This window comes from Gordionus sp. m RMFG-2023, chromosome 3 (assembly GCF_954871325.1).
Source record: "Gordionus sp. m RMFG-2023 chromosome 3, tfGorSpeb1-WG-v2, whole genome shotgun sequence".
NCBI classification, from domain to species: Eukaryota; Metazoa; Nematomorpha; class Gordioida; order Chordodea; family Parachordodidae; genus Gordionus; species Gordionus sp. m RMFG-2023.
Window position 1 is genome coordinate 14,678,024 of NC_088777.1, and position 107,479 is coordinate 14,785,502.

General features: G+C 27.8%; 5 protein-coding genes and 1 long non-coding RNA gene across 9 annotated transcripts; 2 read left to right on the forward strand and 4 right to left on the reverse strand.

The window, feature by feature from the left end:
- The first annotated feature begins 1,015 nt into the window (after nucleotides 1-1,015).
- LOC135927524 (homogentisate 1,2-dioxygenase-like) lies at nucleotides 1,016-16,398 on the forward strand. Its single transcript, XM_065463551.1, has 13 exons — nucleotides 1,016-1,122; nucleotides 1,169-1,240; nucleotides 1,285-1,376; nucleotides 7,152-7,260; nucleotides 8,503-8,651; nucleotides 8,862-8,896; nucleotides 9,999-10,078; nucleotides 11,077-11,176; nucleotides 11,873-11,997; nucleotides 12,380-12,484; nucleotides 12,762-12,888; nucleotides 13,965-14,149; nucleotides 15,580-16,398. The coding sequence occupies exons 1-13, from the start codon at nucleotides 1,111-1,113 to the stop codon at nucleotides 15,712-15,714; spliced, it is 1,326 nt and encodes a 441-aa protein (XP_065319623.1). The 5' UTR covers nucleotides 1,016-1,110; the 3' UTR covers nucleotides 15,715-16,398.
- A 7,724-nt stretch (nucleotides 16,399-24,122) lies between these two features.
- On the reverse strand, nucleotides 24,123-48,436 carry LOC135927523 (uncharacterized). 3 transcript variants are annotated; one of them, XM_065463549.1, is made up of 13 exons: nucleotides 48,365-48,436; nucleotides 40,387-40,904; nucleotides 33,557-33,693; nucleotides 31,424-31,555; nucleotides 30,671-31,027; nucleotides 29,613-29,819; nucleotides 28,177-28,389; nucleotides 27,730-28,013; nucleotides 27,198-27,420; nucleotides 26,584-26,796; nucleotides 25,417-26,351; nucleotides 24,659-24,872; nucleotides 24,123-24,429 (listed from the first exon to the last, which is right to left on the reverse strand). In XM_065463549.1, the coding sequence occupies exons 2-13, from the start codon at nucleotides 40,785-40,787 to the stop codon at nucleotides 24,347-24,349; spliced, it is 3,399 nt and encodes a 1,132-aa protein (XP_065319621.1). In that variant the 5' UTR covers nucleotides 40,788-40,904; nucleotides 48,365-48,436; the 3' UTR covers nucleotides 24,123-24,346. The 3 variants fall into 3 exon arrangements, with proteins under 3 accessions (XP_065319621.1, XP_065319620.1, XP_065319622.1); XM_065463548.1 differs by having other exon boundaries at nucleotides 24,125-24,429; nucleotides 26,584-26,799; nucleotides 48,365-48,434; XM_065463550.1 differs by lacking the exon at nucleotides 24,123-24,429 and having other exon boundaries at nucleotides 24,724-24,872; nucleotides 25,422-26,351; nucleotides 26,584-26,799; nucleotides 48,365-48,435.
- Nucleotides 48,437-52,660: 4,224 nt separating this feature from the next.
- LOC135926751 (DNA-binding protein HEXBP-like) lies at nucleotides 52,661-52,993 on the reverse strand. The gene has a single exon (XM_065462682.1). The coding sequence runs from the start codon at nucleotides 52,991-52,993 to the stop codon at nucleotides 52,661-52,663; it is 333 nt and encodes a 110-aa protein (XP_065318754.1).
- Nucleotides 52,994-54,972: 1,979 nt separating this feature from the next.
- On the reverse strand, nucleotides 54,973-57,038 carry LOC135926611 (uncharacterized). Its single transcript, XM_065462539.1, has 5 exons — nucleotides 57,013-57,038; nucleotides 56,716-56,976; nucleotides 55,640-55,726; nucleotides 55,365-55,451; nucleotides 54,973-55,181 (listed from the first exon to the last, which is right to left on the reverse strand). Exons 2-5 carry the CDS (start codon nucleotides 56,974-56,976, stop codon nucleotides 55,086-55,088), a joined length of 531 nt encoding a protein of 176 aa, XP_065318611.1. The 5' UTR covers nucleotides 57,013-57,038; the 3' UTR covers nucleotides 54,973-55,085.
- Nucleotides 57,039-58,599: 1,561 nt separating this feature from the next.
- On the reverse strand, nucleotides 58,600-62,064 carry LOC135926514 (uncharacterized). Its single transcript, XR_010571902.1, has 3 exons — nucleotides 61,977-62,064; nucleotides 61,184-61,338; nucleotides 58,600-58,764 (listed from the first exon to the last, which is right to left on the reverse strand). It is a non-coding gene; the product is annotated as an uncharacterized LOC135926514 (long non-coding RNA).
- A 2,561-nt stretch (nucleotides 62,065-64,625) lies between these two features.
- LOC135927557 (triple functional domain protein-like) lies at nucleotides 64,626-99,315 on the forward strand. Of its 2 annotated transcripts, none has more exons than XM_065463616.1 (40): nucleotides 64,626-64,750; nucleotides 64,853-64,912; nucleotides 67,975-68,176; nucleotides 69,098-69,188; nucleotides 70,834-70,935; nucleotides 71,153-71,459; nucleotides 71,999-72,116; nucleotides 75,403-75,574; nucleotides 75,768-75,890; nucleotides 76,060-76,350; nucleotides 76,690-76,902; nucleotides 77,080-77,146; nucleotides 77,467-77,660; nucleotides 77,872-77,994; nucleotides 78,395-78,619; nucleotides 79,049-79,108; nucleotides 80,308-80,477; nucleotides 82,686-82,857; nucleotides 83,074-83,253; nucleotides 83,787-83,969; nucleotides 84,322-84,441; nucleotides 84,974-85,081; nucleotides 85,318-85,543; nucleotides 85,840-86,073; nucleotides 87,395-87,636; nucleotides 87,826-87,961; nucleotides 88,881-88,996; nucleotides 89,273-89,410; nucleotides 91,928-92,234; nucleotides 92,530-92,887; nucleotides 93,310-93,497; nucleotides 93,599-93,836; nucleotides 94,041-94,260; nucleotides 95,202-95,544; nucleotides 96,190-96,410; nucleotides 96,617-96,812; nucleotides 97,024-97,222; nucleotides 97,784-97,916; nucleotides 98,168-98,636; nucleotides 98,840-99,315. In XM_065463616.1, exons 1-40 carry the CDS (start codon nucleotides 64,675-64,677, stop codon nucleotides 99,001-99,003), a joined length of 7,485 nt encoding a protein of 2,494 aa, XP_065319688.1. In that variant the 5' UTR covers nucleotides 64,626-64,674; the 3' UTR covers nucleotides 99,004-99,315. The 2 variants fall into 2 exon arrangements, with proteins under 2 accessions (XP_065319688.1, XP_065319689.1); XM_065463617.1 differs by having other exon boundaries at nucleotides 92,533-92,887.
- Nucleotides 99,316-107,479: the final 8,164 nt, after the last annotated feature.

A 107,479-nucleotide genomic window follows, 5' to 3' on the forward strand; every position in this document is an offset into this window, starting at 1 on the left:
AATTCATTGTAAATAATGGAGGTTTTAATTGAATTTATTATCTAAAAAATAATTATTTATATACACAAAATATCAATAGTTGGTAGTAGAGGTAGATTATTTTAAGTTATCCTTTATAAATTCTTAAAGAATATCAATAAATTAAATAGGTAAAAATAATAATAATAGGCAAAGGTTTTTGAAGGGGGTTTGCATCCAGTGAAAATCCTGTCATGCAGACGCTGTGCACAATAAATATTGTATCAGTAAATACAGTGTAAAATATATCTATGACTAGATACATCTGTAAAAATGTAACAGTATCTAGATACGTTTTAGACGACAGAACGCTATCTTGATCCATTTGAAATGTATTTTTAACAAATCTGATTAATATATATTTTAAATGGGCTTTATTATATTTTTTAAAAATTTGTCGTTGAGTAGCATATTGCTACAAGTTGACTTAGTGTTGTTTAATATTAACCAAAATAATGCATATTATAAGTGAACGAATTTATATAAATAAAACTATGGGAGATTGTTAAAATGAATACCACAACGAATATCTAACTTATAAAGATGTATAATTAAAAATAAGATAGCTACTCGCTATCCTTAAAGCTAAAAGTAAACTTAACTTAATTTTAACGGCTAATTATAAGTTACTATAATTTTTTATGATGAAATCTTTAAGAGATGAAAATACTTTTGAATACCCGCATTATAACAGAATATATTTTTAAATAAACATATCGCCTAATAAACTTAATTAAGTAAAATTTCCCTATTCATTTAGATTACATTCAAGTTTATTTTAAATTGCTTATAGTTTTATGTATAACGGATTAGGAAGAAGTGTGAGATATCTAGGTCTTTTTTTGATTAGGGAAATGAATTAATATAAAAATTTCTATTATTATTGATAATATTTATATTATGCTAAAGATAATCAAAAATTAATCTTTGAGAAGCTAGGTCGAAAGCTTTTAAGTAACACTGATCTCTTCAATTTGGCGTGTGATTTTCTTATGGCTATTTATTAACCTAAGTAATTTACGCAGTTCATCAATCTAATATTTTTAAATAAAACATCTGTTTTTTTATATCAAATTCACATTTTCTATAAATATGACTTTAAAAGTAAATTAGCTTAAGATTTATATAATATTTAATATTCTATCATTAGTATATGACAGGATTTGATAATGAATTCGCATCTGAAGCTGAGGGTTATGAAGGTGCACTACCAATTGGACAAGTAAAAAAAATGATTTAAAAATGAGTTAGGGTATTTTTAAATAGAATAATCCGCAAAAAGTTAAATTCGGACTGTATGCAGAACAATTATCGGGGACTGCTTTTACCATTTACCCTAGAGCTGCTAATAAGAGAAGGTTATTCCTATTACAAATAATTGCTATTGACATGCATTATAATTTAATTTGATAATACTTTTTAAAATTAAGATTTTTATTTAAAATGTACCTTTTGCTATTGTCATTTTGTTTTTTAAAATTGATATTTATTTTTACAGTCCTGGAACCCTAAAAATTAAACCATGCTTGTGAGGTGGGGAGGGGGGGGGGGGTAAATGTAGGAATGTCAGAAAATTCTCAAGGGGAAGGGATTACCCTCCCTCTTAATCCTTAGGGGGAAAATTTTAATATTTATAATGTTAAATATTTTAATTTATATAATTTGGATATTCTGCTACATTTGCAAGTAATCTACATAGTGATCATATTATATGCTACAATCAGGTGCATAGCCATCAGGGGGGAGCTAATCTCTTTCTCACAGCCAAAATATACAGACTGTTAAAATATTAAACAATAACTTTTTGTCATTAAATTACTGATTTTATAAAGTTATGATGCCTGAGCCTATTATGAGTGCCCCTGGTGAAATGGCAAAATGGCTTGAGAAAACCTTTCTTCAGAAAAAACACCTTATAGAATTTAATTTTTATTTTTTAAACAAAAAATTTAATTTATGCAATCTTTTTCAAAAAAGTATATTGGTTTAGTTGACATCTATTTATTCCCACTTATTTAATTGATCAATTTAGCCGATTTAATAAGATTTGAGATCTTGGCAATTAGAGCTTCTAGGCTTTAACTCTCAAGAACATAAATTTATTAAAGAATATAAAATATTAATATGATCATTATTTTTTGAAATGAATAAATTTCAGGTTATAGAGCCTTTGGCAAAAACATTGAAGGTCCATGAAGGTAGAGGTTTTTTTAATTCCAACTTTTTCTAAACTCATTTCAAAAGCAAATGAGTTTGCAGATTTAGAGTTTTGCCAATCTTATATGTGGCATTGGTAAATAGTTTATAACTTTCGATTTTCACCAGTTTGTAATGATAATATCCTTGCTGATATTATCCATTCTACCTTCAAATTGATTGGGAATGGATAAGCAGGTATAAAAATAGAGAACTAATAAAATAAATTACAAATTACGCAAAAATTCCTATAATTACACCAAAATTACCCTCCAAGGATCTAGAAAAATTTTTTGGGATTTAATTAAAGCGATTATCAGATGATAAATAAATATTTTTGTTAATTTATAACTTAGTCCTCTTCCCTCTAGTACTCCTACTGAACACTTGTTTGGTATGCTTGATAGGTTTTAGAGGAGTGGCTGATTGCTGGATTCAAATTTAAAAAATTTATTGCAGTTAAAAGCAAATAAGTGATTATAATTTTTTTTGATGCATCATTTTATTTGATTTAAGATATATATATATACGATTTGGTTTTATAAACTCTATATTATAAAAATTAAAATCAAAGAAGCGGTGGCGCCACTTTTAAGATCTCAGTAGTGGTAGCAGTAGCTAGCTCTTTTTAAAAAGGAGCGTTATTTTTCCTATTCTACATTATGGGCCTCCTCCATATTTCAAAAATAATTCTTGGCGTATCTTAGGTCATTCCTCAGTTTCCATATGTATTTTTTATACATATTTAATTTTTTTTAATGTATTAAATGTATAAAATAAACAAAATGTACAAAACAAAAATACAATATGGGAAAATGTTTATTAAATTCATTATATTTATAATCCATTATTTAAAAATTTTTTTAATAAATGGGCTTCTTTATCAAATTAATTATTTATATTAATTTTTTTAAAGAACATATTTTCACAGGCGCGTACGCAGGAATTTGGTCTGGGGGGGGGGGGATAATAGAAATATTATTGTTAATTAAAAATACTAAACATAAATTTATTAGGCCTAATAACTTTTCTAATACAATTTTAAACTAATGTGAATTAAAAAAATTACATATATAAACCGTCTTTGAAAAACTATAAAATAAATGTGAATTATAAAATAGTGAATATAACCCACGATATGAATCACTTAAATGACCCAAAATTGAAATTTGAATTTTTTGAGCTTTTAAAATATATAAAGTATAAAAAAATTTAAATGTTGGAAATATAAATTAATACACAAAAAGTTTCTTAGGAATAATTGTATTTTGTATGTTTTGAGCTAATTTTTCAATTATCTATCCTTGCTTGGCGTTAAATGTCTATGAATATTCAAAAGATCCAAATCATTCAATCTACTTTCAGATGTTGTATTTCATAGGTATGTTTTTCACAGACTTGCATGCCTGGCCCCCGAGCCGGACCTTATTTTAATTTTTTTAAATATACCCGGGCCGTGCCCGTAATTTTTTTGAAAAAATATCCAGGCCGAGCTGTATATTTTAAAACCAAATATTTGAAATCGCCATTATTAGCTATAAAAATCAAAAATATATATAATTTATTTTAAAAAAACCCGGGCCGCAAAAAATTTTAAAAAAAAATCCGGGCCGTGTCCTGCAAATGGTAACTCTGCAAGGCTCTGTTATTCTTCTTAAAAAGAGAATGTTCTCTCATTAGTTTACTAAAGAGCTGCTAATTTATATATAACCATTTTAATACATTGGGAGTATAATCTAAAATGTGTTTGAAAGAGCTGCTAATTTATATATAACCATTTTAATACATTGGGAGTATAATCTAAAATGTGTTTGAAATAATGCAAAGCATCCATAGCATTTTTTGGGCTGTATCAACCATGGTTAATCTTTTAATATCATAAGATATTTTAACATCTTCATGATAAAAATCTAACGAATATTTATTTTTTTATCACCATATGAAAAAGGTTGGGAGAGGGGACACTTGTTTAATAATACTCTTCTACTGATCCTATATTAACATTTTGACGATGAGCTTGCTTGCTGGAAGTCGAGGGGGACAAATATTAAACACGTATAGCTCTTATGACTCAACAATAACATATAAGATAAGAAATTCTTCATCAACATTAGCTCTAATATTCTTGAGTTCTATAAAATCCTCTCCGCTTTTCTCATCTTCTTAATCAAGTCAATGTCATGTTTTTGAAAAGTATTACATAAAAAAGTTGTATAATTAAATAAAAAAATTTGGAATAAGTATTGAATCCAATATTTTTCTTGCTTCTGAGGAAATATTTCTTTCAAGACATTGTGATATTTCAGTATAAAGCATTAATAATCGGCTCTTCTAACCCCAAAAAGCTATTACTGCTTGATGGCGGAGACTCGATCTCGTTGGACAAGCTTACAATTTCTTTCTCCCTGTTGGACAAGGAGTTTCAGAGATAATTATTTATATGACTAGAAATTTAGATAAATATTACGCAACTAAAATTTGTAAATAATAGGTAAATTACGCCAAGGAAAACTTGAAATCGAAATTAATTGATAAAATAACTTATTAGATGAATGTGATAAATAAATGTAATTAAATATATATATATGAGATAGGAATAAATATTAAAAATATAAATTAATATTAACAATAATATTTTTGAAAAATATAATCCGGCATCTGCATTTTTTGGCTTGGGGGGGGGGGGGGGGGGTTTGCTTCCCCCTCCCCCCCGCTGCGTACGCCTATGTATTTTCATATTTACATTTCTTTAATTTTTTTAAATATTATATCAGTTCTATATTTGAAATTTTTTTAAAATTAAGACGCGATTTTATGGGATCGGGAAATTTTATAATTATAGCCAATAACCGATATGTAAAAAAAATAAAAATTGGCTTAATCCGTCCTATAAAAAAATATTGGTTCATCCCTATAACCAAATTTTTTTAAGAAAATATATAAAAATAAAACGGTTTTTTTGATTGGAACTTTTCCTTTTTTGGTTGGGAATCTCTATATCAACAATGTTTTAAGAGAAAGAATTTTAGTTGGCATAAAAATCAATTATTTAAATCAATATTTTTAATAAAATTTTATTTAAAAATTTTGATCAAATACTTAATATAAAAAAAGACAAAGACTTAGGTTATTTTAGAATTAAATAGTGCTGTAAACATTTTTAAAAAAATCGAACGCGTTCGCGTTCAACGTTCATTAACAAAAATCGAACGCGTTCACGTTCAAATTCAAAAAAAGGAACGTATTCAAGTTCATGAACGCGTTCATGCGTTCAAAATTTTATGATAAATTTTTTTTTAAATTTAATTTAATATAAATAAATGCCTTATATTTTTCAACACAATATATTAGCCATGATAAAAAAATAATAGTTTTATTTTGATAATATAATTATAAATACAATATAATAGAGCGATAAAAAAATAAATTTATAAAAATTTTTTCTTAATTACTAATATTAAAATGCCTTATTATAATTAACTATATATATATATATTATGTAATTATTTTTACTTAGAACAATTAAAATAAATTATTAACTGGCTATATAGTTATACATATTATATAATATAAAATAATTAATGTTACAATCAGATGTCTTTTTAAATTGGAGCTTGAAGATGTTGACACTGATATAATACTTTTTGGACACATTTTACATTTGGTAACTATTGAATTACCTTTTGATTTTAAAACAGTGAAATATTTTTGATATTTGGGCCATGGTAATTCTAATTCATCTAATATTGAATTTTGATTTTCAGAATCTGATGATGAAATATTTATATCCATGCAAATGCTAATCTATTAAATTAAAATATAAAATATTCAAATTAATAAACTTTAATCTTATCTTCTCTAGCAGTAGCACGTTATGGTACGTTAATTGCAATATGAACGAGGAAAAAGTAAAAACAGCTGATTAAAAAATATAAGACTTTTTTGTTAAAAAATTGGATTAAATATTAATTTTTCAAATAAATAAAAATATAAGACTTTTTTGTTAAAAAATGCGGATTAATATTAATTTTTCAAATAAATAAAAATAAAAAGTGTTTTTAAAATTGAACGAACGTAAAATTGAACGCGTTCATCAAAGAAAAGGAACGCGTTCACGTTCAAAGTTCGTCAAAAAAAAGGAACGCCGTTCATCACCTTTTTTCAAAAAAACGAACTTCGTTCATACAACACTAGAATAAAATAATTTTTATATAAAAATACTAAATTATACTAGTAATCATAACTTATTAGATAAAAAAAATGTATTTAATTGTTTAAATTTTTGATTGACTTAATTGTTAAATTCTAATCTCAATGTAGGACAAATTATTTAATAAACCCTCTATCTAAAAAAAGGGTTATCTACTGTTTGGGTCCAGACAGTCCAGAAAAATGAAGACTCTGAGATTTAGTAAAAATAACGGAAACATCAGTTTTTTTAGCATTTACCATAAAAATAATTTTATCATTACAATTAGAATAATTCAATACAATTTAGAAATAATATTCAATTTGTTTTTTTTAAATTTTATTAGAGAATTATCATATTTCCCAAAATCTAGATGTTAAAATTAAATCGATTTTTATGCCTAACTTTGACACTGCGTTGCAACTTTTCATCTATTAGACATTAGTGTTTGAATTTAATTGCCTAAAAGAAAAATAATAACCAATTTTCTCATTGCTTATTAACAGAGATTGGAACCGGAACTTTAAACCCTTAAAACCGGTTCAAGGCTAAGAACCAAGATCTTTTTAAAATTTTTAGGAACCAGAACCATTTTTTTAATATTCAAAAACCTGTTATTTCTCTACCTCTCTCCCTTATTTTGTTCTTACATTTCACACTTTATTTCCTTTTTTTTCTCTATCGTCAACTTGATTTTTTTAAATCTATTTTAATTAATTAAATATTTTTTTATTTTCTTAATAATCAGTTGGTTATACCGCATTAAACCATCTGTTGTGCACGAGCCTTTTACTCCTTTGGAAATGCCGGATTTGTGCTTGAATTGGAACGATAATACAAAAACACCTCCCAATCAAGTTATAATCTTACAAATTTTGTCCTTATATTTTAAAAATTTATGTTTCAAAAAATTATTTATAATTTTGACGGTAAAATCTTTGCTATTCATGATTCTTGAATTCCATAAAAAATGGAAATGGTGATACAATGCTACATACCATAATATAGTTGTTTTACCGGTTTCAAATTTAGAAATGTGCTATGAATCATGAATAAAATATTTGTAGTCAAAATTTTTAATTTGCAGGGCTATAAAATGAAATTCTTCTACCTACCTAATTTTTTAAAAATAATATTTAATTTTGGTGTCAACCATATCAATAAAAGCAGTAGTGTCATTAGGGAGAAACATCAACTTCACGATATTTTATAATTTAGTATAACTTTTTTCAACACGTCTAAATAAAAATAACTGACTTTTTACCACCCCTATATGACAAAATAAAAAATAATATCAGACATCCTCACGGGTAATTATTTTAATTTCGGTTCGGACTTTTATTTTTAGGACCCGACCCGAGTTTTTAAATTTAGTCATTCGAAATAATTAATATTTTGATCCATTATGGAAATCGCAATTTTTGCCGAGTTAATAAATTCATTTTGCATATGATTGCCAAGATGATGATCGTGGATTTCATCATTAAGGATTCGGGAAGATGAAGATGAAGATGTTATACTGACATATCAAACTTGGATTATAATGAAATAGTGCCCCAAAAATTATCGTTTATTGATTCCAAAACCACCCGCCAATGCTTCTTTTAATTATCTATGAGTCGTTCAAATTCCTTATTGATTATTTGATTTTAATTTAATCGATTCTTAAATATAACCCAATCGCTAACACTAATACCCTGCTTTTATTAAAATTTATTGTTTATAACAGGTTTAAAAAGTGTTCCCATTCATTAAATCTTTCATTAATAGAATGGCTTTATTTACAAGAATGAAAATAATAATTAAAATAGTTCATAAAAATTAGCCAGCCCTAGCGGTGGTCCCGGCTATTATTACCTAAGCACGGTCCTATTCCCAAATCGTTTTAAACGTAAAATACTGGTTTCAAGACTGTTTTTGTTAAAAAGTATTATTTTGGAAGATAAGTTATTTAATTATCAAATTTATAAAAAATTTGATATTTCCTTGCATAATAACATATTCCATTTTTTCTTCTGTTTTTTTATTCTATCCTTTTTAATTTTATTATTTAATATAATATTTATTTAATTTTCTATTAATTTCTTGTTAAAAAATAGTTAAGATGGGAACCCTTCGATTTACCTGCAAACGATAAAAAGGTAGATTTTATACAAGGACTTAGAACTCTTTGCGGGTGCGGTGATCCATGTATGAGAAATGGAATCAACATTTACATATATTCGGCCAACCAATCGATGATTAATAAGTTTTTTTTAAATATTTTAATTTATAGACATACAGATTATTTGAATCTTCTGGTAATCAAAGATCCTTTCATAATTAAAACTATTTATGCGTGGAAAATTCTGCTAGGCTGGGATAAGTTTAGTTAAAGAAAAAAGAAAGGAAGGAAGAAATAAAGTTTAAAAAAGAGTATATAGTATTTATGTATATATTGACATTTCTTTTTTTACAGAGCCTTTTACAATTCAGACGGCGACTTTTTGATAGGTTTAATTATTAATTATTATTTACTATTTATTTATTATTTAACTCATAAAAAATATATGGTGCCCGTTATATCACTGAATATAAAAAAATTTAGACAACAGGGAGAATACATCCAGGTTTTCCATCTTTCTTTATAGGTGGATAGGAGTACTTACAGGGTATTTTCGTCTATACCACACCCATATTTTGTTTTGTTCGTAGGGTTTTTGTCACCAATTTCTTTAGATGACTTCGCATAACTGTTATCAGATTCAATCCATCCCAGACAATGGAATCTATTAACTTTTATTAGCCCCCAGGAGACGTTGTCACTCTCGCCATTTTAGGCATTGGGAAAGGGAAACTATATTATATCAAAGCATTTTAATTGCAAAAGCATTGTATAAAGTCAAAAGTCTAACCAAGGCTGGAAGCAGTCCTGTCCAGGTAACGTCAGTTGAACGCATCTCAACCAATTTATAGCATCCTTTGAACACGTCCCTTCTGACGAAATAATCTTTTTTTATACTGAAAATTTAAAAAAAATAGTTAAAATTTTCATAAAATTAAATAAAATGACCTTGTGAGGTATCTTAAATAAATTCATTCTTATTTAAGTGGACCCTTGCATAAAATAAATGATCACATGTTAATTTATTGACCAAATAACCATTCAAGATTGCAAGTTTTGGCAAAATTGGCAGTTTAAACTTTCGCAGGAAACTACTTGGTTTGCTTGCAAAGGGAACTTTTTCACATCTGGTGATAAGCTAGAACCAGAAAGATAGTTCAACTCCAAGTTATCATCATCTTGAATTTTTGGGGTTAGAAGTGAAAATAACTTTGCACTAGAATATATGAATAGTAAATTTTGAAAAGATAATTTTTTATTTGTTTATTGGGGTGGATATATGGGATGGGAATGGAAGAGGACGCGTCTCATCAGGTATAACATCTTTGAGACGCATTCCCTCCTAAAAATTATAGACAAGGTGGACTTTTGACTTTTATGAAAATGAATGATAGTTTTTTTTTTTAAATTGCTCATTTAAAATTACAAAAATTGTATTATAATATTCTTGTATTTTTTTTAAATATTTCAAATAAAATATTTTCCACTTAGTACCTCAAATCGGAACGCTGAAAATTACAACGGAATTCGGCAAGATGGTGATCTCACCAGGCCAGATTTGTGTCGTTCAGGTTTTTGAATATAATTGAAAAATTAAATTAAATGGTGGTATAATAAAATTTATATTTTTGCATTTGAGATTTTAATTTTTAATTGCACGATTTCTTAAAGAAAAACGCCCGATTTGATCCGGAAAAACAAAAATAAAGAAAAATATTGGGTTGAGTAAAAAATATATAATTGTTTCAGATAACATTGGAAAATTTATAAGGCTGTATTCTGGTTCGACTTATTTGATACTTAGTGCTGTTTAGGCTAGGCTAAACAGCTTTTGAACTAGGGCACCCTATTCTGTTTGTTTTTTTAAGTGTTTCATCGTTATTTTTTAGTTTTGTTTTTTCGTTTTTATTTTTTATATGGGGGAGGGGTGATTTAGTCGAAGCTAAACAGCTGGCTGTTTATTAATAGTCTAACCAGGATACGGTTTAAGTGCTATAAGAAAATAAGAATTAGAGTTTTTTCTCGTAAATAATATTTATATATACATTAGGAATATTTTAATTTACCGAGATTGACTCATTCTAAATAAGATATTTAAAATCAAATTCCGGCCTAATCGAGATAGCGAGAATGCATAGGTCAGACTCCGGCAGCAGATTTGTGCAAGGATATAGATAATACCTGAGGGGGGAGGGAAAGAAAATAAATAAAGGTTGTAAGTTATAACAAATGTGATAAAGGTATAAAATGAAATCCCACCATTATATATTTTTTTCTCTTTAATTAACCCATGATAGGTTTTTTGTGGTATATCTACATCTCTCGATTTTGATATTACAAATATATTTTTAAATATTTTATACTCCATTTTTTCAATTTTTGCAAAGCCTATTTTTTAATTTTTTTAAAATTCGTACCGGGTCGAACCTAATATTTTTTAAATTCGGGTCGGCTTTATTTGATATATTTTAAATTTTTTGCAAGAAACAAGGCGCCAATCAGTTGAAAAATTTCGTGGTGTTTTTTCACGGTTATTATATTTATTCGTAACTATTTTTTACCAAAATAGCAAGGTATGAGATTCAGTATCGATATAACCGAATCTTCGAGGGGTTATATCCTAGAAACTTTCAATCGTCATTTTGAACTGCCTTACTTAGGACCTATCGGTAATTATTTGATACCATTTTTTTTTTAAATATCTGATAAAAAAAACGCAACAATACGAATTTTGGATAGTGACACGAGCAAACTTAAAATTAAAATGATTTTATTTTTTTGTTGGTGTCGTTAGTTCTTATTAGACATGCTGAATACCACTTTTCATTAGCCTATTTCATTCGAAATTTTTGGCGGTCCGGACCAAAAATCGATTTCAAAAACAGGACCGAAACCCGTTTTTATTGATATTCTCGGTCTTTTTGATTGTTACTTTCACTGAATATGAATATAAATTTATAGATTATCATTTTTTTTATCGTAAGCGAATTTAATAATATATTATCTATCGTTTTGTTTATATGATTATTATGCAAAAAATATATTATTGTTTATAAATAATAATTATAAATTATTATTTATTTTTTTAAAAAAATAGAAAGTTTTTTTTATATAAAAAATTTATTATATAATTTTCAATTTCGAAGAAGAAAAAATAAAATTTAAGAAGAACTTTTTTTAGTGTCGTATTCATTAATAAGAAAATTAAAAAGAAAATTCAGAGAGTTGATATATATTATATATATATTATTATAAGATTTAGTGTTGATACCTATATAGATTAAGATTTAGCATATTGAAATAAAGCACAGATCGAGTGTGAGAAATAAAATATTTATTGTAAGAACTAAAACAATTTTGAAAAGGTGCCAATGGTCAGGCTAATCCTAGGGATTTTGAAACGCCTGTCGCTGCTTTCGCTCACGTAATCGAAGAGGCGGATTATGCTATTGTTAACAAATTTCAAAACTCATTCTACGTTTGTAAACAAGTTTGATAATATTTATATAATAACATATGTAATAGATCACAATTAACCAAATAAAGTCAAAATTTTCATAATACTTGAAATCGCAAAGCAAAAAGTTTATTTATTGCCATACTACAATTAAGCAATTTGTATCTCGAATTTTATTTTAGATTTTAGATTTGTTAAAAGTATTAAAGAAAGAGGAGAGAAGTTCCTATGGGTATCTAAAGGAACTAAAATATATATTAAATATCGTGTCTACGATACACTCTCACACACTCCTTTAGATATATAGCAAAATAGTGAACGGTATGAACATTTAGATAGAATTGAGTGGAATGAGATATATTGAAAATATGCAGCTAAAAAATCATTGATCTTTTTTATTATTTTCTCTTCTAAGAACCATTCTCCTTTCAATGTGGTGGCTTGGCACGGGAACTATGTTCCTTATAGATACGATCTTTCCAAGTTTTGTCCAGTTAATGCGGTATCTTTTGACCACTCGGTAATTTAAAAAAATTATATACCTTTTGATTCAAATAGTGACTTTTTCGAAGGTCACTTTATTATTCATTCGTATTTTCATATCACTACGATTTATTAGTTCATTTATTCATAGTTTTGAGCCAAAATAATATTATTTAAGCCTGAAGATTTAGCTCATAAGTAGCAGAAAGGTTTGGACCTCCATTTGCCAGATCTCGAAGCATATTTAATTTTTGGCTAAAATCTTAATCATTGACCCAAATGGCCGTTTAACAACATTATTTATTCGCATAAAGGACCCAAGTATATTCACCGTTTTAACCTGCCCTTCTAATCAGACCGGCGTTGCTATAGCTGATTTTGTTATCTTTCCTCCCCGATGGATAGTAACCGAACATACCTTTAGACCTCCTTATTTTCACAGTTATTTATCTATAAATATATTATTAGCTTAATTATATTTTTGTTTTATTCTCCAAACAAAATAAATGTTCTATCTTCCCTATCGCAGGTTAGGTAAATTTATATATTTGTCGCTTTATTTGCATATATTTTAATTTGTCCACATTCTTAGTTTCATTATAATAGATTTCTATTTTTTCGACAAGGTTAAGTCGGTAACTATAATTAAAGTTATCTTACCTTCATCCTTATTTAATTTTTTAAAAGAAAACCCATAAATTTCCAAATTTATTTGAGTTTGTTTAAAGTATAAGCCATCAAATTAAAATTAAAATATCATTTACTAAATTATTAATAATAAAGTAAGGAAACTCTAATTTTTTATTTATAGGAGAAAAGTGTTTAAAAAATTCAATCCTTTATAAATAGTATTTTTAAACAAAATAGTTACGAGATATATTCACGTCACTAACTAACTAATAATTATAAACAAAAATTGTCAGCGATATATATATTTAAAAAAACAAAGATCATACTACGGGAATTTAATTAAATTTTAACCAATTAACCAAAATGCTTGCGCTTTTAATAAATTGTGACATCCAGGATTTTCTTAAAGTAGGGATTTTGAATGAATTCATAAATTTTATTGAAGGACTTAAGGATCTTTTTTAAAGCCTTTAAAAGAATTTTTAGGTTTTACACTTTTTATTTTTTAAATTTTGAAAATTTCAATTTTTGATTATTTAAAAATAAAATATTATTTACAAATTGTATTCATATAACGAACGTATCCATTTTTTAAAAATAATTTCAAGAGAACGTTAATAAATTTTGTATTTTAAATAGGAGATTACACTTAATAATGAAAACGTAGGATTATTCTAAATTAGAAAAAAAATTTAGTGAAATTGATTTTTTGCAAAAATGTGGATATAGAACATTATAATGCTAAGCCGATGATATATAGGAACAGGAAATAATATACATAATATTATAGCATCGTTTTAGATATTATGCGATCAACTTTCGTTTATTAGATGTAATCGTATAATTCTTTTTCCTTATCTATTATCATAAAATAAAATAAATGACAGGAAATTGCATGTCCGAGTTTATGGGTCTTATAAGTGGGAATTACGAAGCGAAGCAGGCGGGCTCCTTCAAACCTGGCGGCGCTTCGCTTCACAGCTGCATGACGCCACACGGACCAGATCTGGATTGTTTTATTAAATCTTCCGATGGCCCACTGCCGCCTTTAAAAATGGCCACTGATTCTATTGTAATTATTATTTTTGTCATTTTTTTTTAGGAAAGGAACACAACTTGTTAGGTATTATTACCTATCTCTATCTTTTGTTATAGTGACCGTTTTATTTCGGCTCCTTGAGATGGTATATTAAGATCAATCTAATAACTCCTGTCTATTTGACCATCTTTTGAGTAGTGACCATCTTTTAAATATATATATAAAAAAGATATCTAGTAAAATAGAACCATTTGATAATATTCTCAAAAAACATTTATTCTCAATATTTTATATTTTAACCATTTTTCACCTATGAATGCATTATTACAAAGAATAATAAAACTGAATATTATAAATTAAATTTAGAATAAAATAAAAAATTAATTTAATAGTATAAGAAATGCCGCAGAAAGTTTCATATCAGGAAAACATTTGTAAATAATTTTTTTTTTTAAATGGAAAGATAATGAGAATGAAAACATTATCATAAAACGTAATAAAACTGATATATTAATGCTACCTTGTTGTGGTTTAAAAAAAGAAGAATTAAATTGAAATTTATGGAAAACTTTATAATTATTTCAAAAAATGAATATAATACATATTTAAATTATCAATATATTTCAGTTCAAATGTTAAATAAGAAATATAAAAAAATTTTCATTAATTAACATTCTTTATTTTGGCATCGTCTATAAAGTGATTAACTGATGAATCGCTCTAGAGTACTATACGGAGGTTCTACTGTAAATATAAACACTATGAACGATATAATTATGATATATTTTATTATAATCTAATAAGGCTATGAGCATATCAGAGCGTTTTAGCATTTAAGCGTTTGTACTCATCATAAAAAACATTAAACCTAAGTATATAGTTATAAATTACACAGGATAATTTTAAATATAATATATACACTAGAGATCTGCAAATCATGTTTAAAAAATAATTTCGGTTTGGGCTGGGTCTGGCCTAATATTTTTAAAAAAATGCCGGGCCGCGTTGAATTTAAATTTTTAAATAGGATATCATTACAGTTTGTCAAATAAATTTATTTTTTATAAAATTGTTGCAAGGAACAAGGCGCTAATATTTTTTTATTTCTAGAATATTTTTTACAATAAAAAAATGATTTAAATAAATTGGCGGACAAATAATTTTTATTTCGGGTCTCGTGGCAAATAAAAAAATTCGGTCGAGAGACCCGGCATGACAAATTATTTTTTAAATAAAATTAGGCTTGATGCAGATCACTAATATTCACCTTATTTCGTAATTGATATAATTAGTAAGTAGACAATAAAAAAAAATTAATATGTAAACAAACGCTTGAAATATCCAAAATTTTGGAAACCATATTTTGCAACGTCCTTTAAGTTGTTTTATATTTCATTATGCGTTCGACCGCTCTGGGATGTTTTCGTCTAGATATTTGCTAAAATGTTTAATTTGTTGAAAAGGCTTTCATGTTTGAAACGTGCCTGAGTCTTAAAGTGAGTAAATGGGGGCTTGAAACTTGTAACAAATTGGACCCTTTCTATTACAAATGCTGGAAGGATCTGCCTGACTTATTCAAAGATCTTGGAAAGATTTAGGAATACTTCTTTTTTTATTGAATAGAATTATTGATTACAAAATTATAATCATTATTTAAAATTTATTTTTTAAAATGTGGCAACAACCAACCCTATGTGCAATTATATATAATATATACAATTGGATAATTTTTTTGGTTCAACCATAAAAGTGTATAATGACCATTTGACTTCCATTTATTTTACTTTAATTTTTAAAATTGTAAATTATCTTAAAGTTTTATCATACTTATCCATGTATCAAGAAAACAATTCGCAATAATATTCTTAAATTACACAAAGATAAATTATAATTTTATTAAATATTATATATTTTTTTATAAAGAAAAGAAGCTTTAATCATATTTTTTTTATCCCTTTTATAATTTAAGTTATAGATCATATTCTTATTTTCTCTTTATTCAATCGGTTAAATATAATTTAACCAATATTGTTATTTTTGTCAAAAAAATACCTTTTTTAATTTAAATATACAATCGAATTTCTTAAACGAAGAACAACTTCATTTATCTAGAAAATAAATGGCTCGAATGTGAAAACACCTCTTTTGCCTTAATCTAAATCACTCCGTAGGATATCATTTTGATCAATATATAAATTTTTTTTGATATCAATGGCATTTTGATTAAGGTAAACGTTCTTCGAACAAAAGAAAGGATAAAATCTATCAACAGGCCTAAATTTATAAATGATAGTGACATCATATCTATACTATAACATAATACATATGATATGGAATAGTAATGAATACGTTTGACTTATTTATATGTAAAGGGTTAGTATTTTTTCGGGATGGATAGATTATGTATAAAAAATATTCTCTAGATCTCTTAGATTTGTTCCACACTAGTTCTTCCTATTTTGTATAACTTATTTTTAGCCACATAATTTCCCTTTACAATATCTATGGACTACACTGGGCTTATTTAGTATTAAAAGATGACACCTTCCTTGGAAAATAATACTATGTGACTAAAAACATTCGAATTTAAATTTTTTTTATCTAAAATGATTCCAGAATACTAAAATAAGTTAATAAAACAAGCTGATATATTTTACAAAAATTGTATTCATAATACATTTTGGTTTTCTTTAAACAGTATTTTTGGTAAATTTATAAAACTTATTATGTGAAAATGTTAATAAAATAAAAGTTAAAATTCATTAAAGTTCTTGGTCTAGTCCAGAATTATCCACCTATTCACTATAATATTCGGTAATTATTTGCATTTAATGAATTTAGGTTTAGTTACGACCTGAAATTTTTAAAGAAATTATAACAAGACGGGCAATTTATGTATAAAAATTTTAGGCCGGGCCGAACAATATATAAATATAGGCAGAGCTCGCAAAATTTTATTAAACCAGCCCGGGAATTATAATTTTGTTATATTTTATTGAATTTCAAACTAATATTTTGATTGATACTACTTTGTATTTTAAGAGCTGTCTAACTACGCTACAACTTTTTTCCCCAAAAAATCAGGGAATGGCGTTATCGGGAAAGGTAACTTAAATTTAACTTTTTGCATTCGTTGCTTTGTATTTATTATTATTATATTATAGTCATTTTTATTTCATTATTGTTTAATGTTTAGTTTTAATTTTTTTTAACAGTATAATGGTTATATTAAGGACTATATTAATATATTAGTAAACGATTACGCAAAAAAAAAATATAATAACAAAAGGACAATATTGAGGCATAAATCATAAAATAATGTAAAATACAAAATAAATAAAAGCGAAATCAGCAAAATTATTTAAAATCTCCTTCACATAATCATCAGGAGAGATCGAATTAATAAAACACACATAATTAGCCTTAAGAATGGCTATTTCGATCCTCTGCCTTAAGTAAAAACCTTATCGAGGCTCCTCAGAAATCTTTCTGATTAGGCGGCCAACGTCTTTAAAAATGTTTTTAGCCAAATCACCATATGTAGTTAAGGTGGAGCAAATGATGGGTATGAATATGTAATTTGAGGAATCAGCGTTGTATTTGCCGATCTTAAAATTTTGTACTCTGTTCAGAGCGTCCTTGTTAAAATTAGAGGGGGAGTTGGTGTCCAGACAAGAGAAATCCCATATTAGAAACTTTCCTTGAAACAATGGGATACGTGACCCCATCAGAACGCCTACTATCGGAAATAAGTCAGAAGGCTCCATTGAGGTAGGAAAACCAGGTGACCTAAGTGCAAGAGATATGATTTGATTGCATTTCAAGTGTCGAGTTTGCCGACCGGGATTACGATTGCAATGTAAAGGATGCAGCGCCATATTGTTATCATCCGTATGACATTTGCTGCATTTATATGGTAATGAAAGGGAATGTTGAGCCTGATACATAGAGCATAGCTGAGCTCATTGTTGTCCAATTCGAGTAAGAGGTTGGTAGATGGAATAACATCTAAAAATTCATATCCCCGATCTTTGATAAGTTCAATAAATGTGGATCTAGCCAATGGTGAGAGACTCGAAATAAGGTAATCAACGGAGTTTTTCACAAGTAGTAAATCCCAATCCTTCTGCTTTACAGAGATTGGGTTGAGATTGCGAAGGATTTTGCCCATTCTCTCTTAGATATATTCAAAAAAGGATCGTGAACCGACAGATGTTGGTCAATTAATATATGTGCCTGAAGGTGGCTAGCAAGAATGCACATATTGAGATCGACAATGGGGATCTTATACCAAGGCCGCCATGTTTGGAAGGAAGTGTGGCTTGATGCCAAGCTATGTCTGTAAATTTGATATTTAAGCAGTCTCTAAGGATGACTATTATTCTGGTTTCGAATCTCACTAAATGCTCCCTAATACGCGTATCTTCATTATTCTTTTAACGGTTATTTTTATTGGTCTATTTGGATGTCTTCAATTATATTAGAGAGTAATTCTAGTGAGGATGTTAACAGGATTAACTTCATCATCTTAAAGGCTAAATGAAGAAAAAAACAATACTTAGTTACTTTTTTAGGGGGAGGGGGGGGGGATATTGATAAAAATAAGACGTTTTATGAGAAAATAGTGGGGAAACTCATTCCCAAGATATATCTTCACAAAATTTAAGGTCTTTATGATTAAGAGTTATTCTCGCTAACTTAGTTATTCGATCAATCGCTTTACCAAGGTCTCCCTTACATATGAATAGCACCTAAATTTATATGCCAACTCTATTCTAGGAATATTAAATTTTATAAATTATTTATTTTAAAATAGATTAATTAAAATAGTCGTAAAAATTGTCATTTGCATATAAATGACACATAAAGAAAACTTTTATTATAATGGTAAACCGATTTATATTCTTATTGGTTGTATTTCAATTTATGATGCCATTATTAGGCAATGTCTCATATAATGAAATCAAGATAATTTTTAAATGATTTTTTTAAAATCTTGGAAGATGAGTTAATCTTAATACTTAGTTAAAATATTTTAATGGAATTATAATCAAGATAAAAAAAAAGAAGTAAGCAATCAAAATAATATTTATATCACAAGATGGCGTAATGTATTTATAAAAATTCTTTTCCTTCAATAATTTATTTTGTTTTAATGGTAATATTGTAGTTAAAAGGCAACCTTTATGGTATTTATAATCTATAAAAATTGATTGAAACGAATTATGGTTTAAATTGGTAGATTTCGAATATATTATTTATATAAATAAATTGAAATTGGTTAAATTTAAAATTATCATCTGTTTCCATCAGTTTATTAAAATGTTATCTATTCTATTCTAGGAATTAATAACTATACATATTTACTATTTTAAAAAAGAAATATGAAATACAAAATTATGTTAAAAATAGATGGGGGAGGGGGGGGGGGGTCATAATTATGAAAAACATAATAATTATATTAAAATATTCCGACTTGTATTTTTTGCCCTAAGAAAAGGAATTCTTTAATATCCAATGTTTGGATTCATATTTTATTGACCAAAGTTTTAAAAAAAGGAGGGTGTTAGGTGAAACAGGTCCACTGGTGGATGTGGTGATTGGAGTAGAAATAAAGGCATCCAATATTTGTGTTTATTAAATTATTTCTGTTTCGGATTGAATGTGTTACTATTGATATTTGCGCGGAAAGTGGTCACACAAGTACAGCCCCAGATGAAAGATTTACCCCTAGCCCATGGAATAGTGAGATCAGGTCTAAGGCCTTCATTCTAAAGGTTACTTTCGGATTCGAGTTTTTTTTTAGGAATAGGCTTAGTAGTTTATTTATTGACGAATGGCGCTATTGATGGTCCTGGCTTTTAATACAATTAAACCCATATCTGCCCTTAGCATTAACTGGTAAGTTTCAATTCAGGAAACCATGAGGTTGGAATATGACGCAGCTCAGTTTATGCCCTAGGATAACTTAGTTGTTTATTAGTTAAAGATTCCCAAAATCTTTAGTCAAGGGTTCCGACTACTCATGGACTCTATTTTATCACTATTTTGAATGAATGTCTTCAAGGGAGAAGTGGGATTTCGAAAAGATATTTTTATGAATTATTTTATCGGGGAAGCTGTATTTATGACATTTCTCTGTTACAGTGCTAGGGCTAGATTCAGTATGCTATCATTGGTGGATATTAAGTTGTTTAATTGTCGAGAAGAAAGTAAAGATGTGGGCAATGTATAAAAGGTTGCTCAAGCAGGAAGTTTAGCTAATATCTAATTAAATGAGCTATCAGGATTAAAAAATTCCCAAAAAGGTTTTAAATGAGAACTCTAAACGTTCGATAGTAAAAAAAAAGAAGATTCAAGAAAAAGATGTAATATTTAAGAATAGAGGCTCTGGTGATGGGAGAATGCTTATAATTGCATTCAAGCGGAATATGTTGTAAAATATTTTGACTAGAGATAAAACTAAGAAAAAATGATATTTTTTCTAATAATTCTGGCTTACTTGCTATTAATATTTTAATTTAACAGATCTCAGTAGAATTCTTTCTTTCCTTTTCAAAATAATAAATGATTATTATCATTTATCTCTCTAAATTTGCTAAATGTGATAATATTTAATAAGAAACATTCTATATAGGGATTTTTTTATTACCACAAGTTGTCCGGCCGAATTTTTTTCTCCAGGCTCGGCCCGATATCGTTTTTAAATAATTTGCCCGGCTTATATATATATTTTTTAATTTGCTCCACCTGTAAAAATTTTACAAAAAGTCAGACTGGCCTGGCCCATTATAGTTTTTAGTATGAATTTTTTGAACATAACATTTATAATATCTACATATAATTTTTTCCCAATGTCAATTAAGGCCCTCATATCTCTCCTTAATGGCTATCTATATGTACAACAATCGTCTTATAAATGTGTCTGATATCTGTATTGTGCATTTTCAATTGGATCATATAAATAACTTGTTTATTTTTTGTGAATTTACTATATTCTTTATAGATTTACTATTCTATACTAGGCCTATTCGAACACGAATAGATTAGTGCATTATTCGTTTTTAATTCTCTTAAACGAATTAAACTATTTACTATTCGTATTCGTACGAATAATAAAATTTACTATTTGTATTTGATTTTAATTATTCGATTTTTGTAAAATATTAGAAAATAATTCACGCGAAAATATATTGACAGATTTTTTTTATTGCATGCACATCTAATTTTAAAAATAAAAAATTATTAAAATAATCTGATGATAATTAACATTCTGGCAGTGTAAATAGAAGGAGGGGCAATCGCCCCTGGCAGCCGAAACTAGACAATTTTAGAGACCGCCTAATTTTATAATTGCTGACAAATTATTTTTAGTCTCTCGTAAAATAAGAATTTTTTGTATATACTGCATTAGTGATCTGCATAGTCTAATTCAAGCCCGGCCCAAAATTTTTTTTTAAAAGTTTTGCCGGCCCGGCTTGAACCCTAAATTTTTTTTATATTTTTATTTTACATAAAAAATTCAACATAAAATTACTAAATTTAGATATATTTAAAAAATTTCCAAGACCCAACCCGACGTGGTCCGAATTTTATTAAAAAATATTAGGCCTGAGCCAGCCTGAACCCGATTTTTTAAAAAGGGTTCGGGCCGGGCCTACTTTTGCAGATCTCTATACTACATACAAGACATTATTCTTTTATTGTAAAAAACCCCAGTATGAATTTCGGAAAAATGTTTGGCATGTCTAGCTATATGTATTATAACGAAAAATTTGATTTATATTTTAGTAAAAAAAAAACTTCATTTATTTTTTAGTTAAGAAATTTGATTTTTTTTCATTGAAAATTTTTTTTTTCTATTTATAAATAATCTTTAAAAACAATTTAATTAAATTTTATATTGGCAAAGGAACAAGATTATCGGTAAGTTAAAAGTATAAATAAATTTATTTATAAAAAAAATTAACTGACCTATTTTGATAAATATTTGGTCTATTTTCTAGTAAAGATCATGTTTTTGTAGCTGTAATAGTTATAAGGCACCTTTTGGATATTCTGATGAGTTTATTTGAAAATAAAAAAATTTGCACTATAGTCTTCGTTTAATACATAAAAGTACTTTAATTTTGATTGAGTTATTATTTTAAACGATATATATTCGATTATTAGGTATTTAGTTTTATATATATTACATAATATGCTAGTTCCAGACCCTTTTATAAATGCTGTGCAGAAGCCATTTCATTGGCCAAAGGATTAAAATAATTTCCATTTTTGGTAACTCATGTCATCTGGTTTGATATATTAACCCAGGCAATTTAATAATGCGCAAGATTTTTTAGATCGCTTTAAAGTAAATGGCTTTCAGAATTCCCTTACGCAGGAATTGAAAATGAAATAAGGAGAGCATTGCCTTCCTTCAGTAACATTAATTTGTAGATTGAAAGTTAGAGAACAATTTTATTATGGAGGAGATGACACACCTAATGATCCTCTAAAAAATATAAGATTGAATTTTTCAGTGCATTACTAGATCAAGCGAGAAATTCGATGTAGGAACGTTTCCAGCAGTTTTCAATGTATTACTAGATTTTCGTTGGAGGAATGTTTCTAGCATAAACTCTGTAAAGATCATATATGATCGATATTCAATATTCTAAAATAGATAGATGCGCCTGAAAACTATCTAAAAAAACTTGTCAATTAAAAATTTAATAGATCAGGATACGATAGAATGTGATATTAATCTGCAAAATCTATTATTTAAATTAAAAACTTCATTAGAAATTTTACGCAATATTAATTGGTTAAATAAAACTTTATCAAATCTATCCATTGAATTAAGGAGTATTTTAATCATTCCAATTACCGTGGCATGTAGTCTCAAAGCTCAAATTAATTAAAATTTATCAACGATTTATGTATGACACAGGACCGACTTATTAATCCCACTTGAATTTTAGTAGAAAATGATATAGCCTCATCATTAGATTATACGAAATAATATCCTCTTTTGCAAAGAGAGGAGAATAAATAAAATCAAAATATTTTAGTCTATGATTATATTTATTTTTATAATGTACTTTACTCATTTGTGATTAAATTTAATAAGTATATATGCTTTTAGTTATCATTGCGAGAAGTACCAAATAAGCTTAGGTGAATCGTGTTTTTTAAGGGGCCGTCAAATTATTTTTTGACCTAGATCGCCAAAATTCTCGGCACAGCGCTGGATATTATATTATTGATGAAATTAAAATACATAATAATTTAATTTATAATGACCAAATTTTAAAGGCAAAGATTTTCTCGTTATAAAACATTAAATCATTTCAGTAAATTAGTTCCAATTTAAAAAGTCCTTCCAAAAAATATCACCTGTCTAATTGATTGGTTATCAATAGAAATGACAAATAATTAAGTTTTATTTAAAAACATATTAAATATTAGTCTGAATAATTCAATTCGACGAATGAAATTAATTTATTGAATAATTTGTGGAATATTCGAATTATTCATTTTATTCGAATCAAATAATTCTTTATTCGCATTTGAACAAAACGAATATCGATTAGAATTTTTCAAAATGAATCGAATTTTTTATTCCAGCACTAATTTATTATTAAAATAGTTTTTAAAAGATTGATTCACTGCTACGGATAATTAGGATCCAACCCAAACATTCTTTAGGAAATTCGCCTAAAAATTTTATTCCTCAAATTCTTTGACTGATCATTTTTAAAAACTATGATAAATTCCACAGATCATATTGATTAAAATAAGCTATTTTTATTTCTATATTTATAATTCAAATGATATAAATATTCATTGTAATATGATTATAAATTCTCTACGATAAAAATAGAAACAATATAATTTTATTGTATAATAATAAATAAGTAAATAATTTATATATTAAAAAACTAGTATTATAATAAAATATAATAATGAATTTTTAAATATGTTTATTATGATATTATGGCAAAATAATTTATAAAAGACCAGTAAATTATTGAATCAAGAAAAAATGAATCGGGGAAGATCAACATACGAGTATTAAATTAAAGATAACATTTCTTTAAAATAACTTAAATAAAATTTCCGTGATCGTGTCTTCTTTTAAATAGAATTGTATAAATTTCAAAAATATAATCATAATTTACACATATCAATAATTAACACAGTTAAGAGAATGATTATGACATTGTTAATCGTCGTATGGTGTCTTTATTTGTAGAGCACAATTTTGCATTTTTGGATCTTGGTTTTATTGATGATATCATTGGTGGTAATTTCCGATTTCGAAATATCTGATTTATGAACATTAAGAGAAAAATGATTGTCAATTTTACGAAAATATAAAGTTAACAATATCATAAATTGTGTTCGTTCTTTTATAACAAATTCTATACTAAACTTAATTATTATATAAATGTTTCTAAGCGCTGTAACCATCCTTATAGTGCTCTGGATTATCTCACGCCTTATTATTTGGTAAAAAATTATAGATAATATAAGCCTAGTGAATGCGATACTTACCAGAAATGGGATTTATGGTCATGCTGGATTTATTTTCAGATGACGTTTTAAAATAGTTTGTAACCCTTTTGACGGCAATATCGTCTGATTTACAGTAAGAGATGGCCGAAGAATTTCTATATAGTTTGGTTTTAGGATAGATGGTGGAGTACTTAGGTGATAGATATAAAGTTTTGTTATCGAAGCTGGTGTCCGCTATTCTAATTTGAGTCATCTGATTGATAATATTTTTAGGGGAAATTAAAATATATCAATTAAAATTATTATATAAGATTCAATAAATTTGTTTTAAAGGTTTTATTAAATAATCGAAAGATTTTTGTGTATTCAAACAAATTATAGAAGATGGTAAGTAAAAAGGTGGTTTAATAAAAATACTTTATTTTAAATTAAAAAAAACAATTTATTTTTTCATAATTTTAATATGTCTGTTTAGATCAAAAAATTTCAAGTATATATAATTTTATAATTACTAATATAAATATATACAAAAAAATTTATATCTTTTCAAAAGATTTAACATTCTTTAAGAATACTAAAAAAAATTAAATAAAAAATATAGAAATTGAGTAACCTTTCAATATAAAACATAAATTAAATAAAAAAAGATATAATTTGATTAATTTAATCTTTAACACAACTCATGATATAAAAAGTTGAACTTTTTTAAAAAAACTTCTTTTGATTATTGTTAATACACTTTCTACAAATAAAAAATATTAGAGAGAAAATTCAATTAGTCAAAATAACATTTCTACCTTACACTCTTCATTGATAGGGTTTGAATTATGAGAAGTCATCCCGAGATAAAGATGCCGATTATTTGTAGGAGTTGGAGGTGTTTTGGCAGGTTGCCTCCATTTCACCCGATCATGGTCGGACCGAAAGTGAGTATAACCTCTTGTCACGTGATGCGTATCCGGTATCTCGTTTAATAGTCTGCTTTTGGGTATATTGTTTAATCGTTTGTATTCAGTAACATTTTGTCGAGTAGCTTCTGAAGACGTCGGACGATTATCACTAATACTATATTTGTATTCACTATCAGGTGAAGGATGGAATAAAGTAGAATCAGAATCGGGCGTTTCTAATCCTTGTTGGCGAGATGACTGGGAAGAATCGTCTAGTTGGTTTATCGATATAGACGTAGACGAAAACGAATCCGCACGTTTGCATTCGTTATCGTCGTTTTCGTAATCATCATTCCCTCTAGCATACGATTGTGGGAAAGGAGAGTACTGGGAAGTAGAACGATAATTAATAGAAGGAGAAGCGGAATGTGATTCAGGTTTTTCGAATAAAGCTCGAGCTTTGCAGAATTTAGCGTTGCTATCATTAGAAACTCGATTTTCTTGAAGATGATAATTTTCATTACCTGATTGATAGAATGTAGAAATATTATTGCAAGTAATATTAAGGCCGGGCGAGTAAGAATTTCTTCTCATTCTGGAACGGCTGTTCGTGTTAAAAATTTTCCCGCCTTTCTTCAATTCCCCGCTACTGAATATGACGTTCAGGGTGTCCTTCTTCTTAATTTTTATCAGTTCCTCAATTTCTGAATTCGATTCGTCTGCTTCTGTAATTTGTTCGGAGATATCATCTGTTTCGTGAGTAACGGAAGTTATTGCGGCTAAAATCGTCTGTAATGGTAGTGCAGTAGGTAAAAAAGCTTTTTTAGGTACTTCGGTTATATCTGAAATATAAAAGGTAATTTACAATATGCGCCTATGCAGATAAAACGCCTTACTTGTCAGAAAATTTAAAAATAAATATTTTCATTATAAGAAATTTAAGTATTATATTTAAATTATTTATCATTTAATCTATATTAGGATTAGCCAATATAATCGAAGATTATTATGTGACCATTTTGAAATTTCAATAAATATAAACAACGTTAAAAATTATTTAAATCTAAAAAAAACTTTTATCCCCTTGAATCTTGGTCGACATAATAGTCTTAGCATCTTTAACGTAATTCTCGCAAAGCGGTTCATCCTTTAATAGATCATTTTCTATCTTATCGACACCCGTGGATGTAAAATAAAAATAATTTCGGATAACCGGGAAACGGGTACTGCGGACATGGCTCATTCCTTCTGAATCACCTGACAAGTCGGGAGTGAGTTTGTTATGAACTTCTTATTATATAGCATAAAAGAAAAAAAATGCCTTAAATCTCATGACGTAATTCAGATACCTGCATAAATCAAAATTTCAGGTCCATCCCAGCCAGGATTTTTATTTTTAATAATTTTCCGCCGACTCGACCAAAAATTCTAAAAAATATGTTATTTTGAATGAATGTATTTTGAAAATTCTTTTAGAGGTAGCAGTAGAATATTAAACGCCCCATTGTAAGATTTCCCAACTAATTCCAGCTTGGATTTTTAAAATCATACTATTTTCCAGCCCCGGGCCTGCAGGTCTCTGCTATAATCATTGAATTCTCTTTTTCTTGTGGGCTTTATATGAATCAACAATGATGGGAGAAATAATGTTGAAAAGATAAAATAATTTCATTCTTTTTTTTAATAACCTTTTTTATCGAGATCATCTAACAAATCTTCTGTATTTCCCTGCTTGACTCTTAGGATGGGTAAGTTTTTGTCTTCATTTTCACCTAATTTATCGTCTGCCTTAGGTGTACGCAAAATTTTCCCAGCCTTTTGAGAGAAACCCTGGTGATCAAAATACTCGGAAGGCAAAGAGGGTAAGAGTGAAATATCATCACATTCATCCGTAAGTATTTTGGTATGTTCCTTGATTTTTTTCATAAGTGGTTGTAAAATATTGTATTTAAGATTTCTAAAAATTTTACAGATGTTTTACTTATACAAAAATAAAACAATATTTATTCTTTGATCTAATCTTATTATATTTAAGGGGTAAAAATAACCTTAAGGTATCGATTCTTCCCTAAAATTCCTTTTAGCCAAATTCTCTCATATAACGGCATCTTCGGTTTAATACTACCCCCCCCTTTAAATGTCAATTCTATTTTTATATGCCCTAACTTATTTACAGACGTAGTAAAATTTATCGAAGCTAATCTGATTATATATTATTACATCTGCTTCGGTATTTGGGGGAGAAGTATTGTTAAAGGCTTCTTCTAAGCTTTCGACATTTTCATCTGCTATTACAAAAAGCCTTGTCGTTATGCTTTCTCGAATCATTTTCACCGAAGAATTTAAATTCAGATCTATGTCTGTGTCAAATGCAATATTGCCACGATTATCGATTAATTTTGGGGCTAGTGCACTTTCGGCTGTTTTCGTATCAATATCATTGTTATTGTCAAGTTTTGGACAAAAGATTAGGCTAACACTTTCGGATAAATTAGATTTCTTGCCTAAATATAAAATGTATATTTATAAAATGGTTGGTAATATGTATATATTAAGTATGTATTTATTATATAATTACTCTTTTGGAAATCAGCATTTAATAAAATTATAGATTGAAAATAATATTAAAAAATTAATAATCTATTTAAAACTGTTAATGCAAATAACCTCGAGGATCAAGCGCTAATTTAAAGAAAGTCACGTGGCACCCCAAACGATTCTTGGCCATACAAATATATTCACCAACAAATGTGCTTAGATAATCGGTTACAAAAAAAGTGTTCTTGGGTGGAAAAATCTGTAGATCTGCAGTCATATTTATTGTATTCAAAATTTTATCGTTTGGTTGAAGTAGCGTGTTAAAATGCTGAGGAAAAATGTCTATGATAAAGATATAAATTAAGTAATAAACTATAAGCATTCGGTATATTATATATACATGTAGTTAGGCCAACATATGGGCGTACCCGGGATTTTTCTTTAGAGGGGAAGAACTAGGTATAACTTAAAAGGCTTTGCTTTGTTAGTAAAAGGCAGCGAGAAAATACGAAAATAATTAAGGGCAAGCAAGCATATATCTATCTGCACAAATCAACTTAAATATTGTATGCGAATATTTTCTTACACAATCTTTTGCACAAATGAGTTGTTAACGAACTTTAGGTAAACTAAAAATAATTAAAAAATAGACTACTGTGGCCAGAAAAATCTTATGTAAAAAAAATTAATAAAAATAAAGGGAAAATATGACTCAAAAAGAATACAAAAATGTGTATAAGTAAAAAAAATTGGATCCCTCTAACTTTGGTCTCATGGGGCCCCCAGTCCTCCCCTATTATAATATTATTTTCATTTTAGAGAGCTTGGAGAATGTTTTAAAATTAGAGGAAACAAATCATAGATAATTATCATAATCCTAGCCTAGAGAGGGTAGACATAAAAATTCTTCAGGGTAAGTGTATGAGTTTTCGTGAATAAAAATTATCGCTTTATAGACCTACTTCCCATCCCAAAAAATGAATGAAATAAGTTTAAGTTAATAATTTTTTAATAAGGACTATAATTGAAATTTTCCTTTAAAAACAATTTTAAGAAACCAAAATAACTTTTGGAAAAAAAAAACACAACCACCAAAAACTTGCAAAAAGTTGGTCTAAATCCCTCCAATATATATATAGAAGGAAAGGCAATCCAAAAGTTCACCCTGCCCTTAAGAAAGTTCTGGCTAGCCTAGAATACCACGACGTCGATAAGGAGCACATAAAGGTACAAAACAAAACTCTAAAAACTTTAGAGAGCTATCTAAAAAAGGATTTCCTTCTTTTCGCAAAACAAGTAAAAGGTTTAGCGATGCCACTGTTGCGATAATGTACCAAAAACTACAAAATGAGACTGATTTTTGACTGGATGTCCAAATTTAAAAAACTATTCATAACAAAAATAAATATATAGATTATAAAAATTAAAAGATAAATTGAGAGAATCAAATATTTCTAACATCTTTAATATCAATATTTATTTTTTTATTGAATTTAAATAAAATAACCTATAGCGAGGAAAGAAATATAAAGAAGTAAATGTAATAAATTAAGAACTATTCAAACCTAAAATGAATTTGAGAAATCTGGGATTATCGTTAAACACATGATGATCGACTCGAAAGCCATTCTTGAACCAAAAAAGTTCGGGTATCGGATAAAATTCGCGCATGGATAATCGCGCACTATTAGTAATTTCAAATACTTTGTCAGGGTCTTGCGATTGCGTGTTATTTATAAATTGAGGAGCTTTGTCAATAGATGATGGTTGACCTTAAAATAAATTATTATACTATATATATATATATATATTAAAGATATGGGCCGGACCAGATAGTCTAAAAAAAATAAATTTGGGTCGAGCCGGTCAAAATATTTATATATATATTTGATGAATTCTAATCTTTCATACAAGTGGCAATTCATAAAGTATAGTGTTTTTAATTTAAACCCCCCTCCCAGTTTTATAAATAGTTGTTTATTTTGGCGTTCATTAGCATAGCATGTAATTCGGTTTAGACCTTGTTTTTAAGAAAAAATTAAAACGTGGCCGAGAAGGGAGGGGCAAGAAATAAATTCCCATTGGGTCGGGCCGGGCCCAAATATTTTGCCATTTGCAAATCTCTAGTATATATTATATGAGGTATCTCGTCTGATTTATATTTGTGGCCATCATATTGGGAAAAGTAATGCCAATAACTCATAGGGAGGATTGTACTTTTATTATATTTTACTTTTTATTTAAAATCTATTATATAATTACTACGAATAAGGGATAAGCATAATTATATTTGTAAATTATATTTTATAGTGAGAAAGAAAAATATAATATTCCAAAAAAAAAATGTTATTATAAAATGTTAATTGGTTGATTTTTTGGCGGGCATAAATCCATTTTAAAAAAATTATGTAATATTCATTTCTTAACTACATTCTTAGTTTAGTTTCTAAAGTATATTAATTGTCTCTTTTAGTCAAAATAACGCGACATTAGTATATAATATACATATACATATTAAAAAAATTTAAAAAATTAACCTTTTCTCCCCATAATTTCAAAATGAGCTTAACGATCGTTTAAACGTACTTCTCGATATTTAATATTATTTTTGATATTATAATACCTTTAACAGAAATTCTAAAAACCGAAGATAAACAAGCAACGCTAGCACCAATTCCGTTCCTGATTTCGAATCTATAGCTACCGGAATCATTTATATCAGAATCAAACAGCAAACACGTGACTAAAATAGAATTCGAAGCAGTCGAATTCGTGTTTAAAATTTCATTTGTTTGATTCGATAAACTTTTCTTTTTATGCGATAAGGTGCTTGATGTTTTGAATTCTGAATTTGATATCAAATCGTTCGTTGAAGGATTTGGTGTGATATTTGGTGAAAATGTGAATTTAAGTCTCAAGAAATCGTCTGTTATTGTGAAGCATTTTGTATCGGTTTCAAATTTTTGTAAGTATATATCGTCTAGGAACAATAAATTTATTTTAATATGTGGAATATTATAAATATATATATATAATTTTTGGTAAAGGCTAACTAACTTTAAAAAATCTTCCATCAGATGAATATTTAGAAATTGCTGCAATTAATCAAAATAATTTTAAAAACAAAACAAATTAAAAATTTGAAAATCGAAATATTTATTTATAATATATTTTTTCTCTCCGCGATAATAATATTGGCAATATATTTCTTTTTGGGAGGGAAGAATTAAATTATTTATTTCTGTATGTGATGTGATATTATTTTTTTAAAATATATGTGATAGCGACAATTTGTGAGAGGTGGGGAAGAGTTACAATCGCCAGAATTCTAACATAAATCCTATCTTGAATAATACTAATATAATATCTAACTGACCATTGTTGTAGGAGTCCAGGGTAAACGTTAATTTGACGACGTTTCCTTCCTCCGTTTCATAACATTCGTTCGGTTGACTAATAATACTGGGAGGATTGGGGAGAATGTAATACTTTGAAGTTATGTTGGATGCTGCGATATAAAAAATTGTAAAAGAATGAAGCACGTGATTTAGATTAAAATATTATAAACCAATAGTGCTAATATTGATAATTCAGCTTGTATATAATTAACTTATAGATTGAATGGATAACTACGTCAATCAATTTCCATTCTTTCTTCCTTCACTAACCGTTGACTCCATTTTTTTGTTTCCAAAAACCAATGTCTTCTAAGACGGTAAAGGTACGTACGAATCAACTACATCATTGAAATATCAGGAAGGTACCCTCTTAGACAATATATATACTCAGTATCCATGTTATAAGTAAATTATTTAATATTTTAGACATCAGGAGGGTTACATCGTCATTGACGTAGTAGGGAGGGGGGAGGGTCTGGAAGGCTCTGTCCCCAACTAATAAAATCCAATAATAATTTTTCAACTTCTTTTATGTAGTCATCTTTACTACGGCAAAGATTTCCCAAAATTTCTATACACTGTATGACAACTATTTCCAAAATTTATTCTCTTCCTATAAACTAAATTCCTATAGTTTATAAAATCTTTATTTTATAAAAAAATTATCTTAAACTGCAATCATGAAGCATGAAGCAAAAAATAAGGGGGGGGGAGCTTAAATTCTTAATTTTTTTTCAAAATAACTCATTTCAAAAATCAATTTTTTCCTCCTTCGATATAATTGTTTGTTTATTCATTCGTAGTAATCGCAAAAATACTTGTATTATTTTATAAAAATAAGAGAGCAGCAATTTATATAACTTTTGAAAGGGGGAAAAGAAGGTTTTGGCCTCATTTAAACTTTTATTTTATGTTAAGCACATTTTTTTTCCTTATTTCGTGTGTAGTTAAAAACTACAAAAAAAAATTTCAACGAATTACCTTTTTGAAAAAAATAATAATGATTAAAATTCATTAAAATAAATTTCTCCCATCTCCTTTTCAATTAATCTTTTGTGTATAAAAAAATTGTAACGTTTTCGTGTATTAAAAAAAAGAAAATATTATTCTTTATTTAACTTAACACTTTTAAAAAGATTACATACATACATTCATTCATACAAGAAATGAATGAATGACATGAAGGATAAATGAATGATTAAAAAAAATTGTGTATAATATACTGCGAATGTTGTAATACTTACTATTCGATATTTTTTTTTAAAGAATTTTATATATCTTTTTAATCGTCTTAAACTTGTAACCTAAATTATTTTTCTTCTTAAATTAGTTCCTCCTCGCTTTATTATCGCACTTAATTCCCGTTTGCATTATCTGGTTTATTTTTTTAATAAAAAATTTTATCTTTTCAAACGATTCGGAAAAATTTTGTTAATATTTTTTGTAAGTTAGTTGGATTATAGTATCCTAAATCTATTATGTCACTCACTCTCCACCTTTTTTTGTATTCTTTACAAATTTTATAAAGTTAAAGGTAATTTTCGGGTCAAAAAAATAGATTAGGTAGAGAAGATTATTATATAACCTTATTTACTAAATTTCCTCCTAAATGGAGATAAAATATTATAGACGATCAATTATTATATATTAGAACCATGTAGGGCACCCCCTTCCCCAAGTCAAGGATGACGAGACCTTTTAATGACTAAAATATGATGGTAATGTATTTTGACTAAGACCGGTGAAATATCAATGAATCAATCTCATAACCCCGCCCCCGCGGTTAGGTTTTTATTTTGTCATTCATTCCTTTTTTTCTTTACTATTGTTGCAACTATTCTAAATTCCCATATAAAAATGTATATAATTTATTTTTTTAAACAAACAAGTTAAAATTTATTTAAATTTTAAAAAGGGGAAAACAAATGTTGTATTTTATTATAATATAAGTTACTTTTTTGAAATATAGTAAAAAAAAATATATCTCAAATTTTTAACATTTTTATTACTAAATTATAAAATAAATAGTTTAACTTTCTCTTAAAAGTCAATTCAAATTCTTAAATATATATTTTAAAAAAATATATTGAAATTAATTAAAATTTATTTACTGGAATTAATTAAATGTGTTGATATGGAGTGTTGAACCGGTATATTTACATTTTGTAGCGTGGCATCGGAATGAGCTAAAATGACGGATATGGGTGGATCTGGAATGCGAAATAACTTCAATAACTCGTCTATTTCACTTAATTAAGGGTTGTAAAATAAAATTATTTTTTTAAAATTTAAATTACTTTTTATATAATGAATATAATTTATAAATTAATCATTCTTGTTATAAGGAAGATGGCTGCAGTTAAAAATTTAATTCGCAGAGATATCTTGCCCTACTGGTCTAAACTTATAGTGCTTACAAATTGAACAGAAGCTTGTAGCATTGATTTTTAAAAAAAGTTTCATTTTTTAAATTTAAATGGTATTTTTTTAAATGCGAAAAACTTAAAATTTTCGTTTTTTAATGCAGAATAATCCCTTTCTATTTGCATGTTGTCATTTAACATAAACGAAAACTTCAATTTGTAAGAACATTATTATTTTATTCCGGTTTTCTATCAGTTTCATATGGACAAGGAAACGCTTACTTTCACATCCTTTAAACTTATAAAACTTTTATAAAAATTATAAAAGGGATGGTAGTGAACCCCGAACTTTGCGCTTATTTTACTTTGCCAAATGGCTCGCCATCAGAAACAAACCTAATAAATTTGAATCATTTAAAATTCTAATAGTGGTAAGGAATAATAAATTAATGTGATATTGTGGTCATTGCTTTATATTTAACAAATCCATCTAAATTTAGTTTTTGTTATATAAATGAACATAAGAAAAATATTGTTAAATCTTCGGTTAAATAAGTAACATATACGCATTTTACTGATTAATTTTGAAAACTTTTTTCGTAATAAAATAATATTTTTTTATTTTTCAATCTTCTTAACTTTATCCCAAAAATCGAAGAATTTTCCGAGAGGAATTTTAAAAAAACTCCCGGAGCAAAGATAGGATCTACAATTTAAATATTTAACATATCTTTTATGCAATAATGATGCCGTTTTCCCCCAATTATTGAGCATTTTAATAAAATGGAAAATATTGTTTTTTATTCAAACTTATTGCTTCGAGAAGAGCTCTGCATGACCGTCAAGTCTGACAGATTCTCGATCGAATTCGCACCTTGATTTTTAATTTATTTCGAATAGGATCAGACTAGGATCCTCGATAAATATTTAAATTATTTTGTTATCATACTGTCCTTTTTGTTAGATTCTTTTCAAACATTTTTAAAATAAATTATTTTCCCTTAGCGCTTAGAATTTTTGATGAAATAACGTATTTTATTTTCGCCAATCCAATAAAAACATTTTGATTGAACTATGTTGTTAAATGGCTCGATATGAGTCGATTTTTAAAAATGACCAACACAAAATTTAATTTAGCACTTGAAGAGCTCATAGGAGGCACTAAGGCTTGGACATCGATTAACATCTAGAGGCCAAGGCAATATTATTTCGGCTGAAAAATTTAGTTACCCGTTTTAACCACACTAAATCGTACTTTTCTAAAATAAAATCTTGGACTAGATTCTTTAAAAAAAGTACACTGATAGATCGAATAGTCATTTTAAATTTTTTTCCTCGAATCGGGTCAGAACTAAAATAAATTAGGCCCAATGCAGGTAGCCTTGGGTGAAAAACTGACTTGGTTTATATGATTAGGTCTAATAATGATTTAGTAAAAAAAATCGCTGTCAACTTTAATTTTCGGTCTCTCTACGATAAAAGTCAATAATTGTTAAATTTTCTGTTGAAAATAATTTAATTAACAATATCGAAATATCAATTTGTTAATATCCTCGTTTAAATCAAACGGAAAAAAAGATACTGATCCCCACTATCGAAGGCCTACTCCAATAAATGTCATATTGTGTGTTGTTTTTAAAAGGTATATTTAATTTTATAAAATATATATGAACTTGTCGTTGGCCATGTATTTTAATGACTTTAAATAAATAAATACAGTGGCAACAAAAGGATTTATTTTGTTTTTATAAAGAACATCGCAATTATTTGATTTTTGAAAATATATAGCCATTTTAATTTCTACCATTATTTTATATAAGTATAGAATATTTATAAAGATTCATTTATAATGGAGAAATTTACTAAGATATAAACGACAAATTAATTTAATCAAGGTAAGATATATGATATGTAATGAAAATATATATAATATTCTATATTTGATTTAACATTTTTTTCATTGTGGACACAAGGATAATTTATAATGAAGTGAAACCACTTTATTGGAGTATATTATAATATTTATAAATTTTAAACCCTTAATAACAAAGAAAATTTTATTCATTGGACTGTGTCCAAAACACTAAATTAAATTCACAAACTTTTGAGACATTAATGAAAATAAAAAAATAAGCTATTTCAAATGTAAAAATAAAAATATGACAAAATATAATTTCATTTTTATAAATTTCAAATATTTAACATACGATTTTATAAAAATTTTAAAATTTGCCAAAGTTTTGAAACTTTCCGAATATTTTTAAAATCGTTTAGGACATGGCCTTATGACGCCAAATCAACCTAAATTTTACAAGAAAAAAACCATTTTTAAAATAATTTCTAAATTTTTCTACAAAATAAAATTTGTTCACAATATTTACCGCAATGTATGTAAAGTAGTTGTATACGGTAAAATGGTAGTATTTTATTTATAAATATTAAATATTGCAAAAAAAAAATTTTTTATCGGACATAATTTTCTTAAATTTATCGTATAAAAATATAATTTATGAAGCAAATAAAAACATTTTTTATTCATATTCATATCGAACGTGAAAATTGAGGTCAATCAAACAAACAATAATGTAAAAGATTATAGAACATTTTTTTTTATTAAGTTATTAAAGTTAAATATTATAATATAAAAAAAAATTAAGATTATATTTTTAAAAAAATATATACTGAGCTTTCAGAAAATGCAATAGTCCAACAAAACTATGCGTGTTGAGCCTATATTCAATAAATCTTTGGATCATTTCAATGCATTTGGGGTTATTTTAAAGATCGGGAAAATTTGAGGATTTTAATTGATAAGATTATGTTTTTTAAAATACTTTTTTGAATTTCTAGAAAAAAAAATTACCTTTATCGGGGATAATTATTGAAAAACTCAGCCGTATGCTGATCTTATAATTCAGTTTCATTTAAATACTTGATTCGAATTATATGATATTTTTAAAAAATCCTCTTTTGTCAAAGAATACCCAAAGCTCGATTTAAACAAAAATCATATGAATCCAACCTTCGAGGGTCTTTTTATTTTTTGGGACGGAAAGTTTTCTAATTTAACATAAATTTTAAAACCGGATGTCTTTTAACGCCAATTTTATGACCGGGCTAACCAAATTTCAGGACCAGACGCGTGTTAAATCACATTTTAATTTCCCCTTTAAATAATAAACTAATGTATAATACATGATATGAACATTAATTTGAATATTAACAAATAAAATATATGATATATAAAAGAAATGAAATGGGATATTATTATGTATTAGAAAAATAAATCGTTGGTTCTCAATCAATTGTGATCTCGCAATTTAAGCATTCTTTCTCAAAAAATCTAGAGTCATCTAAAATTTTAATTTTAAGAGATATTCTGGCCTCCTGCTTTTGAGAAAATTCTTTCGCATGACAACTATGTGACTTGTATAGATAAATTACCGCCATTTCGGCGAAAAGGGGAAAGCAAACTTCCTGCCTTTGAGAAAACTATTAACATAACACCGACATGCCTTGTATGGGTTAGTCATTTTGACGAAAAGGGGAAAGCCGAATTCATTGGTTTTCCGATATCGTTATTAATTGGATATAAATAATCGGACAAATAAGTTTGTAGCTCGTCGTCTTCATAAGACTTTAGCCAAACACTATACCCGGATAGGATCTAAATTTTCTATGCAGGTCTCTGATTAAAAAGCAAATAACCAGAACTCCACCTGTGGGTAGAATTTTTGATATTTTGGGAAAGAAATTATATATTAATAAATACAAAATCAATATTATATATAGGATAAAGAAGAGGGAATCGAGCCTATTTAAAAGGAAATAATTAAATATTTTTATACCCGTATTTACATTAAAAGTTAGAGTTCGTTTCACATAATAAAGACCTATTTTGCACACCTATTTAATTATATTTTAAGACAGGTAAGCAATTTGTTAATTTTACCATTTGAATTTTTTTTCAAAAAAAGGTAATAAAACTTTATGACTTCCGTTTTATCATTTACCTTTTATATAAACTTCGATTTCTTTATATATTAATTTAATGAGTTGTAAGGTTATTATTGTTAGGTAAGATGAAAAAGAAAGTTATTAAATATAAATTTTACCAGCTAGGCGGTGGGATGAGGGGGGGGGGCTAATAGTGCAGTGGGTATAAACTAAGCGTTTCAAACTTAAAATGTATTATAAATGGTAATGTGGCAATTCGGTTAAATTATCGTTTGGTGTTAGAACAAAATAGGAATAATTCTAAATGAAATAAAAAGGCAGACAGATAATATAATTCCTAAAAACCATTTCTTTTTTATAATTTAGTTTAAATTTTGAATCATTAATACAAGATTCTTAAATAAAAAGGCAACCTTAATTTAAAAGGATGCGTTACGTTTTAGTACGGCAAAACGCAAGCACCCAATTTGTACTCACTATATTGATTTATTTTGTTTAATTTTTCTTATTTGTCATTAACTTGCTAATTACTTCAGATATGTCTTAGCACAGGCGCGTAACCAATGGGGGAGAAAGGGGGAAATTTCCCCCTTCCATCGCAAATTTGACTATTTTCATAAATATCATTTTAAGCTAATAAAAATTTTACCCCCCACCCCCCAGATCCCCCTCCCACTAATCAAAATTTTACAAATATTTGAATATCAATTTTCCAACATATTATTCAAAAATATTAATAAAATGTAAAAATATTTAGTCAAAGAGATTGAAATCAAACGATAATTTATAAATATGGCTGAGCATGAAAAAAAGTAATGTGTCGTTAGCAGCGATATCATTATTGAATTCAATTGATCAATCAGAGTTTATCATTGCTGCTAGTTGCATCAATAAATTATTTTTAGCTCACTACTTTGTAGAAATTTACAAAAACCAAATTTAGATTTGGTTCAAGTTATTGATTTGGCGGAAAATATACATGAACAGGTAGATACAATAAGAATGAATGTAGATAAATATTTTTATAATATTTATCTAGACGTTGAATCGAAGGCTAAATTTTATGATATAATACTAATTAAACCTCGTCTAGCACCTAGGCCATTATTGAGATGAAAATAAATATTGGCTCAACTGAAGAATATTATAAAATATCCATTTTCATCCCATTCTTAGATACTTTTTTATAGCAAATAAAAGTACGGGTTTTAGATAAAAAACAAGTCTTTAGCAATCTTCAAGTTTTATTACCCAAAGATCCTTCTTCATTTTCTAATGCCACTATTGGTAAAATTAAATATTTAGAAAATTTTTATTATAAATTTAATCAGTAAATTCGAATTGTGGTATAAATATTTATAGGTTTAGCTATTTTACCTGAGCATGCTATTGATGCGCTCAATCGGTGTAAAGAAACCTTGGCACAATTTCCTAATATTTCGAAGTTGTTTTATATTCTTGCATGTTTGCCTATTACAACATGTACGAATGAAAGGACTTTTTCCAACTTGAGAAGGTTGAAAACATATTTACGAAGTACTGAATCTTGGCTAAATGGGTTAGCTCTGTTAAATATACACAGAGATTTGGTTCCAAAGACAAACTAAATAATTAAAAATCTTGTATTTGATAAGAAGTTAAAAAAAACTTGTTAATTTAATTATTTTCTAGTCAATATTTTAAACTACTATTAGTATTTTCAATAAAAAAAATTATATTCTACTTATATTGTATGAGAATTTAAGCTGAGGCTAGTTTTTAAAGCAAATTTTATAAAAAAAATGACATTACACTTTATTTCAACTTTACATATAAATAAACCTTTACATTTAAAAAAACTTTATTAAATATAATATACCTAACTTGAAATAATAAAAAAGAGGCTTGTAATATCCTATCCATAAGCACGAATTAGTAAATAATAGTTAAAAATAGAAATATAATTATTATTAAATTATTCATAATTTAATAGAATAGCTAAATAAGACCCGGCCATAAGGCCGGGGAAAAGCTGGCCGAAGGCCAGGTAAAAGGGGTTTGGGGGCGAAGCCACCCCCCCCAAATTTTCCCCCCTTAAAAGAAAATCCTGGATACGCCACTGTCTTAGCAGATGAAAATTATTCTTTAATAAGTTCTAAATAAAATATTAACTGATATACCTGCATTTTATATCATTATGAATGAATTCAAAAATAATTGTGTAAATTATATTTACACAATTATTTTTTTCTATGGAACTTTTTCTAAGATAACTTTTTGCTTAAATAATAAATTGAAATACCAGTCCGATACGAAAATAAATTAGGTTTCATTTATAGCAAACGCGTTATGTTCAACGGTGCCTTATTTACAAAATCAAGGCAATAGGAGCGTTATGATGATAACGCTATGATAAAATTTGAAAAATATATGTTGCAATGTATATTTTAAAAATTATTAAAGCTATGAAGAATCAGCTGTGATTTCGATAGCGTTAAATAATGTAACGCTTACACATTACGCATTTACTATAAATGAAGCCTTCTTAGTTATGTAGACCTAAAGAAAGTTTACCTTAAATCATTTGATATTTAAATTTAGGATATAAGGGATCATAAAAATAAAATATTTTAAAAAATTACTTTAATGCCTTAGCCAATTTAGGAATATCTTTAAGGAATATTTCTGGGTGTGAGGTATATCTTGTCTTTTTAGTCGCAGCGCTTTTAACAACAGAATCTTGAAAACCAAACGATTCCGATTTTAAATTTTTTTGAGGATAATTATCATCGTTTGCTTTCATTTTGATGTGTTTTTCATAGTTAATTTTTTTTTCATTTATATTTGTGGTTATAGGTTTGCAATCCATTTTATTTATTTCATATGTACCCTCATTACCGTTTATATCTTTTTTGTCGGAGTAGCATCCATTCGTCTCACTTGATTCGAAATGTCCTTTAGTGATGAATTCACCATTTCGAACATTAACGACGGAATTTTCAATGGCAGGAAGTTTGATATTAGCACTCTTAATCGCCGCCATATTGTTTAATTATTTGTACATCACGTTTTAAAAACTAAAAATGTACGAGTTGATATGACAAAAAAATCTTAACTATAGACGAGGAGTTGCGAATTAGATGAATTAAAGGATTCATTTCTATTGATAATTAGATTAAATATTTTAAAAAAAAGAAATTTAATACTTCAAATGATAAAATAAATATCTTAAAAAAACACGATATTTTTTAGATATATATTATCACAATGGATACATAAAAGATTTACACAATTTAACATTATTTCTCAAATGGACAGGTAAGGTTACAAAGTTTCCAATTCTAATTTTTCAATTAAGTCAATTCAACAGTTCTAATAAATACATATTAATCTATTACATTATTTTATATTATAACTTATTCCAATAAAATTAATTTTTTAATAAAACTAAAAATCGAGCCAAAAAAAGAAAAAAAAATTGTCATTTGAAAAGCAAAAAAAGAGTTAATCTTATTTTTTTTGGTCCTAGTCTAGTTGGGAACATTCACACCATCTAAATATTGTGTAGTTTGATTATTATAAGATTCTATTCTCATCTCACTCTACTACGATCAATATTTATTTTATAGGCGAGAGCTTTTTAAAAAATACATCATGTTATCTTATTAAAATCATAGGATATAGAAAATATATTTTATTAAATGATAGCATTCAAAATTAATATTGGACCCCAGTTAAACTTTTTTGGACCTTAAGTCAAGTTTTATAATAAATAATAGTTTATTTTTTAGCTAGCTGAAAGAAGACTAAACTTATTTTTTAAACTATTACCTCAGTTTTGGATTGTTTTTTTTGAAAATATAGCTCAACTTTAAAGATCTTAATATAAAATTAACTTGATAATTTTGAATATTTAGGAATAATAATAATTTTAAATTATACAAATAATTCGATCAAACAATATATAAAATATTATTCAACAATATATTTTCCTTAATCGTATTCGATTCGAAACGAATAATTTTATTAGTATTCTAGGTATAGTAAGTACGGTATAGTAAAAAAAAATTATCTGTAAAAGGTTATTATCATATTTCGTTTCATTATCTTTGCTGTGTGTATGGAATATTATCGATTAATCCTTTTCTTTATATATTATATAAATTATAAATACATTCGTATTTTTTTTTGCAAGGTAATAAGATAAACGCCCCAAAATTTTTGTTAAATATGCAATTTAACAAACGTATTATGCACGATGCACATCGACAAAATCAAGATTTTAGCCAAATTATTATTTATGTCCCTAGATTTCGCCAATAGATGTCCATATGCGTGGCATAGTGGCAGTTTGATCAAATTCTCCAAAAATATAGTATATAATGGAGAAAAAAAATGCAATGTCCTCATTTTATTAGACAGTTTTTAATCTCAAATATGAATTTAAATGATTTTCAAATGAATAAAAAAATAATCCAATCTTAGATAATTAGTCGGATTCCGAATAAAGAATTTTTTTTAGTCATTAAATATTCTTATTTTTATTAATTATTTACTATAAGTCGTACATCGTTCCAATTGTGATAAAATCAGAATAAATTAATTGTTTTTTTTGAATATCAAGTTTCGGGATCAAATTATATTCAAATAACTTTGAAGAAAAAAAAAGAAGGTTACCAAATTATTTTTTAAAAAAAAGAGTTTCTTAAATTTTAGTATTAAACTTGAAGAGTTAAAAACCTATGAACCTCAAAAATGTAAATGATATAAGGAGTTTAACAAGATAACTATTCTGATCGATAAAAAAAAATAACATATTTTATGATAAATAATACTTTTATAAATAAAAATAATTCATCAATCGATCTCATCTGGCATTACAAAACTAAAAGACCAAAAAATTTATTTTAATTTGATATTATTCAGATAGAGTAAAATAAGTACAGGGAGGGGGATGCATTCTCTGAATCTATAAATTTTGGATAAATGAAATTCCAATAGTCTATAATAATCATATAAAATTAAGATACCATTCCTATTTGCGATGATGATAGTAGAATTTGGTTATACCTTCTTTGTAAATTGATAACTTAATCCAATAAATCCTTTTCATTTATCTTTCCATTGTTGTTTTCATGGCAAAATGAGAAAACAATCCATGAATATGATTGTAAAATGAATATTTGCAAATGGTTTATTATATATTTGATATAAATTTTGATCAATGATTATCTTTAGAATTTTTTTTACATAACATTGTAAATCCTTAAAGCAGAGTAAAAAATAAAGTTAGATGATTTAAAAAAAATGGAATGATACTTTATTAGTGTAAATTCCAAATAGGAATAAAACGAGTAAGAAAGAACAAATATTTATAAACTATTTTAGATCGGTCTTCTTGTTTTATTATTATCTTTTTTTTGTAGATAAATATTTGGAATAAGATAAAAGTAAGCAGGATTTTTATTAATAAATAATAGTAAATAATTTTACCTTTATTTTTCCTTTGTAGAGATAAAAAAAAAATCTTACAAATTACTCTTAAGATAAAATAAATAAGGAAGATAATAAAAAATTAATTTTTTTAAACATAATTTTTTTTAAAAAGCCGCTACCTTTTAAAAATTCATTAAAAAATGAAGAAGAAAAAAAAATTGCTACATATAATTTTAAAAAAATATATTTTACATTCAATTTGGTAGGACGTATTACTAATGTGTAAATTGTTAAAGTAAAGAGGTGATAAGATGAGTTTATTTTTTTTTTTAAAAAAAATATATAAATTAAATTGTAAATAAACTTAATTAAATTTTTTTTTATCAATTATCATGATAAAAAAATGTTTATAACAATTTTTATACTTGATTGACAAGATAATACAATGAAATACAATTTTAATAAACTCATTTCTACCTAAAAAAAATTTATCATTGTTTTGTTATCCCCTAAACATCTATACCTTTTATGAGCAAAATCTACAAGCTTGTCTAATATTCTTGGTTAAAATATCGGGTTAACCGTTTTTATAAATTGAGCTGTTCAACAACACCAATACAAGATTTCTAGGACCAAAAATTCTAAGTGGAAAGTTAAATTGGTTTCAGTGTCGTAAGAGTTTCGCGAATTCAGTGCAATAGAATATTTTAAAACTTAATACATTTTTATCGCGCATTTTTCAAATTTCAAAGGTCTGATTTTGTTAGTTTCGAATGATTCAAATTCATCCAAATATGAATAGTAATTGTTGGAATATGAATAAGGAATTTTGATTTAATTTCGTACCTTATTGCGCATGTTCAGTTTTCTATCATCGATTATAATCTGTTTAAAATTAGATGGCACAAAAAAAAAATTTTTATGTTAACTTTTCACATGAATTATATAATATTTTTTAAAAAAATAATTTATCGAATCAAAATACAAATGGTAAATTTTATTATTTGTTTTTTAAAAAGCCTACCATCACGTATGCATATAAACAAGATTGGGTTAATTTTCAAAAAATGTATTCTTATTATACTTTAAAAAATTGAATTTGAATATAAATATGTTTTATAAAAAATGTATTTTAAATATAAAAACTGTGATATCTAGTGCTGTAAAGTTAAGTCGTTACTAAGGTTACCTTCTTCTAGAGGTAAGGAGTTCCTTTTTTTTGAATAACATATATGAAAAAAACTTATTTTATTGTATTATAAAATTATTTTTATTAATTTCTTAAATTTTGTAAACACAAAGTAACGGTAACGCTTTCCTATTTTATAGAAGTAACGAGAATCTCGTATCTCTTTTGAAGTAGCATTTATAGCAATAAGATACCTAAAAAATATTTTAGAAAAAATTAAACTCGAAATAGATTTTATACCAATATAACTATGGCTGTCTCAAATTTTACAAAAAAAAACATACTTTAAATATGAAATTACAATTAATCCCCAATTAAAATTAAAATATATATAAAATTATACAATAACTTTAAACGATATAAAATTATCTATCATATAGTTATAACAATTAATTTTTAAAATAAAGTTAGGATTCTAACATTCAGATTATTAAGATTCTAATTTATATAAATTATTATTAATAAATAAATGAGCCTGGTGATAAATTGAGAATTAAATTATATTTCATACAAATTTATTATGCCAGATCTCCCTTATCCTATATAATAACCTAGCTAAAAAAATAAATGAAGGCATACATGCATAGCAGAAAAATTAATATATTTATTATAATTATGAGTGATAATTATTTTATATTTGAAATGGAGTATAAGGAGGATGAAAACGCGCAATTTTATAATTATAATTCTTTATTCTAATGCCGAATCAGAAGGCATTTTTACTTAATGAACAACGTCATGGAGAAAAAATCATTTAAACAGAATTTGAATATGAATTGCCTAGCGTTTGCGATCAAATTCCAAAGAAAACCAACTGAAATAAAATAGACACCTCGGATAAATATATAGAAATTTCTATCTAATATTATAATTTTCATTTGCAACATTATGATTATTACAAAAATAAAGATTGCTAAATTTGTAATAATGATTAAAAAATTAAATAAAGATCGAGAAACTTGTAATAATATGGGGTTTTATCATGTAAAATGTATTTTGATGTAATTATTTTCGAATTTTATAGGTATGTTTATGCACGTATCGACTCATGGAAATTGACAGATGACGGGCTAATCAGTGGAAACTTATTTGTCGCCTTTGTTAAGGTATTACGGATAAATAGTGTATATTGTTGTGCGGGGTAGATTTACCTTTAGAGTATTTGCAGTGTAGAGATGTCCATTTGACGCTACAAACGTATGAATTAGATATTTACAAAATTAGGTCGGACCGGGTTGACAAATAATTTTTAGTTCAAGTCGGTCTTTTTGAAACAAATAATAAAAAAAATCGTTCGGGATAGGGCTAAATTTTTTTAAAAAAATTTAGTGCCAAGCTAGACTTACAAAATTAGACCCAACCAAGGTAGTAGATCATTAGGATGAATAGAACATGAAAAAGGGATTACTATAAAAAAATTTTTTGAAATATTATAGTAATCAGGGGATCTTCTGAGATTAAGTAAAAGCATTAATTTTAGATTGAAATCACACGAAGCCATTTATAATCATTCTAATATTTTATGAAATGTAGGCTGCATATTGATGAATATTGCTCATTCGAAAGGAAATATTTTATAAAGTGAGTGCAACAGAAAATCCTAGTCTGTGAAGAATTGATAGATGAGGCAAGTTGGAAAAGTAATTAATGTCCCAGTTCAAGTTATAACGTGAAAGTATAAGTGAAATAAAGGGAAAAGGTAATATCCGTGAACTAACACCAATACCTGCGAAAAAAAAGTATGAAGACCTGTAAGGGGAAAAAAGGTTTTAAGTTAACGCTGGGGGGGGGGGATGTTTTCATTAGAAGGAAATTTTCCTTTTGCTTATAATATTTCTTAGAGTAAATTATTGTAATAAATTTAATTAATTTTAATGGCATAATATACAATTTAAGTATAATTACAAAAAAAATTAATATGCATTTTAAAAAGTATTTTTTATTCTTAATGTTACTTATATTATTAATGTGTGTTAATTGAAAATAGAGTCTGTCAAATTCATTAATGAATTCTTTTTTTATAATACCAAAAATTATAGAAATAAACTCATTTTAATGTAATTGCAGAATATAAAATTGTTTTAAAAGGGGTCATAATCGTCATTGGCATCATCACCATAGAAATTATGAGGGACCAGCTGAAAAGTGTCAGATTTTTATTTTTTGAGAAACACGTTAATACTGATTTTAAAAATCATTCCAGAATACATTTCGGAGATTCTATATATAACCTTCCGGATTCTCATAAACATTCAGGATATTGGGAAGTTTCAAATATGATAATAAAAAAATGGAAACTGAAAATTTTTAATCTTAGACGAACTGGAATGGAATGGTTACCAAAAGTTTTAATTAAAGGTGATAAAAAGGAATAAAATTTGTAGTGAGTCCCTGCAACAACAGTTATTTGTTGTAACTATAGCTAATAGTGGGTTACTTTGAAAAAAAAGTTATGAGTTAGCTATTTTTCAAATAATATAATAAATATTAACTATAAATATGGAAATTAATTTATAAATAGATTCTAAAAAAAAGAAAATATAATCCTAGATATGCCCCTGTTTGTATGGCACAACAGTTTATCCAAAATTTATAAATGGGATATTCCAATTATATTACAAAGAGATAGTTATATTTTATCAATTTTTTCAAAATAAACATGAAAGAAACCAAAAATATTTATAAACATATTAAAATGTCCATACCCAAATTCGTTTTTATCAGTCCAGATATTGATTTAAATATTAAAATTTTTGAAAATTTAAAAAGTGTAAAAATAAATATATAAGAATAATTTATTAGATATATCTCTGAGATATAAATTCTATTTTTCCTTATTGAAAATAGGCAAATATTTGAAAATGCTCTCCCCTTTCATGTAATGCAGAAAAATGTGGACATGAAATTAGCACCAATGATTACATATAAAATTAGTAAATTTTAATTTACTAAATAACATAAAAAGGTGAAACTATTGAAGATTGTAACTTTTAGTGAACTATCTTTTTTTACAAGATAATGTTTAACGCTACTGGAACTTATAATTGGTAGATGGGGAAGGGATGCATTGCTTAGAATTTCAAGCTTTTTTGTCAATAAATAAGTCCAAAAAAATTATGGGTGGATGGGGGTAAGTTAATAGCAATATATCCTTGAGCAGAGGCCATATTTGAGTGTTGGTTATATAAATATATAACATTTATTTCAGTGTGGCATCACGATTTAGACAACAGATGTCCAGATCCCTCTAAAATCTATAAAAAAATTTGACCAAAATCTTGAGTTAGCCATTTTCAAAGATCAATTAAATTGGGTCATTTAACAATATTAATTCATATAATGTATTGATTGTATTATATCAACCTGTGAGGAATTTTATTTTTTTAACAAATTGAGGTTATAAATTCTGAAAGACAAGGTTTGTCTATTTCAGAAAGGCTAAAGGTAGAATAGAACTAATTTTAAAAAAACTTGATATTTTTATTAATTTTATGGAAAAATTTTTTTTAATCATTTCTTTTAATGAATGATATAATATTAAAAATGTTTGAAGATTATAATATTCAAGGAAGCATGATATAATATTTTTAAATAATATTCAATGATTAATAGGCTAGATTATTACTTAAAATTTTATAAATAAAATTAATTTATTATTTTTAATTTTAAATAAAAATCTTGCATAAAAAAAAAAATCTGATATTAATTATAATTAAAAAATTAAAAGTTTATACATGTGAAATTAAAGAGTTTCATTTAAATATTATAAAGGAAAAATTTCAAAACAATTACAAATCCTATTCCACATGTTAAAAAAAATTACAAATGAGATGAAGACAAATCAAAACCATAATAAATAACAATTTTATCATAACTACATTACAATAAAAAATAGGATGCTATTATAATGCCTGTATAATTTTTTAAAAATCAAATATTATTGTAAGATAAAATATTTGTCTAATAAAAACATACATAATATAGATTAATTATACTTGAATCAAAGTAATTTGAGTAATAATATTTTAAAAAAATTGTAAAATAAAATAAAATAAAAAAATTTAAATAAAAATTATGAGTGAATGATTTATAGGCCTTTACATATGATTATCAGGTGGTATTATAAAAATTAAATTAGTAGAATCAATTTAGTTTGGTTGTAAATGCAAAAGAGCGTAACCAGTTTAACAAATGGCTCACTTTAATAAATGGCTTATTATTATCACTGAACCCTATTGTTACTACTGAAACAAATTTCTATATTATTTTTACTTTCTTTTTCCTTTCTTTTATTTTATTGATTTCAGCCAAGAATAATTTCCAAAAAATTTGAAAAAGAAAAAACAAAAAAACATATTATTTACAATAAAAATTATATTTATATATTAAAATTAAGCGATATCATTTTCCATAATAAATAATAAATTAAAATAAATATTCCGATAAACAAAATAACACACTATTTTTCCTTTATAATAAATTAAATGAAAATAAATATTCCGATAAATAAAATAACAAACTTTTTCCTTTTATAATAAATTAACAGAGAAGAAAAAATATAAAGAGAAAGCAATTAACATATAAACCAACCGATTTATTTCCAATTTTAATCCCCCATTTCTCCGACACGCCCCCACTGCTTAATCCCAAACGGAATGACGCTGTTAGTTTCCCCTCGGATCTTCCTCGTCCGGACACCGCTCTCCAGCATCTTCTTCCGGCTCTCCTCCCTCCTCCTCCAACCACCTTCCCACCTCCGTTTCACTGATCATAATATCCAGCCACTCCTCTAATTCGCCCGAAAATTCACCTCCCACTCTCAACGCCACTTCCAACTCCCGCAACGCCTCCATGTCCCTAACTTGTTGCTGATTCCCGCTAATTATTGCCTCCTCACTCGGATCTCTGTCGCCCTCATCCTCAGGTAACAGTGGTCCCTCCGGCGACGCTCGTATCTCACTTAACCAAGGTATTCCCGGGGACGAAGGCACTTCTGGTACCGTTGGTATCTCACGCAACGTGGGCATCCCAGGCGACGATGACCTCCCTGGTAACGTTGGCGCTCTATCTATCTCCCCCCTCCTGCTACCCACTATCTCCGCTACTAGCCGCTCCGGCCGATCCGTTCCCCCTATCCTAAGAATTACCCCCACCTGAAGAAGTCGATGTGGATCCGTTCCCATGGCTGTGTAGCTTTTGGCCATACACTTTTCTTGTCTCTACGAGGCATCGGAGCCCACAAATTACACATCTCACAGCCTTTGGTTATATCCTCGATTACTTTATTCATTCCAGGCCACCATACATACTCCCGGCCCCACTGTTTCATTTTTTCAACGCCTTGGTGTCCGGCATGAATTATCTTCAATACCGCATCCCTCAATTTGAATGGTACTATACCCCGATTTCCCCGGACCACGCATTCATCTACTATCGCTAATTCCTTTTCTATGTATTTATAGGGTCTATCTCCGTCTCGCCAAGATTTGAGCCCCTTTATGCATGCCTTGATTCTGGTCAATTCACGGTCTTTCAAGGTGGCCCCTTTCAACTCCTCCCACGTTACCGGCCCTCCTTTGGCTATTTTGACCATTGTTCTAATTAATCCTTGCTCCTTCGATTCCTCTCTCTCTTTCGACTCTTCTTCATCTCCTTCTTCGCCTGCCCCACATCTCGACAGAATATCGGGTAAGTAATTTTCTCTCCCCCGCCGATACTTCAATTGTACGTCAAAGCTTCCTACCAGCAAAAGCCATCGTTGGAGTCTTGGCGACAACATGAGCTCCTTGTTGTCCTTCCTAAACAGATGCACCAAGGGTTTGTGGTCGGTATAAAAGACAAATCTACGTCCAATCAGATACTCCCTACATTTGATCAATCCGAAAATTACCGCCAACGCCTCTTTCTCGATCACTGAATACCTCGTTTCCGCAGCCCTAAATATCCTCGAGAAGAATAAAACCGGTCTTTCTATTTCATCCACCCAATGCAATAACACACCACCTACCCCCTTGATCGACGCGTCTACAGTAAGTCTCACCTCCAGGTCATTGTTGAAGCACATGAGAATGGGTTCCCTTCCAATTCTAGATTTCAATTCCTCAAATGCAATATCTTGCTTCTCTTTCCAGTCAAATTTTTCTCCCTTTTTTAACAAAGTATACAATGGCGCAGCGATTTGAGCGAATCCCTCGACAAACCGGTGATAGTAATTTACCATTCCCAAAAAAGCCTGGACTTCTAATTTATTACTAGGCCTCAACATACTCACAATTCCGGTCATATTTTTGTCCAATGGTCGCACCTCCCTTCCCGTAATTTTATGCCCCAAATATACGACCTCCTTCACCCCTAACACACTTTTTTCGGCACTTGCTCGCAAACCCTTTTCTTGAATCCTCCTGTACACCTCTTCCAATCTCTGTTCGTGTTGCTCAGGAGTTCTACCCATCACCAGTACATCATCCATGTAATAGAATACCCCTTCCATTCCTTGAAAAACGGCCGCCATAGTGCGCTGAAAGATAGGAGCTGATACACTCAATCCAAACGGCAATCTACAAATGCAAATAACCCCTTTGGGGTCGTAATGGTCAATAATTTCCTTACCTCAGGCCTCATCCGTAACTGTAAGTATGCATTGGAAAAATCCACTTTCGAAAAATATATACTCCCCTTTAAATTGGCCAATATTTCTTCAATTCTGGGTAACGGATACTTGACCTCTACTACCCAGGGATTTAGCGTCACTCGGAAGTCTGCACATAATCGGAGTCGGCCATTAGCCTTCTTCACCGGCACCAACGGAGTCGCCCATTCGCTATATTCCACCGCACATACGATGCCCTTTTGTACCCATTGCTCCAATTCCACTTCAACTTCCTTTCTCCACTCAAACGGTACCCGCCGCAACGCGCAAAATTTTGGTACACATCCCTCCTTTAACTTGATATCCACTTCATAATCCCTTAGACAGCCCAACTCTTCATCAAAAATTTCTTGATACATCTCCACCAATCTCCGTACTCCGTCTTGCACCCGGATCAATTCATCTTCTAATTCCTCACTGCTAAACTTTCGATCATTCTTCTGATTCTCCCTTTCCATCACCTCCTGCGACTCGATTTCCTCGTCTCTTGTTTTCCCATATATTATTGCTCGATCGACAGTATCCTGAATATCGGTCCACTCCCATTTCTTCTCTTCTTCCCTCTCACGACCATTATAAATCGACCTTCCTAATTTTTCCCTATAGCCCATCTCCGCTTCCCTATGACTCTCCTCCTCCATTTTTTTCCTATGATTATCCGCACCTATTTCCCCCTTAAAATGACAATTATTTTCCCCATATTTCCCCCTTATAATTATCATTATTCTCCCCCATATCCCCCTTAGAATTATAATTACTCACCCCTATGTTCCCCTTGGAATTATAATTATGCGCCCCTATTTCCCCCTTAGAATTATACTTATTCGCCCCTATTTCCTCCTTAAAATTACAATTATTCTCCCCTATTTCCCCCTGGGAATTATAATTATTCACCCCTATTTCCCCCTTAGAATTATCGTTATTCGCCCCTATTCCTCTCATATAATTATTTCTTCCTCCTCTTCCTCTCCCATTTTCCCCAAAATCCCTACTCACATTATCTCTCCTTACCTCCTCCTCTCGGACTCCAGCAGCCCTGCTTCGAATGTCTCTCCTCATCTCCCCTCCTTGCTCCTCAACTCCAACTCTTTCCCGATTAAAAATACTCTCTATTCCCGGCAATATTCCCAAATTTTCATCGACCTCCCTCTCATAATATATATCCTCACTAGTCATGGGCACAAATATTCCCCACCATGAAAATACTCCCCAAAAACTATACCATGGACCAATTCGCGTGATCCAGTCCCATCCCAGCACCGCTTTTACCCTCCTATTAATGATCCATAAATCTAATATCTCCCCCCTTCCCTCATCACCTCTATTTCAACTCTTCCCATTACTGCCACTTGTGACCCATCGAACTGCCGTATTCTCAAACCCTCATTTGTTATCATTTCATCTGGCCTAATACTCCTATACCTGGCGTAACTCATCACTGAAATAGCTGCCCCCGTATAAGCATAGGTACTATACTCCCATTGAAATCTATCATGACCCTTGGACACGGATCATGTATTATCTCCTCTTGCATCATATTTACCTCCCCTAATACATTTATTTTTCTCCTCGAACACACCTTCCCTGCCCCTAACACTCGACCCGCCTTGACCTGAATCGTTATTTCTTTACTATCATATAGTCAGCAATTACCACAATCTCTCGCTACATGTCCCTGTTCTTGACATTTAAAACATTCCGCTGTGTGCTCTCCAACGCCTTGTAGCTTAGATACCCCCAACCCCTCCACTCTGGCTCTTTCAATAGTTCGCACAGTTGAAGTACTTTGTCCCGTTCCCCTTTGTGGAAATCCCCCTCGGGTATTATAACTTCCCGTATTACATTCTTCCTTATTATGACCAAAACTTCCACAGCTGGCACATCGCAATTTCTCTTGCTTACCCGGACAATAAGGGGCTATATGACCAAATTTCCCGCATTCGAAACATTTCGCTTCCCGACAATCCCGGACCATATGTCCTTGTCTTCCGCAATTATAACAATTCATTCTCCCCTAACTCTGGAATCAAAATTGGGTCTCATTTCTCCTCTTCTCCTCTGAGAGCTTTCCCTAGGTCTGCTATATGTTCCTAATCTCTGATCAGAATATGAATCCCTCCTCTCAAGCCTACAGGTCAATTTATCTACATCGCTATCTGCCCACCCATTAATTAACTCTTGTACCGGCAACCACGTTTTGAATATTGATTTCATATTATACAAATCAGTTATTACATTATTCTTTTTCAAAAAACTATTAGATAAGGAATGTAATTTTAAAAATATATTGTCTCCATTAGCTATATTTTAAAATTATTTATAGAAATAGTAACTAATATTAACCTTTTAGTTTTTGTAATTTATTTTTTGTATGTTATATTAATTTGGTTACCAAAGCCAAATCATTACCAACTGCCTGCATTTCAATACAAGCCTCATGTGTACATTTCAATATTTCTTTCAAAATAAAAAGACTTAATATAAAATTTTCATCTTTAATTCTTGATAATAACCCATCGGCAGTGGAAGAGGTGCTTGGGTCATTAGAATCTTTTAATTCAACTAATGATGCTAAAATATGTTCATAAACATCTAAAAAGATTTCTACAGATTTGTAGGATGATGACCAATTTCTGAAAATATATAAGTTTCAAGTTTCATTAAAAATATTTTATTTACCTTGTTGTGTTTTTAATTCTTTTAAGAGATTTCTTGGACTTTCTCATTTGATATTTAATAAACACACCTTGACGTCTAACTCCATTCATAAAATTATATAACTCATCTAATATTCCCATTACCTTTTTCATTTCAATTTTGCATCACAAACATGAGCAACTACTAAATTTAGCCGATGTGCATGGCACCAAATATAGATGGCTTTTGGAGCCTCTTTCAATATTAAAGCCTGCATTCCTTTGTATACTCCTCTCATATTCCCTGCACCATCCATACTTTGTCCAACCAAATAATTAAGAGGAAGACCAAGATCATTAAACTTAGAAAAAACATGATTCTTTATATTTTCCCCAGTGGTTTCTGATGTTGTAAAAACATGTATGATCCTTTCTACAGGATGTGGATGCAGATCATCTTCTATATACCGTACAAGCAAAGCTATGCATTCTTTTTTAGACACATCATATGTTCCATCTAATATGATGCAAATAGGCACGATTCTCTTTAATTGTTTGAATAATGCTTTTTGTTATTTTTATCTTAATAATTTCAGTTATTTTTTTCACGTGGCCATATGACAGTAAATTTATATAAGATCTCGAAATTTTATCTGATTTTTTTCTCCGCAATTTTTCGTTGTTATCCATGTATGCACGTAAAGTTGGAACCGTTTTTGCCATTAATTTTATGAGACACATAAAATTACCTTCATTCGAATTAGAACCCCAAAAGGCTATATTACATTTTATAAGGTACATAATGGCATTGATAATATTATGAACTATATTACGATTTTCCATGATTATATCAAGCTTATTTGATAGCAAATGATCTTGAATGCGTTTATTTGCAAGCCAAGTCATGTTTGCATATTCACAATCTTTATGAAGAGAAGATGCTTCGTGTCTCTCTAAGTCACGCTTTATGTTTTTCCAATTATTTACCCCATGTTGAGTCCAAAAAGTATTGGACTTAGGGCCACCAAACATAATATAATATAGACAAAAGACTTTGTCTAAAGTAGTGCTATAAGATAGCCAATTTCTGGGTGAGGGAACCATCTATATTAACCTTTCTATAATAGGTTACATTCATGCTCCTGTTTAAAAAGTAAAAAAAAATATATTGGTATAGAAATAATGGATGGGTAAAAATTAATGAAAATAAATATTATTTAAAACCTCTTGTTAGTAACAGGATATTGAAATTTATTTGTACATGGTTGACAAGGGCCTACAGCAATTATGAAATTTATCAAAATATTTGTTCCTAAATAATATAAAGTGAAAAGGGTCATTTGGTTCCTTTTTTTTGTATAGCTGAATAAGACTTGGACTTTGAATATCCTCATAATTTATTCCCTTCAAAAGTCATTATATAAATTTTATTTAAATATAATGCCTCATGCAAAGTAAGTGCCTCACTAGAACCGGGGATTGGATGAGGAGATAAACAATTTGTGAATCTTCAATATTGGAGATTTGCTATAAATAAAGAGTATAATTTGTTTACTTATGAAAATCTATTTTTAATATAATTTCAGCCAAATGGTCATTTTATTCTTAGCTACATTATAATTAAGTTAATCAATAAATGTTGGAAATATTTAAATGTCCTAATTTATTTTCTTCAAAAGTTATCATATAATTCGTATTTAAATTAAATACCTCATCATGCAAAGTAAGCGCCTCACTGGAACTGGGGATTGGATGAGAAGATAATACAATTTGTGAATCTTCAATATTGGAGATTTGCTACAAAGAGTATAATTTGTTTACTATGAAAAACTATATTTTTAATAAAATTTTAGTCAAATGGTCATTTTATTCTTAACTACATTATAATTAAGTTTTTAATAAAGGTTGGAAATATTTAATTAACCTCATAATCATAATTTATTTCTTTCAAAAGTTATCATATAATTCGTATTTAAATTAAATACCTCATCATACAAAGTAAACACCTCACTGGAACTGGGGATTGGATGAGGAGATAATACAATTTGTGAATCTTCAATAACTGAGATTTTCTATAAATAAAGAGGAGTTTAATTTCTTTCCTTATGATAACTATATTTTTAATAAATTTTTAGGCAAATGATAATTTTTTTTAACTACATTATAATTAAGTTTTTAATAAATGTTTTAATTCTACATGAATACATGATTGAGAAAACAGGTATTAAAAATATTATGAAGTCCAACATAAAGTTATCAGGTTACAATGGAAAGATGATACAAGTAATAGGTAAAGCACAAGTGAATGTAGAATACAAAGGGAATTCACATATTTTGAACGCAATAATCATAAACATCAATATGACTTTGTTAGATCATGTAAAAACATTTTTAAAATATACTTGAAAGATTCATAGGCATCGCATGATAGATGCAGATTAATATAAAACTGCCATGAAGAAATCATAAAACAATATTATAATGACTATAAAAATAAAAACAATATTAAGTATAAATAAAATTGTGAAATTCATGATGAAAGTATATTATCTAAAGAAATTCTAATAGCTAAATAAAACAATGATAATAAACATACCTAATATAACACATAATGTAAATAAAGGGGATGAAACTCACACAGATAACATTTTGAAAATAGTTGATTCCAAATCATATTTTATAAGATTTATATTTAAAAAAAGTAAAAGAATTTGAAGTCTTAATTCAATTAAAGATGAAAAGATTTAAATTTAAAAATTCCTAGAAATTAACATTACCTTATTTTACTACATACTACATTATATTAACTCAATAAGTTTTTTTAATACTTTGGTTTTAAATTATTATTATTAACTTATTAAACATATTGTTAAATTGAACTTTATAAAGTATATATAGATATAAAAATAGTGTGATAAACAGTTAAAAACATTAAATAATATATATAATTTATTTTCTCTATACCCTGACTACTTTAATATTAATATTATTCTGGTAAAATTTTAAATCAGTTTCTATTAATTCACAAATTTATAGTTACAATAATAAATAAAAATATTACTTTTTGGAAGTAAGATGTTATTGTCTTTTTTTGCAACTGGGTTTCAACTCCATTTGTGATATTATATGGAATATCACAATTTAAAGATACCCAATTATTATTATCTCTTTTGATGGCTACCTTTGTAAATTTCATATCAGCTGGCTTGACATGAGGATGTTTATGTTTATAATGTTCATGTATCTTGTCACTTCTTATTTTAGAAGTTTTGCAATTTTTAATATTGCACTTAACTTTAAATATGGTTTTGTTACTTGGCATCTAGAAAGAAATAATTATTATAATATAATTTTTTACATATTATGTTTTTTATTATTCTTTGCTTGCTGATATATGTTTTTATGCACGACTCAAAAAATTACCTAAAATTTATCCTGCTAAAATTATATATTTATTAAAAAACATAATATAAATATATTAACCTCTAAGAAAAGTACCAAATAGGAAATGTGTAAATATTAACTTGATAAAATGCTAAATGAAAATCGTTGACAAAGAAAATTTATATTATTTATTAATTGACAAATATCTTTACTTTAATTGACATTTTTCAGAAAATCAAACGATAACCATCATAATCGTATCAATTAATGGATTAAAAAAAGATTATAATTCAAATCAAAAATTACCCACCAAAAATCAATACCTACCCCCAAAAAAATAATGCCTTCCCCCAAAAAATTAATATCAACCCCTTAAAATCGATACCTACCCCCAAAAATGCTAATATATTTTGGAGGCATTTGTCTCCTACCCCCCCCCCCGGCCATGTAGACGCTGCCTACAATATTATATTGAATCTCCCAACATTTCATAAATTTAAAAGTTTTCATCTTATCTTATAAAAAGTTAACTAAGACTTTTAATATAAAAATTTTCACTACTTGCAAAGTTAAAAGATAGAATATTATTAATACGGTAAATAATCCAAAGATGCACATATATATCCAATCTTCTCCTATTTATTTCTTCTAACGCTCTCGGGATTTTTTTTTTACAAGTCAACCCTGGTTTTCCTTCTTTTAAAATCTTTTACCCTGTACTGGTTTTCCTTTTTTTTTTAAACCTTTACCCCGCACTGGTTTTCCCTTTTTTTTTTCTAACCCTTTACCCCGCACTGGTATTCCCTTTTTTTTTCTTACCCTTTAACCCCACACTGGTTTTCCCTTTTTTTTTACAACCTTTTACCCTGCACTGGTTTTCCCTTTTTTTCTTACCCTTTACCCCGCACTGGTTTTCCCTTTTTTTTTACCCTTTTACCCCGCACTGGTATTCCCTTTTTTTTCCTAACCCTTTACCCCGCACTGGTATTCCCTTTTTTTTTAACCCTTTTACCCCGCACTGGTATTCCCTTTTTTTTTACAACCTTTTACCCCGCACTGGTTTTCCCTTTTTTTTCTTACCCTTTTACCCCGCACTGGTTTTCCCTTTTTTTTCTAACCCTTTACCCCGCACTGGTATTCCCTTTTTTTTTTAACCTTTTACCCCGCACTGGTTTTCCCTTTTTTTTATCTTACCCTTTTACCCCGCACTGGTATTCCCTTTTTTTTTTTTAAAACCCTTTTTCCCAAACAAAGTCGGGGTCACCACTTCAAATGGCTCACTTTAATAAATGGCTTATTATTATCACTGAACCCTATTGTTACTACTGAAACAAATTTCTATATTATTTTTACTTTCTTTTTCCTTTCTTTTATTTTATTGATTTCAGCCAAGAATAATTTCCAAAAAATTTGAAAAAGAAAAAACAAAAAAACATATTATTTACAATAAAAATTATATTTATATATTAAAATTACGCGATATCATTTTCCATAATAAATAATAAATTAAAATAAATATTCCGATAAACAAAATAACACACTATTTTTCCTTTATAATAAATTAAATGAAAATAAATATTCCGATAAATAAAATAACAAAATTTTTCCTTTTATAAATTAACAGAGAAGAAAAAATATAAAGAGAAAGCAATTAACGTATAAACCAACCGATTTATTTCCAATTTTAATCCCCCATTTCTCCGACAACCAGGTAATAGAAGACTTCCTTTCATAATAAATTTAAATTTTTTGATTTTGCATAACTGACAAGAGAGCAAAATAGAATACACTTTTTTAATTTTTGATAAAACTTTACCATATCTTACTTCTTTGAAGCTTTCCGTATTGATAATATGTTTTTGTCTTTTTAAAATTACCTCATCAGTCCCAAACTTATATTTTTAAACTAACAACTACTTTTGATTCATCAAAATTTTCCTTTTGAAAACCGGGCTCCAGCCAACCACGGGAAAAGGTCGAGCTAGGGCAATTCTAGCTTATATACTTATGTGGGTTGCCTTCAATACCCCCTATAGGGGGGGGGGCTTTATCCATCGTTTTGAAAGCCTTTAACTAGCGCTATTAGTGGGGGGTTTTCAGTGGCTCAAGCCCCTTGAATAGTTTTAAAAAAATTATTTAGAAAATCAAAAATTAAATTTTAGAATTTTTTTTCAAGACCGATGAAAATATAAAAAACTAATGAAGCCATTGGTATATGTATCAATATATTATCACTTATTTTGTAAGTCATATTCTTTTCCTTTTCTCTCTTATCCTTTCCTTTTTTCTTCCACTTTTCTCCTTTCCTTTTCTTCTTTGCCATAATTTTTTTTTCCTCCTTCTTCTTTCCATTCCATTTTCCTAAATTTATATCTTTTTCCTTTTTATTTACCTTTCCATTTCTTTATTTTCCTACATTTTTCCCTTTACCTTTCCATTTCCCTGCCCCTTTTCCTTCTTTCACTTTTCTTTCCTTTTACTCCTTTTAATCTCTTTATTCTTTTTTTTCATCCTTTCAATTTTTATTCCCTCCATTTCCTCCTTTCCCTTTAACTTTTTTTTGCATTTTCCTCTTTCTCCTCTTTTTCTTTCCCTATTATTCTTTTCCTTTCCGTAATCTTCCCTTTTCTTCTCTTATCCCATTTTCCCATCTTGTGCAATCTTTTGCCTCCATTACTTTTATCTTTTTCTCTTTGCTTTTATGAGGGTTGCTTTCATTCCCAAAATTCCAGATAATCTGGCTTGCCATTTTTTTTTATTTTATGCAGCGGCAATTTTTCTTTAGATCTATCTTTGTCTACTATTAATAAAGATCAGGAACAAACATTGAATAAAGTTGGCATATACTTTATTCTACCTGTTTCTCGTATAAACACTAAAGATTATGACTAATGATAAAATAAGGACTACAAAAAATGTTGTGTATCTCCTATAACAAGCTATCCTTTCATAACATAAAACAAACCATAATTCTTTAATAATAAGAATATAATGCCTCAAATTTATTCATTCAAAAACACCAACAACAATCTCTATACATTAACAAAAAAATTACAAATCATAAATCATAATTATCTAATTCTTCATTTCCCTAAGGTCCATGATTAATCAAGCTATGCTAATGACAATTGGTCTCTTAAACAATATTCATGGTCTACTTATTATTTTGCAATATGCTAGTAATACTTATAATTTTTTATTTCTCATTTTTTCTCCTTTATATCAGCCAAAAAATTGGCAACTGAAAATACACTCAATTATATGATGATACATATATTTACTTCTCTTCCAATATTTTTTAATTTACCACCTCCTCAGCTTCATCTATATTATATTTTTTCCTAATTTTAATTGATTGTTCACGAATTGGGATTTATCTCCATTTTCTACTAATGATTATTTATGATATATTTTTGTTATTCGTGGCCATTTTTGAATTCAGGCCCATTTGAGGAAAAGATAATTAGAATGTCGAATTAACAAAATATAAAAATGAAAGAAATTTTCCATAGCTAGGTTATTAAGAAAAAGTTTAAATGCGAATTTTTAATATAAGAAATATTAAAAAATATATAATTTAAATTGTAAGCTAGTTCATACCAGAGTAAAATAAAATAAAATGTTATATGTATAATATTAAGTTAAGCCGTTAAAAATAAATTTAAATTATTTTAAAAATATAAGGTAAGGTAGAATATAAATTAAAGAGTTCAGCACTTTTTAAAGTAGTAATTTATTTTACTCAATCACAAGCTGCGTCTTCGTGACAGAATATTCACTGGAAGCAAACCATTTTTAAAAAAATATGCCTACCCCTCTAAAAAAATTTAATTGTAATACTAATCCCTTCATATATTTAAAAAGAATAACATGAATTATCAACACTCTACTACAAACTCAAAGAGAGCGTGAAAGGATTATATTTTAGAATATGAATTAACTAAATTCTCTTTTATTGAAGAATGATTACAGTGCATTGCCTGGAATCTGAGTTTGATGATTGAAAATCTTACCCATTTAAATTACATTTGATAGTAGAAATTATCCATAAATAATTTTTCTTTGAAAAATAATGACTATTATTGTATGCAATATATAGATTTAGTCAATGTATAGCAATATATGTATATTATAATTATTCTAACCTACACTTCCTCCCCCCGCTTTTCTAGACGCTGATGATAGGCATAGCCAGAGTTTTACTAAAGAGTGAGAGAGGGGGGACTACTATATGGGGTCTTTCTCCATGTCTGGAGGTTGTTAGATCTACCTTTTATAGGCCTTTGGCTATGTTATATTCCTTAAAAAATAATTTTTATTTAATTTATATTTATAAAAATGCCTTTCTTTTAAAAATTTTGTTTTAGTCGTTATTTTAAAAAGTTATTAACTTTTACTAGATATTCTTTCAAATCCTCCTTTATAATGATATATTGTATCCATTATTAGGTCAGAGGGAGTTGGGTGTAGGTGGGAGAGGAGGGGGAGGTATTTATTATCATAAATATTTTAACGAGAACAGACAAATTTCTGAGGGAGTGCGGGTGTTTCTTATTCCTTCCCACCCCCAATGGCTACATCTAAATACTCATGCAAAAAAAATATATAAACCTGAGATTCCTACCAAAATATATACATAAAAGTTTAATTCAGGGAAAGTTGATATTTTATTCAGTATAGCAAGATTTATATTATCAAGCTAAAATATAATGTAATGCTGAATAATATAAAAATTATAGAATATATGTTCAAATTTTGGATTACACATGTCATTATATTGTAGCTATAAGAAAATATTGCATTTTAAAAAACATTTAATCTTTATTTCATAAATATAATTGAAAAAAAGGAAGATTAAACTTACATACTGATGTTATGCGGTATAAAAATATAGTAAAGATTTATAGTATATTTAACGAAAGTAGAATCAATATTTACATATATTTATTTCTATAATTCATTCACAATAAGTATCAGTTTTCATTGACATTTTATTCAGTATAATTTAACCATAAGGTGCAACTTAATTACAAATGGCGATATATAATTACACCTTAATAGATGGGTGTGTACATAATACATTAGGAAGTTAAACAAAACCTATTATATTAATAGTAAATATATATATAATAATATCTAACTGGCAAATATAATATATAATATGATAAAATTTTACAATAGATTACTTCTTTACTACAGTATATTTATTCTATATTTAATAAACTTTCATAAGGTTGAATTAAGGATATCTTTTCTAAATAAAATAATAATAATTATAGTTAGATGCACCTTGGTATAAGATTAAGATTCTGTTGTAGCCTGTAATTAATATAGATGTGTAAATTATTTTATAAAATAAAAATTATAAATTAATAATATATACCCCATTTCCATATTTGATTTTCATAATTTGGTTTTTGCTTGGCAAAAGGAAAAAATTATAATAGGAAAATTCCTCACGGAAGATAACCATTATATAAAATAAGCTATTGAATTTCAAAATTATACTATTTAAATAAAAATATTAAGTTTGTTTAAATGGGATTGAATCATTTAAATTTGAGTATTAATTTATTTAAAAAAAACAATGTGCTAATCATAGTTACCAGTTAGTGTTGTTAAAAAGCTAGATTTGGGTCGATTTTTCAAAACGGGGACCTGATTAAGATTTTAATTAAAATAATATTATGTAAGCATCAAGATTTGAAAAATGGATGTCCAAGCATTTCTGCTAGCTATGAGCAAAATCTTTAGGCTTACAAAATGTTATTTTGGTTATAAACAAAATCGGGTCTTTTTTTTAAATGGAGCAAATCGAGCTTTTTAACTATACTACTTGCCAAACCTCCTGATATTATCGTAAACCACTCGATTTTATAATCCCAAATACCCGAAAATACTCCATCTAGTAAACTTTTTTCTCCTCATTTTTTACTTTTTATACCGATTCGCATATTTTTGAATTTACATATTAAAAGGTATATTATTTAATTTATTCTCCATATTTTTAGAAATAAAAAATGAAACAAAAAGTTAAGAAATATCAAATTAATTTTTTCGATTACCAAAACTCTCCAATATATATTGATAATATTTATTATCTTTTAATTTTTTAAAAAATTATTATGAGAAATCTTATAATAATTACTTCTACTTCTCTGATTCTTTTATGATACTATTATTCTGTGAATGTAAAGTTAGTATTTTATATAATTTTTTAAATTAAATCCATAAAAAATAATATTTTTTGAATTTTAAGGTAATTCAATATTTTTTAATTATTAATTAAAATTTTTACTGTAAATTTTGATTACCTTTCATCAAATTTGTTAGTTTATTTATTTACTAATTTTAAATTTAATTTTATTTGTTAAGAATATATATAAATTAGGGAGATATAAATAAAAGTGTAACATTAATTATAAATATCTAAATATCTAAATATCTGGTATATTCACTTAATTATGTTTAAAAAAGGCAAATTGAAAACAAAATTTAATATCAGCCACTACGAGTCCTTAATGGCAAAAAAAAACATTATTAGGCCTAGTTATTAATTGAGGTACGATTTTAAATAACATGATTATATATTTCAGTCCATCAATTCAAATGCATTGGAGATGTTTTAATAATGCAAAAATTACTTACAATTTTGAAATCCCAACTTATTAATAAATTTTATGACTAAGTTGGTTGTAAAACAAATTCTTATAAAATGTGAATAAATCGCATCATTTCAATTCAAAATGGAAATACAAATATTTCGTATTTTTTTTTATAAAAAAATAAATTTTTAAATAATAATTATGAAAATTTAAATTTTATGATAGTTTATAATAAATACAAATTCAAGGAAGTTGAATACGAATAACCAATTTTATATAAAATATATCAAATTAAATTAATTGTTTCAGGAATTTTTTGCAATTATAATAATATATCATAGCTCACACACAAAAAAAATTGGTAATTTTTTTCCCAAAGAAAATTGCCTCAAATTTAGAAAAAATATGTAATATAATTTTCTTATTACCACATTCAAATATTAATTCAGAACATATATTTAGACTAATAAAAAACTTCCTGAAAAAAATATAATCGATTATCTATTAGAGGCGTATATAATTTTAAATATACTGGCAAAAATTTCAGCAAATATGTAACAAAAAATAGAAATTTATTTATAATTATAATCAACTAAAAAATATATATCGATAAAAACATGTCCGATTTTTATAAATTTTGGTTGTATAATATTTCATATCAAATAATTTTTTGAATTTAATCTGGAAAAACCCTGATGCTAATCCATTTTTAATATACTAATTTTGACGGGAGTGCTATGGCACCCAAGCCAATAGGAAACGATGTCACGCCCTTTGACTTTTCAGTTCACCTTTGCCAATGTCTTATTGTAGATATTGCCTCTTTTCTACAACAGTCTCAGATCCACTTTTAATATAATCGGGATTTTTTGAGGAGTTATTTAAAAGAAATATGATTATTCTTCGATCAAATGCTCGTTTTTGGTTATGAAATCGATTTTTATTAAAATGTGATATAAATTCTTAAAAATAACTATAATTATGTATTTCCTTTATTATACATTTAAATTGTTTAAAAATGAATTGTAATTATGAAAAATAAAGAGTTATTTTATTCAGAAAATTTACTGAAGGATTATCAACTTTTAGATAAACTTAGTAACTATAGTAAGTTAATATATACCTGTAATATTTAGACGATTTATTTGTTTGCACAATTTATATATTTTAGACTATAATATGTTAAATATCATTTTTATTTTATCATAGCATCAATAAAATATGAAGAAGTTAGCCATATTCTTAAAGAAAGGATTATTATACATGCTGGTAACTTTAAATATTTTATACTTAATTTAGTTATTAATAAATTATATTTGATGAGCTAACTGTTTGAAGCTATAACACTGAAATAGACTTAATTTATTTTTATTTATAATGAAAACATAGTGTTCTACTTAAATTTTTTATTTAGAAATTTTCATCAGATGAGATATTTCTAAATTCTTTACATATTTTTTTTACATACAAATTTTAAAAATATTTTTTTGATATTAAATATTATTTTTTTTTTATTTTATACTTAAAATTCATATAAAATTGATATTGATATTTTAAATCAGTACAATTTAACTATAATATTTTTGGAAGCTATATTTAAAAAAAATAATGCAAGATCTTATTATTATTTATCAAATATAAATCTCATCACTTATTGGTAATTTTTCAGATTTGCCCAGGTATATCAAATTTAATCAATAAAAGAAAAGTTAAATATTAATTTGTATCATACTTTTAGGCAGGGATCCAAACTAACAAATATTGTTTCAGGTTTAGGCTTAGATAAAAAATAACGCTTTCAGTTTGTTTTATAAAATATAATAATACTGGTGTAGTTTAAATGTTTTAAAACTACTTTTTCACATTCATACAAATTATATAAATATAAGAATATTATTAATTTTATTGCTATTCTCTGAAAATAAGTTTCTTCTCTGACAAATTATATCTATAAGGAGAAAGAATAAATTTATTACTGAGAACCAGTGGCGTAGCTACGGGGGTGGTTTTTGGGTTTGGACCCCTCCCAGAGCAAATTTTTTTTTAGATTATACGTTCAAAAGACTTAAAAGTGACTTTGTATCAAATAAATACCATTAATATTTATATTTTTCTGGTTTTGATGTTTGTGAAAGGATATTATATTACTATTGAATTTATTCTGGGTAGTATTATTATAGTCATTGAGAATAATCTACTAAATTATAATAACATTATTCATGAATTTAAAAATATTTATATATATTGTCGAAGATGTGGTTATGATTTTTAAAATAAACCCGGCCGAAGGCTGGGCAAAAGGGCCAACCCAGGATTTTATATGTATGGACCCCCTCTAAGGAAAATTCCTAGCTACGCCACTGCTGAGAACACTTCTATAAGCTATCTTGGATAGCTGGCACACCAAATAACATACACCAAAATATCTAAAAATGATTACTGATTTAACAGTCAAAACTAATTATTAATCATCTTTAATAGAGTTAAAATATCAAAAGGTTATAACCAGTTTACAAACATTTAGAGGTTCAGGTTGAACCCCTGCTTGTGGGTCATTCATTCCATGTTAAATGATCAGATCAAATATACAAAATTTTTGGAAACCCCTTCCGATTTTTACTAAATTTAGTATACAAACTAAGTGTAAAGTAAACTTTATTTTGACAAAATTTCAGCCTCCTAGTTATTATATTTTAGGAGATATTAAGGGCTGTGTTAAATAACACACACATGTAATTAATAAATTTAGTATTAAAATGAAGCTTATACTTAATATTTATAGAGGATGTATTAAAAAAAATATTTTTAAAGCATTTTGGCCATTTTATGCCCATAACTAGTGTTGTTAAATGGCTTAATTTGGCCAAATTTAAATTTAGATTTACTCCAAAATGTTATTTCGAGATTTTATTAATAGATGTTCCACTATTTATTTTTTTTTATGAAAAGTTAACTGATAAAATTTATAATATAAGATTTCTTTTTTATATCCAAAGGAAATCAATTATGTAAAGGTCAAATTGAACGTTAAAAGTAGCTATCATATGAAGATGTTAATAATGAAAATACATTTACAACATATTAGCTATTTAAGTAAATTCCATCTTAAATTTGACAAAAAATAAGGCGTTTTTAGGTCGACCCTATTAATTCCGATATAGTTTAAGACTATATGGATGGGGATCCAATAGAAACGATATTAGCTTTTCTATTATCTGGAATAATAGTTAATATGCAAAAATAGATAATTTTATTTTTTGGATATTTTAAATAATTAGTTTGAAAAATTATCAATTTGAATATTAAAATTGAATATTTATAACCTGAGTTTGGAACCTGAACTAGAAATTGGTTCCGATTTTAAATATGCAAAAATTATGGTGGTTCCGGTTTTTTAAAATTTTGAAAAAAATGAATCTTGATTCTGGCTCTTAAATTTGACGCTGTTCTGAAGCTTCTCGTAGTGTTGTTAAGAATTTTTAAATATAGCACCATCTATTTAGACATAATTTTTGTTAATTTTACTAGATATTTGCCATGCAAATTATTGAAGGAAACATTAGGTATTTAATTAATAAATATTAAAATTTTTAAATGGAAAACTTGGAAATTTGTCATGCCCGGCCCGATCTCCAACAAAAAAAATTTTATTTTCCCGTGAAGCCCGATCCGAAATAAAAATTATGTTTGCCCAGCCCGGTCCGAATTTATATAGAAAAATTTATTATTTTTTTTGGTTATAAAAAAATATTCTATGAATAAAAAAATATTAGCGCCAAGAATTTTAAAATGTATCAATTCATTTGATAAAAGTAATGATATCATATTTAAAAATTTAAGCCCGATCTGGCCCCGCCCGAATTTTTGAAAAATATAGGCTCGATCCAGCTCGAACCGAAATTATTTTTTAAAAATAGACCCCGGCCGGGCCTTGTGCAGATCTCTAATAAGACCATATATAACAAAAATTTTGCTTAAATTTTTTATCCATGATATATCTAACCGATACAGCTTGTTAGAAGCCTTTTACACTGCATGTCAAACTGATATCTGTCACCTGTCCCGATTTTTAAGGATAGCATTGTGGCAAAATTTTAATAGGAATAAATTTAAAAAAATACGTATAAAGCAAATGGGGCTGTTTAAAAATAAATAATTTTTATTTTATTTTGTAAATTCTTTCCGAATGCTCTAATTGTAGCAGAAGAAATATTTTCATTTTAATATATTCGAATGGCCAATTTACAATCTAATGGATTTTTTAAAAAAAACCCATCTCTATTTTTTTAATACTTATCTAAATAAAACAATCCTAAAATAATTATATTAAGGTAAGAAAGATTATTCAGGATGTCCTGTAGTACAAATCAGCTTTCCTCCTCACGCTTCGCCATCGGATCCTACCCAGCCATCCACAACAATGATGCCATCTACCTTATCTGCCATGGATGATATTTCTCCCGAGGTCGAAAAAGATACGAAGCAACCTCAAAATATTCTCAAGGCCCTTAAATATTTTTCTTCCATTTTGCCGTGAGTTAAAAAAAAAATTATGTCGAAAGCATAGTTATGAATCACAATAGACTTTCTAGCCTCTTCCCCATATTCTCTGCAATAAATTCCTTATCACATTTAACTCGAATATTATCTTTCATTAATTGTTTAAATAACATTTTCCTCATTTAAATTATATAGCATTGCTAGGGAAGGATTTCCAATCTAATAACTTTTCTCAAGCTATACCCTCTCCCCCCCCCCCCAATCAAAAAAAAATTGTATTTTATTTTTAATCGATCTGATATAGATTGATTTTTCTTTGTCTCCCTGAATCTATATCATAAAAAAAAATATTTTCTAACCAAATTGTAAACTATGGGCAAAATAAGAAACACCTTTAAATTTTCCGCTTCTCATGGCCAAGGCGATATTTAGTGCAATATCTATCATAAATATATGGGTATTTATTTTTTTTTTAAAAAAATTCCTCAAAGTTAATATTCACATTGAAAGTATGGGCAATGCTTATGAATTATTGTTTTTGTTAAATCCTTTCCTTGTTACAAAAACAAAAAATAATCCCGTTTTTAGCTAGCTGCTTTTTCTTTTAAAATATTACAATTACAAAAAAATTATATTTTAAGTTCCTTTTATTCATTTTTTTTAAAATAGGAAATTATTTATTAAATAAAAATGTAACCAAAAACAGTAATAATATCGGATCGAATAATTTTCAGAAATATCGGCTCGATCTGATTTTTTTTACAAAAACGGTAAACATTGGCTGGCCCCATCCGATATTTAATATAAGCACTATCATAGATATTTACATTATATGGTGGGGAAATGTCTATATCATAATACAATATTTATTGTGTATTTTTATGTCTTATGATATTTATTTGAAATATTGTTGTCTTATAAATTATGATGTTTATTTGAAATATTGTTAAACAGGCCGGAGACGCAAAAACTAGGCTTTACGATAGTTATAGACGGAAGGCGTTCGAAATGGGAAACTCTAAAGCCTGTATTGCATATTTTGGAGGTATTTCCTATAAAATTATTTCTAATATGAATTAAATATTATTTCTATGCCTGAACCTTGAATAATTTTTCTTAAAGGAAAAAAGGATAAATAAATGTTAAGGAAATCGAATGAATTAATTGGTATCATCTGCCCATTTTATGTTTAGCGTATCCCATAAGTATATAGTATTTTATTTTGGTGGTCAAAATATATATTTGAGAAAAAACATTTTATTTTTTATTTGAATAGTTTTTACTATTTTCTTCATATCTTCCCTTGTTTTGAATATCACAATTATAAAAAAATTTAAAAATATTTTGAATTTGAGATTTTTCCCATATACGATTTTATAAAAATTCATGCCGCGGGCCTGCCTAAAATATTTTGCCTCCGGGTCGCGGGACTGCTGGGGCTGAAAAACCCTCTGGCGGGTCCCTAATTATAATATACTTTATTGTATTTTAAAGGATAAAATCAAGGGAGAAATTAAAAAAATATTGAAAATTATAAATAAAATATTTTTTTTATAAATTATACTTTTTGGAATACAATGGTAAATTCCCATTATTCTTCGGGAAATTATAGGGACATGAAAGGATGGGAAGAAAAAAATACTATCGGGAAAAGTTTAATTGAAATTGTCCAAATAATATTCCCATAAAATCGAACTAACATATTTTTTTAAATTTTCTCTAATCCAATCTTAAGTTAAGAATTTATAGCAATTTTATCGATTTTGGACTCAATTTTTTTTTTGTAAAACAGTAATAAAAGTTAAATGGAATCGTTTTAAATATTTGCAAAGTACACCATAGAAGGCTTCTTCTTTTAAGGTTGCTTCAAGGGAGTTCTCCTATATTTGAAATTTGGTTAATGATCTCCATTTTAATATATTCCAAAGGCGGAACCGAGTTCATAGCCGATTCCAAAAACCTCGTAACCAAGGTTTACCTGAAAACTATAATGTCAGCCTAGAGGGCTTAATCAATTAACTCATACCTCAATCCTTAGCTGATTTTTAATTACCCATGCCTGTAGTTCGAGTCGATTTTAGTGATTACCCAACTATATGTCTTATAGAATTTGTGGGTGATATATAAGTGTCTAATGTTTACTCCAGAAACCTGCAGAAGTATCATTTGCACGGCCCGGCTCCGATATTTAAAAAAAAAGCCCGGCCCGAGTTTTATATTTTCAGGCCCGGCCGGGATTTTTTTTAAGGAAAATTTACTCGGATTTTTTAAAAATATATTATATTAATTTTTAAATAATAGCGATTTAAAATATTTAGTCTTATAATTTTTTAGGCCCGGCCCGGATAATTAAAAAAAATTAAAATACGACCTGGCCCGTGTACCAGAGGGTCGGGCATGCAGGTCTCGGGTTTATTCCTAACTACCCCAGATATGTATAAAATATTAACCAAACATTTTTGGATGATGGCTAATAGAATAATTCTACCATTCAGTAACCTTGCTAAGCCAAAACTAGGGAAGAATATAAATATCTTCCTTTTTTTTAAATAAAATTTATATTAAATAATCTACGATTATCTCGAGTACTATTTCTTTTTTTCTACATTTTTGAAAACTATTACTCTATGTTTTTATAATGTACTATACATGAATTGAAATTAATTATTGATTTTGACCATTTTTTGCAGGAATCGTTTAGTGAGAATATAAATTGCGTTCATATAATTAAACCGGAAAAATTTTGGCAAAAACAAAAAACCAGTCTCGGAGCTACTAAATACCGATTTGAAGTAATTATATAACTTATCTCCCAGTGTAGAAGGGTAAGGAAAGGGGATTAAAGAGGGGGAAAAGATAGAAGGAAGGTGCGGTAGGGAGAAAGGAAGGGATGAGAAACAGAACAAAGGTAATAGACTAAAATTTGTTAGGGATTCTCGAAATTTTTTTTCATAGCTAAAGTAGTCAATTTTAAAAGAAAATTCTCCTTTTTTTACTTGGTAAAACCAGACATCTATGGTCTCGTTAGAAACTCTGGGCAAGACTTGCTTAGACCCACGCCACCTTGTCTCCCCGCATGCTACCGACAGCTCGATTTCCACCAATCATGGCACTGTAAATAACTGTAATCAACTGGGAATCCCATTTTCATTTTTGTTTGACCACTCCGATTGGTCGGACACTCGCTCACGTGTAGCCTCTTTTTTACAATCTTTTAGCTGTTTTATTCGAGAGGAGACGTGCGTTCTGAAGAAGCAGCTGATCGCTAATTATATCGAAAAAAGTTTTTTCGAGCTAAACGATCTTAAAGATTATAGTAAATTTCCTTTTTTTTAAATTAGATTAATTTAAAAACGTTCTCTTGAGATGATTAACTAACCCTTTTTGTTAGGAATGAAGCTGAAATGACCTCGACATTTTACTTAGTTTTATAAATCTATGTCTAATCGGGGTTAGATAAGAGAATGCTTCTCTATTTACCAAGTCTTAGCTAACTTAGTAACTATCGTCTTTGTCTGGCTAATTAGTCTCACCCACAACATTCTTTCCCTGAATAAAATTTTTAGATTTATAAGTAATAGAAAAAAGAGATAAGAAAAAAATTATCTAAAATTTCATGTGAAATGAAAATTAAACTTTTAGGTTCACTATATTATATCACTTTTTTTCCTTCCAGTGAATCTGAATATTATTTTTAAGTAACACTGGCAATAGAAATATAAGTTATACTCAGTAGTTTGTTAAAATTTCTTTAAGCACATTTAATTAATACACCCCTTTTTCCTTATGATCTTTCCTCGTTTTGACATATAATGCAATTTAATGGTATATTTTAAAATCTGTCTGTTTTAATAGAGAATGGGTGGATGACCGAAGTTAAAAATGGTTTGGAGGAATGTTCGGCCCGCAATAATGTGATCAACCAACTTCCTTTCCCGACTTTACAAATCGAAGGCCAAAAATTATCAAACAAGTTTGTTCTAAACATGCCGAATGAATATATTTTTTGTCACTATTGATGGTTAGCACTTTTAACACGTAATTGCACTTTATCTACATAAAAATTCCTCTGTCAATGTGGCTCTTTCATTTCATCTTTTTCTTTCACCATTTATAATTTACAACTTTCTCTCAAATTTATATAATATGCGATGAATTACATCTAGACTTATAGTTATACATAGAATAATCATGGCAAATAATATCAATTGGGGTCTGAGCTTTCCCACCCATAATATTAAAATGAATATCTAATCATTATCTAATTTTAATTTATATATTTATTGGAGTTGATACGAGTTGACTCTTGTTCAAAAAATTGACATGTAGATCTTGGGTCAGGTGAAAATAACGACCCAAACCCTGGGTCGGGTTAAAAAAAGCGACGCATGTTTTGGGTTGGGTTGAAAAATTAACCACAACTTTAGGTCGAAGTTCTAAAAAAACACAAATTTTGAATCGGAGTCGAAAAAGGGACCCAGATTTTGCGTCGAGGTCGTTTTTCCAAAGTTTGAGTCGAGGTCGTATTTTTTGGCTTCGACCTGGGTCGGGATTGAAGAAAATGACCCGAATTTTGAATTGGGTCGCGACTCATGGCGTTTTAATAACACTACTAAAAATGCACATCTACTTCTAAAATAAATTCCTTTTTTTATATTAACATTTGTTAAAGGGTTAATTTGGACCAAGTAATTTTTTTTAAAGTAACCAAAAGGTAGTGACGTTGCTATTTTTGCAGAGTAACTATGCATTAGTACCTTTTCCCTTTAAAATTTAAATTTAAGTTAACAAAATATAACACGACATCGCTGTTTTACTATACGATGAATACAAAAAAATTCAATTTATTTTGTATTTATATTTATCGCGTCGTAAAACATAGCGATATCGCGGTACATTTGATAAACTGCAAATGCACACAGCAAAAAAAATCATTACTTTTTATAGTAACCTTTACCGCACTAATTATAACTGATCCAAATTTGATTGGATCATATTTATATAGGTCCTTGCAGGGATTTTAAAGTAAATAATTTCTTCAAATCTTTAAAGGTCTAGGAGTACTGAGAGTTAGGCCTAAAACAAATTATTTGTTATTCTAAATTCAATTCCATTCGATTAGTATTTTACGAAACGAATAACACAATTATTCGATTCGAAATTTTGAATATGAATAATAGGAAAAATATTCATCGAATATTAAACTTTATTCGAAATTATTTATTTATAAATATTCGTTATTTTACGTAAATATTTTATTTTTGGTTAATATTCGTAATCGTAAGTAAATAATAAAAAAGAAGTCATTAAATTTTCTTAGTGGATATCATACGTTTTACTTTATTATATTTCCTATTTTATATATATCAGAGACCTGCAGGCCCTGCCCTAAGCCCTGCCTGGGTTCCAGGGCCGGGCCGTATTTAAAATTTTTAAAATATACCCGAGCCGGGCCGGGCCTGAAATTTTTTTTTTAAAAAACCCGGGCTGGGCCTGAAATTTTTTTTAAAAAAAATACCCGGGCCAAAAAAATTATACAACATGAATTATTATATTCGTCAATTAGATATGGTTATAATGATTATATATAGTTATGATTAATATATGTTTGGTAAATGTTAACACTAGCTAACACTCATAGTATCTATTACATAATAAAATTATAGTTTTCCTGCCATGGAATAAATACGTAAAGGATTAAATACATTATTATATATAAATTAAAATATCATTTTATTTTTTTTATAAATACATTGTATATTTATTCTTAAAATATTATTTACACAAATTTTTTATGTATCAATTTGTAATATACAAAATATCTGTTTAGAATAAAAAAAAATAAAATATGTTATAGTGTTGTTAAACGGCTTGTTTTGAGCCGATTTTTAAAAACAGCTAACTCAGTTTTTTATCCAGAAAAATATTATGCAAGCCTGAAAATTTTGCTCATAGAAGGAGCAAAGGTCTATACATATAGTATCGAAATTTCGAGGCTTAGTCAATATTTTTCTGGCGAAAATATTGAGTTAGCCGTTTTTAAAAATTGGCTCAAAACGAGCCGCTTAAGAACATTAGCTAATATACTTGCTTATTAAATGATAATACTCGTCGAAAAATATGATAAAATACGAAATAATCAATTTTTTGTATATACCAGGTCGAATATACTTTTAAAAAATTCTGAGCAGGCCTAAAATTTTTTTTAAATATCCGGGCCGGGCCTTAAATTTTTAAACACGGGCCGGGCCGAAATTTTTTTAATCTGGGCCGGGCCGTACTAATGGTACCTCTGCAGGTCTCTGAATATATATATATATAAATCAAATCATAAGTTATATTTTCTGATAAGAAGTTTAATGGAAAGGGAAACGCCCCAACAAAGTAAACTAATAAATAATTATTTTATTTTGATGTTTACATCTAAAATTCCAGCTAAATAAAGAATTCCCAATAATGCTTTGAATTCTGTTATATCAACTTCTTTAGTAGAACTTTCATATTGGTCAGTATAGTTTTTACTTATAATTTTAATTTTTTAATTGGTATGATAAATAACCTCTTCAATCATTTTTGGTGTTATGAACAAGTCAAAACATTTTTCTGGAGTGTCTGCTTCCTCCCCATTGAAAACTAAATTTTGTTGACGAGTTCTTATGATTAGGAAAATCCTTTTTCCATTTAGTAACCTTTTCCCGTGTTGTCGAAAATGGTAACTGATACATTGTCCATTCAGGGATCTTCGGCTTCATGTTAGCTGTTATTCTCAATAGGGACAAATATGATATTGAAGAATAGAATGTCTTTGAAGTGTCAAAATCGGATCTAGCACAATTATATTTTTTCTGTTATATCTTTTGATGTTATAAAATGGGATAATTGTACATTTTTAGAAAATTTGAATGTTCGATTAAAGAAATAATTTTTTTTATAAGCAAATCTAATTCTAAAAATCGGGTGTTTTTGGCCAATTTGTTTGGATAACGTTATATAAAATCATTGGGTTTTAATTCGTTTATTTTCTCTAAATTTAGATATGCTAATGACAATTAGTTTAGAGAATCCTTAAAAGTATCATTTTAAAACATTCACAACTGTTTATAATTTTTTTTGCAAAAAAATAATTAACTTTTTATAAGCTTTAGAAAAATTATTGAATCTAATACGAATGATAGTATTATTTGATTCGATTCGTTTTTTTTGTAAGCATACTGAGAGTTTGAGTTACAAAAGTTTCTTTTAATACAATCGTTCATCAGATTATCGAAACACGGAGATACTCCTGAAACGAAATACGGCCACGAATTGATTGCCCAATGCTTAGAGATTTTGGAGATTCGAAAAACGGAGATCGCAGACATATACAGAAGGTCAAAACATCGAATGGATGTTTTGTCGAAATTTGCAAACCTCAAGAAGGAGATCGAGCACGTAATTGAAATTGAAGAAAAGGAAGAAAGAAAAATTTTAAATGAAGGAAGGAAAAGAAAGAATAATATAAAGGAATAAATTAAACAAAGAAAGATAGGAAAGAAAGTAAATCAAAAGAAAAAATACATAAATATAACATACTTTTAACCTTCCCCCAAACCATGTATTTTATGTGTTATTATGTCTACCATAGATTGAAAACTGGATACAGAAAACCCGCGAAAACTTTTGTCAAATCAAGATGGAGATTGGCGTTTGTAGCCAGACTGCTAGCCAACTTCTCAATAGATTCAGACTCTTCCATTCCAATTGCTTGGTAAATTTTTACTTTATTTCCTATAGAGTGCTCAATTTATATTAGTTTTTCTCCTACTTTTTTTTCAAAATAATAATGATTAATATATATATATTGCTACTAGCTTCCATATATATAGGCATTTTAGATCTCTGCTACATTTAAACAAAAAAATTATTACAAATGTAAGAATTCACCCCTTAACATGGACAAGATATATTCAGAGGCCGATGTTATTCAAAATCTCAACACCTCCAAAAACGATAACCAAAATTTCGAATCATCCTCTGATTTCCATAATGGCCGCCATCACATGACTACCGCTTCCTCAGCTGATATAGATGCTGGCATATTCCCTCCTTACCTTCTAGATTACGTGGTGCGTAATTTGGAGAGTTCTTGGAAAGGTTTCACCTCCGCTTTGCACAAGCATTCTCAGATATTGGAGCTCAGTTGCGCTTTCCATTTGAAATATGAAGAGGTAATAAATAAGAAAATGAAAAAGATGTAAAAAATTATACAAAAATAAAATTGAAAGGTATTTTATTACAAATGAACTTAAAGAACTTCTTCTCCTATTATAGACTAATGGAAATTATAAATTTATATCAGATTTCAGAATTTTATTGTCAAAATTAAAGTTTGAGTTTTATTAAAGGAACGATATTTAAAACTAAAAAAAACGGATGGCTTACTAATATGGGATTTGGGTAATCTTTTCCGCTTGCCGGGCCTTTGCAGATTTCTTATTTACAATTTCTTAACTTTATAAAACAAAGTCGCACTTGCTATGAGTATAAAATATATTAAATTTTTTTAGCACGGTTTGAAGCTACCTTCTTTATACCAGTACGAAACCATCATGTTTACGCAAGAGGAAAGTGAACCACTGGAAGATGGCGTCTTACCGAATTCGGTCATCGCCCACCCATCACAGCAAATTTTGACATTCGACTCTGACCCTAATTGTATAAGGGACATTATGGTGCGGTTGCAAGAATCTGTCGATTGCATCACGGCCATATATTTGGATGTTATTTTTTTTCTAAAAATTTATTTTTAATTTTTATTTTGTTTAAAAGAAAGAGAAGTTAATGATTTTACACACACCAAGAAAGAAATAATTAAATTCTCGTGGAAAATTATTTCATCTAATTATTATTCACTTCTGCATTTTTTTCAAATCTAAAACGCTATATATATTTTATAGATAAACAAATGCGGCAAGGCGGCACTTTCTTTAATGTCATCCTCCTCTTCCAACAATCATTCAAAAAGTAAAATTTCCGAATTATTTGAGTGTTTTATTGCATCTTAGCTGTTTTAAGTTGATTCTTAAAATATATGACATTGGGGGAAAGGAGATTACAATTTTATTAACAATCATAATCTTACTATATAACGGATGTTAAAAATGGCCGAAAATTGACCAATAATTATTATTTATATCTTTCAATTTACGTATAATTAAGTTGGTCCAAAACTTCAATGATCCTCGTCTTTATGTATTTTTTTAATAAAATTTCGTTTGTTATCTTATACTTTAAATTTTTACTATTTTGAATACTTCACTTTTTTTAATATAATTATTCATTAGTTGCACCAGATTATTCTGAAGCACGGGTTCACGTAATTGCACTTCTCACCGAGACTAGTCGACGACAAAACACTGAAATAAAAATGGCACTCGTCGAGGATACCAATGAGATCGAACATAGCCATGTGGGCAGGATGAGGCTCCGCCTCCAGACTCTAATGAGCCATGCGCTCTTCAAACAGGACGTGCGACACGTAATTCATTTTTTAAAAAATTATTTTTTTTTCCTTCTTGCTCATTCATTATTAATAAAGATCTTTCATTTGATAACGTCATCAGCACGTAATTAGGAGTTTTCATTGTAGAAGGACAACCTATAGTTTTGTCCCTGTTAACCATTTATTTATATCTGCTATTGAATATATTCATTCACATTCATTTCTAACGAACCTCTCTTTTATTTAGGTATTCGAATGGATCAAAAATCACGGCAATGTATTTTTGGAGAAGAAAACGGGAACCGGGCGGTCGTTGGCCCGGGCCAAAGCCTTGCTCAAAAATCACGCTTTATTTGAGCAGATTGCGAAGGTAAATTATTATATTGTAAGAAAAATAAAAGAAACAATTTTCTATGTAAATTAAAAAAAAAATAATTCATTAAGAATATCTTATAAAGTTAGATAAATTAGAAATATTTTTTTATGTATTAAGATGTGCTTAATTATTGCCTACAATGGAATCGAAGTTTTTGATGTTGGTAGGGAATATAAAATTCGGATAATGGGGGAAATTGCAAATATTAATAATAAGGAATGAAAATAACTTTCACTCAATAGTTCTTAAAATTGAATAGTTATAAATGTAAGAACTAATTTTATCAATATTTGATATGAACCTATGGTTATAAATAAAAAATATAAGGATGATAGAATAATAAAAAATAATTGTTCAATGTATTCACGCATCTCATATTAACAACTCTCTGCAGAACACCTACACCAATTCCCGAAAATTACTTATAGCAAGCGGAAAGCTTTTGATTTCTTGTGATAACAACCCTCTTTACGATTCCAACCATTTTAATAGGGGCGATAACAATGCGCGTATTAATTCAGGCGGTAATAGTGTTAGCAGCATCGATCACATTGAAAATGAAGCTATTCTAGGCATAGCCGAGGAGCTAAAGATGGCCGTAACCCTGTTTTATACTTCGGTGCAAACTTTATTCCCTAATTATAAATTCTTATGTTTCTGAATTTATTTTTAATTAAAAAATTTTTGTCACCTCCAAATTATCTAAATTTATCACTTGAGCGCGAATGAACATTCTCGCAATTTTGAATTTAACTTTAGAATTTTCGCACCTCGAGCTTATCGAGTGTTCACCTGATTATAAATTAATCGCCCATAAATGGTAGTTACTATCTTAAATTTTTTTTTTAATAGCCTCAAATGGAATGATATTATTAGTATTTAAAAAATTCGTTTAAAGGGATAAAATAATTAATTAAAAACTTGCACTCCCTGTTGTAATAAAAAAAATGAATATAGAATACTGGAATGGCAAATGATATATTAAATGAATAGTCATTTAAATTATTATATAAAATTAATAAAGATAATTTATTTTTAAAAAAAATAGGTCAAAGAACGCAGACAAATTTTGGAAATATCAGTCGATTTTTATTCCAGGATAGACGAAGTTGATAAAATAAAGCGCATATCCTTCATTCTTATAAAAATTAAAATCTGAGATTCTAAAATTTTTATGTTTAACCGATACAAGTATCCATTACCCAAGATAAAATTGAATCCACATAAAAAAAAAATTTAAATGGTCTAAATTACATGGAATAAGAAAAAATAATTGATTTACAAATATGTTAAGATGAAAGAAAGATAAGCTTTACTACTTTTTTTTACTTTTAGAAATTCTGTTATGGAATTTAATGTTAAACGGCTCGATTTGAACCGATTTTTAAAAACGACTATCTCAATATTTTTTCCAGAAAAATATTACGCAAGTCTGAAGATTTTGGATATAGATGGCACAAAGGTTTGGGAATCTATTTGCGAAATCCCTAGGCTTATGCAATATTTTTCCGGTTGAAATATTGAGTTAGTCGTTTTTAAAAATCGGCTCAAATCAAGCCATTTAACAACAGTAATGGAATACTTTATTAATGAAGAATAAACATTATAATAAATTATATTACTACTACAAAGTTTCATTAATTATTAAAAAGCATTATTATGGCTTAAATTAATGACTAAAAAAATTTTTTGTGAAAGTGAAGTCTAAGAAAAAGTTTTATAATTATTTATTTTTAAAATATACTCAAGGGGGGGTTAAGGGGTTATATTTTATTAAAAAACTATTTTACATCCATATTTCAAAAAAAGTTAATAAAAATCCTTTTTTTTAAAATATTGGAAATTTGTAAATTTTGATCGTATAAAGAATAATTTTCGATGGTCCTTACCTCGTAGTTCAAGCGAATTTTTTTTAGATTTAATTGTAAATTAACTTTGGAACTGATAAGTTAAGACTCTATCTCGACCTGACTCGATAGTTTAGCACCTGCTATATTTAGCATAAGCTCTAGTAATTTTGTTAAAATTTATCTATCTCAAGTCGACTCAAGAATGCCTTATTGCCAATTTTAAGGTATGAACCTTAATATTTTATACCAAAGTTTACTAAATTCAAAAGAGATCATTGTAAAACACGATAATTTGACATATATGCTTCGCATTTATACAGCACTGTATTATTAGTAAAAACTAGCTTATTTTTAACGCTTTTAATTAATGAACGAATCAGTGAGTTAATAATTTTTATATAAATTTATCTTAATGAACGAGTTCATTCTTTTATTTTACTCATTATTTCTGGCTCAGGTAACAACGTGTTTCAAGGAAATCATAGCTTTTTTCCAGAATTTTAGTTTTGCAAAGTGCCTTGACACTGTAGAACCCACTCTCATCGATCACTCAAAAAGGTTCGGATCCTTGTTGGATACTTCTCGGGCTGTATCTGGCATGGCCGAGGAACTCTTAATCTACATGGAGTAATGTTTTTTTTATTTAAAAAATTCAACTTATTCATTGTCTAAATTTTGGGGGAGAGGAGGGTCTCAATACTCAGCATTTATCTAACAAGGGAAACACAATGAATAGAATATTCATCGTTTTAAAATGAGATGAGAAATATGATTAAATGAATGAGGGACTTGAGATAAAGGTGAGAGAAAAAATGCATTGAAAAAACGAAAAAAGAGAGAGATAACAAAAATATTATTTAGAAGAAACTATAATCTTTTTGGAAATATTTTTATTTCAATTTTTTAAAAAAATCCACATAAAAACGTTTTAAAGCTCTTTAAATAATATATTAAAAAAGTAAAACTTTAAGATTTTTTTAAAAAAGATAAAATAATTAAAATGTAATAATTTCTTAGTTCATGCCAGGCATTAAATCATAAATAGAGACTTGATTCAATTTGATAACAATTGAAATTAGTTGTTTTAGATAAAAATATATTTTATTAAATAAATTCCTAAAGCGGATGAAAAAATTAATAAATTCTTCCCTTCACTCAGCATCTCTGCATAAGCGAGAGGGGGTAGGAGTTTTGCCTCCAAATTTTGAGAAGATGGTGGGGGTAGGAATCTAAGGGGGACAGACTAAATTTAGGGGGAAAGGTTGTCAATTAAATTTTTAGATAAAATAGGGCAGAATATATTTCTGTAAAATTTTATTTAATAATTTTATTATTGACCTATTTTTATATACATATAAGGCTGATCATCTACGAAATTGGTATAATGCATGTAATTATAGTCATTATATTTCAAATAAAACTTATTTTAAAATAATCTGCTGTCTTTTTAAATGTAATTTAAAAGGGTTATACATTTTATCAAAGCTGCAGGAATTTTAAGGATCTAGTTAGATAAAAATCAAAGATATTTATTTAAGTGGTAATAAAATAATGATCTTTATCACAATTTATCAGTATATATAATTCGGTAAAAGTTAATTGTATACAAAAAACATTTAAAAATTATTTCAACAATAAAATAAATTATATTAATCAATTTAGTATATATTATTATTTAACAATAGGAAAGTTAATATATAAATTTTCCATTATGTTAACTTATAACCGCAAAACTATGTACAAAAAGATAAATATATAATATTATTTCATGCATCGAATAAATAATTATGTATTCATTTTAAATTAGAGGGTGTTAATTTAATTCATGTTCTAAAAATAACTCATTTATACATATTTTTGATAGTTGGTATTAGATTATTGATTTATATTTAAAATATGTGAAGGGTATAACATTATAATTAAAAGATATAATTAATGAAGTGCGGTGAAATTTTTTTATGTAAGTAAGTATAGGTTTTTAAGCAGTGTTTGACTCCAGTGAGTATCCTAAGTAGAGGCTGCCTTCACCTTCTATTTCTTTTGCAAATTTTCATCCTTATTCTACTTATTAAAACTTTTCCTCAATATGCAAATATTCATTTTCCTCATTCAAGGAACGTGCAACTTACTCCATGTCATTCCTTGAGTGTTTCTCATTGAAGATAATTATATTAATACTCTTGTCATGCTCTATCATATCCTTCGCTTCCCTCAATTGCTTTTTGAAAGCTAACAATTATCCCAATTTTAAATCATATTCTATAACAAAGATCAACACTAAGAATAATTTTAAAGTCATTTTATTACTATTATAACTCCATTATTCATAACTTCTAAAACCATAAATTAATTTTTAAATATTATTCACAGTAAAAAAATTTTTGTTATTTAAAAAATTAAAAATTAACTTTATATTTATTTAAAATATCACTATGGATTTAAAAAAAATTAATTCATATCATGCTTTCTTTATCATTCTCCATGAAATAGAAACTACATAATAACTCATCACGAATTGCAAAATTTACTATATACCCCCCATAAATTTAAAATACAAAACAAAATACACCTAAACCTAATTCCATCCATATTAAAACACGGTTGCACCCTTATTTAACAAGTAGAAATAACAACATAATCTTTTATTACCATTATCACCGGAAAATTTCTTCTAGCAGAAAATATATTTGTTATTAATAATGCCTAGACTCAACCTCATTAGAAAAATGAGCCTTTAATGCGCTCTTCAGAAAATAAAATCAGGGAAAGTGGGAAGAGGAAGGGAGTAGCTAGTTTTCTAATCTTATACCATTCTTCCTTTTTTTAAATTTCAAGAAAACGCGGTTTGAACGAGCAAAACGATCACTCGTGTTCCTTCCAGTCCGTGAATAATCTGGCCCAAAATTTAGCCTCTCTCAGAACCTTTTCATCTGAGCAATGGAACAAACACAGATATAAGCTCGAAATAACGCTCAAGTTCCAAAAGTTCGAAAGGGACGTTTTCGATGTAAATTTTACATTTATTATTTCTTTCGATATTTTAGACAAAAACAAATTAGTTAAATAGAAAAATATTATTTATATAAAGATTATGATAAATTTTTTAAATATAATAATTCATTTTTCTTCTGTGTATGTAGAGATTTTTAATAGCACAATACCTTAAAGCTGCAATATATTAATTACACACAATTTTTTTTCAAAAAAACATAAAATAAAATAGGTTTGCCACCAATTGGAATATTTGGACGAAAAGATTCGGGGATTTTGTGTAGAATCAGCTGGCTATTCTATACCGCCCGCGACGTTAGCCAGAAATGAGTTTGATCAAGTAGCCAAAATGGCAGCATATTTCGGTGGTCACGTGATTGGACTGGCTAACAAAGGAAAAGAGTTGTGCAGGGTAAAGAAACCTATATTTTATAAGAGGAAAAGATCCAAAAAATTGAAAGATATTTTATAAATTATGGAAAAGTAAGAAAAATGAGTTAAAAGAAGGGAAACAGAGTAATAATAATTAAAAAGGAATTATAAAAATAAATTTTAAAATACCGGAGAAGAAAGGATTAGAAAAAATGAGATAAATAAGACAACAATTCAAATAAAAGGAATCAGGTCATTTAACTTTGTAGTATAGTAGGGCAATGGCTAAATATTGGCTAATTCTGTTCAATCTACAGGCGCGTGCCGTTAACATAAAGACATTTTAATTTATATTGGTTTCCTTCAAATTTGAGCTGCTATATTTTTGGTAAAAACCTCGAGGCCAACGTGATAGTTTTCAGCTAAAAACTCGGTTTAGCCAATTTTTTAGCCGGCTAAAAATTGACTTAATCGGTTAAAATAATTACTCAATTATACATGGCAAAAAGTATCAAAGAAAATAAGAAATAGAAACAAATAGACGAGATAAATAAATTTCACTATCGCTTGTAGACTTTGGACACACCCATTGTGGTGTACTCTGTTGAAAATGATCGCCAGTTGCTGGCCCATGTCGACGCGCTTGTCAAGTATCTGGACGAGAGGAACTACGCCCTCAAGCGAGCTGTGGACGACCAAAGGCGGAGGTTGGAGCGAATTTGCTATCTGGAGTCATTAGCTGAAGAGTGCTCCTTGGTTAGTTGTGAAAATAATAATACTTTTTGAGATTTTGTTTTCTGTTTTATTTTGGGAAAGTTATATCGCCAAAATGAGTTTTACTTGTAGAGTATAAAATGTAACAACAAATTTTTTAAGATGTTTTACAAAATTTATATATTACGAGTTTCAAGTAATTATTTAAAGCTTCATATGATTTATGATTATTTTCAATATGTTACTTTGCTTCTTATTTTCATTTGTTGATGCTTTTCAAGTTAAATCAATAATCTTTTCTCTCTTAATTTCATCTTTATCTTCCCAATTTTTTTTCTTCCATTTTTTCTTGAGAAAAATATGAATTATTCTTTAAAAAAACCTATTTTTATAGTCCGTAAAGTCGATCCGCTCCACTAACTCAATTCTTAACTCTAGTTTAGTGATACCCACCTCTTTCAGCGACGCGGAACAAGTAGAAAGGAGTTACGAGCCATATAAAAAGGCAATCGAGGTATTTACTTTATATTATTATTTGATCATAAAACCTGGAAGCCCTGGAAAAGGGTATTAAGTATTAAATAAAACAAAAAGATGAATCATATCAATTTTTTTAATATTATATATATTTTTTATTCAGTAATTCATCTTATTAACAATATAATATGGAATTCTGAATTCGATTTAAATAAATTAAAATAAAATTTAAGCTTGATAATTAAAATTTTCTGCTTAAAAAATATATTCTATATATTTATCGTCTCCTTTGATAAACAATTTTTTTTAAATATACATTTATGGTATGTTTAATTTATTATCGAAGGTAGAAATATTAAATATTTCGGGGTTGTAAAAAGAATTAAGGGTATGCCAAACATTCTTAATCAATTCTTATATTACTCTTCCCCGCATAAGTGAGTATCTTACAACTAATGGTACCCTTTTACTAGCTACTATCATTTAGAGGTTTTAAAAGGTGTCATGATTTAAGCACCTTCTAATATGGCATATGTTATCAATTGGAAATTTTATTTTGTTTTATTCAGAAAATTCAGGAACGAGTTTTCCAAGTGCAATCAAAACTAGACGGGTTCATAGATTCCCTACAAACATTTCTGCCAGTGTCTCCCCTTCAAGCTGTAGTAGCATATAGCGTAATTTTTTTTTCAACATTTTACTTTTTATATATAAAGATTTAATAATAATTATGATTTTAGAAGAGCTGCAAGATAGGAAGGGAAAAATATAAATAAAATAAGGGAATAGGAATGTATTATCATTTTTAAAGGCTTACCCAGAAAGAGATAAGAAAAATAAGAAATAAAAGAAAGAATTTAATAAATTAGAGATAAAGAAAAATGACAACTATATTTCATTTTTTCTCCCAAAGTCTAACTCAGTGATGAACGGTAATCAAAGAGCTTCCACGGCTTCTTCCTCCTCCGAGGGCTGCAATAGCAACGTGCTTAACGGTGGTGCATCAACTAATATAGACAGATCAATAGATTTTAAAAATAACCTAGCAATAAATGATGATGAAAATCAAGTGAATGAATTCGAATCTGCTACCCCAGAAACACCTCGCGACGATACGCGGCAAAAGAAAATTCAGATAGGTTTGAATAAAATTTATTTTCTATCGGCATATGATTAGAAAAAATACCGATAAGAGAAATATTTAAGAAAAATGAATTTTCGATTTAATATAATAATAAAAAGTTAAATTCCCATTTCCTTCAAGTTATATAATAAACAATTTATGATTGTTACATAGACGAAATAACCCAGCTGATTTATCCCATTAGGAATCTTTTAGCGTAAAAGTTAATATTTGAAATGCCTAATTTGTATTGTCAAAGGTTTTTTTTAACTGTTTACAATTCGCAAAAAAAAAATAAATGAAAAAATATAGACTCGCCTAACACGAATTTCGATGCTCAAAATCCCGAAGAAGTATTCAAAATGGCAATCGCTAGGAACTGCGAGGCCTTGAACCGTAAGTTGGGCTCGGAATGGCATTCATTTGTCTCACGGGTAACGGATAGACATCGATTAGTGGAAGCGGGCGTGAGGTTTTACAAAAATGCTCATCAATTGGGCCGGGCTTTTGATGCGCTAACTAGGGATTATAGCATAGCTTTCGAAGGTTAGCAATATTTTTTCTTTTTATCTTTTCTTTTTTGTTTTAAATTAAAAAAATATTTTCAATCATATTTCATAATCGTAAAAACGGTGGTTTGCTAGTCAGCAAATTAGTGGTGTTAACTAAATTCCGCCCAATAATTAATTAATAAATTGTGTTTAATGTGTAATTTCCATTTTCACGCCCAAGGATGCGCAGTATCTGTTTTTTTTCAAACCCAGGCCTGGCCTAAAATGATTGTTGATACTAAAATTAATTTTGATGCAATTAATAACTATTTTTTCTAGTTTAATATCAATTTAATCTTCTATTGCATTTCGTAAACTACAGCTTAGATTTAAAAACTATAAATTTGTGGATAAAGTAACTTAAGCCATATTTCGAAATAGACATAAAGCACAACACGATATATTAATATAAATGTGAAGCAGATTATCAATGATCAACATTTACACATCACTATTTTGAGGTTGCCTATCTATTTTTTATTTCTATTAATCATTGCGACAAAATAAAGAAAAATTAATTATTAATAATTTATAAAATTATTTTAATAGTTTAATATAAAGATTAGGAATATACAAATTTTGCCATTATGCATGCAATACAAGGTTTTAAATTATCAAATGTAAAAATTTTATATTATTTTTTTAAAATTATAACGATAAATATTAAATATTGATAACATAAAACAAATTATTTTTAGTCAAATTTAATATTACCTATCAAGAGTTTATTCATAAATTCCACTGGAAAACAAAATAAAATGAATGCATGTCCAATAATAAATTTTCCTCCAATCATTTTTTTTGGTAGAAATTTGATTTAAATAAAAATTTAATCAATAGTTTTTTAATTTTTATTAAAATAAAATCATAATATTTGGTCAAATAGACGTCGTATTAAATTGTTTTTATTTACCAAATATTTATATGGATTTGTGATTTTTTAGATAACTATTTTTTAAGGTAATTAAAAATTTGGGTTTTAACCATTTTTAAAAGTATATAACTAACTGAGTTCTTTTAAACGTAAATTTATGGTATTCTGATACGATAACGAAAGATATTATAAAATACTTTGGCTTTGGAGCCTAAAAATTCTTAATGCCAGCACCGGGGTTTTAAACATTAAAACCATAGCTCTACCCAACCTAAATTTATATTTATTATTAGACTCAATCCCGCCCCAAATTTTTATTTTGGAAGGGATGGGGGGGGGGGCATGCCAAGATCAATTTATAAAAAATGTAAATTAAAGTTTATTTAAAAAAATCGCTCTATTCAGATTTGCTTTATTTTATCTTCCTTTTTATTAATTCCAGGCCCACTACAAGCTTATTATGATTGGTGCCCTCACTTGAAAAATAAGACCATTGAAGCAGACGATTTTATTGTAAAAGCAGACAATATGACATTAACGGCAGACAATAAAAACAAAAATCATCTTGTATCGTCTACAGCGATAAATTATATACAATGCAAGATGGAATCGTCTGCTAGTTCAGCTGATAATTTGAGGCTCGCTATCAAGAGGCACCACGAACAGAAGGAAGCCTTTCTCAAAGTTATACGGCGATATATGAAAAAAATGAAATGGGAAGATATTAAATAGAAAGAATAAGTAGTAATTAAAAGGAAGGGTACAACAAACTGAGGAAAATTTGAATTTAATTATTTTCATTGATCATATAAGAAATTCGTAGGAAGGAAGGAAGGAAATATAAAATTTATATATAAAAAAAATATGCATTAGAATTGTACGATAGCGAGAGAAATAACGGAATTATTTACGAGAAATCTGTTAAGAAACATTCAAGCCGCTCATAATGCAAATGACCCAGGTCTAGCCGTGGACACTGACCTAACTACCCACCTCAACAACGTCAATAGTTAGTAGATTTTGTTATAAGATTTATATGCTTAATCATTTTTCAAGAATAATTCGAATATAATATATTTGCGTTTATTTTTAAAATAATAACGAAATTATGCTCAAAAAAATAGATGTTTATAGTGCGTAAAATAAATATTTTAATTAAAAAATACCATAATTATAATTGAATTAATCATGATATAATTACATGCAATAAAACAGGTTTGTCATTTATTTTTTTTTACAATTTTACGTTTTAGATGGGAGAAAAACGTTTTAAAATAGCTCTTTAAATAATATGTTAAAATTTTTTTTATTTTAAACGATATTTCCTATTATGTTATAAACAAATCAACTGTTCATAGATATGGAATACGGGGAAGTTTTCAGAATATGTAATTGATATCTGTATCATTTATAATTAAGAATAGATATTCCTAGTAGGTTTGTTAAAAAAACCGATTTGGGTCGGTTTTTAAAAACGACCCGATTAAGATTTTTGCTAAAAAAAAGATTATGTAAGCCTCGAGATTTTGCAAATAGAGGTCCAAACCTTTCTGCCATCTATGAGTAAAAGGCTTACATAACATTATTTTGGCGAAAATCTTAATCAGATCGTTTTTATAAATCGGGCTTTTTAACAATCCTAGTTGCTTGTATGTAGCAAATGTCGATACATTTTGGCCTATAAATTAATCTAATATTAAAATGACCCATTAGAACAAAGAATGTTTCGCCAAAATCTGATAATAGTAAAATAATTTTATTTCATTTTTTTTGAAAGTATATGCAGGATTTTATTTTTAAAGTAGTTTAATTTCCTGATAAAATTTATATGTTATATTTTAGTTGTAAATGAATAACTTTTGAAATTTGAAAAGTTTTATTTGAAGCTTATAGGAAAACTCATGATATTTTATGTTGTTGCTGTTTAGAAATTTTGGAACAACTCAACGATAAGGAATCTCAAGTTTTGGAGATGTGGACACTTAAGAAGAAACATATGGACATGTGTCAACAGTATTCCCTTTTCGAGCAGAGCGCTTTTCAGGTTAGTTCCTAAAATTTAAATATTGTTATTTTTGTTTCGTTAAACTTTAATATTCTTTTTTTCACACCACAATTTTTGAAATTATCAATGAATTAGTTGAGATTTAATATAAACGAATAAGGGAAAAGGTGGGTCAAGGATAAAATATAGTTTTATATAATAAATAATGGATGAAACAAATTAAATCATTATGAAGGATTTATTCAATTTCTAAGTAACCAAGAAAAAAAATAAACGCCTCCTTCCACTTAACTCAAATTTTTAAATTATTTTAAGGTCATGCTCTGGATCGAAAATCAAAACAACGAATTGTTTGATCTTCCCGAACTGGTAACACCTAATTATCTCGACCAACAAACACTTTTAAAAGAATATACCCTGCTTAAGAAGAGGGCCAAAGAAACTAAAGAAAAGGTATAAAACCTGTTATAAAATATCATCAACGATTCACAATTCATTTGTAATTTAATCTTAATTTTTAAAAACTCGGTTCTTCTCAAAAAATAAATAACGAAAGAATTTAAAATAAATGTTGAAAGAAATTATTAATAAAAAAGGCCTCTTTTTACATATTCTATTTAGTATTTTAGTATCAATAGTGAAGGTCAACTAAGACCAGATAAGACCGCTTAACCGATTTTTTAAAGTGGTCGACCACATTCAAGTCCAATTTAGAAACCAAATGGAATATAGTATTTAATTGATCTAGACCCAATAGATTGGACCAATATCGCCGACAAAATAACTAGATTTTCATTTGGATTTTGAACTCCATCTGAATTAAAGGTCTGCAAGTGACAAAATTTTCAAGCTCGCCCTTCTTTCAATTTTTAGTAAGGTTGCCAGGTCCGAATTAATTTTTATAATCCTGAAATATATGATATGGAAAATTAACCAATCATGATGAGGATGTAGGGTTCATGATTTTCTATAGTATTCGTGTTATAAATAATTTTTAATTATTTATAAAATAACATATATATATATTATATATTTAAAAACCATATAAAAATATTTTTTAAAAAAAGCATATTAAGAATTAGTGATCTGCATCGGGCCTAATTTCAAGTCCGGCCCGGCCCGAAATTTTTTTTAAAATGGTTTTGCCGGCCCGAACCCGAAATTTTTTTGAAAAAGTTTTGCCGGCCCAGCCCGAACCCGAAAATTTTTTAAAAAAATTAACCGGCCCGGCCCGAATCCGAAAATTTTTTAAAAAAATTAACCGGCCTGGCCCGAATTTATTTAAATATAGAAATTAATTTTTATAATTACTCAAAATAAAAGACATATGTTATATGGCGTTTAGTTTCAATAAATAAAATCAAAAATTTTTATTTTACATAAAAAATTCAATATAAAATTGATAAATTTATATATATTTAAAAAAATTCCCAAGGTCCGACACGACCCGGCCAAATTTTTTTAAAAAAATATTAGGCCCGGCCCTGCCCTAACCCGATTATTTTAAATATAATTAGGCCCGAACCCGGCCCGGACCTAAATTTGCAGATCTCTATTAAGAATAGTCATACACTGGTGACGGCCATGAATCTTTAATATAAAATTGTAACGTAAAATTTTTAAGTTATTTTTTGTTTGATCAAAAGGGCCCTCGAGATTGTTGTTTTAGAGCTCTTTTGCCTGATTAGTTTTTAGGGATCTAGTCTCTTTCCCAAATGAGCAGTTTCACGCAGGGTATATTGTCTGCTAGATGTGAATATTTTTAGAATTTCCCCTTTTCCTCTATATCTAATGAATAGTAATTATTTTTAGATGGAGAGAAAATACTATACATGTAAAATCCCAATACATATGTTTCCCCATATTCCAGGGGGTTAACCTTCTCGTAGCCCGAGATGTGTTAAATAATGAATTTTGGATTATTTTATTAATTCTTCTTGTCTTATTTGTATCTGTTACGAGACAATGAAGTGGATGATTAGCTTTAGGATCAACCATTACTTCGCATCTTTTACAGTTGTAAGGTAGAGATATGTCTATGCCTAGTCTGATACCCTTACATTCCTTATTTGTCAAAAGTGATTAACATTCTTAAATAAGCTATTCTTGGCCAGATTTATCTGTTATCAAAGAACGAAGGTTATTACACGGCTGTGTGTCATTTCTTGAAAATAGATAATCGACTGAGCGTGACTGACCCAGCATCCCAATCCTTTTGTAAATTAGACAGTGGATAAATTGCGCCAAAGTATGTGTGACCAGCTAGAAAGCATTTAACACGATATCCTCACAAGGTTTAAATTTAAGAATGAAATTTTTGAGGAAACAAAAAAAAAACTATTGAAAGGGGTCATGCTGATCGTAAGCCAAATCCTACGGATTTTGTTGGAAGGGTAGTTTGTACCCAGCGATTTTGGTCAAATTTTAGGATGACTATGTTCTCAAGTATCGATTAAATTTCTTCTTCATATGAGAATGTAGGTTTCACTATTTTCTTATAGCTAATATTTTTTCTATTAAGCACTGTGAGCATTTCTACTTTTTGCACCCCATCCACCACCCTACCCAGCCCGTTATTTTTTTTGCCGGCCAGACAAAAATTTTCAGATGTTATCCAGCCCGGTTCATTGGCTGAGTGGCTTACGCTCGGTTGACTTTCACTAAACACTATATATTAATAATTTTCTTCGGTCAAAAATATATAACCAACGATAGTTATGGCGCTTTATCAGTACATAAATAGACTATGTAGGAAATGGAAGAATACACGAATTCTTAATAAAATAAATCTAAACCATATGAATATTTTACTTCTTTAATTTGAACATCGAATATGATAGGTTTGTTCTTTTGTAAGTTTTTGAGCCATAAGCTACTATATTTTACGTAAACCAGGTAAGGGTTAAGACTAGTCTACATGAGATAACTATGGTTAATTTGATTTATAATTAAATATTTTTTAATCACAAGTTGAACCTTCTTAAGCGTTGCGGCGAATGCTTACTGACATCCAATCCAACCATATCGAATAATTCAAATCTATTTGAAGTGCCCATTAATAACCCCTCTTTAGATATCACGCACACTACTACCATCCCTAGTACAAACACTCATAAACATCTGATAGACGGTTGTACGGAGAGAGTGAAGAATCAATTCTCTTCGTATTCCCAAAGAGTTGACGGGAGATTAGGTAAACTAAAAATACGTATTATGGAGACGAGGAAGCGAGAAGCGGAAAAGCAGAGTGCCGCGGAATCCATGATCAAGTCAACAAGTTTGTATCTCGTTTGATAAAACAATTTTTTCGAAAATGAGGTCATTTATAACATGCCTAATTTTCGACGTATGCAGTTGGTGTAAAGTTTTATAGTTTATAAATTATACCTAAAGCGATTGCATTAACTGATCGTTATATTAGTTAATGGAAACTAAAAAGTTGAGGAAATGATGAAATATTTGATCTTTTTATAAATTTAAATATGTCATGAATTTTTATCTTTAGTTAATTACTCAAGTAACTTCAAATTTATTTTCTATATATCTTGTTACACTTTCTGTATATGTGTTAGCAGACGATTCTCGACCTTTGCCATCTTTGCCGCCATTTTCCCTGGAAGAAACCGACGACAATATAGTAGAAGATTTGCGACAGGAAGATCAGATGATTATAGTTATGCGTTCACCCGTCGGAAGGGGTCATAAAATGGCCGCTATAAGCGAAGGCCAAGATGGCGATGGATCGGAAGTTACCAAAATATCAAGTATAGCTTCTTCCAGCAATTCTTCTTTATCATCTGCTTCCTTTAAAGTGACGGGGGGAAGTGGGATAATCAGCGCTCAGCAACAGCAGACGACCAATATAAATACATCGGAAGGTGGGAGTAGTACTGATAATCCGGAGAAACGCAAATCGGCCAGAAAAAAGGAGTTTATATTCATATATAAAAAATTTGTTTTTAAACCTCTATATATTTACTTGATTACTTGCCATAAAATTGATACATTAGGTGAATGAATGTAAAACTTTACTCGCGCGTGCTTTCATTTCTCATCCCCTTTTTCTATAATCTTCATTTTCCTTTTTATAATTTTCCTCATTATTTAATTTGATGCTCATATTTTATCTTGTCTTGAAACCGCCTTTTTTAAAAAATTTTATAGTTATTATTCAGCCAAGTTATTACTTATTATATAACTATAAACCCTAAGAAATATTAAAATTTTATTGGATTTTCTAATTTTTGTGAAAGATTAGTTAATATAAAATTTAAGATTAGTTATCTCAAAATTCAAAATATGGATATTATATCAGTCTAAAATATAAATGACTTAAAAATAACAAATACTAGTTACATCATGTCTGAGTTACTGCAAACGGAAGAAACATATGTCCGTGATTTGGAAGCATGCATTCAGCATTATTTGAAAACGCCATTTTACTCTTATCATCGGGAAGTAGGCGATATCGATAAGAAGCCATCTATCATTTCCAATACCAAAGTTAAAGCAGATCATAAAGTTTTACCAATAATTTCCGGTATAATTATAAATTTCTATATGCTGAATTTTTTTTTTACAATTTTTTTATTAAAATTATCGCAATTTTTTATAATAATTCTGGTGGCTTCGCTAAACAAGTCGACAATCTTAAACCGCTTATTACCTGTTTGAAGAACAAAATAACGCCACCTACTACAATTTCCACTACAGCTCTCGTTTCTGCTTTCGCTTCTGTCGTGTTCTGCAACCTCGAAGCCATATTGAAATTCCACCGTGACACCTTCCTGGCTGAACTAGCCAGGTATAGATATCTGCCTGAGGATGTCGGTCATTGTTTTGTCAAGTGGTCCCACACTTTTTACGAGTTGTATGTTAGGTATCATCTATTTTGCATAATATATTCTTGTTTTTTATTGTCAAAGAATAAAGCAAAATATAATACAAGACTTATTTAAATCACCTACCACCCACCGGGAGCAGTCATTTTTTTGGGAATATAAATTTTAATTATTCCTTTTCTCTCATTTCTATTTTATTTCTTTTCGACTATATTAAATGCATTTTTTCAACTTCGTTAAAGGTATTGCACGAATAAACCGGATAGTAACACACTCCTATCGAAACCAGGGATCGAAGACAGTTTTTTCCGGGACATTCAAATCCGATCTGGACTAGCCCTTTCTCTTTCGGCCTACCTTATAAAGCCGGTTCAACGGATCACCAAATATCAACTCCTCATGAAGGAATTGCTTTCTTGTATAGATTCACCTGATAGTTCAGATCAAACCAACGAAATTAAAGTATAGGCTATAAAATATGGTTAATGATAGATACTGACAAAACAACATATAAATTTATAATTAACAACCTAATTTGTTAAAAACAACGATCAAAATTTATTAAAATAAAATTAGACCCACTTATATTTTAATATATATTAACGGAATCACATGGTCGAGTCTGATCAACTATATATCATCCCAAGGACGGAACCGCCAAGTTGGTTTCAGAAAAAAACATGATCCTTGCTGGATTCGAACCCAGACTCGTCGGATTGGCATAAAAAATAAACAAAATATCAATTAAACCATAAAATATATTAAGTTTGGGGTTTATGATTTGTTCTTGAATGACCAAAATGAATTATAACAATTAAAAAAGTATTATCATTAAATAGGGACACATAGATATCGATACTCTTTTATTTTGACCAATACCAGTGGCCGATACCCAAAAATGATAATTAACCTTTATAAATTAATTTTTTTTTAGTCTACGTTAAGTTACTAATGTATAAAATAAATCATATACAAATATTTAACCCGATTAGAAGAAAGAAGGTGCTGTTATTTTTTTTACTATTAATTTCCTTTTATAAATTAATTATAGATGATAATTATGAAGTTTACCTTTGCTTTTTTCCAAAAAATATACTAAATTATTTTTTTTTGGTACCGGTCAAAAAGTTATCATTGCATCTCTGCTATATAGTTATTTAACATAACATAATCAATAATATATACATGGAAAGTAAGAGTAAACATCTTTGATAAAGTTTAGCATAATATAATAATATACAATCGAATGACATCTATTCATGAATTAGGAAATATTTTATCCTTGGTATATTGTTAACATTGGTTTTGTAATTTACATTGCATAATATATATTTTTTTAAACAAAGGTCTTCTACAAATTATATTTATTAAGGACTATAAATATATGTGTATGTATGCAATAGGATGGTTTAGACGTGATGTCGAATGTACCCAAAAGGGCCAATGACGCCATGCATCTATCTCTTCTACAGAACTTTTCGGACGACCTTTCTCCCCCTTTGAAAGATAACGATATTTCGTACTCCCAAAATAGTAGTGAAACATCCATAATCAACTCCGATAAAAACTCAGACGACGTATTCAGGAAAAGGGAGTTAAATAGTGACGATTCGAAAAGGAACAATTTAGAGGTTCGATTTGGTCAGCTCTGCTTGCAGGATGGGGGCTTTCGGGTTTGGGATTATTGGACGGGCAAATCGGGCCATTCTTTCATTCGCTCGCACGGAAAAGGCAAAAGTGGGGGAGGTAAATTTAAAAATAAAATAAATAATGTTTTTATGGATCCATAATCTTTCTAACGTTACAGTTTTTAACGTTTTACATTAAATACCTGCAAAATAGAAATTTTCTGCCCGAGTTTACTTGCGGTCCTGCACCAATTTTTTGATTTAGGTTCGCTCTCGTCTCAAATTTTAGATAAAAGCCTGCAGGGAAGAAAAGCTCGAAAAATATACTTTATTAAAATGTTTCATGATTTAGAATTTTTCTTATTTTTTTAAATTTATTTTATTATTGTGATATGCAATCAGGCAAAAAATGAAATATAAACTTGCCACGGGCCGGGTTTATAGCTTATTGATGATGTTACCTCTGGCCCTATAGGACGCTAATATTTTTGGTTGCATAACGCTAAAAAATTTTTATTGATTTTTAAGAAGTATAAAATAAAAAATAAAATATATTAGTAATACATGATAATTTTCGTAGAAAAATAGCGGTAAGGTTTTTAAGATTTTTCATCTCTTATATATAGAATATTATTCCAATTTCCCTTTAAAGCACATCCTTCATAACATTGAGTAAAATAATGCGAATTAGTTAGAAAATGACTTTGATTAAGTTAAAAGTAAAATGCTATGAATTTAAAAAAAATTATGTAACAAATTAAAGGAGGGGGCAAAAAGGAGAGGCAAATTTTCGCTTTCGAGACTTGCGTCTTGGTTTGCAAAAAACTCGTTATCCCGAATAGCAACACCGTCAATATAGTCAATAGTAGCAACGCATCCACTGAAAATGGGGCATCCGATATAGATGAGGGTAATGTGCTGGCTTTGTTCGGTCTCGGACATGGAGGGACCAGACCTGCCTACTTGTTTAAACACAAGATTATGGTATCACATTTTTAATATTTTTTAATATTATTTTAAGAGGACACAATAAAAAAATATCTTATACATCCATCATCATCTATTCTTTTAAAATATACGTTTAATTCATGCACATAAAATATATCATTATTTTTATATTGCCAATATTAGTAACATAATCGTGAACATGCGTCATTTCATTTTTTTTTATCGTACGGTATATTTTGAAGATGTCCGAAGTTGGTATAACTGAACACATAGAAGGGGATGAGTGCAAATTTTCTCTTTGGCAGTTTTCTGCCTCCGTCAACTCGCATTCCAACAATCGGCGTTTCATCTTCAAGGCGTCTTGTTTGGAAACTAAACAAACATGGATCAAAAAATTGAGGGAACTCATAAACGCTTTCAATTTCTTCCGATTGACCAGTATTCACTTATCATTTTCTTATATCCTATAACTAATTATTTTTTTATATTCATTTTTTTATGATCTTTATTTCTTTACTTATATCTTACTTTTCTTTTTTTGTGTATTACTCGTTTATATTCTACTACTTATTACCTTATCTACTCTTTATTTCCCTCATTTCCTTCATTCTACCTATCCGTTAAATATTAATATTCCTCTTCTTTTCAGGATATCCTTCCATCATTTCTTCCTCCCCTGGAACGGTCAACTTAACCAATACTCCATCTGGCAAAACGGCTTCTATTTCTTCCGGCTATTATTCGTCTTGTTCTTCCACGAGCCTTGCAACCAGAGTCACCTCAGATGCCTTATCAATTTCTTCCGCCGATAATTCCCTTTCCAAAATTCGGAGTGATATTTTGATTAAGTGAGTTGTATTTTATGATTTTTAAACTTCGATCATTCCTCTCAATCTTCGTTCCACCTTTTAATTTTTAGAAAATTAGAGGTAAACATTTTACAACCATTCTGTTATATCCATATCCTCGATCTTTCATGATTTTCAAGATAAAACTATGTTAAACGGCATTATAACTTTTTTACTCCCCCAGAACTATAAAAAAGGGTCCGGGTTTGAATATTTTTAAAAAGTGGTTCTGGTTCTCAGATTTAACGCGACTCTAACACAAAATTTTGGACAAAATGTATAAATTAGATGCACTTTTGTTATAATTTTTTTAAAAAAGGTCTAGTTTCTTGAAAATCAAAAAAGAGGCTTTGATTTCGATATTTCCCTGTTCTACACTAAGATTGTTCCATCTTGGGATTTATCCAATTTTTAAAAACAATTGCTTTGGCATAATATAACGACTAAAGTATTAAAGAAATATAATTGTAAAATAAAGGTGATAAGGAGTACATAAATATAGCTGTTAAAATATTTTAAAAAAACATTTCTGAAGCGATATTTTTTTTATTACATAATTAGTGGTATAAGCGAAGAAATTACTCTCACTCCTATAAAACCATTTGTGGGAAATATAACGTGCCGTGTTTCCACAATTCTTAACTCCATTCCATCTAACTTTGCTAACGGGGAAGAAGATCGTATTCATGGAAAAGTATAATTTATTGATTAAATTGTAAAAATGATTAAACTTATGAGTCCTTAAATAACTTCATAAATATGGCTATATTTATCTGAGATAAAATATTGAATCAATAATTTCTGGTACCTTTGTTTGTTTTCTATGACTTGAAAATATTACAAACCTCTGATATGAAAGCATGGATAAGGAGAAAGTAGAGAGTTTTACTAAAAGCAAATTGATTCTTACTAATATAATAAATTTTCTAATAATAATTTATTTAGCAACAAACAAATTCGAACGACATTTTCATTCCTTGTCAATTAAAACCCATACATTTTCAAAACGATTCCCAAAATAATTTGAACCAGTCAGACCTTGATGCCACTGAAGTTATAACTCAAGATGAACTTCCCAAATTTCACCCAAGCGATCCCGGCCTTCATAGATCATTTAAAGTGGAAGAAACGGATGATTATACCAAGAATGCAGTCGTTTTTACACACAAAACAAACGATAATTTGAGGCCATATGACGAATTACTTACTAAAAAAGCTTGTCAATCCCCGAAATCTCAACTAACTTCCATGAAAAAAATAGCTGACGATAATGACGAAGAAGCTTACGAAGATGTAACGGAAATCGTTCCAACTCTACCGGAAGTCCTATCGAATATATCGTCTACTTTGACCTTGCCCCCGCCTTCTACTTATCATCTCCCTTTCTTTTATTACGATGACCACCACGAGGAAGGTAATCTTATTATAATAATGAATTCTTTGAAATTTAAAATTTCTCATATTGTCATTTCAAGCTGATTATTTTTGTATTACAGGTTTTATGTTATTCATTATAGAACCAATTGAATTAAATATTTTTTGAAACTAAGAGAATAGTTGAAAATGATCATAACGGGTTTTGTATCAATTTTAAATTCAAATTTTTTTTGAAAAAAGAACATAAAATATACGGTTCTAATAATGAGGACAAATCTAACTCATATGCCGATATTCAGAAAACAGAAAGCAAACTGGAAATTACCGACGAGGAAAATTTAGATCAGGTGATAACCGCCGCTCTGAGCGAATTTTCCTTCCCGCCATTCTCATCTTCCCGTTGAATTACTACTAATCACAAATCGATTAAATACTTTTAAAAATTTATTATAGGTGCAATTTTTCATAGAATTTTGTTTTATTTATTGAAACAATATTTTTTTTAAAAACAAGTGATAAATATTTTTAAATAAAAGCTGTAACTTTATGAAAATCAGCCACAAAAATTTAAAACTAGTGTACATAGCTTCTCTTCTCTATTTCATTATGTATTTGCAGAAATTAGCACTCCAAATTATAGCAATCTGGCATTTAACCGAATATTGCATATTTTATAAAATAATTGAGACAAACTTATAAAAAGTTATTTCGAGACCTCTAATTTAGAATAAACTTTTATTATAATTTTTTAAATATTAAAATATAATAAAAATTTAAATTATGCCATGCCATCACAAAGCAATCTTAACTAATTAAAATTTAGTTGCCGCAAATCACAATCAAAAAATTTTTTTTACAGTATAAACCCGCATATAATATCTCACGGAACCAGGAATTTTAAAATACCTTAAATTACTAGATTTCCGAGACCAAAAATTAAAGCGCTATATAATCGGGTTTATACTGAATTGTGTTGTTGTTATATAAATATATATAATCTTATTCATTCTGTGCAACGATGCATTTAATTACTCCATGTCTATAAATAAAAATTTTATACAAATCCTTTTTTCTTTTTGATACAAAGTTTATATTTATTAAATTATCATTTTTTTCTATTTTATCTTCATGAAAATCAAAATTAATTAGCGATAAAATCTGTCTACTTCGAATTCCACATAATCTATAAGTGAATTTCCATAAAAAATTAGAATCACTGCTTTAAAAATTTTCTGCTTTTTTGTTAAATTTGAACATACAACTAGATACTTGTCCTTATTATTGCCTAAATTTGACAGATTTTATCATATAAACTAAGTATCTCGTCATTTAATAAAAAAATTTCTAAAATTTTTATGTACAAAAAATTATTTAATATATTTAATATTTTTATTTTAGATCAACATTTTATATATATATATATATATTATAAATAACGATAAACGTCACATTTTTTATTGTTAATAAATTATATTTTAAATAAACAATAATTTTATATAAAATTTATTAATATTTAACGAAATAACTGCATGGAGTTATAAACCGAAACTAGTTCAGCGGATCAAATTCATGTTTGATTTATTCATAAGATCCATTCATTTTATAATTATAGTTATCATTTTTACCAAATCTACAGCTCAAGTTTATACTTTATCTATATTCAAATACAAATGAGACTTTGAGATAATAGTAGGGGAGACCGAAACCTACAAGCAACTCAGCTTCCGGTTAAAAAATTTTTAATCGGATCTCTAGGGTCAAAAGATACCAAAAAAATAGGATTTAAACAAGTTATGTTGGTTGGCCGAGCTATTATTCCGCTAAGCGAGTACGACTTTTGCTACGATTCGAATCACTTTTTTTTCTAAATAAAGGATAAATTAAAGTTTTTTTGGGATTAAGACAGACAATTAGTATTAAATTTAACTTTATAACAAAAATTAAAATGCTTTTTATTTAAATTAAAATATTTTTTAAAGGCTAAAAGGAAGGTGTTAGTGCCTAAAAATCAATAGGTATGACTGAGATAGGGTTTTAAAATAAATTCAAATGGGCTCAGGCCAAAAAATGAATTTGCAGAGCTCTACCTCGGGTATAGTAAACATGTTTTTTTAATGCCCCCATATTATGAAATTTAAAATAATATTTAACATTAATATATCGAAGATTTCTATTTAAAAATTTTCAATTTATCAGAGATCAGCCTGTGGCGATGGTAACTGTCAATATCACCAACTTCACTAAAAACAGATTCTAAAAAACAGAATGCGCAAAAAAAATAGCAATATGGCAGAATGTTTATTAACTAATTATTATTATTTAAAAAATATACATAAAAATAGATTCCGATTTTATCTATAAAAATAAAATATTTTAGATATAACTTTTTTTTAAAAAATTTTGTAATATTGGCCGATAACCGATATTTTAAATTGGGTGAAATATCGACCCTATCCGATCCGATAAAAAATATCGGTACATCCTTATCATTTACTAATCTTAAATCTTATTATACATTCTAATTATCAGAGTTGTTGAAGTAGCGCGCTAACTTTTGGTAGCTATAGCTAATAGCGGCTATTTTTTTTGTAATGATTTAATTTTTAGCGGGCTACTTTTTTTGAAAGTAGCTAAGTAGCCGCTACTCAGCTATTTTTAAAAAATATAATGAAGGTAAGTATAAACATGAAAATTTAAATATAATATCATAATTAAAAATGTTTGAAAAATATATGATAATACTATTAAAAAAAAGAACGGAGATGGTGTGACGCAGGGAAATTATAATTTTTATGATTTATTATTTAATTTTGAAATTGAAATATATTTTCAATTTGTAATTTATTTTCATTTGTATTATAAATCTAAATCACGTGTTAATAATATAAAATGTCATCGTCTATGGATATCCAAATCGTTGAAAGTGTTTCAGACAATGATATTAATGAAATGGAAGATACCAGGGAAGAAAATGTTATTAATAGCTATAATACAAATTTCCCATTCTCTAGATTTGAAATTTTTTTTAAATAAATATATAATCCAAAACTGGCTTCAAATTTATTCGTTTAAAATGAAAAAAAAATATTTCCTCAAATCAATCCAGTAGCTATAACCTCAAGAAACACCTAAAGGTAAATTGTCATTTTTACATTCTAATAATATTTATTTTATAAGACTGTTCATGAGTTTTAAGGAAATGGAGAAACATCTAAATAATTTTGGTATAAGCGACTCTACATCCAAAAAGACTAATTCAATTCAAACTAAATTAATTAATAATGCAAATGACAATATTTCTCAGAAATTGGCTGATAAAGTTATTGTTGATTTTATAATTTATACAGTTCAGCCAATGTCCTTAGTTGATAATCTATCATTTACCATGATAATTAAAACTCTATCCCCTGGTACAACAATTTTATGCCGCCAGACACTAAGGAATAAAATAGCAGATAAATTAATAATGATGAAAGATGCTCTAATAGTAGAGTTATCAGAGATATCATATATGTACCACGGGAGATAGTTGAACACATAACAGAAGGTAAAAACTTATTTATAAATTGATCTGATTAAATAATTTTGAGCTTATTTGGGAATCACAGGCCATTGGCTAGACCCTATAAGACTCTAAAAAGAAGATATATAACATTAGCCCTCAAAATGATAATAGGATCTAGGATGCCAGACATACGATGTACTTGCAAATAAAATTATTGATAATCTATCTTATATTAAAAATATGTATATAAGATTAAATACGCCCTACTCTCAAGTGCTAGTGTCGAGAGATTATTTAGTAAGGCAAAACTTATACTTTCTGATCGTCGCTCTAGACTTGGGGATGATAATATTTATTTTATTATTAATATGGTACAAATTACCCTAAATATTTATTTTTATTACATAAATTTTTTTATAATCAAAACTAACTATGTTTTAATATTTATAAATGTTGATTTTTATATATTTACTATACAATAACATTAAAAATAAAAAATTTGTTTGTAAATTTTTTTTATAAAAAGTAGCGAAAGCTACTTTTAAAAAATAGTAGCTAATAGCGAGCTACTTTTTTTGACAAATAGATAGAGGTAGCGCACTACTTTTAAAAGTAGCGTTTAACAACTCTGCTAATTATAAATAAAAGATTTGTCTATTATTTTATTCTACATTAATCCCATTTTCTAATATTTTGATAAGATTAGGTTTATGTAGGAATATAAAATCTAAAATTAAAGACAAAGGTAACGTTCATAGTAGATAAGATATAATTGTGTTTAGTTATTTAAAGGTGATAATTAGGAATTTTATATTTAGAAGTTACTGGTAAACTAAAAACCATTGGAATTTTGAAACTAATAAAGACTATGATATTTTAGATTTTAGAATTATTATTAATTGATCACTAGAAAGAATTATGACAAAGAAAAAGAAACATAAATTGCGAAAGTTAATATTAAACTAATAATTTGCTAAGATATAATAATTAAAAAATTTGGTGAATAAGATTAGAATATAACTTTATTGTTAGGAAATAGTTGATTAAATTCTTATTGAAGATTTACGTTTAACTTTTATTTTAAGGGATGCGAGAGATAAAACAGCCTCAAGGATTAATGTGAATGTAGTTTAGGTTGTAGATTAACCAAAAATCTTCATAAAGAGAAACGGCTTTCGTCATTAGAAAATTTATGCCGCAATCGAGCTCAATTAGAGATCGGATTTTTATTTTTTTGAATCATAAATAAGATGGGAGATCAATTATGCAACATTATTCTAATAATAACAGAAAGAAAAACATGCTTTAGAAATATACATATCAGTTTTCAACAATGGTTGTGCGAAAAATTATAATGATTAAAGTTCATAAGTTCTTCAAAGACGTGGGGTGAAAACCATAGTGATTAGAGTTAAAGGGTTGTTCATAAACGTTAGTATGAAAACTTTTATGATTAGATGTCATAGATTTCTCAACAACGTATGTATGAAAAGAGATTTATATATTTCAGCAGTTTTTTTTTAAAGACTTGAGTGTCAAAGAGTACATGAGGAAATAATTTTTTTAAAAGATAGATTTTGATATATATTTTAGAATAGGATTTTTAGATATAAATTTAGTATAGACATAGCTGAAAAGAAGATGAGGATCAATAGCTAAAAGATGAGTACAAGTAAATTTTTCAATGAAAATATGGGTCTATCCTTCATTAAGGGGAGAGTGGTGATAGAATTTGATATATTTTTATAATTTATTATATATATTTTTGTTACGTATTATAAATGTAAGATTTAGTATAATTTACGCCATTTATTAAAGGCAGAATTAGTTTAGAGGAGATAAATGTAGACATTAGGATGAAGTTGGTATATTTATATATTTTATTAGTATAATTGTATTAGGTAGTTTATATTGGAGAATAAATATAAAAAGTGATAAAATATTTCAGAAGTTATTTAAATAGATTATTTTAGAAGATTAGATGTGATTACCCGATATCTCAGCAAGGGCAAACTGTCGTAGAAGACCCGGAAGTCTAAAAGATAGATACGATTACAAGAATTAGAGGCAACAACCAATTAATTACAAGAAAATGATAGGAAACTTACAAGAGAATGATAGGAAACAAGCTACGATAAATTGTAAAAAAGATTAAGACAGACTAGCAATAAACAAGAGAGGAAAAGAAACTGGATGTCATCGATAAACAGCAAAGATTAAGAAGAATAAGTCGAGATCGAAAGAAGATAGATCATTCGCAGAAGGTTGGGTCTAATTTAAGTAGGGAGGTGTTGTAAATGTTAGATTTAATTTGCATAAAGAATTCTTTTGGATTTTGTTGTGCTTTATATTTAATTTGCATAAAGAATTCTTTTGGATTTATTATTATAACCGTGATAAAAATATTATATTTGAATAGTTATGAATATTAGTTTTAAGAAGATTGAAAAGAGTATAAAAAGGCCAATTTTTACCATACAAAAAGATCTTTGATAATTATTAACTTTTTGTATTTTATTTTATTTTTATTAATCTTTTTTATTATTTTTACCTTTATAATTTTGTTAATTTGATAATGTTATAATTTTGAATAAAGGATTAATTGATTTCATGATTTCGTGATTCCTAATTATTATTAATTTCTTTTTTATATATATATTTCTTTTTATATTTAGGTTTTGATTCACAATGACAAATCTCCTCACCTCATTGTGACAATGACTTGTTGCAGTTGGCTGCAAGCTTGAATTGAAATTGTAATAGAAGTTGATTATATTATTATCGATGTTCACTAACACTCGCGATTAGAATTATTATTATTATTGGAATCTAAATAAGAAAGAAATAAATATATATAAATTATGATAACCCAATATATAATATAATCAAGAATAAAAAACTTTTACTACTATATTTTATTCGATCAGGAATCTAAATTATATTTTAAAAAATTAATAATCATTTATCTATCGAATCTGACTTTTAACGCGATATATATATCATAATTGTTTTACAATTAATTTGAATATATGAAAATTTATAAAATAATATTATGTTAAATTTAAGATCATTTACATAACAAAATTACCCAAAAAATATTATCTTCGTCTACAATTTATTTATGAATAATAACTTCCAAAATTAACATTCTAATTTGCATATACAACATAACTATTTAAATATTTGCTTAAATTGGGGTACTTTTGATCTGAGTCTGTTGACCTAGCCATTTTTCTCTTCCAGACTGTTAAATTCACATATATAATTATGCAAAAATTATTAATATAACACATTTACTTATAAAAACTTGAAAGAAAATGTTGAGAAAAAAATTATTATTTTTTAAGAACTTGCGGTAATTTAACTTAAATTAAAACTTCTAATGATACTTTTTTAAATTAGCGACAATTTTAATTTTAAACTTCTAATAATTCTTTTCCTAATAAAAACTATATTTTTAATTTTTTCTAAATGTCAAATAATATCGCTAGTATTTTGAATCTATCTTCAATTTCAGGCTTGAAAAATCAATATCGATCTATGTACTCCAAACCAAATACAAAATCCAAATAATCAAGGCAATTATTTGTTTTTTGCTCAATTTCACTAATTATGATTTCACAGCCTTCTACTCACATATGATACGATATATCGAAGAGGGAATCCTATCTATTCTTTTAAACGACTAATGTAATAGATAATTACACTAGATTATTATATAATCTAGATATATTTTTTCGTTTTATTATGAGCAATACAATAAATATAAATTGATCTTTTATATAAATAAAATAAATATACATTAAATAAAGATTTCACAAGTCATTTTCGAAACTACAATATAAGAAAGGTAAATTTAATAGAAAATAAATAAACAATGGAAAAATATGTTAAAAAATTATCATAATTTGACTTTAAGTTTTACTCAAAAAGAAATTGTGTATTTTTTAACTCATTCAAAAAATCTTCCAGTTTATAGATAAAAATTAATTTTATAAAAAAACCTCGTTCATAAAAAACAAATTTTTTTTATAAAAAGATTATCTTAAATTTTTTTATAGAAAGAAAATTATTTTAAATTTTTCAATAAATTGCAAATGTGTTATTTTAATTATTTTTTAAACAAAATATTTTTACCTGGATGAGTTTTTATTTAATTGTCATTAAATCGACTATAATCTTAAAAATGAAATAAATCGAATATATTTTATGGCCCAAACATATAAAGCAAAAAAAAATTATATTCAGTATTTTTGTTTATTTTTATATTTAAAATTTTTTTAAAAAATGAAATATATTAAAAATAAATGTTAAGAAAAATTTGGAATTTCCTTTTAGCCCTGAGTTCGAAAATATTTAAATTCAAGACTAATAGTTCATTCCTGATCCCATAAAAATTCTAATTTAACTTTTATTTAGAAAACAAAGTGATTTTTCATATCGTTGTTAAAGTCGTATAGCTGGAAATAATCGTCAGGCTAACCAACATAATAACTTATTTTAATCCTATTTTTTTGGTATTTCTAAGTCCTAGGTGGACCCGATTAAAATTTTTTTAACCCTACCCAGAAAACGTCATTGCGGTTTGCTGTTTCTATACTTTTGGTAAATAATTTTTATTTGAAGTATTTGGAATAACATTATTCATCTGAACCCTTGGGTCTGCTGTGCTCGGAGTTTGAGCTCAGAGCTGGTTTGGTCGATTTTTAAACCCAACCCCCGGGTCTGAGTTTTACACAAGCAACCAATTAACAACACTAGCTCAGGGTATTTGGTATAAATAAGCTTAAAATTTTAGAAATATAACAAAAAATAAAACCTAATTTTTCCAAGGGTCATAATTTTTGCTCTTTTAAGACAAAAATTTTATAAAATTAATACACCAAACATTAATAAATAATGCATATATATTATTGTATTTTTAAATCAATGATTTAACCCTAGTAATGGCTTAGAAAATCGGAAATTTGGCGTGCAGACTAAAAAGAGAGCAATTACCCAACTAACACTTGAGTCTTAATTTTAACATATTTCTCTGCTACACTATCAGGCCAAAGTTAAGGTCTATTATTAACATTAAAATTTAGTTGAAATTTAATTATGTTCGTGCATTATAAGTTTATTAACATCACGTTATAACCTATTAGTATTTACATTTTTTAGAATCTCAAATAACTCCTCATTTTACTTATTTTTTAAAAAAGCCATCTTTGTATGCCAAACAAGCTAAATAATTTTATCAGACTACTAAAATTTTAAATAGTATTCAAAATGTATTTATAGCAAGTAAACTGCTTTTTTAAAAATTAAATTAATTTTCACACCAATAAGAATAATCCTCCTAATAAATGTAATTGATATGAATTTTATTATTT

Coding starts and splice junctions, on each gene's coding strand:
- LOC135927524 (XM_065463551.1), top strand. Junction 1,377..7,151: donor AGAGCTGCTAATAAGAGAAG/GTTATTCCTATT, acceptor CTTAATAATCAG/TTGGTTATACCGCATTAAAC. Junction 8,897..9,998: donor AGACGGCGACTTTTTGATAG/GTTTAATTATTA, acceptor TTTTCCACTTAG/TACCTCAAATCGGAACGCTG.
- LOC135927523 (XM_065463548.1), bottom strand. CDS start 40,787: ATGGCGGCGATTAAGAGTGCTAATATCAAACTTCCTGCCATTGAAAAT. Junction 28,014..28,176: donor ATTAGCGCTTGATCCTCGAG/GTTATTTGCATT, acceptor TTTTATATTTAG/GCAAGAAATCTAATTTATCC. Junction 26,800..27,197: donor AGATGATCTCGATAAAAAAG/GTTATTAAAAAA, acceptor CTATATAATAAG/AAGTTCATAACAAACTCACT.
- LOC135926751 (XM_065462682.1), bottom strand. CDS start 52,993: ATGGTCCGGGATTGTCGGGAAGCGAAATGTTTCGAATGCGGGAAATTT.
- LOC135926611 (XM_065462539.1), bottom strand. CDS start 56,976: ATGCCAAGTAACAAAACCATATTTAAAGTTAAGTGCAATATTAAAAAT. Junction 55,727..56,715: donor TAACATCTTACTTCCAAAAA/GTAATATTTTTA, acceptor CTTTATTTATAG/AAAATCTCAGTTATTGAAGA. Junction 55,452..55,639: donor TGTTTACTTTGTATGATGAG/GTATTTAATTTA, acceptor TACTCTTTGTAG/CAAATCTCCAATATTGAAGA.
- LOC135927557 (XM_065463616.1), top strand. CDS start 64,675: ATGAAAAATAAAGAGTTATTTTATTCAGAAAATTTACTGAAGGATTAT. Junction 85,544..85,839: donor GCAAAAGAAAATTCAGATAG/GTTTGAATAAAA, acceptor GAAAAAATATAG/ACTCGCCTAACACGAATTTC. Junction 92,235..92,529: donor ATCCATGATCAAGTCAACAA/GTTTGTATCTCG, acceptor TATATGTGTTAG/CAGACGATTCTCGACCTTTG.